Source organism: Pyxicephalus adspersus, chromosome 4 (assembly GCF_032062135.1).
Source record: "Pyxicephalus adspersus chromosome 4, UCB_Pads_2.0, whole genome shotgun sequence".
Classification (NCBI taxonomy): domain Eukaryota; kingdom Metazoa; phylum Chordata; class Amphibia; order Anura; family Pyxicephalidae; genus Pyxicephalus; species Pyxicephalus adspersus.
Window position 1 is genome coordinate 52,269,783 of NC_092861.1, and position 144,179 is coordinate 52,413,961.

At 36.5% G+C, this 144,179-nt stretch overlaps 1 protein-coding gene across 7 annotated transcripts; it reads left to right on the top strand.

The window, feature by feature from the left end:
• Positions 1 to 38,958: 38,958 nt before the first annotated feature.
• SOX2 (SRY-box transcription factor 2) lies at positions 38,959 to 100,417 on the top strand. Of its 7 annotated transcripts, none has more exons than XR_011920298.1 (7): positions 38,960 to 39,180; positions 51,787 to 51,872; positions 51,978 to 52,022; positions 52,116 to 52,231; positions 73,739 to 73,902; positions 88,306 to 88,374; positions 100,149 to 100,417. XR_011920298.1 is itself a non-coding variant. In XM_072408154.1 (3 exons), exon 1 carries the CDS (start codon positions 80,286 to 80,288, stop codon positions 81,228 to 81,230), a length of 945 nt encoding a protein of 314 aa, XP_072264255.1. In that variant the 5' UTR covers positions 80,012 to 80,285; the 3' UTR covers positions 81,231 to 82,738; positions 88,306 to 88,374; positions 100,149 to 100,417. The 7 variants fall into 7 exon arrangements, 1 of the variants encoding a protein (XP_072264255.1); XR_011920302.1 differs by lacking the exon at positions 38,960 to 39,180 and adding an exon at positions 40,290 to 40,379; XR_011920300.1 differs by lacking the exons at positions 73,739 to 73,902; positions 88,306 to 88,374; positions 100,149 to 100,417 and adding exons at positions 54,648 to 54,722; positions 57,092 to 58,371 and having other exon boundaries at positions 38,959 to 39,180; positions 51,787 to 51,877.
• Positions 100,418 to 144,179: the final 43,762 nt, after the last annotated feature.

Consider the following 144,179-nt stretch of genomic DNA (forward strand, 5'->3'; position numbering starts at 1 on the left):
ACATTTTATTATTCTGTGGCGTTCAGTGTGGAGAATGGCACTTCAACTGATAAATCATGCATACGGTATGAGAGCTTGAGAAGGGAAGTCATTCTGATGTTATGAATGTGACCAAACAAATAAATAGAGTACATACATCCAATAAATGGAGATGAGGGAATAAGCTTGTGAAGATAGTGAAACCTAGGTTGTGGTAAGAAGGGGAGTGTGGGGAACCAAAGTGGACAGTGTAACAAGCATACTGATCTAAAGAGATGTGTAATGCCTTAGATCTTTTATTGGTTGGATGAAGACAAAACCAACCTCCAAGTCAGTAGGTAAGCAGAATACATTGGACAAGGAAATGTGTGAATTAGAATAACTGCCGATATCCTTCTTAATCATCCTATGTCAAATCCGTGAGTTGGATCTAGAGCCAAGACAAAAAGAAGGGGCTGCTTTGCCTGATAGCTTGTGAAACTGAGAAAAAGCTACTATATTATACAATGGCTTGGAATCTGGAAAATTGGGGCCATGATTTGTTTAAAAAATAATCTTAGAGACCTTTTTTGTGTAATGTGCTTTTGATTAAAATCTGTTTTCAGGACAGAGTGCCAAAAGCACATCTAATAACAAAGGACTGGTAAATACGTGTGAGAGTGAGTAAGCTGAATAATAGGGTTAATGTTGTTTGCTTGCCATCAAGGGCCAAACTCAACTTGGTCCCTAAAGATTAGTTGTCCCAAAAACATATTGCACCTAATAATTTACAATTCGCTAGTAGTTTGATGTCTACATTTAGGAAGGTACTGGTATTGGTCTTTAATTTGACCTGAGAAGAGGGTACATGTTTGGCTTAGGTAGCATAATAATTCCTGCAGAAAGGGACAGTATTTTCAAAAAGCGGACCAGATGAGGGCCTGAAATGGGTTTTTTATTGTGAATTCTGCCACTATTTTCTCCCAATTTATTGCTACTAGGAATTAATTTAACTTTCTTATAATATCTTACAGTGAGTGAGTAGGAGGATTTGCTGATAGTCGTGACACATTTAGGATGCACATATTTATGCACACTGCGCTTTTATTTTTGGTATAACTCTACCTGGAGGAAACAACTTGCTGAAGTTCTAACAGACTGACTTCCAGCTTACTCAAATTGGTATAATTTTCTGCTCCATTTGTGCAGCTTAAAAAATAAAGTCCCATGCCGATCCTAACATCAGGAATATCTACAACCCAGCATAACTACATAGCTTTAATAGTAACTGAAATAATGTACTTTTGGGGAAAATTCATTCACCTCATTGTTTTTCTCTACATATCCCTCTGGTTCTGCCATTTATACTTCTAGTTTATGCACTGTTGACACCTAAGAACAACTTACTGGACAGATTCATAATAAACACATTTAGTGGTCCAGATCTTAAAAACAGAACTCTAAAAAAAAAAAGTGCTTTAGGGAAAATCTCTGCATTTCAGGTGAATATTGCACCAAAACCTGTTTTGTTTTTTATTAAAATAAGTTGTATATTTTAATTTCTGGATATTTTGTTTGATGTCAGTACAGTGATAAGTTTATCTTGTTGACACTTTATTCTGTCTTTGTTTTGTTTTATATTCAGTCATGCTGCATGGAGAGTTGAAGGTGGCTGATGGAATGCATTGAGCAGCAGTAACTTCCATGGCTGTCTGTGTGAACAAGCTATATGTGACAAAGTGAACTCCAGCTAACAACCAGTTTGAACCATTAAGCTAATTTCTCTGCTTTTATCTTCTTTAAACTGTTTTTGCTTTTTTTTTTTGTATCTAAATTTCATATTTTATTTATTTTTTGTAGAAAGCAAGCAGCAATAGCTACCTTAAAGCCCCTTTAGGTGGACCAATACTGAAAATACTTAGATGTCTGTGCTAGTCTTCATTTTCTTTTTCTTTTCATTTACTGTTTTCTCATGCTTAGGCCAAACATAGAGAGAAACCCTTGGATTCCTGGGAAACCTACGTCACTAGACATAGAACTGAGGTTCATCGTTAATTTTCAAGTGGCCATGTCTCCTGGTAATTGACGTGGGCTTTATAGGATTCAAAATGTACGTGGAAGATGGAAAGAGCTTCTCCAGCAGCAAATCACAGTGTAAAAGGGGCCACAGGAGATTTTAGGTTTATTCTCAAGCAGTTGCAGAATTCAGTGAAAAGGTAGGTATCTTGTAAGGCCCGGATCTATGTCGGTATTCCGCAGACACCAATCACCCAATCTATGCCGCAGTCTTCGCCTATAGAAGTCCCCACTGAGCCTCGGAAGACTGGGTATGTCTCCCAGCACTCGGTTGCCTCCAGGACTCGGCAGCCAACCCAGCGCCCACTAAATGCAGAGTACAGAGCCACGCATGCAAAGTAAGAGACATAAATCCAAAAACTAGCCAAGAGCAGAACACAGGAAATCTGTCTATCCAGTGCAGTACAAAGGGTGAGGCAAAAACAGAGTCGGGGTCACAAGCAGAGGTCGGTCCAGGCAGAATTCAAATGGGTAATCAGAAAACAAGTGTAGGTCAGCAACAGGAAAATTCACAAAAACACTCCAACACAGCCCAGCAAACCCTATAACAGACCCCTCAGACTGGGAGCGGAGAGGCTATAAAGCCGCAGCAGCCAATGACAGCCTGGGATTAGCAGAAACTACTCAGCAGTCCGCTGCACACAGCTCATTTCACTTCAGTTGTGCAGCCTCAGTCCAGAGGATGCTAAGGGGAAACCTCAGTCACAGGAATGCTGCAACCTACAGGGTACTGAACCTGAACACTTACTTTCTATCCTGCAGGGCAGTCTGATCCATCTTGGGGGGGGTGTCATGCATTAGGTCCTGCGTCGTCCCAGAGATGGCGCTCCGGGCGCCACCTTGTTCATCTTTTCTTCTGGGTTCCTCATACGAACCTCACCCGGCCCAGGTGTGAGATCGGGTGATGTAGGTTGGGGAAAAAATTTGCCAATCTCACTGCGCATGCGAGAGATAAGGACTACTTTTGTGCATGCACGAGATAATGGCATGCACGGAAGGAGCAGCCAAGAGGCTCCTGGGATGCTTGATGTAGGTATCCAGGGATCCAGACAGAAAGGAGAGGTGCTGCACCTCTTTTTTTTTTTGCACTTAAAAATAAAAAAACAAGAAGGCTCCAAGAAAAAAAGCAAGAAGAGGCTCCCGGGATGTAGGTATTCCGGGAGGCTTTGCGCTCCCATTCAAAAAAAAAATGAATTTTTACTTTACATAAAAGGGTTGTCTACCCCTTTATGTAAAGTGAAATTTCTGAGTTTAGGTACGCTGTAAGGTATAGATGCCAATTTGAGTAAAGGCAGCCATACATTGCTACAGAAACCACATGCATATTGATTCGTCTGGGAACTAGAAATGGTAAAAATAAAAAAGCAAATAAAATGTGCTCCACTTGTTCTGAGTACAGGTACCTCCATACTTCCAAAGGTATATTGCTAGTACCAGAAGTATGAAATAAAAAAATCAATGTCTAGCTCATATTCGTTGGGTCTGATTTATGAAAGTGATTTTTACAAAATGTTACCACTTATGAAACTGTGTTCACGTCAAACACAGAGAAAAGGGAATTTCTGTGGTGTATGATTGGATAACTGACATTAATACAGCTTCAATGGGCCAAATGGGCTACCTACTCCTTCACTAAATCAATCTTTCTTTGTGGTGAATACTTCTGAAGCAAAGTATCAGGATTACACACCCTGAATCCTTGTTCAGTGCTACTGATATACCTATGCCTCTCTTCCCCTTAGGTGAACTTCAACTATTAGTGCATGGGAACAATTGCTTGCCTGTCTAGCTCCCAGTCTGATCTATATAGTCATCTCTAAAGTTTGTCTAAATGTAAGAAAACGTGGAATACATTGGAATACACAAGCCTTTATATGTGATGGCTGCAAAAATGTTAATTTTAGGGTGTTTCCAAAAATGTCTGCAGCTGCAACCAACCATGTTTTCCCAGAAAAACTGGGTAGGCCTAGTGGTTAGCACTCTGGCCTTTGCAGCGGTAGGTCACAGGTTCGAATCTTGTCCGGGACTCTAGCTGCAAGGCATTTGTATGTTCTCCCCGTGATTGTTGGAGTTTCCTCTGGGTACTCAGGTTTCCTCACACATTTCAAAAACATGCACTTAGGTTAATTAATTTCCCTCAAAAATTGACTGCTATATGTTGGTGCTATATAAATACTAGTTAATAATAAAATAAAAATAATAAAAAGCATGAAGGTAGTAATGTAGAGACGTTAAATCCTTGTTGCCCAAGTTTGTCATTCATGATCGTCCCGGGTAAAATCTATACAGTTGTCTAGAAGCAGTTTAGTGATCAGTCCTGCCAAGCCACACAATGAATTGCAGGAATAACTGATTTTGTTTTCCTAATGCAGAGGATGCTGCAGGACGCCTCTCACTTGTCCTCCTCCATCCAACCCATAGGTCAGTACAACATCATATTAAGAAGCAAATTAAAAACCTTTTTTTTTATTCATGACACATTCACTTTGCAATTAAGAAGAAAAAATTAAGTTCAAAACCCGTATGTAAGGCTGTTGTATCTAAACATTATTTTAAACAGGCAAAATTCCATTTGCGTGCTTAGCTTGAAGACATGGTTTACATTACTCATTCAAGCAATAAAGCATCAAAATTATCTACAGATCTAGCTGTGACGCGTTAATTCCTCTTTGCTTTTAATGTAAAGTTTTATTTGCTAACAGGTAAGAGTAATATCAAAGAAAAAGGAGTATGCTATAAAAACATTATGTTCTGTTAGACTACAAACACTTGAACCTGCATGAAGAACAATCATGACAGGTAAAGTCTGCTTAATCATGCTTTAGATGTTAAATCATGTGGAAAACACCTGTGATGTGTTCAGGATTTGGACACTTTAAAAGTATCTGACAAATAGATGTGACAAAGTTAACGTCTGACTATTGGCTTTTTATGAAACGGCAGTATAGCGTACTTTAGCTATTTATTTTTTTTAATTATAGCAAATCATTGTGGTCATACAAATATCACAGAAAAAGTCAAACTGACTGCTTTAATGCACGTTTTGGAAGATTAAGATGACAAGTGTTTTATGTTTTTATTTATTTTATTATGCCAAGGACTATTAATCTTTTTTCAGTTAGTTAAAGATAAAATAATATAATTGACTATATTATAGTCTTATAATCAGCCAGCAGTAGTAGCAGATCTCCTTGTGACACTTTCTATAGACTGTTTTAGCCCTTTCTTCTGCTGCTTACAGAGCTTAGTAGCTCAAGCTAAAATTTACAGATGCAGAATAGTCAGAATGCCAAATTATCCCTTATTGAATTGGTTAGTATTGGGTTGCACTAGAACAAAGCCAGGGTCCTAGCAAGTATTATCTGCTGTACTGTCTTTTTAGCTAATCTACAGTCCACTTGGAAACCTTTGCCATCAGAAGTTTATTTAGAACAAAAAGTATCATACACGTATGTAAAAACGTATGTAAAACATTAAAAAAAAAAGTGAAAAAGAAAGTGAAAAATTCATTCTAAATCAATTTTATCTCTATTTTTTTGTCCTTTTTTTTCATTACTTTCTACCACAGCAGAATCCTGGCAGGCTGACAGTTCTCGGGTGTTTCGATTATATGAAACCCAACTTAAATGTTATGATCTTGGAAGATCCTTGAAAATGTTTTTACTTTTTAGTGCAGTCATTGCATAACTGTGTAGGCTTTTTAGTAAATCAGTTAAAGGAGTGGTGCAACAGGAATAATACTAATCCCTAGTGTAATATTTAACTAGCTTAATACATTATAGCCTTTACGCATTAAGAAGAATCTGTCACGCTGTCCATTCAGAAAAAAATTCTATTACCACCTGGCATAAATGATGGAATCATTACTTTTTACAAGATGTTTGTTGAGCTGTTTTACTTTGCAATAAATAAATCACGGATATGACACCAAAGCTATTTTAATTAACAGCTGACCAAACTGTAAGAAATTGGACAGGAAATGGGATTTACACACAGAATAGCCAAATAAAAATCATCATTAAAGTGGAACTAAACTTAAAAAACTCAGTTACCTTTACTTCTGCAGAGCCCTCGATCCCTGCAGAGCTTTCCTGTTTTGGGCCCTGCATCGTCCTGTTATCCATCTTCGTCCCAGCGCAGATGAAGCGCCAGGCGCTGCCATCGCCTTTCCTGTTTTTCTGCCTACATCACCCAATCTCGCACTGTGCAGACACGAGACTGGGTGACATAGTCTGCAGTAAATGGGGGGGAACAATGCCGATCACACTGTGCATGCGTGCATTTTTTGCCCATTGAAAAAAAGCTTCTCCTGCACATGCCTGAGATCGGGCTTGTGCAGAACAAGCAGCCAGAATAAAACAAGGTTACAATGGGCCAAAGAGAAGCAGTCATAGAGTGTAGAAGATTGAATGAAAGTAAATTGATGAATCCCATATCTGCATTGGCCAAGGAGATAATGCTGCTACTTTCATTCCAGTAAAACACATAAAGATAATTTCCAGAGGAAAACCAGACAATTTCATAGGGTTGCATATCAGGTTAGGAGCCAGGGGAGATGGCAACCATTACAGTAAATGCTCAAGTGTCCATTGAAGTCTTGGACATTTTCTCAATTCATCAATGGAAATTCGTCCTGGTGATTAAGTTATTTTCAGGATGACGTTGCAGCTTGCATCAGAGCAAGGAGCATTAAAACGTTTCTTCTGAAAAGGCATATCTTTTCACTGACATAGCCAACACACAGTACGGATCTCAATCTGTTTGAAAATTTATGGTGGAAATTGAAAAAAATTATCCATGGAAATGCTCCATCCTGCAAAGCTCACCTTCAACTGCAAAGTACCATCCTAAATGATGAAGAGTTTTGTTTTTTGTTAGCGAGGTATGAAAGCTTTTGTTTAAGTCAGAGGAGGTGAACTCAGTACTAACCTAATTGTTTGGGTTAAGGTCATTTTTTTTCTCATTGCTAAGCAATTGCATAATTTTTCCCCTACTTGCTTTGAGCAAAACATGTGCCATTATTACATTAATGTAATTCATTTTTTGGAGGGGATCTGCTGTTAAATAAAATAGTTGTGCGGCATATCTGTGATTTGTTTTTTGTTACAACAAGGTAAAACAAGTGATTAAATATCCTTCAAAAATAGCAATTCCAACATTCTTGCCAAAGGTTGTAGTATGTAAAAAAAAAAGCAAAATTAAATGCACCCTTAAAAAGAAGAGTTTATATTTACCTGTCCAATTACTCCAATTCTACCAGTTTCAAAGCTACCACTGCAAAATAATTTTAGCCACCTGACACAATTTTGTGGGGTAAAAAAAAAATTCAATGACATTTGGTTAAATCATTCTTAAAAAATATAATAGGTGACCATCTTTAAATGCAATAGACAAGCGTAGTAAAGGGGAAAATAAGTCCTTGGGTAAGCAATCAAATTTTTAATATCTTTTTAACAGGTGTGGGTAGATAAAGAAACCTAAAAGCTGATTGGCTGAAAAGTGTGAGAATTATTTTTTTCCTATGCTCTGTTTTTTCTAACCAAAGCCCATTGTGTTTGTTGGCTTGCCTGTCAATATGTTTTCAGTGTTTCTAGGTAGCAGAAGAAAGCAACACATATTTTTTTTCTCCTGTTGCTTGTATTTATTCGTCCAGTGCCTGTTAATCAAACCGAGTTTACAGTCCTGTTCCACACCTGTCACAGGTGCTGATCATTAATCAGTTATTACAGCAGTTTATTCTGCTGTTGACAACTTGCAATTTCTCTCTGATTCAGCCAGTTTGTCAGGTGGGAATTATGGCATGCCGTATGTGACAAAACACATCACTATTTTTCCCCCATTTTTTTTTTTTTTTTTTTTTTTTAGCAATTTCAGACACACACTCGTCCTCTCTTCACATCTCCCCCTCCTCCTTTTAGACAAACAATATCTGGGAACTCAGAAGTAATAAGGCGGAATGCATAATTAATTACCCAGCTTGCTCTAATTAGGGATGAATAAGTTGTGTCCCTCTCATCATCGCAAATGTGGTGATGGGTAATACCAGTTTATGCTATATTAACTGCAAATATGCAATCCTTCTGAGTGCACTTTCCTTGATGAATTTGATGAATGTGACAATAATTAGCAGAGACAGATGAGAGCTAAATTACTACTGACAATGTAATGTTATCCTGCTCGAGGGCCTGGGAACATGGCAGGCTAACATGCCAGGGACCAGGGCCTCCTATTCTAATTAATATTCTTTTTTTTTTTTTGCCAGCAGAAAAAAAGGAACGGTAATTGTTTTCGTCAAAGGCTGCAGGGAGTTATCAGGGTAATAAAGTTAATTAGCAGAACAAACATCCTTTCACTGCTTTACTAGATTGAGGAAAAGAGGGTAATTCAAACTGCAGAAAGATATGGCTAGATGAGATGATATACGCGTAAGAATGCCATATATTACACAGGAGGCTGGTAGAAGATTTCTTTGCTGTTTGTCTGTGGTCTTTAGTTTATCAATTAAGTTATTCCTGAAGTTTTGTAGTGTTAAAGTCTGGAAGAGGATTTTTATTAATAGCATTTCATTTCCATATATTCATTTGCTGTTTAAATGATCTAAAGATAATAGCTACACAAGGAATTTTGTAATTAAATTATAATAAAGGCGTCATTAAAATCTACAGCTTAAAAAAAAATTTAAAAAGGTAGCTCATTAGAAGCCATACACAAGCAAATACTCCATTATTTTGTTGACCACATCCCATACAATTCCCCTTTAAAATTTGCCTCTCGAGAGGAGTGGTCACCAACCTGGTGGTCCAAGACAGAATTTTGGACATTATTTGCAATTTTTTTGTTTCAATTATAAAAAAACAAAAATAAAGAAAAAAACAAAAATATTATTCTAATAAATTCTTATATTCTGAATGACAGTTTCCACCTTTTTATTGCACTGAATTCACGAACTGTATTAGAGACCGAAAAACAAGGGAGGCTCAGTGTGACATCAGTGTGGTCTGAAGCTGTATGAGGCAACCGTTGTCGAGCCGTTCGCTTCCGTATTGTTTCCACCATTAAAATAGTCACTGCGAATATTGTTTCTCATCCGATTGTTTTATTTTATTTGTTTCTCAGATACTGTTTTAGGTAAGTATGACCTTTAATTTGTGTATTTTCTTTAACTGTTATGGCATCAAATAATTTGACTTGAAAAAGCAAACAAATTTATTAACCATGAGCTGATCAATGAATCCGAGCCTGCACAGTTCTTATCAGGCACCATTAGGAAGATCATTATTTTACAAATGTATTTATCTTTTTAAAAAAATTCATAATAATGGTCCGCGGGATTTAAAATTATGAAATTAGTGGTCCGAAAGGTTGGTGACCACTGCTCCAGAGGACCATTCAAATAATATTTTTTATAGTTTTGGGCCTAATATATATAGCATGTCTTTTGAGGTTTCATTGACATGGTTTCCCTTCATATTATAAAAAGTAACAAAAAACAACAGAGCTTGTAACATTTCCTTACTCTTTTCAAAACAAATATAAGATGCACTTTCACTTCATAGCTTATTTGCAAACAGACTTTGTAAGGAGGAAGCATCACCATGCACTTATAACTTTTGCTGGAATGCTCCAGTACGCAGGGGTGGTTTATCTGCCACATGTAGCAAAGGATCATGGGTCACCTGCTGTCATTCACAACGCTTTCAACCAATTTACAGGTGCTTGCAATTACATGCTAATTCAGTTGGAAAGCCTTACAATTGAAGTCTATGGAAGTGGTTACACTTTAGATGAGGCACTGGATGGAGTTTAAAAAAAAAAGGCAATCTCACCATAATCTAGGTCAGTAGCCTAGGGGACCCGAAAAAAGAGAATGTGGGAGCAAGGATTGTGTACCCTTCCCCTCTCTGTACCACCACCAAATCCCTGTAAAAGGATTTTGAACAGCTCTTTATTTCAATGGTTCTAAGGGCATACTGTTTAGAATGAATAAGGGGGTGGATTTACTGAAGATGAAAAGCTGGTTTACTTTACACAGTTCATTTTTTGCATAGCTTACCGATTAATTTAAAGCCAAGTAAAAATCCCATATGCTAGGACATTTAAAAATTTTGGCTAGCACATGATTGGATGATTGGACAGAGCATAGCTTCACCAGTTTATTGAATGAGGTAAAGCTTAGAGGTAAGCTATTACATTTAAACATTTTATGTATATGTTAATGCAATTAATCTTATCAGGGATTGGTAGTATTTTCAAAAATCTTGTTCCTTGTGTAGTTTTTAATTATTTAAATAATGTCTGACATCAATCGTTAGTTGATAAGACCCAACCTGATCTTAGGGGGTGCTTCTCACATTCAGTACAGGTCAATTGTGGGTTTTCTGTGTAGAAAATACAAAAATAAAACCTTGTTTTCATTTACAATTATAACCTGGAGTGTGTGTGTATATATTAGTGTATGTATGTGTGTGTGTGTATGTATGTGTGTGTGTATGTATGTGTGTGTGTGTATATATATATATATATATATATATATATATATTCCATCCAGTATGTTAGTTTTCTTTCCCCAAAGACTTACAAAGCCAGCATTGTCCATTGTAAGAATGGGCCCTGTGCACTATATATTTATTCATTACTTGCAATCCCTGACAGAAAAGTTAATCCAATCTATTCTCTCCCAGGTCACTGCTATTTAAACCACAGGCAGTCTGCCCAGTGATATGTATTTGTGTCTAGGCGACCCCTGCTTCATTTTCCTTTTTGCTGCTGATCTCCCCTGTCACTATTACAATACACTTGTTAAATCACCATTCAAAAACGACAATGAGACTATGTATCAAAAACAGGTTCAGAGCATCACACATGATGGCAAATGAGTCAGAAACTTCCTGTCAGCATATTCATCTGGTTAAGTAATGTGGTTAGTGGCCCTTTTCTAGGACACAGTCATGTTTTTTAGAGAATAAAGTTTGTCATCTGCTCATATAAATTATCACAATTTAGCAGATTATTGATTATATATGAAAAACAATGAGCCTCACATGAATAGTAATGAAGACTTGTACTTGTGGCTGAGACCAACCAGATTCTGTAAACAAGTACACTATTAGTGAGTTCCTCAGATTCCCCCCTACATAGAGGATAAGGCCCATGGGTACATAGTACACATTTATGCTTCCTTTTTCTATAGCAGGGCTTTTTTATGGTACACGTACATCTCTTATCTATGTCTGAGGGCCTTATTCTTCATAAAGTACTCTTTTATATACCCTGAGTAAAATCCTCGATTCCAGAAAGTTCAGAAAGCTTTCTCATCAATTCTTTATTATTCAGCATTAGGACAGAGCAGGTGGAGATGTCTTTGCATGCTATCTGCTTAGTAATATTCACCCTAGCTCTTTGCAAGCAACCAATATATCACAAAACACTTTGGGGGACCGAACCAAAACAGACAGGAAAATAGCATTTTTTTGATGCGGCACATCAGTGATCCACTAGGTTTTGTTTGTCTTTCAAAAATAAACTATAAACATGATATATAGCCTTACATCCTCCCCATGCAATAATTCAGAAAGTATTATTGAGTCAATGCAAATGTGATTTCTAAAGCTGGTATTTTCTGCTTCCTTTGTAACATGTTTAAATGGGACTAGTTCCATTTAAATAAGACTTTTGGTGTACAAGAGACAGCAAATATTTATTGGTGGTTCATTATAATATATTTTGGCCTGTGTTATTACAGCATGATGTGTTTATTCTAAATTTTAGGTTTTGTTAAATATTACAATTAAATTTAGTTTTTTTTAAATATTAGTCTTTTAAAAGATTTACAAAGATGTACAGTCTATGTGACTTTATAATGATTGTAATCCTATACGTTGATTTTTAAATATTTGATTCTTGTGTACCAAAGGAATACCAGGTTTTTAGACTATGTTCCCATTAATTTAAAATCAGGAATGAGTAGCATGTCAATTCTGTGTCAGTAAATGTTTCCAAGCTAAGTGGAATTTCTGTGGAAAGTGACTATTAATTCTGTCATGTGGTTAATACTTTGGAAACATGTTTAACTCATTTAGTGACGGGTATGCAGCCAAGTAAACACTGTCGGTCGTTGGGTCGTAGTGGTTAACGTGGAAAAAAAACTGTTTAAAAAATCTATAAGTTTGTGTTTGTTAATAATATTTAACATATGTTTATAGGAATACTATCATCACCATGATGAGGGGGTGGATATCTGGACATCCTCCTAATAAATACGGTTTTCAGATTTGGCTAGAGGCCCCCAACAAACTTCTAATCCTTTTTAGACAGCAGAATATAAGGAACCCTGTCTCTTCACATTGTGAACAGCTAATGTTGAGAGAAGCACAGAGAGGGGAAAGGCACACAACCATTGCCCCCCTGCCCTTTTAATCCTGGTCACCCCGGCTGCAGACCTGGATTAAAGGTCTAGTTAGAGTATATAACAGAGATGTACTCCATTCTTTTCTTTCCTGGTTTAAGGAACAGAACATTTAAAAAAAATACATAAAAACCCCATACATTTTCAACCAGAGTCCTTTTTGGGCAGGTAAAAAGGGGTCAGCAGGTTTGCTTCAAGCCCAATGTCATCCCTCTATATTGGGGGTTCTCTGTGCTGTTGCAGAACCTCAGGGAATCTATCATTTAAGGGTCTGATTAAAATGGGAACTTGGAAAAAAATAGCACCACATACAACTTTAAGTTGTTCCCCAAACATGTCTTTGAAAGGATTTGTGTACTTTAACTATTGGGGGGAAAACAGAATATTTCAGCCTTTCCTGTTAACCCCTGTGTTTCATCAGAATTGTCATGTTTTTGTGGAAATAGGCCAATTGTATCTATTCCGGGTAAAATGTGGGTGCTTAGGAAAGTAGCAATTGTATTTCATATTGTATATCAGAATAAGTTTCTTTTAAAATGGCCCTGTTATTGTAGCTGTCTTTTATCTAGTGTAGCTTACACAATTGAACTTTAATATTGTTTTCGTAGTCATTGTTCCAGTATTCCTTAACATTAGTGCTTTTCTGCATATGCTGCAAAGGATAACCATGACAAATACATGCATATTGAGTTACTCCATGTATAATCTTTATTTCTTTTAATATGTAACAGCAATACATCATAGGACTATAATGCCCATAAAGTCAATGATCGCTTCCATGCTGCATTTTCACTTAAAACGTTATCGTTTACAGGCTTGTGCCTGAAATTTGCATGCACCGCTGGCTGTTCTCTCCGAAAGTCCGATTCTGTACCCAGTCTGTTCCATTAATATGTAGCCATGCACTTGAAGATGAAGTTTCATTTTCAATAGGAGAAGAGCAAGATGGAAACTTAAGCAGAACAGGGATAATAAATAATGACAACAGATGTTTGTAAACCTTGTGCTCCCATGTTCTGTGTTTTCATGGGTTGTCTTGTCTTGATGTGCTGACAGCCTCCCTTCACCTGGGACGAGTGATATCTTATCAAAGCCTAAACAGCTCCCCTTCACAACAGGCAGATAATAGTGCCTTTCAATTTATTATAGAGGAAGCCTGGGAGAACCATGGGAACGACTGGTCAGGTGACAGCATGATAGACAGCTTGACAGCACTTAAGGCATCATGGGAAATGGCTGTCAGCTGATTTCTTGAACAGCCAAGGAGATAACCTTCAGCGTGACAGGAGAAACAAAAATCTGAATATTTGTGTAGAGGTTTATAGCTTATTCACCGCTCTCACAAATTATCCCGTGCACATTAAAGGCTCTTTTGGAATACTGATCTGAATACTCTAAATAGGACGGCATTTTAAATGTGTTTTGAAGCGTTAGAAGGCAATAAATTTTATTTGATTCTCAAATTTGGTGTGTAATTCTTCAGTTCTGTGAAGAATTACTATTTCTCCTTAGGTTATTTTTTTTCCAAATCAAAGTTTTTTTTTAGCATTCTGTTTGATTTTTTGATGTGCTAAATTTTTACAGTAGAACAGAGAACAACACATTGGAGGAATATTCTGATTTTTTTAAACAACCCTTTTATATAAAGCAAAAAAAATTTTTATTTTTTTTTTTTTAAGTGAGACACCCTTTTTTTTAAAGAGGGGGGGGGGTGCATCACCTCCCCTTTCAGTCTTGATTGCCACATCATGCTCTGGGTGCTCCTTCTAATGCCCTAATTTTGGCATTTTGTCTACTAAGGGAGAGAGTTGCCCATCCCACGCATGTGCAGTGAGATAAGCTCTCTTTATGTTTTTTTTCTTATTTACAGCGGTCTACATCACTAGATATCGCACCTGTGCAGTGTGAGATTGGGTGACTTGCCAAAAAGAGGAAATAGAAGATTGAAGATGGCAGCGCCCATCGCTTTCTCAGCACCAGGACGAAGAGGAATTCTAGGACAACGTTGGACCAGATCGAAGGAAAGACCAGCACCATCGAGGGATCTGCAGGAATAAAGGTACCGGTAAGTGTTATTTTTTTTTATTTTCAGTTTAGTTCTGCTTTAAATCTTGGTCCTGGGTTAAACTTTTATGCCCTTGACGGAGGGAAGTTGCAGACACAGCTGTTTCTAGAATACAGCTGTATGCAGACTGCAGGAGGAGGATGTTCATATACACCTATGAAGGAAAAGTTGATTTAGATTATTTAGATGTAAGGATTTAGATGGCTCCATTTAATTCTGGAGACACTGGGCCTAGTTTATTAAAGCTATTATTTTCTGGAGAAGATATTCTGTAGTGGGATATAGCAAGATCAGCAAAGTTTGCTGGATCACCCAGGTTCTCCCAATAAGGGTAATCTTTTCCAGTCTTGGAGAGCTTTTATTAATCGGGCCCAATGTAAATCCATTTTGGCACAGAGGTTAGATCATCGGTAGCAGGCCAATGGCCCAAGGAGCTATGCAGGTCTTTAGTGGGGGGGGGCAATTGGAGGGAAGCGGACTGAGCGGCAACTGGAGCCTAAACCTGTCACCATTAATGGAACGCAATACAGGAGATACATGTATAACTTTGGTATACAAGAAATATGGTGAAGAGTATGGTGGTTCTTCAGGAAACGCAGGGTCTTTTAGAATCCTAGAACATGCTTGGTGGAAATTCTCCTGACTTTGACAGACATATGGCTTTATAAAAGTAAAATTTACACAGAATTTGATTTCTGCCTATTTAACAGCATGGTGGGTGGGTCTTTAAGTTCCCTAAATGCATTTTTATAAACACGATAAATGAACCACAATTATGTTATATCTATGTTTTGAATGTTTTTATTTTAAGGTTTTGCGTCTAAAAAATTGTTCTATACGTAAGTAAAATTTCTTTCCGTTTCTTTGTTGGACCTGGATATTTTTTAGAGAAAATTGTCATTTGAGAAAACATTGTATCCACCTTAGTGAGAGGCGCCTACCATCAGCATTGGACAACTGTGCAAAAACAGGCATTTAACACCCATAAAGATATATATGCCATGTCTGTGTATTCTGTCAAAATTTATGACACCCTTCATTAGGGCTGTGATTGAAAGAGAATACCATTTGCTGTGTGAACAAATATATACAGAACATAAGAATCACTATCATGAATATGTACTCTACAGAATAGCCATGTAGGCTTTGGGTGGAAGATTTATGGCTAATGACATTATCAGCAGTATACATGTCATGAGCATGAATAGGTGTAAAACATCAAATGATGAGAACTTTCAGTCATGTGTTTTTTATTAATTTCCTTTTACTGTACCAGTAAAAAGTAATAAAATAAAAAAACATGTGACAGCATGTTGGATATAATGCAGCATGCAGTATCAGAGATAAATGTCTATAATTTATCCTGTTTAAATAAGCGTAATTTACAGTTTGATAAGCCATTACAGTACACACACTCGTTTCCCGCTTTGTGATAAAGTTGTGACTTTCCATATACCATAGGTTTTCAAAATTATCCTCAGGTGTCACCAGCAGTATTTATTTTTTTGGATCTTCTCTCAAAAACACAGGTTTAATCCCTTATTTAAATATATAGCATGATTTTATTGTACTCATCTGAGAAAATCAACAAACATCTGAAAACCTTAGCTGTACATAAGCCCCAATATGCTTTTTTAGTCTTGGTCTTGGAGTAGGGAATGGGTAAGACTAGTTTTTGTTGGTGGGGGACGGTCAGGGGAACCTGTAGGGGTATGTCCCAAGTGATGTATTTTCTGTGACTCAAAGTTGACATACGGTTTTAAAGTCCCTGATAAAGTTAATTGTAATCTCCCTAAACAAAGTATTGTCACCAGAATTGCTAGGGGGTTAGGGAGACCTATAGAGACATGGAGCAAGTACAAAAAATGTATTTTATGTAAATAAAAGTGTGGTCAGAAAACTTTTTAAAGCTTTCTGCTGACTTTTTGAAAGAATTGCAAGGACCCTAAACATTAAATATTAATCAACAAAATTTCTGGTGGGCAGGGGACATGTGGAAACATATCGGAAATGGAAATAAAATAACAATTTAACCCATGGTAGCTTTAAAATGTGACTTCCAAATCTTTTCCTTATTTTCCTTTTGGGACATGTTCCCAGCCATCCAGCAAATTTGGTGACAAAACTGTTACAATAAAACATATACTTGATCCCTCATACTAATGGGTTGTGAGCTATGATGTTAACCTTTACTTTCTCTCTTGAAGACACGGCAGAACGTAGAAAAGAGTCTCCACATTGAAGGCAATTTAAATTTTAGATGTCACCAGAAAAAAACTGCCCTGTTGGAATCTTCCCTCTCAGGACCTGTTCTTGTGAAAATTAAAAAAAAAAATATACAATTTTTGTTTTCTGTATAGAAGATAGTGATTACCGTGGCCACAATTGAGTTTAAATCATCCAGTGGATACATGTACATATATAAATAAAAACCCTGCCTGGAGGTTTAATTCCCAACTTGGCTTCCCATATTTTGTAAGGTTTGTTTCTAAGTTATTCAAATCTGGCATTAAAAAGGAGCAAGTATAACATATATATTATGCACCAACTGTCAGAGCTCCTAAGTATTAGCCTACTTCCCTGCTGCTCTTAGATTTGGCTGTATAGTAAAGTCCTTCCCAAGCCTCATTTTCCTTGGTTCCTGGTTCCTGCTGCTCAGCAACCACTACTAACAGGAAGAGAGGTTTCTGGTCACTACTGGAATACTTTCAATGTAAAATAAAAGTTTAATGAGGCTTGGTCCCTCGTAAGAATGGGTTGTGAGCTATGATGTTTTGGCAGGGACAATCAGCTTTTAACATCAAATTTGTGATCCCTTTCCTCAATATGTTTCAAACTAAAGACAAGTTATTCATCAGGAGAAGGAATGTGAAGGTAGCTAGGTAAATGGGCAGGAATTATGAGACCCTAGCATTGTCAACAAAAATAAGAGAGGCTTGGTTCCCAAGTAGAACTACACAGAGCTACATATTTAGAAAGTACAGCACCAAGTGTGAGAGCAGTGGAAGAATGAGGTTACTTCGCAGTGTGTGCAACCAGTTTATTGTACTGTGGGTGATGGAAAACATGTGGCATTGCTGATTTGTATATAATGTTTATTAATGACATGGACTAGTGCAATGTTTATGGTTAGCTGCCCCTCTGGCCATGAGGACATTCCATTTTGATACAAATATTATACCTAACCTATTACATATGCAAGTTTTATGTCACAAGAAACGTGGACTTGGTGGTCAATGTGTTCTCACCAAGGGTTAGAATTACTACTTCAACAGACAGCCTCCAATTTACTGAAAATGTGAAACTCTAATTTGCACCTGCTGGTAAAAGAATTCACTCCTTAGGAAGCACATTGATATCTTTGATCAATGGTATCAAATAGAGAAAGATTTTTTTGTAGTGTTTGAGAACATAGGTGTCTGCAGTTCATTAAAAAGTTCAGACACCAGTTCTTCTATTTTGTTGCAGATAGACAGGTTTAGGAAATGTGACAGAAACAAATGCAAAAATGTAAAATAAAATGCAAACATTCATCCAATGTAGTAAAACTGCAGGTCTACCACAGTGCCTCAGTGTGGGACCACAAAATGTATAATTTGCTACCAGGTCCCCTCTTTTTTACAAATGCTTGAATTTTATAGAAAGAAACTTTAGGCCTGGTTTTAGGAATGCAACATATAGAACTGAGTTCCTGGATGATGAGGATTTCAAGGAACATGAGGTTAGCATAGACCAGATGATTTTGCAGAACTGAGTGGTCAAGCCAAATCCTTGAGAATCTAATGTTTTTTTTATATCCTAAACCGCATGCTAAATCTTGCGACAGAGGGTACTGTGGCTTCAAAAAATTCTCTTTAAAGGCCAATCACAAGAATAATTTACTGCCATCATTATTATAATGGTATAGCTAACCAGTTTCCCTAACAAGTGGCATGTTGACAGAGCAAACTACCAAAATTCCTATAATAGTTTAGTCAAGAGAGACAATAGAGTATTGTGAACACACATATGTATACATTGAAAAATATATACACATGTACTATATGTGTTTGCTCAAGCTCAGTAAAAAAAATAATTAGCCTTTTCACTGTTGAGCTTTTTAGAGCATGACTTAGATGATTAAAGATTATTTACTACTTTTCTTTTGTGTCGTTTGGATCATCTTCCACATCTGTGGCCTGACGATAGGGGCTAAAGCTGAATCGGATTTTCTCTTTTCCATCAGTCATAGCATTGTAAACTCTTCAGTTCTGTGAAGAATCTCCTCTAAACAAATAAATGTATCCAGGGTAATCCTCTTTGAATAAGTGGAAAGCATTTAATCCCATGATTCTATAAATCTAGAAGAGCTATCTAATTACTTGCTTACTTTTTCTGTATTATCTAAATCTGTTTGTATCAGGTCGTAGGTTGGTAACGGAGATCTTTTTTTTCCTGGTAGCTTGGTGGTTGTAGAAATGTATCCCATCCATTTCCTTTTTTTTTATTTATTTTTTTTTTTTTTTACAACATCCTTGTAAACATCACATCATCTCCTAAACATAATTTTACCAAATAATTATTTTATTTTTAATTGTAGTGTGTTTTTAAACTAATTTGAAATAAAGTACCCAGAACAGGTTATAAAAGAAGATCCGGTTTACAGTCTGACTGTACTTATTATGGTTTGATATTAAGCTCATCTACTATGCCATGCAAGTTGGACAAGATCCCCTGTTTGCAGTATACTAAAGTGATACCACTTAATGTGAGCATTAGTTTCTGTTTTCAGGCAGAAGCAAGCGTGAGTAAAACATGTAATATGTAATTTTAATTAGATCGAAAAATGTATTATTGAAGCTAGCAAGCCTGTCTGAGGTTCATTGTTTCATCTAGTTATTGCTGTATTTTTAGTTCACTATGCCACCTTTTGTATATAATCTGCTGATTAGGGATAAAGGGATTCACACTAAGGAAGAAAAAGTAGGAGTGAGATAGTACAAGAGTAATGCCTCAAGATTACCACCTATTAAAGCCCTGTTAAGAGTAAGGTGATTCAATTCCACCCGCATATAATACTCAATCCATGGGGCTCACACACTCTGGAATCTCTCTAATGAATCAGTGAGTATTTCTCATACTTTTTCATTGAATAGAAACCCAGCCATATTCTTCTTAACTTGAACCACTGTAGGGGTGGAAGACCATCAGACCCTCACTGGAACCATTTTAGCTGCACTAAATAAGTGTGTCAATTGGGAGGAAAGTTGTGTTATGGGGTGGTGAAAGATTAGGCTAAAAACCCAACTGGCGTTTAGGAACAAATAATCTATTTTTAAGTCAACAACCCACAAATTGTTAGTCGGGCTGAAGTCAGGGCTTGTGGTGGTCACTCCATTACTTTAACCTTGTTGTCCTTAAGCCCTTTTGTCAAAACATGAACAATGTCAGGTGACTTCTGTACATATGATTCTAGGCCGAGACAAGTCTGACTGTCCGTATTGGATGAGAATTATGTGACGCGTGTACATAGAAGTACATGTAAATGTTGATAGATAAACAATATACCAACTGTATCTGCGAGTATAAAATCTATGAACAAAGCTATAAAGTGAGTTTTAAAGATTTTACCATAAGTGTATGTAAGCTTGCAACTTCAACTGTATATGTATATTATACATGCATCACAGCTTCCTAACTTCCAGGATTGGCCCAATACTTCCAGAAATACCTCAATGGCACAGAGTTGAAAGCAAGTGTTTGCAGTGTGCCTTTTAAGATAGGTAACAATGGTTGTATAATGCTGTAGCGATCAGGGGTCAGGCTCGGAGTCCAGTGGCTGAAACAGCAAGCAGACACAGGCGGAAGCAGTCCAGGATCGATGCACAAGCAGCGGTAGCAATAAGGAGCAAACACAAACCTAGTCAAAGCACAAGCTAAGGTCAGTAGTCAATGGTGTAAGTTGGAGACGGAGTGCTAGGAAGAGCAGTCGTTTAAACAGCAGCCAAGGGTCCGTACACAGGTGGCAGTTTGGAGAGCGCAATGTAACAGTAGTAGGAAGAGCAAGAGATTGGCAAATAACAATAATCTGGCAACAGGAAGTTCAGAGACATGGCTTAAATAGGAAGTTCATGGGAGGGGCCAGGAGTTCAAGGTTCAGCAAGATACTAAGTATCAAGGTATCTTTGTCCAAGGAATCCAACGGAGTGCAAAAGGCAAACCCTCAAGTGTTGCAGTAGACAGAGCTGCAGCCAGACACCGAAGCATCACTGGGTTCGGATCCTGACAAATGACAGGATGCACATGAAGCTCTGAATTTTGACCACTGGGTTTTTGAGGGTCCTTTTGTTATTCTGTCTCTCAGACCTTCAATAAACCTACCATTACAAATATAGATATAGATAGATATATATATATATCTATCTACATAGATATAGGTCATTTTTTTGTCAGAGGGCAAACGCACAAAATCAGCAGGGGATCAAATACTTCTTTCCCTCACTGTATGTCTATACAGTTAGGTCCATAAATATTTGGACAGAGAACACCTTTTTTATAATTTTGGTTCTGTTCAATGATACGATTAGAAAATATCTCTAAAGTGGTTGCCGAGCCAATAGTACACAAGAGAAAAAAAGGATAGTGGCTCTTTATGGCAGAAAACAAATCTAGAATGACATAAAACCTTTTATTTCATTTACTAAAACATATACTTTTTAGAAACATAATTGGTAAAAAAAAGGCCACGGCAATGTTAACCATGACTTGATAAAATACTCTCACTACTAAAAAGTCAAAGATGTAGGTCAGTACTGTACTTATGGTCTCTACTGACGTGTTTCCCCCTAAACGGGCTTCCTCAGAGGATTGCAGAGGCCCTAGAAGTTACATTAATGATAAAAAATAGAATTTCCACAGTATTCTTACAATTTTGGCAAGTTCAAAATAAGCAAAATTTATCCAAATAGTCTTGACTTACTCGGTATATTGACCTCACGAGAGAAAGGTGGGAGTGTGCATTCATCCCAGAAAAAGTCACAAAAATGGGCAAATGGCTCGATTGGAGATTCTACAATTTCAGAAATGATTTCTACAAATTCAAATTGTAGAATCTCCAATCGAGCCATTCCCCCTTTTTTTTTGATTTGGATGAATTTGCTTATTTTGAAACTGTCAAAATTGTAAGAATACTGTGGAAATTCTATTCTATATTATCATTAATGTAATTTCTAATAAGCCCGTTTAGCATGAAACGCGTTGGGTAAGACCATAAGTACAGTACTGACCTAAATCTTGGACTCTGTAGTAGTGAGAGTATTTTATAAAGTCATGGCTAACATTGCCATGGGTTTTTTTTACCAATTATTTTTCTAATAAGTATATGTTTTAGTAAATTAAATAAAAGGTTTTATGTCATGCTAGGTTTGTTTTGTGCTAAAAGAGCCGCTCTGTATATTACCACAATTAATTTTAAATGAAATATCTATATATATATATATATATATATATATATATGTGTGTGTGTGCGTGTGCACGCGTGCAAGGTAAGCCATGGAGGCTGGTTTAGGACTTCTGTTTCCATTTTTCCTGTTTCCAAAGTAATTTCCAACCCAGACTGTGAGAACATAACTACAAGTTGGCGTACATAAGAATATATAGATCAATACAAATACAGTTTTCCTATCTAAGTAAACAAAGTTCTTATATAGGAGTGAAATGTAACCTTTTAGCGCTACATGTATTATAACTGGGAAAAACCTTAGACAGAGTACTGAAATCTATCTATTGGTAACATGCAATGGACTACCATTCCATTTGGTGCATCTGATTGATTTATTCATTTATTTTTTTTATAGTTATTTCTTAAACTAGTAAAACGTACATAACGTGCGAAATGTTTCGATTGCATCATTTTGTATCTTTATAGCTGTGGCACTTAGACAACAAATGGTATTTGTTGTCTGAGATATTATGCGTCTTATCTCGCTGTTACAAGGGTTTTCTGTATCAGAAAGCAAATCGAAAATATTAGCTTCACATAAATGAATTGATATTTTCTTTCCCCAAGCAATTCTTGTACTTTCAAATACATAAGAGACGAGTCTTTTGTTTGTTAGTGGCCTCCTTGTATAATACTAATGCACTGCATTAGAGGATTCCTAGAGAATGAACAATGTCCCCTGGAGCCTGGTCTGCTTGTAAAGAGAGAGGATCTGAGTATCAGCTGGACTCCTTTTACCTGCAAAAAAACATACTTTCACAAGAGCTTGTACAGAAATGGATTAACAGAGCCATATTCCCTAACACATATATTTTACCCTGCTCTTCTTAATGGGATTTTTAAGACCTGGCTGTGCCAGGTAAAGAATAAATAGCAACACTCGATCAATAGCCTATATAATTTAGTTCTGTTATTTTGTTTACTGGCACTGAAATGTTTATTTCTTAACATTTAGTGTCACAATGACAGATGTGGATTTATACCTCCAAAGGTTATTTTCACCTATATAGTGCAATGCTCTAAAAAGTTTGTATGACTGCTTGGCTATTTTTATACATATCTTTAGATCTATATGTTAAATGTTTGCATTATTTTTATATTGTTCAGTTATATTTTGATTTTTATCCATGGCTGTAACACCATAAATCGGATTATATGGTTGTCTGGGTGGTGACAGGTATACACTGACTTGTGACTTGTTGGACTTCTGATAATATTCCTGCTTTACTTTTATGTTAGGTTTTGATTTTAGTACCATGTGCCGTAATACATAATACTTTTTGACCACTCTTATCTACTAATATAATATGTTGTTAAACCTGGCTCATCAAGGGTTTGGCAAAACCTCATTAAGGTTTAGGGTGAAGTCTGTTGAAGTCTATAGGAGTCAAATTCTGGTGATGTTTATAAATAATAGGAAAACTACTAAAAAAGAAATAAGTAAAAAGAAAAAAAGGCGTAGGGGACATGCATGAATGCCAAAAATCTTACCACATGTAAATTATGCTCAGAGGGGACAGGGTATTTTCATATAACTTTAAAGGCAACACTAAAAATACACAAATCCTTTAAATACCACACTTAGAATAATCTTTAAGGTGTATGTATGTGGTATATTAAATAAGCCTATCTCATATTCCAGCCACGTTAGACAAATAACTGTTATAAGAAATGTAGGACCCCATATCACCACCCGGGGACATTGAATTTCACCAGGCATAACCCAATGAGTTCCAGATGTTTTCTGACCAGTCCACAGTGATTATGAGCCCCCTGTCTTCTGCATCGGCAGCAGCAGTGGGCAGTCATTATCTAATGATGTGTGAGTAGTGTTGTGTGCTGCAATACTATCCGGGTCTATAGGGTGTGTTCATGACAGCATGGGCTCACAAGAAGAGGACTGAATGATATTGAATCGCAATGAACTCCATCATTTGGAGAACATGGCTTTCTTTGTCCTAGGATAAATGTATGTATTCTTGCAAAACTTTTTTTTAGTTCAAAGGAAATTCTATTTTTAATTAATTGGTGACATTTTGCTTTAAAAAAATATTAGTGGTGCTAGTGATAGGACTGTGAAAATATGGGCTTGAAGACGGCCTTTTCCTCCGCTGTGCTGGGTCTTAGGTTTGAATTCCGGCCAGGACACTATCTGCAAGGAGTTTGCATGTCCTACCCTTGTTTGCGTGGGTTTACTCAAGCACTTTGGTATTACCCACACGTCCAAAAACATGCAGTAAGGTTATTTGTCTCCCAAGAAACTGTCCCTGGTATGCAAGGAAACTAAACAGCACAACCACCTTGCAGAGTGAACTGCTGGCTGCTGGGCACGGAATGGGATTCATGAAAATAATCATAAGAATAAAACTAACAAAATTATTTAACCTATAAATGTGGTTCGGTTAAATTATATATAAATGTAATAAACATATCTTTTGGACAGGTTAGATAATGTTTGTGTTGGATAGTAATAATACCTGGAGAAAGTTGTGAATGTTTTAGAATTGTGCACTGCTACCTTAAGAAGTTTAGAGATATAATAGTAATATTACATCCCACATCTGTTAAGTACAATCTCTGGTAAGATCTTTTATACTAAACTAAACAGTTTTTTACATTATAAGCTTTTTATGAAACATTATATTATGAACATATGCAAAGCTATGTGTTCAGGTAAAATGTTATAATGAATTTAGTTGGCATTGCTGTTGAGAAACTGGTGTGGCATACATAAGTGTACAATAATCTGTCTTTCAATGGCTTCTCTGCTTAATGTCATTGTCAATATTAAAATGACTCCGCTGGCAAGAATACTCCAAGGAGTCTTTGTAGAGATCAGGCAGATAAGTTATTTATTCAGCAGTTCATATATTTAGACAGAGAAAGGGAATAACACTTTAACAGCCAAACCAAGCATGCTTAACCTCATTAGCGTTGTATCGCTACAAAGATGGCACTCTAACAGCTAAGTGTTGAAATGACAACATTTTCACAGAGATGTTGTATACAATGAACATATTTTGTGTAAAGAGGTGTGACTAATTAAATTTCTCCTTTCAGAACCAATATGTTCTGAAATTCTTCCTGCGGCATGCCTTTCTCTGTCTACTAGACAAAAAAGGAGAAAGATAATTACACAGAAATTACAATTACCAAAAACATGCTACAGTCTTAAGACATTTGCATAAAATCAAACGTTCTTCCAAAATAAAGGTATTTCTATTGATGCATGATATTATGAGGTACAATTAAGCTTGAAATTCAGAAAAGTGTTGCGCTGTAATGAATCCCCCATTTTTTTCTATGTTGAGTAACAGATATTTTGGCAAACGTGAACAAATATTATACTTAAAGGATAAGTGCACTTAGTGGATTCAGATGACAGGCCAAATACTTAATGTTCACGCTCAACTAAGATTCCCATTCTGTGACCTGCTCGGCACCACACAGCTTTGTCTTAATAAAAGGTATACTTGCTGGTGCCACCTTCATCCCAAAGGCATATGTACTGTGACCTCCATTCTTTTTAGAATGGTCCATATTCCCCAGATAATCACAGCACACGTGCACAGGACATGTAAGATTTTCCATATTGGACTTAGCTAAGCCAAGTAAGGTCACATAGTAAGGATTGAGACCAATGAAACTTACACTAAAACAATCAACATATATGTGTAACAATTGTGTATTTTCCTGTATGCCTGGCAATCAGGTGCTTGATATCTTTTGACTTAGAGCTTTTTTCCTAAATTAATAAATAGGGTCATTTCACAAAGTATGTTCTCCGTTTTTAATATCCTAAAAATTATCTCATCAGAAGCACTTGATTCACAATACATAAATATTATATTTGTGTGATTTTTTTTTTCATGACTTATTTAAACATTGCAAAACTTTGTTTCCTATTATTCTTTGCTTAAAATGTCTTAATCTTTTTTTCTAAGTTAGAGAACTTTTTTAAAACCTTATACATACCATTACTTTGGTCTTTTAGGTTAAGTTAGCTTCCCCAGAAAAGTATGACTTGATTAATGCTGGTTAGAGATTGGCAATATTTTGACAAGGGGAACTCCGTGTCATTTTATCTGTGCATTGTTGACTTACATACTAAGAAATAATGCGTATGCAGTAAATTCAACTTATCCACTCTGTTCATAGTTCACACCCATGTGGTGCACTTTATGCCACGCATTAACGTACATCATAATAAAGCCAATTTTAAATTGGCTGCCAATACACTACAGCGTGACCTAAACTGCACCTCCTTTTAAGGTGCAAAGTACATGGACGTGTATTATGGCACCCTGCAGAGCTTCCTTAATGTATGAGTATAGTTCAATGCCTCTCGCTGCAGTAACACAACATAAACATTTCATTCAAGGCTTAGAGCTTTAAAAAATATGATTATCATTTTTTATTAAAATAGCAAATAATTAACCTTCTTGTTATTAATGCTGCACATTACTCTGGCCAGGAATTCAATGAAAGGTAGTTATTCCATAGCATTGATCATGATATCCGGTTTACCATTGGATTCCATAAAGTCACCGGCATAAAGTTAAAAATAGCAGAGCAAAAGTTAGGAGCCAATTTAGAAAGCAGGGATAACCATATCAATGTGATTCAGATGATCACTTTTTCTTGATCTTGGATGTAAAATTCTGACCACCAACGGATAGAGTTTTAGGAAACATAGTAAGATTGTGTACTCCATTGGTGTGGAAGGTCTGCAGGGAAGACATCAGAGGTTTTTGCCATACATATCTCTATAAAGAAGACCTGTCACCTGCATTATGCTATTACATAGGGGCTTGTCACTTTATTCTCAGTTGTGATAATAGAAAAGAAAAAATGTAAAAAAGTTTACAATTTAAAAACAGACAAAAGTTGCCTATCACTGGTACTATGCAATCATAAAAAAATAGTCATAAAGTCAAAAAACTGAACAAAGTACTATAGACAATTTTGAGTATTGTAATTTTCCATTGCATTGCATTTTCAGAGTAAATACAGTTTGTGGCAAAAGAAATGTTGTTCACCTTTTTATTCTACAGGTTCTCTGATTTCAGAAAATGTATAATATATTGGGGGTTTATTTAGTTTTAAGAGGCCATTTTATCATGTGTCATGACTTTATGATAAACATACTCTAAGGAGGTTAAAATCAGCATTAGTTATACTTTAGTGAACCAAACCTTTATACACTATTTATTCAGTTTAGACATTTTGAAGAATGCTGATATCTCAAACTGTGGCTTAAATTCAGTATCCTAGCATCTTTATACAATGATCATATTCATAAGGAATTCTAATTTAATGGTAAAAAAAAATTGGGTAAGTGGATAAACTCTTTCAAACAAAATGTATTTAAACAGTCTCCATAATTTTTCATGATTCCTTTTTTATGTATAGATCAGTGACATACTTCAAGGTAAAGGGTGATCACAGTTGTTCTGTTTTCACCATTTACTAAGACATGTGAAGAAAAATGTAGGTCAAATGCAAATGGTGTGCAGCGTAAAGCAAACATTTGTTCAGCCGCAGTCAGAGGCACAGAAGACTTTTCTGGATTTTAGTAAGCCAGGGCCCTCCCTCTACCATTAATCATTTCAACATCTCCTATATGTGTGCTGGGCAGGGCCCAGGCTCTCTGTTTGCTTTAGTCCCAATTGGTTGCAGTTTTATGCTAATTTATTTTATACTTAAAACTATAGTAAATCCATTTTATTTGTTTTTAATATTGTCAAGATTATTTATTGTTTTACCTACCCATGTGTTTTTATTTTTACGAATAGTTGCCCATAAAGTTTTAGCAAAGTAAAAAGTCAGAGATAACCAAGTGCATTTCCAGAGGGACAGCTCCCACATTTCAGGTATAGTCCAACTGAAATGTTCAAGAGAAATCACTTTTAGTAATTTTTCATAATGAAAAAATAAGTAAGAGAACTATGCATATAAAGGAACCTGTGTGTATTTTTATGATTTGAACAAACTGATTGCTTTCCTTCCATTTTCTAAATTGTTCTTTGTTCAAAATATAGGATGAATCTGTATATCCCCCACCTACTAGATTGTAAGCTCTTCGGGGCAGGGTCCTCTCTTCCTGTATCACTGTCTGTATTAGTCTGTCATTTGCAATCCCTATTTAATGTACAGCGCTGCGTAATATGTTGGCGCTATATAGCAAATACAAAAACTCAATAAAACACTTTACCAAGAGGAAGAGATCAAGTAAATGGTTCATATTGCTCTCTCATCAAATATGCAAATACAAAAACTCAATAAAACACTTTACCAAGAGGAAGAGATCAAGTAAATGGTTCATATTGCTCTCTCATCAAATATGAAAAAATATTATTAGTTTGAGCAGTGGTTAGTTTGAGCAAGGAATGAATATATTCATTTTTATAGCAAATACACCAAAAAAAAAAAATAATGGTGGATTTCTGAATGCATATCTTCTAGTGTCACCTGTGTATAGTTGATGAAATTTCAGCAAGAGTCTTTTTTGTGTTGCATGCTTGGAAAGAGTTATTTGTGGCAACAAATATAATAACAATAAATATTCCTTAAGTATTTACAAACTCCAACAGTCCATGAGCTACAAGCTAAACTTTTTTTTCAGGGAGTTGCCTACATTGTATTGTTGCTGCTGTAATGGCAAAGAATCAGTAATAAAAGGAGTTCTAATTCATTATATATACAGCAGGGGAAAAAGTGTTGAACACATCAACATTTTTATCAGTAAATACATTTCTAATGGGACTATTGAAATTAAATTTACACCAGATGTCTGTAACAACCCAAGTAATCCACACATACAAAGAAATCAAAATTAATATGTCCACAAATAAGTTGTGTGTAATAAAGTGGAATAGCACAGGGAATAAGTATTGAACACATAAAGAAAGGGAAGAGGAAAAAGACATGAAAACCAAGAAACCTGCTGAAATCTGTCAGTATTCACAAAGTAATCCTGCCCCTTATCAGTGCAAATTATCAGTTAGTTTAGTCCTAATTGATGACCTACAAAAAGGTTTCTCTTTACCAAGGTATCAAACAAGAAGCATCTCATGATAGGTTAAAGTATGAAATCTCTCAAGACCTTCACAACCTTACTGTTGCAAAACATACTGATGGCATTGGTACAGACATATTTCTAAGCTTCCCAGTGAACACTGTTGGGCCCATGACCACATTAGAAATATATTTACTGAGAAAAACATTGATATGTGGTGTCTCCCTTCCATATTTACCACGGCCGGCGTTAACACTTCCGACGCAGGGGTAAATAGGGAACATTCCCTCTCCTCCTTATGCATTGCGGAGGACAGGGATTTCCCCTTGGGGCATTCCTGGTGGGGGGCGGAGCCATTAGGGCGGGGCCTCGAGAGAGATTCCAGCCTAGCGTGCTCCTGCCTACCCCTGAAATAGCCTAGTGCCCAAAACAGTTTGCTGACCTTTCCTTCATTGCTTACAATAAATATATATTGATTAGCCCCTTTGTGAAAAGAAATCACTGATGCAAATGTCCAGTCCCAAATTTAGCAGGGACAGCATACTTCAGCTTAGTAACTTTACAATAATGTAAGCTATTTTGTCTTAATATGTTAATAAATACCCTGTTTGATTGCTTTTTTAACCATAGGCTCACAATTTGACAACTAATACATTTATTTAGACACCGGCACCAATTTACAGGTAAAAGTATAAAACATCTAGTATTTTAAATGTTTCCTGCAGCATTTTTCCTTGTCATAAACAATGTTATTCTCTTCCAATTTGCATCTGAAATCCCCAACAAATTTGACTACTTCGGGAAGGTCAATTCCCTGGCACAGCTCCTCCCCTCTTGCACATCATAACCCTCTCTTGTTTCATGATTGCCTAATTATGATTATATTCAGACTGGCAGTGAGGTTCTGGTATGATTACCACTTCCTCACACCCATGAACAACTTCTGCATGCAGAGTCTCACCCATGGCTGCCCATAGAGAATAATTGCGGGCAGTATTGAGTGTTCAGTACTGCCTGCTGTAAAAGGTTCAGGCGCTGGTTCTTTAAGATCACGTGCAGGTGGCCAAGCAGCTGGCAAGATGCCAGCAACTGGGAGCCATGCTGGGACCATTGTTCTTACCACTACTTTAAGCATAGACAAATGTGTCCTACGGCTGCTCAATCCCTATATACAGCCTGATTTTTAAGTAGCTGCTGGGGATGGTGAAGAGAAATACTTCAGAGTACTATTTAGTGACAGCACTGCTACTGAAATCACATCCAAGCTGCCAGTATACAGGAATATTCTCAGGGCTTTTACAGGAAAATAACTTTCCTAAAGAAATAAAATCTTATGCGAAGATTGTTGTTGAAATAAATTATGTGGTGACAAGGTCTCTATAAATATTGCACTGTCTTCTTGAAAAATTATTTTGATTTATTAGAAATTCTGTGACAGCTGTCAATTATTTACAAACAGTCATGTGATCACCATATCAAAGCTGACATGGTGATCACGTGATTAGAAATTAGTTGCCAATCAGAGCAGTTCTCAGTCTGGGTGGGCAGCTGTCGGTGACGGTATATGCATAAAATGAGCAGTGTGATTTAGTCAGATACTAAAAGTAGACTAACATTTCCTTTGCACAGAACATTGTGTAATTTAATATAAATTTACAGATTGCAGATACAAAGAGGACAAAACTAGACCGATCAGCAGCTTTCCAAAACTGTTTTGATCATTTATATCTTTAATCAATTAATTTGTTTATCATATCTGTTATGACTGCACATCACCAAAGCATTGCCAAATTTATTAAAAACATTACACATTCAAGTACAACTGCTAACTGAGAGGCAGTAATGCTGCATTCTAAGCAGCAGCTAAAACATGGTCTTTCTTACACCTGTCATTTCATACCGTATGACATGCCAAAATTCTTCCATTTTTATTTTTCCTGAAGACACCAGTGGCAGTAGCAATAATTGTAGGTGTATTAAAAAGAACTTCTACTGAGTAAAACCTTCTGCATATGCTAGTTGTCTCTCATGCTGACCTATTGCCTTTATACTATGAATCACTAACTCAGAACAGGTATGCAGATTGGCAGTCTTGACATTACTATGGTTTACTGAGCTTAACATGTACTAGGTACATGAGTGATATAATGAAGCTGGTGTATCAGCACAACAGCCAGGCATGTAGCAATTTTAGGAGTTCATAAATGGTATTAAACCTTTAGGAGGCATTTACATTATTAGTGAGTTGTCTGATAAACCTTAGAAAACCACGCTGATGTGAACAAGCCATTCACATGGGACACAACTAAAAAAAATGTACTTATCCTTTAAACCTAGATCCAGATTTTTAATTGAAACAACTTATATGTAACTGAAAGTCATACTTTATTCAGAACCGATCAAGTGATTTAGTTATTTTTTACCTTATTTAGGTCACATAAAAAAAGTTTTAATGATCCCTGTTGTATACAGAATATGGAACCAGGTGCTTGCTTGACTCACACTGTGATTTTTTGATGTCTGGCTTGAGAAGAACAAAAAGTTAACTGCGATTGGTACTATTATAAAAAAAAAAGTTGCCACCATGCTCCTTTCATGTTCCCACTTTCTCTTCTACTCATTGAAGCCAACCAGATATTCTAAATATACAAAATAGAAGTTTTGCATACTAATTTGAGCAAAGCTGCTTGATTATTTTAAAGTGTGCTTCATTTGAGGTGCAGGTGTGACTAATGCACTTACAAGTATAATAAACCCCTTTGCATCTCTTACGTGTTATCATGAAAACAACCAGATGGTCCTCTCTGTAGATCTTTGTTCAACACTACAGACATCCCAGGGAGAGGCAGCTCAGTAGAATGGGCAGGTGTGTGATGTGCTCATATCACTGCTGCTAGGAGGCAATTATTTCCAGTAACGAAACATTCAAGCTGCTAAATCTCTTTTCTAAAAGTCTAAGTGCCACCTAGCAGCATTGGTCTTTACCTTTGGCAGCCTCTGATCTTTTTATTTCCCTAAAGTATATGAACTACTGATAGAACCTGGAAGAGGTTTCCAAGCCATTCTGTGTAATAGCTCTTCATTTATGTATGGCCTTCTGGCCAGCAGACCACGTTCTTATATGTTATTGTTATTACATATAAAAGGTATAAAATGCATCAAAGATCAACCTCTACAAGTCTCATTTTATTCACTTTGTTTGGGGAAAAATATTCTCTGAAAATATTTTTTTTCTTTGGATTATTAGGTAAAGTTTACAGTTTTAAAAGTTTCTGGTTCAGTAGAGTTGAGTGACATAAGTGTGATAAGTAATTTACTTTTATGGTGTTTTGCTAGTTGACAAGTCTGTGACTCGAGCAAGTCGGTCAGACTAATAATGCTAACAGAGGTCTTGGGAAAATGATATCAATAATTTTATAAATATTGCAGGCCCATTGAGTATTTAACAGATATGGTCACTGTTATTCTAGAATGGAGTGGAGATGGAAATAAGGAAACCTGTTTTTTACATTAACATGAATAAAGCAGAACAGAGATTGCCATCAAAGTCAGGACTAGAAGCAGAACTTTGTTGTCAGGTAAGCAGCCTAGGATCAAACATAAGATAAAAAGCCAAGGATGAGATGGGAAGCAAAACACGAAACCAACATACTGTACCCATGCATGCTCTGTAGATATCCTCTGCCATGTAGTACTCATACTATTGCCACAAATATAGTTCCCCTAATTTTCTTAGATGGCCCCTGTCACATAGCACTCTGCATAATGTTCCCACTTCTATAGCCACCATCACATAGAACCCCCTCACTGTTGTCTTCCTTTTAGTTTACACCATATTTTATTCCTTCTTTTTGTTTTTCACCTTCAAGTGCTCCCCCTTTGTTTTTGTTTTGTTTTAAGGATGTGACAAAAATACGGGCTTAACCATCCTAGCCATTTTTTTTTGCCTGTACGAAGGTCGGGCTTAACGGCTAGGTGGTTAATCGTAGTCCCACTTTTAAAATATCTTCCTTATGTAGTACCACTTCTTGTGTTCCTTCTGTAGTTCCAATTTTATTTTGACATCCTTTTGTAGTCCCACACTTTGTGGCCTTAATGTAGTCCACGTTTAAGTTTTTTCCCTATTGTAATGTACCTTTTTGTAATGGTCCCCGTTTAACATATGCAGTGGAGGACATAAAAAAAATTATATTTGTAAGCAAAAATGATAATGTTTAAATGCTTCAGGATTCTCAGTTTTTTGCTCTAATGTTTCATTGGATGATTAAAATCTTGAATATCCACCAGTCCAGGCCATTATCCTGTTCATTCCACAATGCTTCTCCGTGCCAATCCAAAATGTTGCTCCACATCATGTCATAATGCTTCTTTAAATATGCCACAATGTACCTCCAACTAGGTAATGTTGAAGGTTCAACAGTTGAACTACTGTTCAGAAAGTTAACACTGTACAGAAAATACTGGATGTTCAGATCTTTAAAACTGAGCATTTGCTGTCTCTAAGTGGTTTGTTTGCTAGGATATTTTTGCACTATTAAAGGTCCCCTACCAGGTGGTAGAGCTAATTAAAAAAATAAGCCATGCAAAGTCTCTTAACAAAAAAAAAAATAAATAAAATGCCATGGCTTCTGGTGTATTTTTCTTTTAACCCTTCCCTGCATGGTGCATGCCCTGTGTAGTATGGAGCGAAGCTCTGTATGTGGCACCATTACATCATTAGTGGTCATCCAACGGCCAGTTGCCATGGACCTGAAAATGGACCAACATGGCGTCAAAGGTGAAGATGGTAGTTTCCTGGAATGCAGTGACAGTATTCTGGATCTCTCATCACTGTAAGATGCCTGCAAATAGATTAGTCTGTGAAAAATCACCAAGTATGCTGTGCATACTTCCTAATTATGGCTGAAGGTCACCACCTACTAATAAGTACAGTTCTCCTTCCAAGTTGACCTAACCTTATGTAAAAAGTGAACGGGGGAACAAAAGTATTGGATCCTAGTTCCAGATTTATACAGTGCTTCTGCTTTTCTCCAAGTTGAGATAAAAGCCTTTTGCCTATTATTCAGTTTCATTCACCTGTCAAGTGTTCAAGCCTTATTAGTCTTCTATAAAATAGGGATACCAGCCTTTGTACCTGATGTATTAGGCTGGCCAGGGGCTGGAGCAAGCTACACTTAATTTAAAAGTAGAGGGTACCACCCCTTCATATGCTGCTTATGTGTAAGATTGCAGAATCAGCACTATGGACAGCTCAGAACATACCACTTATTACCAATTTTTTTTTTAAAAGAGACCCTGTTGGCAAACCAAAAAACTTTGCATCTGAATGAGGAATCACAAAAAAAAATAGGAAGTGATACCATTTAATATATATAAAGCACATAAATCTGCTTCACATATTTATGGAACAGAGCCCAAGGAGTTGTATAGACAGTAGTACTTGGGACATTTTAAGGGGGGCTCATATTAAAGGAGAAAAAGCAAGCAAGCCTTAAAAGGAAACTTTTCAAGGACAGGTAAATTTTAAAGACATTTTACCATAGGAAGCTGTAGTTGAAATGGGTATCAGTTGCATATGTGTAAATAAAAAGTAATTCAATATCCTAAAAATATCAACTGTTCTTTGTACTTGTATTACTTTATTGATATGTTTTGTAAGTTTATGATTTTTTTATAATAAATATAGGTCAATGATAGTGTCTGATTAGTAGCACTTACAGCAATTTGCAAGAAATAATTGGCTGCCATACAAGTGATTGGACAGGAATAAATAACTGATCCAGTAATGATAGGTTATGGTGTCCGTGTCAAGATACTAGTATTTTAGATATGACTGATTAATATTATAATTGAAGTGACAGCTTTCTGAAAAAGCAGCAATGACTTTCAATTTCTGAAACTCAAAATACATGATGGGATGCAGGGTGATATCTGTACTGTAAAAATGCATCCTGTGCTCATTGTTGCTCCTATAAATCATACTCCTACACGTTTTCCTACATTTATAGGCAGGAGCTTATATTTCACTTTCTTAAAGTAGCACCATAAACTGGCTTTGTTTCTGTAGTTTTCTAATTGCTAAATGCACAATATGCACTAATCAGCCAAAACATTAAAACTGCCTACCTAATATTGTTTAGATTCCTGTTGTCCCTTCAAACAGGCATGGGTAATTCCAGACCTTTTAAGGTGTCTCATAGTATTGTAGGTTCTTTTGGTGATGGACAGAGGTTAGAATGGGCACACTGAATGGTTTATGGATATGGAAGATACTTTTCTCATTGCAACTAAGAATAAGGGGTTTTCATCAGTTTATGCTACAGTATCTTTTCTGACAAATGGAATCAAACAGACTTGCCTCCAAATCTGCATGCACATCAATGATCCTTGGATGCCCGATACCCTGACAATGGTTGTTCTTTTCTTTGGTAGGTACTACATGCCAAGGACACACCCCACAACACCTGAACAACAAGTTTCAAATCTTGTTATAACTTTGATTCATCATCATTTTCTACCTACTTGCACATGGCAGAGATGATGGCATGTGACAAATACACACACAAGTATCAGCTACACACCAGCTTGATTAAGCTTGCTGATACCCTCACAAGATCTTTGATCCTGATTCAGAAGACACACCCTCACAAATTCAGTACCAGCTTCACTAAAGACTTACTGCAAAGCAAAAAGCAGAGGTCCTATAAAGGCATTACCAACTCCGATGAATCAAGCAAAATACTTTCAACTGTATCTCAGTCCATATTGCTTATTGAGTATCAGTGTACCCACTCCAGTCATATAGAGGTGTTGGCCTAACCTGGCTTATCCACAGTGATGTTACTGCTCACACACAGTCTCTTGAACTTCAGTCCCACCTATGACATATGCCTTATGGCAGGGTTACCCAATCTGCTACACCAACCTCCTGCTATACCTAGTTATATCCCTACCCAAGTGCTTAGTTGGACCAATCTCGTTGTGGGGGGTGGCTTCCAGCACATCTTGTATTCCTCTGTAACATTCATGCATGTCCCCCTACATATTAGCTATTAATGATTTTCCTAACTACTAATATATGTAAAGCTGACACTGGGTACAATAATCTACTATAAACTGTGTAACAAATATCCTACCTAGAAACTGAAGGATGGTAAGGCTTCTTATCCAAATGTTGTGCTTTCCGACATACCCAAAAGTGAAATGTTGTCCAATTAGGCTGCTTATGATCAGTTTAGTTTGCCAGTTAAACATTTTTGTTTACTAATAAGCTGTGGTGTGAATGCAACCATCAGAAGGCTTCTAGAGGTCCTGTCCCTGAGTACACCATTATGCCCCTTTTCTAACTGTGGAGGTAAATTAGGGATTATTGGTACAGTAATCTCTCTGTCTGTCATTATTAGATATTCACAGCATTCTAAACTCTGAGAACTCTGAAGTGAACCTTTAGGCAAGCAACTAATTGTGTGGTTGAAATGCATATTTTCCTATTGCTCAACAGCTTGTGTCAAACTATTCAGAAATATTTGTCTGGTTAAGTTTGTCACTGATTCATTAGTCCAGCTTAGTAATAAATGTCCAATTATTCATATTCTAAGCCAACACAAATATTTTTATGAATGTTTTTGTACAATATATAAAGAACTAATAAAGCATCTTGGGAAAAAGTGCACACCTCATAGGCTGCTTACATGTTTCAGATGGCATATGCAATCTTTAGCTTGGAGTGTATGTTTCACATATATGTATACATGAATATGTGTCTGCATTATCCAGTCATTTACTAGTAAAATAGAATAATTTGTCTAGAAACATAATAATGCAACAAATGAAAATGCATTAATTATTGTGTTGTATCTAAAAAACTGCCAGCAAAGTAATTAGATAAGTTAGACAGGGGCACATATATAAAAGTATTTGTGTGTATGAATGTACATATATGTGTGTGTGTATGAATATATATATGAGCTGCATTCGTGTGTTACTAACCAGTGCACTGGGTCCATGTAATAGGCAGGCCCCACTTTGCCATAACAATGCCATCTTTAAATCACTGCACACTTTTTTGCTTGTTCATCCAAGTACATATTAATTTTTCTTTTATGGTGCTTGTAAAAAAAAAATAAAAAAAAAATAGCAACTACTATAAGTTTTTTGGCTTGTATTGAGCCATATGTGCCTTGAAAAAATAAATAGCAAAACACACAGTGGGCATTGACTTACTTGAGAACACTCTTATTGATCCAATATTTCTCTCTCTCTCTCTCTCTCCCCCTCATATATATATATTGTATGGACTGTCCCAAACATTTTAAACAAATCTCCTATACCTTTATACCTGTTTGTGCTTATGCTAAATTAATTTAATTAATGGTTAATTATATTTAATATTTCCACAATAAAATAGATCTTTTCAAGGGTTTTTTTTTTATATTTAGGGCTGTCTCCAATTATAGAACATTTTTTTTTCTTTACAAATAACCTTCTTTTTTCGCATGTGTTACCTTCAAGTACAGTTTATTTTTTTTCTAATAGAATATAAGAAGAGAGTTGAGGACGGGAGGAAATTTGAAGGTCAGTAGAAGTGTCCCTTCGAGTATTCCTGTACAGCTTATCTTCTCTCCCATTCCTATTTTGTCTTGTGGGGAGAGAATGGCCAATCGTGAAGAATAGACGCTTCCCAATAGCCCAGTGCCATCCCTCATTAAACTTCTTTTATACTCGTCTTTTAAAGAAGCTGTCAAGTTCTATTCTGCGTCTGACAGAAAAGGCCAAATCTGCAGTACAGGAAACCAGGCACACACACGCACATGCACAGAAAGAAACTTTTTGTGTGAATGTTGTACCAAGCCGGCATAGACGAATTTTCAGAATCATGTAATTTACTCTGGAGGCATTTACTGTACATAGCCAATAGTGATGGTAATTTCTTTCATTGTTGAACTGAAAAGATAACCATCAGTCAGTTGTCAATTGGTCAATTGCAGAAGTGATGAAAAGAGACTGGAAGGAACAATCATGTCTGTGGCTATCTGGACTCGTTGGTGCTTTTAGGAAAACGCGGGCTCTGGATTCTCTGGGAGACTGTATGCAGAAAGGCGACTAATGTAAAAAGTAATTAGAAATCTTTCAAAATAAACAATCTGTACAAATATTTGTTCACAAGTTTGTGTTTATTTTATCATCCAGTGACATAAATTTAGTTTTATGTAACTGAATGTTTTTTTTTTTTTGTTTTTGTTTTTTTTTACTGATTCAGAAAGCTGTCTCCCTAAATTTTTCTTTTTTCATCGTAAAATAAATAAGCCAGAACATTTTTTTTTTTCATATTTTTTATTTAGTTAATTTGATTGCCATTGTCATTGTCCAATAATACATTTTTTCAGCTTTAATAATGCAATGATAAAAGAACTATTTTTTTTTTACATTTTGTGCTGTTCCCTTTTATTTGTTTTTTTTAATAAATGCTTTATGCCTTTTTTACATTTTTAACTATGCATCAAAAGGCTTTGCCATTGGCCATATTACCTGAGATTATATCAGTATAATGATTGCTTTATTAATATTCATACTGCTAGACAATGTAGCTTAGGGCTATTAAAAAGTGTTACATTGCCCTACTCCTCCAGAGCTATTGTACTCTGTACAATTTCCCTTAACAGTTTTATTTTAATTAATCCCTTGTTCTTTTTTTAAGTGTTGTGATGTTATTGATTTTAGGTTTCTGCTCTTTTGGCTGTGGTAGGTAATAAAAAGGATTACAGGCCTCCAGAAGGACGAGATATCATCAGCCTGTAATCCAGCCCGCGGTTTCCTAGATACCGTATTGTCTATTCTGTTCCGCTATGTGAAAAATGTTGAATATCAACAATGGGTTTCAGTGCTGTATTGTTGAGTTTTGTATGAACTAATCTTCCTTCACTAAAAAAAAAAAAAAACTACAGCTTTGGACAAAGTCTATAGCCAGTGCATTTGTAACTCCCTATGCACAAGGTCTGACTGTGCAGGCAGAAGACATTTTGCTCATTTGCTCTCCCCTTTCCTGTAGTTATCCTGCTTTCAGGTGTCAATTGTGATTTTTATTTTTCCAGTCTGTTTGGGCATCGTTTCTGTGAAAGTCCCTGGACTTAGCTGCTGTAGTAGGCCTTGCAGAAAGAGTGCTGTCCAATGACTGAAAGGTAAGCCTTTGCTGATCTCCTCCGGTGTGTCACTAGTTAACAGTAGGGGATTGTTGAGGTAATTCTTTGATTTTGTCCCGAGGCCATTGCAGCTTTTGCACAGTAATATATATCTAGTCACAGTAAGCTAATTAGACTGACCCTGTTTAGAATGCTTTCAAAACTACGTCACCTTTGCATCTCTAAAAACGCACTACTTTAATGCATTCATACATTGATGATAATATTAATTGCAATAAATGTAGCAATAACAAGCTGTTGTTTCTGTAAATGTCTATTAGGCAGCAATATTTAACAGTAATAGAACTTTGAGGGTTTAGCTCAATAAATGGGACTTTTTAGGCCAACTATATCTATTTCCCTTATTTTATTACTAGTTAAATTAGGGATGTGGCCATGTGAGAATTAGAGGGTCGGTTATTCTTTGTTGAGTTAAGCAATAATAAACAGTATTACCTTATTTGAGCAAATTTAGGGACTGGGAATATGATTTAATGACCTCAAATCTCTCCATGGTAATATCATTAGACAGTACAGTGTATAAATTTAAAGCTAATTCAGTCAGATTTTTCGTCTGTTTAATTTTGTAACTATTTAGTGGCCATGTACAGGCTGATGTGTAGAACTGTAAGCATGCATGCCCACACTGATAACGCAGATCATGTATAGCGTGCAGCTGTTTTGTTTAGTATCTCTTTGATATTTTACAGATCAGGTGCAACTAGAGGTGAGTTACCTTGAAGAGGCAAACTTCCAGAAATGATTGCTTCCAATATAATTGCTCTGAAATGGATGCGCACAATTGAATTAGTGCCCTGCTGTAGATCGGCTATTCTTACCCAGGCACTTTAATCTCACTCCTAAAATCCATGAATTGGAAGATGGTGCAGATAAGAGTTGCTTAAGTCTGCATTTAGTGCCAGGCAATGATGGCCCCCTATGAAACCACTTCAGAATCTGTGCTTGCGGTAGTGAACCTGAAATTTTCCCCTTCCTTGCACATTATTGTCAGTCAATTATGAAGTGGAACTGAACCAGAAAATCTGGTACAGTCTGGTAATTAGTACAAAGAGTTTCCAGTCTAGTGTAAAGGCAGAGATGCAAGAGCCCCAGCAGCTACAGATACAGTTTTGATCAGCCTGGACACTACTTCTCATTCTGCTTGATTACCTCTTAAGATACTTGCTCCATCCCTACAGGTCTGCTTTAGATTTACTGCTACTTATGGGCCTAGTTTTGCTATTCTCTTTCCTTTCCTACAGACTCAATCTACTATTTACAATCTGCCATTTTAGCTCATCACACAGACACAATGTGACTTGAACAACAAAGAGACAATTTATCAACACATCTTGAATTCAAACTTAAGCAGGTCTATTATTATAGAGAAGCAGCAAAGAATGAAACGCATGTTTATTTCATGTTTTGTTAAGTTGTTAAGGCGTCATCTGCAATGTAAATGCTTCTTATTTACTGTTTGGAAAGTATGCCACAACTACTATATAATTGCAAATATTAGAAAACCAGCACCTGGGTTTGACGAAACAAGACTTGTTTGCTTTTGTATAAAGCAAGTAGTAATTTTTTTGTGGCTCTTTATGAAAGCTTTAGATTGTTTGGGACTGACAGACTATATGGTCGTTATCAATAACATTCATACTTTATCATTTTTTCCAATAAAGTTTTCAGTAATTTACAAGAAGGTAAGGACTGCTATTGTACTATAGTTCCAATATGCCTAATTTTTCCAGGTTGCTTATAAATTCCATGGTAGTGGTGAGAGCAACTAGTTGGTGTAAAAGAAATACATTCATGTCTATTACACCTATCACATAGGCTAAAATTCATCATTCTAACTAGTTTACGTGTGACTACTGTGTCTAAAAAAAAGTTTTGCGATTTGGTACTGCTTATTGCACTAATGCTCTAATGTTTAGCAGTTTTTTTTAATACTATAATATGCATACTTTATGAATAATACTGTTTTTATGACATTTTACTTATTATTTTTGTACATGTTTGGTATAAAATACATTAGTAGTATTTATAAAATATAACTATTTTTTTTTCTAGTCTTAGCTTTAAACCCTATTGGTTTACTGATGTGGTTTGCCAGTGTAATAGCATCAGGATACATTCACCCACTTTGTATTTTGGTTTACAAGCTAAATAGCGTTTACTAGATCATCCGCAAAGCAAGGAATGTTGGGACCTTGAAACTTTACCACCCTTGTTTTCTAGGTAAATATTTACTGAGCCAACATCAGTACCATTAGACATTGTTTTAAAAATGGTCCCCACTTGCCATCCTTCCTGGGCATCCAAAGAATTTTTCCAAGGAAATAAAGTGAACTTTCAGGTCTTTGAAGTACTGGGACAAGAGCAATATTTACTAGAATGTGCTACTTGCTGATTCTTACTTTTTTGGTCTGTGGTCTGTACTCTTTGTGCTAGTTGATCAAAAAGAAATAATAACTTATATGCACGTTTGATCCTAATCAGTGGTTTGGATTTAAAAATTAGGTAACCGGTGCCTTCCAAATGTAGAGAATTGGAAGGCACCAGTGGCAGTTATACTATATTATTGGAACTAAATCAACAGACCACTAAATAATAATAAAAAAAATTCTCTAACAATAGGAAAATTAATGCTAGGGTTTAAATCTTAATATCATACTGTTATGATTAGAACAAATGAGTCTATTAAGTACATTAAGAACAAGCTTCTAGTAACCTTTCTCAAGGATGATTAACAGTAGCACAAAGACCAATTCCATCTGCTTGTCAAAACATAGGTTACTGTGCACTTAGACCCAGAGCTCTCAGAGAGGTCATATATTGTCATGTGTCAGTTTAGTGAGAACATATATGATGCCATTGTGTCATTTGTCATAGTAAATCTCCTATAATATTTTTTTCTTTTGTACAGAATAAAGAAAAAACTAATTAAATTAATAAAAATATTGATACATTATGTTCTTGTAATACAAAAGGTGTTCTCAAGAATTTTAAGTAAACTATTACTATGCTACCCCTATTTTTTTTTAATAACTTATATTTACTCTGTCTCAAACTGATTTTAAACTTTATTATGAAACAGAAGGTTAATTTCAACTCTTCAAAATCTATTCACATAATCACAATTTAAAAAAAATCTAAGACATGAAATAATATTTTTGTTGTTGATTCATTGGTTAATATACTTCAGCAAAGTAGGGATTAAATGCTGCTTTTATTAGCCCAGATAAGGCTGTGTGGTTTTTGCAATGTGTAGAATTTAATTAGCTATATAAATGCCAGAATGACAAATAAGGTGCTATTGTCTTGATATCTGCTCTGGAATAGGTCTTTTAAAGTAAATTTGCTGTATTAATCACCTAAAAATATTTTTGATCGCTGAATTAATAGCTTGCAGGCTGCTCCAGGTACTCATTGGCATAGGTGATTGCCTCTTAATTACTGTATGGACGCTTTCTATTCACTTTTATTAATTCATGTTTTCTGGCAAAATCCCAAAAGGCAGCCTTCCCCTATATCTCCTAATTACTTCTGTAATTGAATTTGCCCACTTTTTCAAGCCTATTTTTCTAACTTGACTGTATGTATTCATTCTTTATTGTATCTGTCTTGTGTTAGTTTTCTGCAAGCAGAATGTACATTGATTCTTCCTCCGTTTCTCATTAATTTTCAAGAGCTTTGCTACATGACTGTTTTTTTTTTTTTTTTGGCCTGTCAGTCCTATTGCTTGGGCCAAAGAAGATGCTTATTATTTAAGGTTAGGTAAAATAGACTGAAGTTAATTAATTCATTAGTAACTCAGAGCCAATTATTAGAGTTTACATATGCACTCGTTAACACGACACAAATGAGAAGAGGCCAATGACAAATGATATCTTTAAATTTAGCCAAACCCAGTACAGACATAGTACCTGCAAATTATTCTTTATCCAGGATGGATGTTTTTTTCTCTACGTTTTAGTTTCTGTATAGAACATAATCCTAACTCGTCATGGGATCAGTAATTAATTTTGACTCGATCGTTAGTACACTAAAGTGTGAATATGTGCTTATTCTTCCCTATTCTGAAAACTCTACCCATTTGTTTTGCGTGTATGTAATGTATATAAATTTAAATGTTTTACAAGTCAGTATTACTGGAGGCTGGTCATTTATTTATTTTTTAAGTTTAATAAATCTACCAAATTTATTCTATAGTGAAAGTAATGTTTAAAAGCAAAAATTATAAATAAAATGAAAGTGTAGTGAAATGCATTTAATTCAAAACAAAAATTATAAATAAGAAGAAAGTGTAGTGAAACGCATTTAATGCAAAGCAAAGTTAAATTATAATGCATGTTATATATGCCAACACACATTATTTTATTTTTTTTTTATTTGGTTCAGTAAATAATAATTTTTATGAAGTCTTTGCCAGAATTAACTTTTTGTTCAGTGTTTCAAGTTGACTACTGTTTTTTTATGGTGCCCATTTCAATAATATCTAACCTTTTTTGTAAAAACTTATATTGCCTTTGCATATAAATGATTTCTTTATGTAGTATTCATATTTGTCTTGCAAAAGTTTTGTCAAAGTCAACTTTGTCATTTTGAATATCAAATCGCATGAGAGGATCGGCACTTGAGTATGAACTTGCTCATTCATGGTTACAGATGGTCTTTGTGTACCTTGCACAGATTTTGAAGTTCAATACTATTTCTAACTGCAATATTGCATGTTTACTAATAAACTGAATGAAAGCTGTAAAAGGTTTTTATGATCTTCCCCTGTCTATGGGCCAGCCTTAGTGGCTGCTGATAGCATTTGGTTTAATATGGTCTGAGTGAAAATGCTTATGTGCCCATGGGCATCCAGTGATTCTCCAGAAAAAACAGATCATCCATGGTACATATTTCTGGCCAGCCACTGCTGTTTGTGTGAGATAAGATTGTAAATGGTGGTATCTGTTTTGTGGAAAAGCATGTGTGCTCAGTGGAGCAGTGTATTAGAGTGCATGTTTATGCTAAGATTGTTCTAAAGGACGACTGTTTTAACAGATCTTACAACTGACTTCAGCGCTCGGTGTGGTGTACAACCTGTAGTGCATTGTGGGTGGTAGGAATGCAAACTGGTATTTCCTTTTAAAATGTAGGTGTATATGGCCTAAACCTGGGCTGAACATAAAATGTAGAACATTATTGCAAGCACATTTGTGTTTTTGTCATCCAAGTATGGATGAATGTGGGTGAATAGACAGAAAACATACAATGAAACTTCCATCACTGTCCTCATCTCGGAGTTAGGAAAGGTAATCTGATGAAGACATTGACTAATCTCCTGGGAAAAGTCAGGCTATTTTGTGTGCTGATACTCTAGCCATTAAGATTGTACCTTGTCTGGGTAATGATTATGCTACATCTATTGTTTTCCAAAGCTATTCAACCCGTTGTGCCAAGGATTGTACTTAACAGTTAACCATAGCTCTTTAAACTAGTATCAGACTTATCCATTTCCCTGATTGTTATATTGCCTACAAAGACAAATGTTTTTCTTGTTTTAATAAATAGAGAGATGTAAAATCACACTAAATGCAATCTACTACCCAAGTCAGGAAATATGCATTCAAGCCACTGCTGCCTTTCAGTACAGTATCTGATAATGGACTTGGTGCTTCGATAAAAAACAGTATTTTCTACCAACAGGTTTTGTTTTGCAAGAACCCTAACATGCACACAGATGGTATAATACGCATTCATTTCAATACTTGTGCTGATATCCAAAGCTGTTTGTGGGAGGCAATATTTGGACACCCTGGTTAACTGCACATGGTCAATTTATTAAAGGAGTATATGCTGTTCAATAAGCAAAAGGAGTTTACACTTCACTAGTGAATAAGGTAAGGCTTTGTTAACTCATCACTTTTTTTACACCTCATTCACCAAAGTTGGTGAAAACCCACACCGCAAAATGAATATTCTCAACTCCTTTCCTAAAATAAACTCCATATGCCAAGTGTGAAACACTGCATTGGTAATTTGAAATAAAAGTCCACAGGACTTTCCAGCTTTTCCACTGGCAGCGTAGAGTACACCCTTTCGTTGTTTAAGGCTGCCAATTTTGCACATATATGAGGCATATAGAGAGCCTTATTTAGAATAGGGGGGCATCCTCGCCTAGAAAGTCACCTGTGTGAGGTAACGTTAGAGGTACATGTTGCCTATGGGACCTAAAAACGTTTAATTATACCTCCACGTGACAGTTGTCTGCATTTATGTTCTTTTTCTGCCACCATGTTTTATGGTTTCTGTGTACAGTTATGTACGATACAACAGTATGGAGGTTAGTTTATTCTCTTTAAAGGAGACTTAGGTGGAAGATGAAGAGCCGGAAAAACCATGCCATGTCTTTTTCTATACCACACATGTTCTGTACAATAGACACTATCAATCTTCTACTACTGTTGTATTCATCCAGAGTAAAAGCATTCATTTAGCAACCACACATTTGGTACATTTAAATGGAAGATGAAGGATTAAATGGTAGTACTTAGTTTCAAGTTACATTAAATACTAAGGATCCATTTATATTTTAAGCTTGAGCTGCCATGGAAATCATTTTAGGATGAGTGAATTTAATGTAGGATTATCAGTTGAAATATAGATGTCACATACCATTTATTAATGTAAACTGTCTATAATATTACAAATTAATAACCCTTGAAGTATTCCATCAGACATGTAGCAATAAGTAGAGAAAATTCTTACTGTGTTGAGCACTGAGATAAATGACTTGGTTTCAACTCACTGCTCATGTCGACAAGAATGTCATCTGCTACAAAGCACAGTTGGTTTGCTACAACGTGCCAAAATAGCCGATCTCTCATTTTGCTATTACATGCAAAAAAGAACATTAGACTTTTCTAAAATATCTGCTATGTGTTTGAGAGGAAAGTTTCTGTGTTGTTCATAGCAATGGATCATATTTTCTTTTCATGTTCTGGGTTATACAAAAAAAAAATAAAGTAATAAAATATTTGCTTTAGGCCATCAAGTCTTTTTGTCTTGAATTAGGGATGAGGATCAGGCCCACATTGGGTTTCACACACGTTTTGCATGATTAAGATACCATTAGGCTGCTAAATTATGTCAGATTTGGTGGAAACATTTTTAAAACCATAAAGCAGTGCTTGACCTTTAAATTATGGTCAGCAGTAATACAGTGTGGAATAACAGGGACTTGGTAATGTGCCAACCTCCTCACTAGTAAAAGGGAGGCATGGAGCCACCATAATGTCAGTGTGTGTTGGGGTAGTATAGGAAAGACAGAGGAAATGTTTCTTAATGCTTTAAAATGGTAACCTATATAAGTAAAGAATGAAGTTTTCTATTGCTGATTTGTTTCTCTACAAATACAAGTTCCCTGGTTTGTTTTTCTAATTTACCAACTTAAAAGGTGTTCAAACTTGAAAGGTGAAAAAGTATTCAATTTAAGAGCTCCTACATTTCATCATCAGCAAACGTGTTCAAGTTTTGTGTATCAAAACACCGAAAACAGAACCTGCCAGACAATACTTTCTCTAAGTTGTATCTACATTTCCTTCAAACAGGAGACTGAATAATTCAAATACATTGCTCCCTCTAATGCACAAACTACACATTTCTGTATGGAACACACAACAAAAATATGGAAAAACACCTATTTAAAAATGTAAAAGGCCAATCAAATTTTAAATTCAGCTGAATACTGCAATCAGTTGTTTTTCCCCAGTACATCCCCAACTTCCCCATCACTGGTTTTAACAACAGTGAACTTACAGGCTTACAGGAATTGCTGACTTGTTTTGTTGTCATCTAAAACGTTCTAGTTGATGTTCGTCAGTTGAGACAACTCAAATATTCAACTGGTGACCAATGTGTATGCTGTGTAATACCTATTATCCCTATCATCATGGCACACCTACCTCTCTATGTGCCTACCTCTGGTATTAATAGATCTCGTCTCCTGTTACAAATTATTATCAAACTGTCAACCTTGCCATTTGTTCCGGGCTTTGAGGCTCTCCTTTTTGGCCATTGGGCTGATGATGTAACTCCTGCACATACGCAGTTAAATCAGGACTTAAGCAGACTAAGTAAGGATAATTTTTACCTTTAAAACATAAGCCTGCATAATCAAGCTGGCTATTTAGATTTTTTTCTTACCACAATTAAGGTAGTTACTTTCATAAGGAACCCAACAGTATAAAGGAGTTGCCCTTGCTGATATTTTGTTTAAGGTTTGTACTTTGCAGCGGTCATAAATTAGCCCTACTTATATCATCATTTGGTCAGACTGTTTGAAACCACAACATTTATTGATAACTAGAGTTTGAGCTACACTACAAACACAATGTCACACAGAGATTAGTAGATCATTTTATAATGTTTAAGATTTGATCTAGTTTACGGTGATTTACTAGAGGCAATGGTTCACAAATATAATTTAATCTTCCAGCATTTATTACCACTGGCTTTTCTCAGGTTAAAAAGGCTCCGTGGCCCATTTACCTTCCTGGTATAATAATATTAACAATAATAATCTGAAGCATTAGCCAAAAAGCCTGTATTTTTTGGAGGATGGCCATTCTTGGAGGATGGCCATTGTTAGGCTCTTTTTCTCCTCAGTTATCCAAAAAGAAGAAAAGAAGAGTGTAGGTAATTATACTATTAAAAAATATAAGGAATTTTAGTGGTTTTAGTACTGAATACCTACAAATTAAATCACAAGAGTAGATCTGATGAATGCCTAGTGAATTAGGTTTTCAAAAGTTCATTTATTTAAAAAATATGCAATGGTCAAATAATAATACAATGGTCTGTATGTCACAGTGACTCAAACAGCGAACTGGTTGCAAATGGATATGAGCGAACTGTAGTGGTGCGTGCACAAAAGCATTTGTTTTGTCAAATTGGAGTTAAATTGTTTCTATATATCTATGACATATGACATGTTATGTAAATATATATTTAGAAGATATTCAAAAATACATACTTTTGTTCTTAAGATATATATGTCTTAAAACAGCAAGAATAAGATGTTGAAGGTTGAATCACATTTCTTGCCTTGTTTTAAATGAATTTACACATTTCTTTTGCTACAGTGCATAAAGTTAGTGATGTCAGTCAGATGTCCTTATGATGGCAATGTACACTAACCCTTCATTTGGGCATTGCCAAGATATTAGAATAGACAATCTTTCTACGGGACACCCCGCAGTAGACAGTCTTGAGCTACTTACAACTCTTTCAATTGGTTTTGTCACTGATAAACTGTGACATTGCATTGTCTTCTTGTCAGTGGACATTATGCCTGCAGTTCAACAAAATATTTTTTCTCCTTCTGAAGCAAGGCATCTCACAGACTTTCCCTTCTTCTATTGATTTGTTTTCTCCTTCCCCTTTCTCTTCCATTGTTTTCTTATCGTAGCTGCAGGTTATTACGTAGAAAGTATTGATGGGAGTGGATGGCCTGGGTCGATGCAGAGCTAATGCATCCCTAATCCTACTATTGTTACAGAGTTGTGCTTTACTCTGGTCCCTGATGGGGAAAAGGTACAGAGTAGTTGATCTGAGTTTCATTTGTCACAAACCAATCCATCAATCAACCCCAAGCATGTCTGAATGGTGAATGACATGTGGGTTTCAGCTGAAAAAATTCGATAACACTGTATTGTCAGATTGCTCACTTTCCCCCTTCGATAAGAAAAATACATTGGCCTGCAACAGATAAGCATAGAGCTAGTATAGATTTAGAGAGTGACGAGAAAGCAGAGTTATAGATTTTCAGTATTAATACTACTTATGACCAAATAATATTGAATAAATCCTAGCCATATAGCCTGTCTGTCATCAAAAATACTTTTAATTGTTGTATTTTAAAACCTGTAAAATATAAAGAACTTTTTTTTTTGAGAATGCACATTTTCCCAGTGTACTGATTTAAGTGTTGGAAGTCCCGGTGGAATCATCACTTTATAAACATGCCACTGTGTCTCATTACATCTTTACAATACAACACCTACGGCTCTTCCCATCACATTAATGGAATTATCAATAGACACGCTCAATCACTTTACACTGATATGGATAATTTTCATTTTATGTAAAAGCATGATGCTTTATATTTTTACATCTACCACAGAGACATTTGAAAAGATATGGAAATGCAGTCCATCATTTATTTTTGTGTTAGATACATATTTGTATGAATCTGTTTACACATATCCAAAATAATTTTACATTTGTTCATATAAAAAAGAACTTTAAAGCTTGAAATGTGGATGTTACATAGGGATTGTAGCATGAACTTACTTCTCCAAACATCCATTCATGGTGGCCAAAGAGCCAGCCCACTGTATTCAGAAAGGTGTGTACAACGTCTGGTTAGCGCTTCCCACCAGCCATGATCTGTATTTATTGCATACTAAAGCACAAAAAATTATGTCTATGGGTCTAAAATAAGGTATATAAAGAAGATTTTAGGAGGAACCAGGGGACACAAAATATTAATCTAATAAACTTTAGCTGTAAGACATAAAGTTCCTTAGCTATTAGCCTGTATGCAGGTTTCCAAGTCTTTTTCATTTACCCCACTTTTGCTATGGCTAGGAGTTCACATTTTTCAATTCTGCTACAGTTCCCTATAGTATCACATCCCCTTTGGTCAGATATTAATAATTTGTGTAAACTATTGTCATATCAGTGAGACGTGATTTATTACGATGAAAATGTCCATGAGCAGAATATGTATGCCACCATTATTTACATTAATTACCTCTGCCACCACAAAACAGTCCAAATCAGTGGGCAGATCCTATTTATTATAAGGGAAATCCCTCTTGAGATATTCATCAGTATAAATTCAATTCATTTGTCATTAGTCAAACAGGCTTTTAATTGTATGTATCCCAATCCAAGTTAAAAGTTAAATATTGTCAAGTCAGTGCATCTTTTCCGCTGTAACGTTTGACACCAAAATCATTGATTTTTGTCTGCGGTTTAATGAAAAAAGCAGCATTATTGTAAGGCTATCTGCCGTGTTAAAATGACTTCATGCAACAGAAAACTCTGAGGTTGATTTATAAAGCAGTTTAGGCATTTTGACTTAAAGTGGATTTACTGTGTAAACATTTAGTTTAGCACCAAAAAACATTTAAATTAATAAACAAGTTTATTCACTGATACTCTTCCTTATCCATTTAAATGCTATTAAATATTGCACTGGACATACGCGGTCTTGAAAATCTTGTTGTTATACTTTGCCGAATTTAGAAACTGGGTGGATAAAATATTTATTTTGAGTTGGTCACTTAAAAAATGCAGACAATGTATTATTTTATTAATTTTTATTTTGGTTCCAATGCTATGGAACAAAAGAATGTAAAAGTGATGTTCTGGCTGTCAGATGGCACCATGTTCCACAGTGGGGTTGCAGCCATTCAGTATTCTCAGGGGGGTAAGTATTTGTATTCTTCTCTTTCAGGGATCCAGTATTTAGATTTTTGTACAAAGCAACAGAGTTGACTTTATTCTACTTCACAAGATTATGGCCTTGCTTCCCATATGGCAGGTTTGCTTATCACATATTTGCCTAATGAAAATACATATATATATATATATATATATATATATATATATATATATATATATATTACCCATTTATCATCCTTTGGCAGTCATAACATTGCCAGTGATACAAATAATTGTTCTCTACTAACATTTGCTTTCTCAACTGCACTATAAACATCTGTGTATCATCTTGCAGATTATATGAAACAATCTTCCGGAAATTAAAAAAAAAGGAACTCAACAAGAACACACTGACTTTAAAAAAAAAAAATAAACATATTGCTATCTTTTGTTATGGCAAAACATATCTCTTTTTTTTTTTAATAACTCCAATTACTTCCAATTGGAAATATTTCTATGTCTCATTTTAATAGAGATTTGCAAAGTTATAATTACAGCTTAAATCTGGTATCTCTGTGCCATTATTCCAGTCATTGAATTGTACAGTTTAATATGTTATGAAAAAAATACAGCCTTCTGGATATGTACAATTTTCCTTTCATTTCTTCTTTCAAGTTAGCAGCATGCAAAAAGATATGTTTAAACATTAAATCGTGCCATAGGTATGTAGACTGTGATTTCTCTGCTGTGGGATGTTGAAAAGCCGTTGTGTCCATTAAAGTAAATAGATTGTAACATTCAAAAATGCATTGAGATGACCTGTAACATGTATCTGGCTGATAACAATAAAATAATCTGGAAGGCAAGATGCTGGACATTAGGTAGCCTGGAGTATTTTTTTTAAATAAGATCTTTCTCTCTGAGCTCGGTGGCTTGCAAACTGCAAGAAAATCAATGTTGGAGTGCTGCAAATTTGTTGGATAAATTACATGTGCTTGGCTGCTCTATTGTATTTGTCCCATATTTCCAACTAGATACTTTTAGATGGAGTGATCCTATAGCACACATACTCAATATTGATTTTTATAGATTAAACAGAGCTTGAATTGAGCTCCATGGGGCCGGTAGCATGAAGAACTTAAGATTTCCATTTCTTCACAGTGGGATCCCATTCCTGGTGGATGCCTATTAGGAAAGATTAGTATCTTCAGAAGGAATGCTCTTACTTTATGACTGATCTGGAAAATGTAAGGTACAATGTACAAATTCTTTTGTGTTACTTATTTTTTAAGGTTTATTATAGTTGGGTGGTTAAAATCAATAGTTTCAGATATTTTTTTTTTATTTTTCAGCACTGTAGTGAATATGGACATTAATGAACCCCTGCGGAATGTAAGGTCAGTATATGCTGCTAGTCTTGTGATTATAAAAACAGTCTGTACCTTAATATGCAATGTTTAAACTTGGCTTATGTGTCTTTTCTTTTGTAGATATAATTATTACAGATGGGTCTCGGGGTGCTGTAGCTAGTCCTTATCGACGGAAACCTAATGGTACCAAACTTTCTAATTGAACTGAAGAATAAGTAGAACACTGAAATGGACAGGTACCTAATATTAAACTTGTTAAAATATAGTATCTCATGGACTTACTGGACCAATGATGCAGCTACAGAACTTGCAGAAGTACAGCAGGACCCATAGCTATTATATTCATTGCTATTTACTTACCTTGTTCTCTTTCACTTTGCAAATATAGCAACATCTTAGTGGGCTTTATTATTTAAATACCCCATAATAAGGGTTCTTTATTTTATATTTCCCCCCACACATTCCCGAAATGTGGAAAAAAGTGGGACTTCAATTACATTTTAAAATCTCATTCCATATATTCTTCTACTGCCAAATGCAATAATTTCTAATTATATTTACATGGAAATGTCATGTTTTACACCTCTTCTTCTGTGTATATGGTAGCCAATTAAATGTTCTGAGGCTCTGGTTTACATCTTTTCTTGGGCTTCTCCCATAGGAGGGCAACACAGAGGGGCATCTAGGGTAAATATGAAAAATGTGTGACCTAGATCTCCCTCTACTGCAAAACCACGTGCTTGTTTCAGTTTAGCCCCAGAGCCTACCCCTTGAATAATTAATATGCAGTGGTGGCTTACATGATCCTGTGTTCATCCTTGATACCAAAACCTGTGTCTGGCTGCTGGGTGGCAATATATTTGCTACCCATGATCTAATGCTGCTCTACCTTTCTATCTAGCCCGGTGTTTCTCAACCTTTTTTTTAGCTCCTGTAGGAGCCCTTACAGATGTTTTCAGGTCTCAGGGAATTCCTGCTAAATCCATAAAAGATTGGTGGGAAAAATGTTGCATTACTGCCCAGTAGAACGAATGCTCCCTTACAGTGGTGGTTAGAATGCCACCCCTAAATATATCTTAAGGAAGCTTCAAAGTCATGCTTCTGACTGCCATGTGGCATTGGCCACACAACTACAAAGTCACCATCAAATGGCAAGTCAATCAGCCAGTTCAAGCTCAGTTAAAGTTCAAGCATCCCCTAGCAAACTTTGAAGGAACCCCTAGGTTTCATGGATCTCCAGTTGAGAATAGCTGGTCTAGCCTGTGTTCTTCTTGTACTTGTTGGTCGTGTTTTGTCCAAAGTATACTCATGTAAGTTTATGAACTTTGTAAAGTAATATTGAAGATATATATATATTTTGACCACAAATAAATCACCACTATCATGGTTGTAATATTTCTTATATAACTGTACATTGTTTGGAATTTACGTTTGTAGTTGTGTTTCCTGTATTGTAGCATTTTCCTGATTTTTGTTTGTATTTTAGCATTATTAGCTCATTTGTATATTGGTTACCTGTTCTTCTTGCTTACCTACTATTATTTGTTTTCAGTTGTTCTAAGTGTGCAGCTTTCAATAAAACCTGGAGATCATGCCTTGAAATTTATTGTCAACCTTTCACAGTCACCCCTGGTGGCTGTGTATACACACTGTGCAAGTATGATTGTTTATCACTGTCAGAAAGCCAGTCCTTAGCAATGGTCTGCAGACAAAGAAGCACATGCATATAGACAGGAAGTAGCTGAATGTGATCAGCATGCTGAGGAATTAAAATAAAGGAGAAAACAGTATTTTATGACAAACTTCTGTGATACACGGTGCATTCACACACACACTGACAGTCATCCAAATAGGGGTCAGATCAGGGGAATTTTAGGCCTAGTTTATACCTGCTTTCAGAAATGACATTTTTATGAACACTCAAGTGAAAATTTCCTATATATTCTAAATGAATAAATCATACCAGCATTATGAAATCGTTTTTGCCTGGCTGAGCCTTTTTTCCTTGCTTTGGCCCACATATACAATAATGAAAGTCAACAGAAAAGCATGTCAAACATTTAGAATTTTGATTTGTGCTTAGACCTTATCTTTCAATTTTTTGTTTTTCTTTTTGTTTACTTTTTCGTTATTTCTCCCTCTAGAGCCATGTTTATGAACACACACAAAAAAGCTATGCTAAAAAGCAGTGTAAAATATGTGTATTGCATGCTGTGTTTCTTTAACTTCTAGAACTAGTATGAACAAATCTGTATTTATTATACGTTTCTTACCTTAGTCAATACCCTCTCTCATTTTGCCAAAAATCGTAGAACCGATTTTACTGATATCAATACAACAATACAACTACTGTCAATACAACAGTATTTAACTAGGTTAAGAAAAAAGGTCTGAATTTGACAGAGCAGCCATTGCTAAAATTTGGTGAATAGGTGAAGGTGAAGGTGAATAGAAAAAAGTGTTGCTCTCTTTGTCATCTATTTGCAGAAGCTCATTTTAATTATTGAGTTTTTTTTTCCAGTTTCCCAATAAATAAACTGTTTTCATTTTGTGCATTGAGCTTAGCATAACCTATTTTCCTGCCCTGTGATCTCATCAGAAAGAAATACTTCCTCCTTTGTCTTTCTTTAATTTGCTGTGATATCTCTTCAGATACTATTGATCCAGACCTACCACAGTTCTTTCTCTCATCGTTGTGTCTACACTTTCATCATCATGAACATGTCAGTGAGTAGGCCTATCATGTCTTGTCCTCTTCCTTCCTCTGCCACTATGTCAATATTTAATGTCACACTCTCCTAATCCAGTTATCTGCTCTGCCCTTCAATTATTATTGGCTAAACTTTGCAGAGTTTATTCAGTGCACCTTGTATTATGCATATTGCTTTGTTAGGTGTGTGTTGTTACTCCCTTTGTTAAGTGTGGTGCTGGTACTCCTAAACCTTTGCAATTTATATTATATCTATTAGGGTTTGGGGCTATAACTAAACATATAACTAATATTTTTTAAAGTTTATGTATACCTAAAATCTTATTTTCTAAATGTTTTTCAAAATGTCTTACTATATGGCGTTTTCCTAGGCAAATTATTTTATTTGGAGCACCTACCAGTAATGTCAGTTGCAGGTTGACAATGCAAACCCATTACTTCTCACATAGTCCCAGCTTTGTCAGCCATCATTGTATACTCGTTCACTTAGTTATTGGGTCTATCGCAGACCGCCTATCATCCAACTGCAAAAGTCCAGGTGGCAGGTGAACAACCTCATTGCCGCAAGGCAGCAACTAAAAATGGAACTAAAAGTTACAGTTATAAATTTGTGAGCAGGCCCGTTCTCTATTGCAAAAGGGAAAGGCAATGATTCTTCTGTCATCAAACAAACTTGACTGCCAGTTCACAATCTTTTTTGTAATGCGAAGCCGCACATGCTCAGTAAGGAGTAAGGTGAGTAGTAAAAAAATGCAAAGAGGTCATTCTGGCAATATCAGAAAAATGGCAAAAAAGTTGCTAGGAAAACACCCTTCTATGAGAATAATTACTATTGAGCAGAAGATATTTGTTACAAAAATCCTTTTGCCCAAAGACACCAAAAAAATTACAATAATTACCTAAACTGCTAAAGTAACCAGTATTGTATGGTATCATGTGGCCTTATATGACAAGATGTAACCTAGTTGATGTATTGGCTTTATGGAGTGATTCCAGAATTTTAAAGCAAAAAATGAACACATTTAGCCACCTCTCAAAATATATATGAATAAATAGAATTTCCTAATATCAACAACTAAAAATGCTACCTACCGTCCTACTACATTTGTGTGTATGTATATATTCATATTCCATTATGGCTTTCTGTTTTACCTGATGCTCTTAAAAAATAAGTAACAATGTTTTTTATGCACTAGCCCCCCCTTCACACACACAATTTTAAAAAGCTGCTTCACTGGAAGGATACATTTATCATTTTTACCATTGGTTTTATACTTGCTCAAACTTTCGAATATATTATCCAACAAAATAAACAAAGCTGCCTCCAAAAAGAGCCACTCAAAAAGACATTCAGCTATAACAGAAAATCTCTCATTATTGGCATGTCATATGTCATATTTATTACAAATAGAGGTCCAGCCATTGACTGTCTCCTGAATATTTGCAATCCAGTCTATAGACATTCACATGATAAGACAGAGGAAAAAAAGTCCATTGATCATAAAGTATCACAGAACTTGGTCATCATTTACAGGAACTTATTACTATCTCATGTATATACACATGAAAAAAATAAAATCTGCATACTTTTTGAGTCAGTAATTAAACTTTTTAAACAAGTTGGTCAGGGCACTAACTTTTCTACATGGAGATTTATGGTAGCCTCTGTGTTTTCCTCGTGACAGTTTTCTTTAATGCGTTCAGATGTAATAAGCATGCATATAACAAAGAAATGGCACAAGTTATAGCAGGATGACAAAGACTGAATGTGCTTTAGTCAACAAGTTTAATGCAAACCAAAATTCTGCAGAACATTAATTACATTTTGAAAGAGTGAATACTTTCACAAAAGATAAGGTCAGTATTATTCAGAAGAGATCTGAGAGGCAATATACATTGGATGTGCTATTTCCTTGTATTAGATCTGACTCTGTTTAATGGGAATGGCTCATGTCCCTCTTGTCTACCCGTCTAGTCTATCAGATGTCAATGACAGAACAGTGAGGACTATTGAATTTGTTTCCATATTCAGTGGCAGTGTAGGTTAACACAGATGTGGTAGTCAGCTCAAGAAAAATAACAGTAACCCTGACAGCTTTTTAAGGCAGTATTTATTCACATCATTGTCACATCGTGTTAAGACATTGATGTAATCACGTTGTATCTCAATGTTTCCACTGACAATATTTCTTATTTTCTATCATTTCTATCTTATTTCTGACATAGATGTTCAAGCTAAATGTGTCATGAATCATGGTTTTGTATACTGTAAATTTAGTATAGAATATCAGAAGAGTAATATTGATGGCTATACTATGACAATTGTGTTTTTTATATAAAAACCTTTTTTATATATAAAGCTTTTAAATTTGCTTCTAAACTTTAGGCAGCTACTACGAAAACTTTAAGATGCCAACAGTTGACAATCATTTCCAAAGCAATCAATATGGCGGGGATCAAGGAACAGTTTTCATAATTGTGTAAACCTATATTTAAAAATCTATTAAATCTTAGACCCTTTTTTTGCTTTATAAAGGAGAGTTTCAAATTTCAACTTCAGTAGCAGAGAACTTCCTAACAACTTACCTTCAGACCCACTCCTGCTTAGACCTGCTCAGTTTGTTGTCCATGAATAAGGACTAGGCATAAAAATGAATTCAGAAAGTAATAACACTCACAGTAAAAGCTGCATGAACTTGGAACTCTTTCTGTAGCAATATAGTGTAGTGTTGGCCAAGGCCAACTCCACTAAAATTAAATCTGCCATTTAGGAATATCATAGACAATATTTTGTCAGGTTCCCACTGTTAATGTTCTCTTTTGAAAAAAAAAAATATGCTCTTAACTGCATCAAATATTAAGTTAATTAAGTCAGGCTAGAGCGAGGGAACTCTTCTTTTTCAATTTGATTTTAGATTGGTGATTTAGAAGCTATCAAGGTCCCTCACTCAGGCATCCTTAGATGGCGATTCCAAATGGCAGTGTACTCATTTCTTCAAATCATTAAAAGCATAGCACATGTGAAAACATTTCTCTCATAAACATATGATTTGCTATGAATATGTGCAAAGTGTTAATTTTTAGCCACTTGTGTTTTGCAACCTTGCACATCTGTTTTGATGACAGTCTGATCAAAAATAAAATGTAGAGCATGGTGACCTACTGTTTGGAAGATTTTAATTGTTACACAAGCTTTGTTGCAATTTTGTAATCAACCTAGAAAATCACATGTATTGATTTTGCTATGTACATGTATTATGAAGGACAACTTGTTTGCCTAACATTTTTATTGAAATACTTAAAATAAAGGCTTGTGCATTCATGTACATTTTGCATTCATTTACATTTTTTATTCTTGTGCAAGCATTAACCTTTGGATATGGAGTGTAGAAAGGATTATACTTCAAAACCACTTTTGTATTGGACATGTTTTTTTTTTTTACTTTGATTAAGCTTCTTTGTAATAATAAATAAATAAATTTTAAAATTCATGTAAATGCAACATTATTACTGCTGTCAGACCATTTTGGGGGGTTCCTGGGATCTAGTGTGTGTACTCTACCTGTACAATGTACTAAAAATATTTGCAGCTGTGTAATAATTCCTAAAAAATTAGAAATGTTACTAAAAGTCACATATGATGGTAGGCAGGGAAGTTTATGAGAGTTGTCGAAATGTAGTTTGCCCTATCTCATGGTCTACACAAAGAAACATTTTTAATATAAAAAAATCTTTGCAAGACCTTTTTTGCAGTCTTCCAATGGTATAGTGACACCACTCGGAATACCATGAGCCCAGCCTGCGTGATGACGCACGTTTAGGGTTGGTGTCAGCAACAGGTTGTAGTCACAGAAAATTATTGGGTTAATGATAAGGTTATTTTTGTCAGAAATAATACATCTATATCTTTTTTTTTTTATTGTGAGTTACTGTGAATGAGGTGATGAGAGATCTAAAGGTCCCCTTTGCTTTTTGCAAGGCCATAACACAATGTTTCCTTTAAAGTTAAACAACCTTAGAAAAGCACTTGTATAGCTTCAGTAGCAAATCTACCTTTATCAATGAGTGCTTCTCTGACATTCCAATCAAAACCCGTACATAACATTTAAGAGAAGCATTGGATGTGCAGTACTTCTTTTGAGGATGGGACAAATGTGGTGAAAATACCTTTCACTTGTATGATCATTGTACAATGATACAGTTCACATTGGGCTAACTTTAATGTTTGTGCCTATTGAGAGGTGACGGTTAAACGCTGACCTGTCATGTAGGAACGCAATGGCCATCCACAAGTAAAAAACCAATTGATGGAATTAGATTATCTTCCATAGAAAGCTGGAAATCAAGCATTGGTAGACATAAATCATTTGATCCAACCTTGAACAGCAATCATGTGAATGTTCTCTATGTGTACAGACCTTTTAAGACTGTGTGAGTTTGCAAAGCAAAGTAAAATTTAAAATGGCATAGATAGGTAGAGATTTAAGGCATGATTTTGCTATGTGGTACAGTAAAATCTTTGGAGTGAAAATTTTAAAATCCGATAACTTTCTCCAAAAAAGTGAAATCAACTAATTTGTTCTTCCCTTTTGACCATCAAATACCAAGTTCTTCAGCCTAATCAACATTCATGTCTTTGAATTTGTTTTTTATTTTACATTAGGTCCCATAGCATCTATAAAGGTTCCATGCACAGGCACCAAACACAACATGGCAGAGGCTTTACCTAATTATCACATCCAGAACTTGGCTGGCTGAACTGACTTTGGATATATATTACTAAATCTATATTGTCCCCAACCTAATTTTTACCTGCTGTAAAATGATTGTTAAAGCTACGTATCATGTGAATGAGTAGGAATTAGTGAAAGAGATGACCGACCACACAGGAAATAAAAATTTTGGAATTTGTATTATTGTTTAGTCTTCCTGATTTTACCATGGTGGTATAGAGAGTGAGACTTTTGGTGGCTGTTTTTTTCCCGCAGACATTTTTTTTGTCACCAATAACTGTACATTGTTTTTTGTTTTGTTTTTTTTATCAAAAGCATCTTGAAAGAACTTAAACTTCACAAACAGACATTTGAAATGTTTATGTAAACATAATTTAGCTTAATGCATAATTGTCTTGAAATGCATGGCATGTTCTGTTACTCTCCCTAGTAGTATGCTTGGTATGGGAAGTCATTGACTTATGTAAATACATTTCACCTTGAGCAGCTGAGCTCTATACTAAGCTTTTTTTTTTTAGCCCTGGCTATAACAAAGAGAGCAATAAATGTTCAGAACCATTATACATCCTGTTGAAGGGATAGGTTAGCAACTCTACCACACCACTATGCTTCCCTCTAATATCTTTGTTTTTGTATGAAAGGTTGCAATATTTTATAATGAGTGATTTACAGAAACTCTCAGTAAATGTGTCAGGTATACATTTTACATATATGTATTTCTGCAGTTTTCAAGGTGTTCAGCTCAGGTCTTTGTTCCTGTTGGGCAGGTTTCAGCTACATTATACTTTACTTTGCCTTATTTAAACAAAAGCCTTTGAAAAATATCTATTTCCTTGCAAAATCTATTTAAGCTCTTTAAATCCTAATAGACCACCAATCATGAATAAACCTCACACAACACTGATCAGTCAATAAAAATAACTGAGTTGATTAACATGTGTTCAAAGAGCACTGGACAGTTCCCTGAGGACTGGATCATGAATCAAATAATTTAACTGTTCTAACTGATTTCACACCCCGTTGTCCATACAATTAGACATAGCCATTTCTATCCTTGGGACATTCATTGACTAGTAACATTACTCCTGAAAATCTTTATATGTATAGCTATATTAATATATTAGCAAGTAATTTAATGAAACCTATACTGACAAAAAAATATACATTCACAGCCTATTCTTCTGGCAAAAGTACAAAGGGATCTGAGACAAGCATACTGGGAAGTTGGCAACATATTTGTTTTTAGTATGGGAAAGAGTTTACAGACTGATTAATTGGTTTAAAACCAAGTAGTATGGCAGTGTTTGATTCTCCACCAAAAAGGTTTAGTAAATAACCCATTCAATAATTAATAAATAAACCCCAAAGTCATTGTAAGCTCTTCAGGGCAGGGTCATCTCCTGTGTCACTGTCTGTATTTCTCTGTCATTTGCAACCTCTATTTATTTGTACAGCGCTGTGTAATATGTTGGTGCTATATAAATCCTGTTTAATAATATTCATAATAAAAAAGTCATATTTGCTGCAAAGATTTACCCAATAATGTTTGCCATAATATACAAAAATAAATATTTCTTGTAGATACCATTTTGCTAGATCAGTATGAAACAAAGATTAGCCAGAGATTAATCTAACCCCAACAGTTGTAAAAAAAAAAACACAAATGAAATTTTAACATGTTGGTAAATGAAAGTTAACTCAAACTGAAAAATGTGTGGCAGGATTTCCCAGTCCTTATAAACTGATCCCACAGAGAATGCATAATTGATATGGTGATGAAAAATATTTGGCGAATGGATAAATGTCAGACTGTGTGTTCTGCTGAATGAAAGATCTACCAATTTGTGCAGGCAAAACACACAAGAATATATACGGTTTTCAATGCACTTCAGAAAACTATCATATCAATTTTAAAACAGCTCAGCATACAACTTAACATAAAATTGAAATATAAATATTAAAGACCACCAGAAATATGTAAATTATATTTAGTTAAATAAAATGCTATAGGGTACACTATAAGCTATTTTGCTGTATTGACACATAGCAGTCTTTTTAAAAAAAGGCACACTCCTTGCTTGCATGAAAAATTAATAAATAACTTGTACATATGAATAAACAATTATTAACCTAATATTGTACAAGGGTTGCTGAGAAGTTCCTGGCTTTGCCCAGAAAGAAGAGAGCCAGAGTTCTGAAATACCGCATTTATTCAACATATTCCCCAATGAGACTGATACACTTGTTACAGCGTAGTCGCAGCTTTTCTAGACCGTTAAAATAAAAGTCCTTTGGCTTGGCCGTAATCCAGCTCTCAGCAGCATCTTTGACATCAGAAATGTCCTCAAAACGTTGCCCCTTCAGGTGTTTTTTCAAATTCGGGAACAGATAATAGTCCGAAGGGGCCAGGTCAGGTGGGTAGGGGGGATGGTGGACCAATTGGAAACCCAGGGTGTTCAATTTGGCAGTCACAACGTTGGACGTGTGTGCAAGTGCATTCTCCTGCAGAAAAAAGATCCCTTTGGTCAACTTTCCACGGCATTTCGTCTTAATTGCCTCCTTCGGCTGGTCCAGGAGGTTAGCATAATACTGTCCGGTGATACTAGAGCCCTGAGGTAGATAGTACACCAACAGAATACCGCTTTTGTCCGAGAAAACGGACGCCATGACTTTTTTGGCTAATTTCTGGATTTGGAACTTCTTCGGCCGCGGGGACCCGCTGTGGCGTCATTCCATTGACTGTTCCTTGGTTTCAGGATCATAGATGTGGAGCCAGGTTTCATCCTCTGTCACTAACCTAGCCAAAAAGTCCTGTGCAACTTGGGCCAAAATGGGCCAAAACTGCTTTTGATGCTTCAACTCGTTCCTTCTTCTGATCACTGTTCAAACATTTCGGCACCCACTTCGCTGAAAGCTTGCGCATGTCTGGGATAGTGGTGATGACAAACCTAACATGCTCCTGTGAGATGTCAAGTATCTAGGATATCTTTTTTGCAGATATTCACCGGTCCTCAATAATCAGCTCATAGATAGCATCGCAGGTTGCCGGGTCAGTTGAGGTTGGGGGGCGCCCACTGCTCAGGTTGTCCTCAATAATCAGCTCATAGATAGCATCGCAGGTTGCCGGGTCAGTTGAGGTTGGGGGGGCGCCCACTGCAGGGCTCATCTTCAACGGTGAAATGCCCAGTCTTGAAATGAGATATCCAGGTTTTGATAGTGCAGTAGGAAGGACACTTCTCCCCCAGTGTTTGTGACATCTCAGTGTGAATGTCCTTTGCTGACTTTCCCTGGAGAAACAAAAACTTCATGATGGCCCGTAACTCCAACGACGTGAAACTTGCTTGTGCCTCTGCCATCACAGCTTCTCATCACAGTTTTAAGAATCGCAAAGACCTGATATTTGCACAGTTACATACTAAGATATTAGGCTGTATAAATCAGTCCTTCAATATACATTCTCAATGTACATTCTCAAGATAAACACAAAACTTACAGTAAGAAAAAAAAAAAGATTTAAATACTTTTAACTTTTGAAACAAAACTAAAACTAAAAACAACATAGCTGAAAGGGGCCAGAAAGCAGATCGCTAAGGATAAAGCTATTGGCTAGGGTGTTTACTTTGAAGATTTCTTTTCACTTTCTGCTGTGTCCTCAAGGAAAGTAAATGTACCAACCTCGTTTTTTGTTTTTTTTGTTTGTTTTTACAGCCTGTAAATGCTAGCAATAGACTTGCAAAAAATAGTTAAAACCAAAATGAATGTGTCTGTTTTTTGTAAGCGTTTTCAAGCGTATGGTTTTTACAAGCATTTGTTCAGAAGTTCAGTAAAGCTTCTAGGGTTTTTTCAGTCATCCAAAGGTCTCCATAGACTTGTATTCAACGGCTCATAAAAACTTAGGTAGGTGCTTATTGGCGTTTGCAGCAGACATTTATGGTACAAAAGACAGCAAGATGTTAAAGGGGGAGTCAGGTACAAAGGTTAGCAAGGTGTTAAAGGGAGTCAGGTACAAAAGTCAGCAAGCTAACACCTGGCTCCCTTTAACACCTTGCTGCCTTTGTAGCTGGCTCCCTTTCTTTCCCCAGCCCAAAACTAATTCTTGCAGGCTTTTTTAGTGGGAAAACATTGAAAAGACCTGGACAGGCATTTGCTAGACAAAAACACTAGTGTTAATAAAGGTTCCCGGAAGCCTAGCTGTGCAGAGTAGGCTTCCAGGATTGTTTAAAGCCAAGTTTTTCAGAAGCAGGTGTCACCATCCCCTAAGAAAAGTGGACAGAAGGCTTACCCATTCCATACTCTATCCAAAAATAAAATAAAACTAGACCAACTTCCTTTTGTCTATTTTGGTGGTCTGTTCAGTTAAAAATAAAAGTAGCTCTGCATATAAAGTAGATTACTCGCTGCCTCCCATAGTGTATATCAGAAGTTGTCCTTATTAAAATATTCTCATGGTACAAGGGGTGAAGTTTACAAAAAGTAAAATTAGTTTTAGCAGGGATAGAGAAGAACAGTCTCTATGTTGAATGGAGATCTTTTAAAGGCGACATGAAAATCTAAGGAGGAACTCATATCTGTTCCAGTGACATGACCTACAATATTATATAACTTAAAACTTGTGACTGATGACTTATCTGACATTAAAATGTAAATGTCCACTATATGGTTAATAATGTCATTCAGGGAGGTACAAAGAAAAGAACATTTACTAAACCTCTTTTGCTTTGTATTTTCACCATGTTCATATTTCAGCTGTTTTATTTGTACCGTAGCACATGTGCAATGCATACTTTATGCATTTATTTATGTAGAAAGCTCATTCCTAGCCAAAAACTATTTTTCGGGAGTGGGTAAGTTAAAACATCAGATTTGTATTGCTGTCTGTTTCTGTATCCTGGCATATATTCTAACCCAGGGGTGTCAAACTCATATACACAGTGGGCCAAAATTAAAAACTTAGACAAAGTTGCAGGCCAACCTTGAAATTTATTGAAAAAATTGAGGAACTTTTTCCTTCCCATTAGATATAAAACCTTTTCATATAGAAAAAAAAGAGGTTTTGCTTCACATTCAATCTGGAACAAGCCTATAATAGAGAAAGAGGCATAAGATTTTTTTTTAATTTTGATTAAGCAAAAAATCTTATGCCTCTTTCTCTATTTGTAGCCTTCTGAGTTAAATTTCGATGGTAACCTTTTTGCACAGGCTAACAATAATAACAACAATATTCTTCTATGAAAATCCAACCATTCAAGTCCATGCCTTGGAGTAGCAAGGAAAAGTACAGCTGAGAGGGAGTGCTGGAAATGCCAGACGCGGCCAATGCGGGGCTAAATCTTATGAGTGGCCCGCCGCTGAAACTCCCTCTTCATTGAATTAGCGCCGCTAATAAAATTCCCAGCATTATTTGCCCCTAAATAACAGTCCAATGTGGTGGCCACGCATAGGCAGAGGTGGTCTATAGACCCAAGTGATGTCGGGAATTGTAGTAGTGGTGCTATTTCAATGAAGCGGCGGGCCAGCTGCAGTTCATATTCAGGAATCCTTTTAGGGCCAAAAAAAGGACATTGCAAGCCAGATTTGGCCCTCAGGCCAGAGTTTGACACCCCTGTGCTAGCTCCAGACACAGAAGGAGAGAAGTAAGTGATATTTTCTCTCCTCTTGGGTCACTTACAGCAACAGGAACTTTAAGCAGAAGTTTTGCACTATCCTTCTTTCTGTAACCCTTGTTTTTATATGATTCTCTGCTCACTTACACAATGCAAAAAACTATATAAGCAAATGTATGTATGAAAATGATACAATTTCATAGTATTAGAGTATTATATTATATAATTATATCTTGTAAAGTTGTGTAGTGCTTTCCATAGCTGCTGGTTTTACAATAAAAAAATATCCACCTAGAACAGCTACTTTCATGCAATGTATATGACATTATATATCATTTATATTCTAATGTAAGACAGTGATGTTTTACTTTACCTGAATAGTTGATGGGAACCTAGGTACATGGTGATTGTGTACATGTTTGTGACAGCCTATCTTAGATGGAGTTTATAGCATTCCTGATTGTCTTTACTATGGTGAAACTTGCTAACAATATCTTCCATAAAACAAATAGTCTGGGATTTTAGTGTGAGGACAATTGTCTGGTTGTATTGTGGTGACAGATGCTGGCAGAAAGGACCAGCTAAATCTTACAGCTGTGCACTACATGACATCCACACAGGAGGGGAACAGATGTTCACACAACTGTCAAGATCCGCTGACACACAACAGCATTTTCAGAGGAGCCATGGATTCCTGGCCTTCTTTTGCCATCAAAGTTGGGAAGAAACATAAATCAATCACATCTTTTATTTAGCCATTGCAAACACTGGCTGTGCAAACACTGCTATTACAGAACTTATTTCTGGCCTGACCTACTTGTGAAATTCTTCAAGGTGTGAGTAAATATGAAGATCAGTACAGTTGTGCATGTATCTTGTTCTGTGACACTCTGGAGGCACCTATAAATTTTAACCCCTTGGTCCACATGTATCATGTAAGTTCCATGGCTGGTATCAGTCACTTAGTACCTTGCCATTCATTGCTGTAGCTACTCTGTCAAAGGAATGAAAACCTTGGACAGTTCTCAGTCACTTGATATGTTCATGTATTTCTATGGAGTATTCCAGTGTTGTGCTTATATTAGTTAAGATAATTAGTAAATCAGTGCCTTTAACATCATTGGTCCCAGATAGTGTTATATTATGCCCCATGAAGTGACCTTTCCCTCCCAAATTATTGCACAGACACACTGGTGATGATTATACTGTGTAGTAAAAATGGCTTATACTAATGATATACAAGGCAAGATACTGCTCTGTGGTTTGGTGTATTCCTGATTGTGGGCAGATCTGAAAAACAATGGCTGTGTTATCAGTGCCAACAGACAGTAATCTATTTGGCTTAATGAGTTTTAGCAGGCCAGTGTTTATGTTGAGCAATGCAGAATATATACTGTACTGTGCATCGGGGTCAAGTGTCCTATTTTCATGTCCATGTGTAAAGAACTTACATTTGTCCTGGAACCCTAGATTACTCAGATATAAGTATATATACGTATGTGGCTTGCCTATGCATAACCAAGCAACAGGTTCACTTTAAGGCAGACCTTCACAAACCAACATACCCATCTTCCTTTTACTCCCCACCACTTTATTCAGCCCCAGATGGTAAAAGCAATGTCTCATGTTAGCTGCAGGTTTTACCATACACTGGGCTATTGGCCATGTGCTGTAACATGGCATGAGTCACATGTTTCTATATACTATATACCTGGGATTTCCATTTACTCACAGCATTGAATGCAGTGTGATGGGTCAAAGAAAAGGCAATATGTTGCGATTAATGGGGGAAAAAAAACATGTTTTACCCTGAGTGCGCAAAACATAAGTTTGCACTAAGGTCATATGTGTGTTCTCCAGGCAGTCACTTCTATTTAATTGTTGCCTATATTATAAGTATATAGGTTAGTTCCTATGGATTCAAGGTGTACAAATGAAGCCTGCACCTGTGTTATGTAGGCTCCATTCATTTCACACTGAGCAGCGTGGGAGACTTCTGGGTAACGCTATCAAAACCAGCAGGATGCCATGGCCAGAACATTACATGCAACATTATAGTCTGCGCCGCATGGCACAATGCTCAATGCGTTCAGCTCAGTACAGTCTTTCAGATCTGACAGTTGGGGGGAACTTGGAAACTGTCCAAAATGTGTGCCAACTTGCTTTAAATACTCACCTTCAAACTCTACTGACAGCATTACCTAAATGTGTATAAATATTGCTGAAATAAGCAAGACTTATTCAGATCAGTATTATGTGTCATATATAATTTTGTAACATGTTAAGCTTTTTTTTATGTATGTATGAATGTAAAGAATTTGTCATCCTCTATCCAGCAGCTCACAAATTAGGTCCAGATGAATGATACAATGTAATACACAATTCACTATGGGTGCAGCTATGTTGAATAATTTTCTGCAGGGTATATGCACAGAGTGGTGTGAAGCCCTCTGACTCTAAACAGCTTTTTGCCTCAAATGCCAAGAAGCTGATTTTCCACAGATAATTAGTTGGCAATTGCTGCTGGTATTTTAAAAGTAGAAGTAATTTCTTCATTGTCTTTGTGTACTTCAACACACCATGTTCTTACTACTTAAGTGACAGGTTCTCTTTAACACATAAAAGTGCTACCTAATTGCATGTATGCTAACCCTAAGAATTGCCAACCACTGGCTTAGAATTTTAGCCCTAAGTCTACCTGAGACACAGGCATAGACCTGAAACAATACCTGTAAGGCTCATGGATAATTCCTCAGCCATGCAAACATTCCTATGTATAGTTATTCTAATACCAATGAAAGATACATCCAATGGAGTCAAGTAACATGGAAATTGTACTGCCAGGTACCAGAAAGATGTATGCACAACAAATTACTTATTATGTGAAAATCTTGTTCAGATGATGAAAATTCCTATCCTATTCTACCTGTATCTGATACAATATTTCTGAAACAAGTTATCAGATTGTGTGGCTATCTTATAACTATGTGTTCCAAAAACATGCAGTTAGGCTAATTGGCTACTCCCCCCTCCCCCTAAAAAAATCGCCTTAGACTGTATTAAAGACTAAGGTAGGGACATTAGATTGTGAGCCCCTTTGAGGGACAGCCAGTGACATGACTATGGACTTTGTACAGCGCTGCATAATATGATGGTGCTATATAAATACTGTTGAATAAAGGGGTACCTGTTATGGTGTGACAACCATTGCCTGACCAGTTTGGCATAAATGGCATTCCTCAGACAAAGGTTTGTGTTAATTCACTAAGCAACCAAGATATTCAAGGGAAGTTGGGATCATATGTGAGCTTCAAATCACCCTCAGAAGTTTACCATCAGCGCCAATCACTTTGGCTTCACAAGACTAAAGCTACATACACACGTGCAATTATAGTCGTTGGAAAGGATCTTTCACATTCCTTTCCAACGACAAAGGACTGCACGATGCATGAACGATGCTGTACATACAGCACTGTTTTGCTCTATGGAGAGGGGGGAGGGGGAGAATGACAGAGCGGCACTTCCGCCGCTGCGCGCTCCCCCCCTTCCCTTGCATTAGGTTCGTTCGTTGTCCATCGTACGTGGATCCGCCAGACCGGTCATTCGGATGGACGATGGGTGCTGTACGCACGCCAGATTCTCGTCCGATATCGGCCGCGAACCATGGGACGTGTGTACCCAGCTTAAGTAGCATTAGTCAGTGGATAGAAAAATAATGTGCAGCAGAGAATTCCGGCATCTGACAATGAATGCGAAAATATTAACAAAACTTGAATGAGGGAATGGTGCAAGCCCTTAGAGAGGTAAGTATACAATCACATCTATTCAAGAGGCAACAGTAAATGTAAAACACAACCCAGGCTCCCAGTGTGTCCTATCATTTATTCAGGGGTTCAGTCAATTATTATTGCATTTAAAACCACCCTCCGCAGGCTTTCCTGGATCTTCTACTTAATCATTTGAAAAAAAATTCCTCTACCTAATAATTTTTCATAGCCACTGATCAGACTTGATTGGAGTTAGGATTTGATTGGTGATACACAAAGCAGAGAAAGAGTGGAAATAAAACAGCAAATATACTTCCAGTGACCCCGTGAGATGAACTCCCTACTCTGACTTGGGGGAATGACAGGGGACTTATATTATGGTAAATTGAGTACACACTGAGTAGAATGACATTGTTAGTCTTTTCAATTTTTGTTTTTTTGTTTTTCTTGAAAATCACAGAAAATCACATTTCCCCAAATAAACCAGTCTTTCGTGGGTGTCAGTATGTTGTTCCATGCAGCCAATAGTCACTACAGACCTCTGCACAAAATTTAAAAAATGTAAACCCCAATTGAAAGAGCTTTAGAAATGCTCTCTGTAAGCTTTGTGCCCCAATGCCAGGTTAGAATGCATTGTGGGGTGTTTGGAACACATTACTGTAACACTCAATGCATTCTTTATAGATACAACAGAATGCTTTACTTTGCATCTCTTCAGTATAAACACAGCATGAAGCACTGTGGCATTCTCCATTGGTTTCAAAAGAAAGTTTCTAAGGCATTCAAGTAATGCACATTTAAACCACTGCAAACATGCCATAAACATTTGCGGTTTGTTTTTAAATATCTTTTTTTTTCCATTGTTTCCTGTAGCTCTATTCTACCAATGTATTTGAAACCACTTCCTGCGTACATGCACTAGAGCAATGGTTACATGGCATTTCTTATGATGAGTTTCATAATAGCGGCCATAGATGGCCATACTAGCATAATCTGTTTACATTGACCTTTAGTAATATGCATTGACACTCATGGGGGCATATTTATAAAGCAATTAATCTGACATTCACTAAAGCATTTCCTGGTGGAGAATCAATTACTCACATTAAAACACATGGATGTAGAAGATTCTCCACCAGGGAATGTTTCAGTGAGTGTCAGATTCACGGTTTATAGGGGGAGATAGAGGCAAAGTATTATCAGCCAAGTGCCTATACAATTTTGATTAAAAAAAAAAAAGTATTGCTGATGATTCAAAATAAATAGGTAAATGTTGCCTCCCTTAGGCTTACACAAAGTTTCATCATTCCACTGGGGAAAAAAATGAAATGAAAAATATGAAAGATTTTTTTCAGAACGATAGAAAAAAAATTCCACATTATGCATTATAAAATATAAGGAGATTAACCCTATCTATAGATTAGTAATAGAGAACTATTGTTATTTGTAGCAAATTAAACCCTCGTTAAGGGTTGCTCTTAACATTAAAAGCTAGTCTCCAAAGTGATTTAGTCATTTCAATGTTGTGTTAACAATTAGCACAGGCCTAGTAGGATGCCTCCCAGTTCGTATAGAAATATAGTAGTAAATTGTACATTTTCCTGTGCTTGAATCCAAATGACTCCCCACACTTAATTATGAGGATGAGAGGGGAAGCCTATTCCTCTTTGTTATAGGATAAACTTTCAGTAATCCCAAACAAAGGAGCCAGTTCTGGAAGATATGGGATTTGCAGTCGGATTATGGTCTCAGAGATAATAATGTGCAGTCAGTAGAAGCGCGGTTTTATTTTAATTCAAATAAGCTGGTAAACAACCCATGACAAGCCTGGTGCTGGGGAGAACTGTCTTCTGCCTGCTACACTGCCTGGCCAATTTCTCAGCTTAGGAGAAATCTATTATTAATATAGGAAATTAATAACAGATGCAGATTAGACTAGCCACAGTCTATTCGAAGGACAATACACTGTATCCTATGGAACTTTTTCAGGTTTACATTATGTCATTTTTATCAGATAATTCACTGCAAAATGATAAATATTAAACCATTTGATTGACATGTGTTAAGTTTTTCTATCAGGAATTGCTGAAAGGTTATGGATGGTGATGGGACTGATTGGAATGGGATAAGTACTCACTGAAATATGGGTAGCAGTATTAAAAAAGGGGGACACTTATTGGAATGACTGGAATAGGCAGGGATGTAGTTAGAATGGAGGAGTAGTGACAGAAATAGGGGCAGTGATTAAATTGGATGGTGTAGTGATTAGAATAGGCAGAGCAATGAATAGAATGGAGGGAGCAGTAATTTAAGTTAGGTAGTTGCCAAATGGAAAAGAGGGAATAGTGACTGAAATGGGGGAGCAGCAATTTAATTTAGGAGAGCACTGAATAAAATGGGGGAAGCAGTGATTGAAACAAGGAAGCACTGACTGGAATAGGGGAGCAATGATTTAAATGGGGAGAGCACTGAATAGAATGGGGGAAGCAGTGATTTAAATTGGCAGAGGAGCAATTGGAATAGGTGGATCAACGATTTAATTGAGAAGAGAATGGATTTGAACTGGAGTAACAGTAACTGACATAGTGATAAGGGGGCTGATTGAAAGCATTGGTTATTTTTAAAAGGCTTTTAAATTAATACATGCAATTAATAATAATTAATGCTTAGTGTTAAAATTGCTAAAAACGTGAATCCGATTATTTAGCTTCTTTTTACTAAAAATGTTTATATACATACATCGCTGCCCCAATAAAATCAACCACAGAGTGCTGTCTTTGGAATTAGACCTGATCCAAAAATATATGTAAAATACATTTCTGATTTTGCATTTTTAAGTATGTGTTAAAATCATGGAACTGACCTATCATTAAGCTGATCTGACAGTGAAATAGAGGCGACAATTAAATCCGACATCAATTATTATTCCAATCATATTATTGGATTCAGCACAATAAAAATATTAGCATTTTTTTCTGCTGACCGTTGCACCTGAATTATTGTTCTCCGTTAATGATCAATGATTTAATGATAATTATATATAATATATAGAAGGTTTATTATACAAGGTTAGTTTATTTTAACATCGGACCATGTTAAATGTTCTTTAGTGCTTTGTATAAAATCATTTATCCGATATATAAAAAACCCGACAATAAACCCAGCACACAGTTTAATGAATAAATACATTGTCTAATATTTCCTTCCAGTTCGTGTTAACTTCAAACACCAAATGAAAAAAAAAGAATAATACATCTTCCTAAACCCGATTATTCGTATGATTATTCCCTGTTTGATCTTCTACAACTAAGAAGATATTTTGTATGAGTATTCCGTTACAAGTTATGCAAACTTTACATCCTTGTATTGTAGTAGCAACTCTTTCAACTGGCACAGGACAATATTGCAGAGAGTTAAATAAAACGCCTGTGTGACCATGAATAGTTATGTCAAGTCCCATCAATAACAGCAAGTTGTGTCTTTTTCTGTAGGAAGCCTTATTATATAAATACACCTGGGAGGTTATGCTCCATCTGCAAACTGGATTGGTATTGTTACAGAGCAGATCCCCAGCAAATATCATCGGTTCATGTCTCATGTAATAATCAGATTTGTTTAACCCTCTGATGACTAATGTTTAGGGTGTATTGGCCAGTATACTGAGAACTGGGCAGTGCTGGCTGGGGCAGAAGTCCCAGGGTGGATTACTGTCATCTCAGGATACATGGTGGGAGAAGCAAAGAATGGTATTCATTTCTATGGAAAGGTAGACAAACACTGAAAAACTAACAAGACCCCTGCTGTGATTATTGTGTACCCTCTCCAACACCCTAGACCCAACTCAGTCTTCCCTGGCACATGCCAGTCTGTAGAATGCTTCATAATCATAAGGCGTGCAACACTTATAATGAGAGAGAAGGTTATTATTCTATCCAAAAATATATAAAATGCAAAATATATATGGTTTGTATGTTTTGGTATATATAATTTTGTTTGGATAGATAGATAGATAGATAGATAGATAGATAGAGCAAACACTATATGTGTAAAATTTAATTTATAGATGTATACATGTAGTTTTATACTTAGCTTAGTGTAGTGTTTATGTGCCATTTATTGTGATATATAAATTTACTGTTTAGTCGTATAAATTTACTGTTTTTTTTATTTTTGGTATCTCTCTTTTAATATTTGTCTATAGGATTTCAGAATTCACACAAATGACATTCCCACATTTTCACATCAGCTTGTATTAGGAAGAAGTGCGAATTTCGGATGAATACTTGAATACCCAGACCCCTATGTGTCCCTTTTAGCAGCCTGTGATTGCAGCACTTGGCAGGAATAAATCCAAGATTTGTGAGCTGAATATTTTCTGCCCAATGTTTTCTATAAATCGTATAATCTACAGCTAGATAAAACTGAGTTAAAAAAGGTTTGTTGGTAAAATGTACAAGGAGTGGCAAAAAAAGAAAAATCAGAAGAGGATAGCTGTATTAAAATATGAAGAGATCAGTTCAACCTTGCAATGTCTCTTTCTGAAAAAAAAAATCTTTATCAAATCCCCATTCTATGGCTTCAATAAACAGAAGCCATTACCTCACGGCTGCTTTTGTTGGCCCTTTACAAGAGAGAACAAAATGGTTATTCAGGGGAACGCTTTAGATTTTTATTGTGGGTAGTATGCACAAAGAGCACTGTTATTGTATTAAAAAGAACCATCTGTAGCAGAAACAATGCCATCAAATTATCTTTGAATACCCACTGAAAAATATAAAGCTTTTTTTCTCCCTTTCTGTACGGTGGGGGCATACAGCAGTGTTAGGATAACTGATTTTTTTGTGTGAGTGTGTGTGTTGTTGTCGGTTCATTCTTCTCTTAAAAAACAGCCATTTGGGTTTTAAGCCATAAACGCTGCTTCTTGTTGCAGGAGCTGCAGTGAGGAGCTGGGCAGGCGCTGAGACAGCAGAGCAGCGGACGGGTGAACGAATGGATGGCTGGGCTGCAGTGCCATGGCATTGGGGTGCCTGCCCTGCACGGACTCCCCTTTATTGCTGCCAATCTTGGGAAGACTACACCCCGACTTGAAGCCACGTAAGTAATTGCAAAGCCAACTTTGACACCCCCTCCTCCCCTGGAGCTGTTTTATTTTGGATCTAGGAGTGATCAGCAAACCCGCCCATGTGCCAATCATGCCATATAGCCGGCACAGGGTTCAGGATCTCCGGTGCACAGGGAGTAGGGATCGGTACAGGACTGGCACTGTACTGATCGCCCTGTGCTTGATGGATCCTGAGTTTTTTTGTTTCCCCTCTGTGTGCTCTGGTGGCCAAATTATCACGTTTTTGTTTTAGCTCGGAAAACTTGTGCTGGATTATTATTGATCTGTCATGAGAATGAATCCCTGGTGATCCCTATGGATGCTGAGTATCCAGGATCACCTACCTAGGCATGGGACTGTGCCACTGCACTATCTGGGCATGGCGTGCTATAGACAGATACACCTGGGTCACCCAGTCTCCATCTGGAAAGATATAGGTTTTATGGCTGCAGTTTGACATCTGGCTGTATGTCTTAAAGGGCCAGTCAATATGATGTGAGGGGATATCTGCTGTCACAGTCACATCTAAAACCATTCAAAACTCCACCGGATTGTCCTCTCTCTAGCGCCCCTTCTGGCTGCTGTGACAACGACACGCCGAACACTGAACCCCATTCTTGTAACAATGTAGCAGCACTGATCATTATGTGACCATTTTTATATTACATAACCTATAACCGACAGTACTCCTTCCCTGTATTATAAACCAGCATTAATCGTATTTTCAGTTACATTTCCTAGAGAAAGCGCACTTTCTAATAAATTATTCCTAATGGCTATGCTGCCTATCTATTCTCCTTTGTAGAATAAATCCTAATAATAATATCCAGGAGGGTTAATGTTGAGCTGAAGGATCCAGATGTGATTGACAAGAGGAAAGTTGTTGAGGGCAGGTCGTGCTGCCTTATTTACAGCCCACTGCTTGATATAGAGCCTTTTGTTAGGGCTGCAAAGCTAATTTAGTGCTGATCAAAAGCGACACATAGTTAAAGGACTGCTAATGACTGCTAATTTCATTTCACACTCGTACATCCCCAACTGCTGTCATTAAGGACATGCCATTTAAATGCAGGTGAAGAGGAGATTTTTTTTTTTAGGGGGGAACATTTATTTTTTTCAACATTAATATGCCAGTCCACACACAAATGTCCATGCTAATATGCCAATAAATGTTATAGCATGGCATTCATTTCATGTGCTGCTGAGTTCTCCTTATTGCTCAGAAGTTGTCAGAAAATATTGATATTTGTTTATATTTTGATAGCAGATTATTTATATTTATTATATTTATGCCTTTTGATAGCTGTAACTGAGAACCTAAAATTGTCAAAAATATAATATTATTAAAACAAATATTAATAATAATCAATGCACATTTTATGATCACATTTATGGAAAGCACTTTCCTGGCACAGGGCTGCCCATCAATGCATTTTTGCAAGTGGTGTTTAATTTTCTTTCGGCCAGGCAATAAAGTCTAGCAGTTCGAATGGGCAAAACTGGAAAAAAAAATATTTGATTCTTTTATCTTTTTCATCTATGTAGACTAAAGAGCTGTAGTAGACCCCGCTAAGATTGTATGATGTATCTGGAGCAAGTGATTGAGGATGTCTCAGATGTGGGGCTGTCTCGAGCACGTTGTCTTGAGCCCCCCCTGTTGGACGCAGTGGGAGCTGCACAGTGCCAGTCCAAAGAAGGCTCATAAATTCGCCTTGTGTCATTTTTCGGCTTAGAACTTTTTTTCCCCTCACCGCAGATAGAAACAGGAACAATATGTAGTTGTAGAGAAAAATCCTAAACGAGACAAAGGTCTAGCAGTGTTAAGACATTAGAAGAATGAATGCTAGGCGTGTGTTCATTTGTGCCATTCTTTTATTCATCATTAGTTTTATGTGATGAAAGAGAATTTCGTGATCGTTTTCGTGATCGTTCTTCATTAACTGAATCTTTACTATATAACACTGTTAGATGTATCAGTACCATCTGATTTAAAGAAAATTACATATATTGCTGAAGGGGAACAATATAAGTTTTATTGCATCTGCACAGATTTCTATAGATATCATTATTATTAGTAGTAGTATTATTGCTCATACACATAGGAAGCTGCTGCAAAAACTCAACAAGAAAAGTCGTTTAGTTGCAGTACATCAAGCTCTTGTAAATAAACCAGCAGGTGAATCTGAGAACACGGTAAATATATTGGATAAAATCATTAATTATTGTAAATGTATTTGGAATCTAAAATGTTTCCCAAAACTCACTTCCTCTGATTTCCTAACATGGACCTGATATCCTAATGTATTAAATATAATCTACAAGTACATAGAAGAGATAAATATATATTCCATATAATTGTGTCAGTGTAATGGTTATTGTAAACCAATGTTATCAGAATGACACCACTACACTATAATAAGATTCCAAGAATCATTCATCTAGACAGGGTCAAATATATAGAAATAAAATTAGGCAACTCCCTTCTTTTCAGCTTTTCAGTAATTGAATAAATACTTAAATTAACACTAATTTATCATTGCATTTTATTGCTTGACAAGTGACCTGTATTGGTGGTTGATGTCTTTACATGATGAGAGATCTATGGATGACCATGACAATGTTCTTTATTGGTCTGTCTATTCTATATTGTGATCATGAATCTAATTGCAATTGTCCCTGGAGTCCTAGGCCTGAATTGGCTTTAATCACTGATATATAAACGGGTTTTAGCAGACAGATTAGAATTTCATGTTGATTTTGTGAGTCTATACAGACGGCTAATGGCCTAATATTCCAATGTATGGACTAGGGATGGGATATAAGGGGGCTACATGTGAACCCTGAGCTCTTCGAATTCCGCCGCTTTTTTCAAGAGTCCTTGAATGCAATGATTGGGTAAATCTGGCTCTGGTTATTGTCTACCTAGAATGGCACTTCTCACAATTACAATCGCTGCGCTTCCTGATCGGCCGCCGAATAAAGGGCGCCAGAAGCAGGTTCAGATAATCAATAATAGATTTCAAGGACGCTCTTCAGCTACTGGGTAATTGTTCTGGAGTATTGAAAATAAAATCTCATTGTCCATTTACTACAGGGACAGCAATAGATGATTCACATTCAAGACTGTATTAGGTGAATTTTGGATATGGCCCTGGTACAAGCAGTGTACTGTTGTGTGCCCTGACAATCACACCTTGTATGTATATAAAGTTCAAATCCGATCCCCTTATCTAAAAAATCATTATAGGAAGTGTCATGTTTTTATTGTGATTGTTTTGTTTTTATTAGGAAGTATACAGGAGTTTAATTGCGTGCATGAAATCCAGGCCTCTGCTGTATAAGCCATATATATATAATACTTGAATTTATTTTTATAATATATGTTTATAAGTGCACGTATGTGTGTGTGTATATAAATAAATATATATATATATATATATATATATATATATATATATATATATATATATATATATAATTAGGAAGAATATATTAAAAGTAATGAAAATAAAAATTTTATATCAATATAAATGCTATAATTTATTATGAAACAAAATATTTAAAATATAAAAGGTGTATGGATGGAGCTTGATGGAAATGAAAAATGTAGTAAAAGAAAAAAATATTTCTCGCACATATCAAAATAAATATATATGACACCACAAACCCAAAAGCCGGTATGTGTTTATAACAGGTGTATTTTTTCACTATTGGTCTCGGCAACTTTACAGAAATCCGGGATGAAAACTTTTGGCTGGCATAGTTGACGTTTTGTTCAGAATTGAGTTAGCAAGGCATTCATTATTTCGGAGGGAGATAAAACTCTCCTAGCCCTAACAGACAAATAGGCCCTTTTGAGGATTTTAATTACAAAATAAAATGAGGCAAGCTCTTCCTTGCAAAGGGTTTGTGAGTGGTTAAACAGTGCTTTCCCCCAATACTGGTGGTCGTCAGCCTCCACTAATTAGCAATGCTGAGAAATTCCTGTTAACAAGGACATTCTCCCAGTCCCCGTTGGTCCCCTGCAGTTCTTCATTTCCATAAGAAGATTAGGAGTGCATGGAACACACTCAAATGCAGATGCAGAAAAGAAGCGTTTTTAACAAGCAATATAATAGCGCAATGCTTGGCTAGCTCTCACCTAATTACTGCAACTTAAACCTCTATTTGCTTCTCAGGACAAAAATACGCTTGGAGGTTCTTCTACTTTTCCCCCAAACTTTTATTCCATGGACATGCTACCTGAACAGCAGTGATCAAACTTTCTAAATACTCATATACAGCAAACAAATGATTTATTACAAATATTTGTTCATGATTTAATTCCTGTGCGCTTATCCTATGGTACCAATACATTTATTACATTGTAGATAGAAGCGCCGATTTATCATCGCATGATCGTATCATAGATTTACTATACATCAAAAACAGATACCATCAAATTATTTAGAAAAAAAAAAAATTACAGCGGAAAATATTTAAATCACCGATTTAAAGGAATCATTGGTACAGATGCATGGTCTCATAATACATAACTCGCATGTGTCTAAAGGTATAAAAGCTTTTAATATGCAGTTAGTTTTATTTTTTTTTTCTTTCACACAATGAATCTTTATTTTAAAATATTTAACTGCAATGTCCTTCCTTGTCATGAAATAATATTAGTGAAGCAGATTATACACAAGCCTACCTTGGTGTTAGCTAGATGCAAAGTAGAGAAAACATAGCAAATTAAAATAAAGCGTGGTGAATGAAAAAAAATCCCAACTAATAAGACGGGTCATTAATTATATAATTTAACCTCATCTATTTGACTTATTAGTAGCTGAAGCGGCAGCTTGTGCTGGGACGGGGAGAGCAGTTACCGCTCCTGGCCATTAGGCGGCGCTCTTACACCATGAGTATCTGAAGGACTTTCCAATGAACCTGCTTGTGTAATCCAATGAATAACCACTTTACCATCAATTGGAGGGAGATCAGAAAATCTCTGCTGTGATCTTCAAACTTATTCCAAAATCATTCTTTGAAAGATACTCTGCTTTGCTTGGAAAAAAGCAATATCCTAATATACTGCAACCTAAAAAATACCATATTTTCATATGTATATAATATATATAAATAAATATAACATGAATATATATGAATATATATATATATTTTTACATATATATATATATAAATATTTATTTATTTATTGGATGTGATATAAGTTTATTGTTAGCACACAAACTCGCTGTATCCCTAATGTACAATATATGTGGATCATCATGTGTTACTTCTGTCCCTGTAATCCCCCATATATGTCCCTGCACACAAAGAGCCCAATGTGGCCAATCTTTATTTGTTGTTGGCTGTACTTTAGACACACAGCTTTGCACAAGGCAATGGAAGTAATCTTAGAGGTGTCTTTGTCTGGCTGTGTGTAGTTACAAGTAGCTAGTTTTGTCTCTCCTGTAGGGGCCATGCTGCATTTCTTTTGGTATTGATGTGTCCCCCCCATTGAAATCTTTACATGGTGACAATGGAGCATCTTCTGAAATTACACTCTGCCTCCCCCATTCTTGCAGCCACTTCTCTATACACCCAGCCATGGGGATCTCAGAGTTGATGATTGGGGGTTTTGTGTTCCTTCAGGAGGAAGATGTTGGCCAGTATCATTGATTCCTAATAGATTTTTCTTATTTGTTGTAAATCTTGGCAGAATTAGGAAGTAATCGGTTGCTATGGGGAGTTATTTTCTGTTTGTATAGAGGGGATAGTGAGGAGGGGGAGGGCTGTGTGTAGGGACCTGCCAGGCTGGCTTTTCCATGAGATGTATGTGAATAGGGCGAATTATTGGGCAGTGATTGCATTGGTCAGGTGTGACATGTTAGTAAGGGGTTAATGATCCCCGGGATGAAGTTTCAGCAGTCACTGAGCCCCGGTCCCCCCACTTCCTCCTCTCCCAGGCGTGTGTGACCTGTTGCTACTGTGAGCGTGGAGGGAGGGGGAGGGGGAAAGTCACTCAGCGATAGGCTGCCGGCAAAGTCCGCCCCGCCCCCAGCTCCACCATCCGCCAGGCCCCTTGTAACCACGCCCACCCCATGCAAACCCAAGCAGAGGGCTGACCCTGCGCGGCGTTCTGATTGGCCGCCAGAATCCCATTTATTCCCTGACAGCCCCCATCACATGGACGGTTGTCTATTAACTTGTTTGAAAAAAGTATCCGGACTTGTGAAAGGCGCAGGATGAGAAGTAGTCTGCTGGCCATCTGAGAGGCATCAGAAGAAGGCGCACTGCGAGCACAGCCCATTGGCTTCTTCGGGTTTTTGGGGACCCCAGACAGACAGACACTTTATTTTCTCTCTTTTGCCGGCGAATTACCCCAGCCGCGTGAATGTACAATATGATGGAAACCGAGCTGAAACCTCCCGCCCCCCAACAGACTTCTGGGGGCACCGGGAACTCCAACTCATCGGCCAACAACCAGAAGAACAGCCCGGACCGGGTGAAGAGACCGATGAACGCCTTCATGGTGTGGTCCCGGGGGCAGAGGAGGAAGATGGCCCAGGAGAACCCGAAGATGCACAATTCTGAGATCAGTAAGCGGCTGGGGGCGGAATGGAAGCTGCTGTCCGAGGCGGAGAAGAGGCCGTTCATTGATGAGGCCAAGAGGCTCCGAGCCCTGCACATGAAGGAACATCCGGATTATAAATACAGGCCGAGGAGGAAAACCAAAACCCTGATGAAGAAGGATAAATACACCCTGCCTGGGGGCCTGCTGGCACCGGGGGGTAACTCCATCACTTCTGGGGTAGGTGTGGGGGCAAGTCTGGGAGCCGGGGTCAATCAGAGGATGGACAGCTACGCTCATATGAACGGCTGGACCAACGGGGGCTATGGCATGATGCAAGAACAGCTCGGTTACCCGCAACACCCGGGGCTCAACGCCCACAACGCGGCTCAGATGCAGCCCATGCACCGCTACGACGTCAGCGCGCTCCAATACAACTCTATGAGCAGCTCCCAGACCTACATGAACGGCTCCCCCACCTACAGCATGTCCTACTCCCAGCAAGGGGCCCCCGGTATGACTCTGGCTTCTATGGGCTCCGTGGTAAAGTCAGAATCCAGCTCCAGCCCGCCCGTTGTCACCTCTTCCTCCCACTCGCGGGCTCCTTGTCAGGCAGGTGACCTCCGGGACATGATCAGCATGTACCTACCTGGGGCAGAAGTGCCAGAGCCCGCTGCCCAAAGCAGACTGCACATGTCCCAGCATTATCAGAGCGCATCTGTACCAGGCACAGCCATCAATGGCACGCTGCCTCTATCACACATGTGAACACAATCAGCAAAAAAAGAAACTTTTATTAGAGTTTGGACTTTTTTTTCTGGACTATTTTTGTACAGAGGAAAAAAATGGGGAGGGTAAAAAGAACTTGTAAAGTACCAGAGGAAAAAAAAAACAGGAAATTAAGATAAAAGTTCTAGGTAGGAACTTTTTTTTTTCAAAAGTTTGCAGAATTATTTACCGATAATATTTAGAGCTAGTCTCAAAAGTGATGAAAATTAAAAAAAAAATATGTTTTATTATTTGCGAAAAACTTTTGTACAGTATTTATCAGATAAACAAGGCAATCCAAATGCTATTGTTTAGACTTTGCCAATCTTTTTACACTCATAGGTCAATGCAGTTCGGATGGAGCTGCCATGAGAACACTTTTGTTTTTCTTTTACAATTTGGACATATTCGTTTTAATTCGTTGTGCAAAAAATAAAAAAAAAACAGGACGAGTAGAAAAACCAGTTTCTTGGTTTTACAATATTGAAAAGAAAATACACAGAACTTGTGTACTATTATTATTATTTTTTATCATTGATTGTGAAGGGCAGTCATTGACTCAAACAGTTGTTAATTTATATTAGGCTGTTTTCACCCTGTTCAGATAAAAAAAAGCAAAATGAAACTACTGTGTTTGAAATATTTTCTTATGCTTTGTAATATTTCTGTAAATTTATTGTGCTGATATTTTAAGTTTTTTTTCTCTCATTTTCAGTAGATGTATTTTAAAGACTCGGCTCAGTTTGCCGAAAGTCCATGTATATATATATGAACTAATACCACTCTTATAACAGGTACATTTCCAGCTTACGTTTTTACTCCATTCTGCACAGTTTGAGATAAATAAATTTTTGAAATATGGAATCTGGCATCTTTTGCAGTGTTTTATTTTGTATCGCTTATATTGATGGCTAGCACCAAAAAAAAGCGCTAACGTGAGCTGTGGTGTAGTTTAGACAGGACCAATTTTGCTATTTAACTGTTATTGATCAGAGGCAGAATAACAATAGATATGTTAATATTAAACGTTCAAAGAGATCTTATGTGAAAATGAGTTCTGTTCTGAATTCTGCAATATTATCGCCTAATTGTTTAGAGTGGGGGCCAATGCAGATGTCATATACTTTCACTTGGATCATGTAATGTTTTCTAATCAAATGCATTTTAATAGCAGAGTAATCTTAATGTGGTAACAATGATCAGATGACAAGAAGCCGGCATTCATGGAGCATCTATCTGCATACAAGGTAAATGTTGCTTTGACATTTGGTGATAAAGTGGATCAGTGTAATGCACCCATCAAGCTCAGCTTCTACTTTGTATTTTCAACGCAGAACAAAAGTTCTCTGTATTGAAAACAAATTGCGCCTATTACAGCTGTTTTAATCCTATCTCTAAATTGCCAGCGGGCTCCCAAAAAAATCTGGATAGTATCTCCAGCTGATAACAAGCACACACAATAAGAGAAGCCCTGGGCCCTTACACAAGAAAGAAGCTTCAGCTACCAGGTAGAGTTTGACTTTTAAAAAGCTGAATTCATGCTGCTTTATTTCTTCATCTGTCTATTCTTGTATTGGCTTCACCATTGCTCTGCATTGTTAACCCAACTGGTGCACTTGTTCAAGTCACCCTCACTGGCTGCCTGCTTACTGACCCCCTAGATAAGTGAATTCTGGAGTATTGATTAGGTGATAGCACTTCTGCTCACTTGTTATGGTTTTGTCATTGTAGGCGGTTAGAGATAACAAATAATCAATATTCAAAAGACTGTCAGGTGAAAGTCACCCAAGACTTCCTTTTATATGTAGATCACCATTTTTTTGATAGAAATAAATGATCCCTAGGCTTAGAAGGGTTAAATAGAATTGGTGGTCTTTGCCCTTTAATTTAACTAACCTACATTTAAACGAATCTCAAAGCAAATAGGGTTTAGCAGGCCAGCAAAAATCAGTGTAATTACTGACTTTGTGCATGATGGGCTTACAATCGGTAGAATGGTAATGTGCGACATTTGACAACTTGGGTTGTATTGGCAGGAGAAATCTCTCACAGGGGTTTAGCACCATCGTTGGCAGAAGGTGGATCTGTCTTTGTCAGGTCATTCTTAATATACATGTGTACTTAGAGTACCTTAGTTTTAAATGGACAATTATTTATGGCTAGTATGCATGCACATGTTTATCAGAGCCAACAGTTTCTGCAGCCATGTAATAAATCGAATTGTTTTATTATTAGGAATGTCATTTCAGTTATGTGAGAGACAGATAGTGTGCAGGAAAATTATATATACAGGGTGAACCAAATGTAGGTGGACAGAAAATGATAAGATTTCTATATACTCTTTTAACACCCATTTTCTTGCATCAGTATTAAAAATATTTGTCATTATGGGTTCTCTGAACTATCTGAAAAAGAATTAATAAATGAGTTATAAAATGTAATATAATATAACACAAACACCCTAAAATAAATCTTATCATTTACTGTCCACCTACTTTTGGTTCACTCTGTATATATGGGAATAAAATATATGTACATGTATTTATTATATATGTATGTATGTGTATATAAAATATATGTACATGTATTTATTATATATGTATGTGTATATAAAAATATATGTACATATTTTTAGTTTAGTCTATATATTGGATATGTGTACATATACATTTTTCCATATATATATATATATATATATCGGCTACAGATGTGTGACAAATCCCTAAAATGCTGTGTGCCCCGGGGATATGGCGTTCAGTGTATGCCCCCCTTCTCCATGTCTCCTCCACTTGCTTTTGCTGGCAGCCCTGGTTGGGTTTAGAGTAATGTCTCACTAACCTTACATAATGTTTAGATGAATCCATTGATGAGATTAAAGTTTCCCATGTGAATTTTTGAAGCGGAGTGGTAAAATATTTTGTCGTATAGGGGAGTAGATTAGCAGGCATCCTTGCCAAGGCAGACTAACTGGTAATACATAGAGTCTCAGGGGACGGCGGCTCACATTAACTGCTAAATGAATATTTGACAAGGGCTCACTGTGAGGCATTATTACTACAAACGGGTCCCTACTGGACTTTCAAAGGGTCAGAGGGCATCGGTTCAATTAATTATTTATACCGCTTGTTCTTGCACGGCGTTATCCTGCAATTGACATGTTCTTACAGTTGGAGCTCTCTGGAGATCTAGATATAAAATAAATAAAAATGGCATGGTAGGGGGACATCGGCCAACAATAAATAGCTTTGATTTTGGGCTTATCTGTATTAATAAAATTGTGATAGATAGATAGATAGATAGATAGATAGATAGATAGATAGATAGATAGATAGATAGATAGATAGATAGATAGATCGATCGATCGATCGATCTTACTGCGTATTTAGATACTTGCCCTGTAAATTTGCCCTTCCCAAGCATTCTGATTCAGGAGAATTTTCATTTGCGAATCATTTTAAATATATTAGTTATGTAATAATAAATTGAGTTACCTAGGCCATCTAAAACCCCCCTATAGCAAAGCAGCTTCTATATAATACACATAAGCACTATTTTCACAGGTAGATTTCAGGTAGGTGTAATGGCCCTCCATTTAGGTATTTGATGAGTTGCTTGTTTTGTGCCAGTAATAGAAATGATCTTTGGTTTGTAGCGCTTCTGTACCGGCACCTAGAAGCAGTCTCCTATAGGGATCAGCTCCCCAATAAAGCTGCCATACCTGCAGCACATTTATAAATGACTTGCGTGTTGACAAATGATCCAGCCTGTCTTCTTTCTTGTTAGACATAAAAGATGTACAATAGGGGATCTGGCGTGCTGTTTTGACTCATTTTTGTTGCTGGAGAGGATTCGGGCTAAGGGTGAGGATTGCCATTAAAGTTTATAAGCCGAGCTTGTATTATATAGAAATGATGCTGAAACAGTGTACAGTGCTGGCCGCTGTCTGCATGGCAGTGATGGGACAAATCTACATTTTATATTTACATTTCCAGGACTTTTTAGTAATTGTGGTGAATAATGGAAGCAAAGAATTAGCTTTATAATTAGGCGCTTCATATTTCAATTAGTGGCAGACACACACACACACACACATATATATATATATATATATATATATATATATATATATATATATATATAATGTAGTAGTGTGAGTATATATCCTTGTACTTCCAGTGGATCTTTGGTTTGTCCAGGACCAATGCTAGTGACGTCATCAGGCCCTAGACTTTTCCCACACATGGAATCTGGCCACTGTGAAATGTAAATTCGTACAAATCATACAAGTAGCAATGGCAATCTTTAAAATAAAATCTCTAATAGTAATACAGATTTCAAGTATCCTCTTAGATCAGTTGGAGAGCAAAGGCTTATATAATGTTAACTATATATATGTTATATATATATATACCATTTTATATCCCATGGCCCGCAATATTAGTAACCTTTGCTTATCAATCTTAATTAAAATAAATTGTTATTAAAATATAAAATACAAATGTGACACAGTGCTACAAATACAGATTCTGCTATACGTGGACGAAATTCGCCCAATATTTGAAGAAAGCGATGTGTCATTTCTTATTTTCCAAGAATTACGGTTTTCTAAGCTCCTACAAATTGCAAAATTGTAGAAGACAGAGCAATAATGAATGTATTAGAGGGAGCAGTGCATCCCTCCAGAGACCCTTATCATCTAGCAGCAGACCGACTGATCCCCCTGCTTTATGCTAATACACCGCATGACGTCACACTCTGCTTTTGGGGGGAATTATCCTGGAAATTATTTTATGCCATAAATATTATTTCTGACATTGTCTTTCTAATGGACCGTGTATACTAACATAAGAAGCTGAAGGCCTAAATATATACAAAAATATATGGGAAATGTATAACATGGGAAGCTTGGTGTATTCGTTTTATTCAAATGAAACTAACTAAATGGACTAAAGATTCACTAGAACATTATGACCATTAAGGAAATAAAGGAAAAAATAAAATAAAAAAGCGACCTTCATTTTTTTGGTTAGGCTGGCGCACTTTTAGTAAATACTTCTCATCATTCATCGTGTTTTTTGTTTTGTTTTAATGACCAGAAATGTGGATTTTAGTAAAACGCATTTTCTGCTTGTGTTAGGGACAACTTGTTTTCTAGTTTCTGTTCTGTACACAGGAAAAAAATGTGAATGTAATGTTAGTGGGTGTCAACAGGTCCAGAAATAAGAGAAGCCTCCAATATTAGTACATAGGGTACCAAGGAACACTTCATTTATACTGAGCAGAGAAAGGTTTATACTGATCTACTTTGATATCTACTTGTTAAAAAAATGTGATTACGTTTAGTGTATTCGGATTTTGGTTTTCCCAGCAGTATAAAGGAAATAGTTTTGTTCTGATGCGTATTGTAAACTGCGCTGTTTGCGGGTGATATTTACTATCAAAGTCGGACACCTGCTAATATAAAAGTAATATTGATAATTCCATAAAATCTATTTATAATTATAAAGAAAGAAAGCTGTGTGCTAGTTTTACATCCCCTAGCTGGGGAATTATATTCTGTATTCTATGTCAGTGATATCATTTTTTTCTACAAATACTTTCATCTATATCTAGCAATGATTTATTGTTGTATCTATATATCGGTCTATCTACTTATCGATCTCTAATTCATAATCAGGAAACTGAAATCAAATTGTCAAGTAATTATAATGTATTTCTAGTGATTGATGATTTGTGATAATGTATCCACCTTAAAACTACATGTAGGGAATGTTTATAACACACACACACACGCAATCATCTGCCATTCCCTGATCAGTGTGTCACTAGAAACAAAAGTCGGAGACTTTTATCTTTAGAAGCTGATGCTTAAATATCTATTTAATGAATAATAATGCAGATGCAAGAGTAACCCCTAGCACCCAATCAAGTTCCATCTCCCTGTTGTCAGGTCAGCAGTTGCCATGGGTTACTCCAGTTGTCAGTGGCCTGGGGAATGAGAGCTGCAATGAATACACTGTGATATATTTTAATGAGCCCATTCTAGTGGATTGGGGAGCGCTCCCTGGGACCCCCCAATAATCCTGAGCTCTGTGTGATTGTGGGACTCCATGAAAAGCAGGATGAAATGGGATGAATTGAGTCCTGTCAGAGATGTCTCTTCTTCTTGAACAGTGTGTTCTGGTGAATGCCAGGAGCTGGGTTATCCAGTGCAGGTGCAGTGCTGCTGGGGGATGGGAAGGGAGGGAGGGGGGTCTGTGTGTTCAGCCAAAAAAGCACATTCTCCACAATAGACCACACACTGCCAGCCAGCATGGCATCAACTCACACTCTCAGAGTTTTTTTTCCACCCTCTTACACAGTTCCCAGTTCACAAAGTGGCTATACAGTACCACCAGCAAGGGTCCTTTAATGAACATTTGTCACTTGTATGACACAGAATTTCTGTCAGTCTGGATATAAAAAGGGAGAAAAAAAGACCCTACAGCCCATAGACCTCTTAATAAAATATTTATTTTTCGTGTTATTTTTTTCCTGGAAAATTTTAATTTTCAAAACGAACCTATAGCCAATGATCTGTGACAAGTAACACCCCCGCGGGGTCTTTGATTTCTTCTTATTAATTATTATTTGTGTGTATTTGGTAAATTAAAGAGGCATGGGACACCCCCAATCCAGATCTGCTGCCTCTCAGTCCCTAGTTGAGGTTGGATTTGTTGTAATAGAGTTTTCTTCTTGTCATTGTCACCTCTCTGAGTCCTGCATGGAGCAGATTAGGACTGGGCTGGATGTGCTGGAGCATTGCACTGCGCAAATTACTTCTTGTTTGCTTATAAAAAGCCATGTAAGCGGAAAAAGTTTGATCACAGCACAAACGGCATCGCCTAGACTTAACTGCAGACCGCTAAGCAGGAAAAATGACAGCCAGGAATGATTGTTTTGCTATTTTTCTGCATCACAGTAAATGGCGTTTTCTGACAGTATGACAGGGAATTAGAGAAAGGCACAGCTTCATCATTGTCTGGGAATTGGCTGCAATGTGTTTGGTAATATTCCTCTTTTTTCTATATTTTAGGATTGGGACGCGTCAATGGGCTTCAGTGAGCAAGTTGTCCCCGCTGACTGCGGTGTCCCCAAATTATAGGTATGGAGAGCGCTATGTGTGACACCCCTAGCGCTCCAGCCTGGCGTTCTTGTTCTCTTCCATCATGTACAGACCCCATAATTAATCCCTGTGATTAATGCATGCTTTCTGCCCATTGGGGAGTCACTGCTTTCTAATACATGATGAGCAACCTGCAAAAAGTCTCACAATCCGACCTTTTTATTTTTCTTGATGCCCCATTTCCAGTAGTATTGGGATTACATAGAATATTTGTAATGTTTCTGATTCCAGTTTCATGCATTGTTGTTTTCTGTTTGTTCTCCAGCAGACAAATAAAAATCGCAGCCACACATCGGGGCTCCTAATTCGCCTTAATATGATCTTTATGGCGATATAAGAGCGGATAATTGGCCTATTTTTCGTGACAACAATGTCATTGACAATAGCTTTATTATTTAATAACTTCCACCCTTGGCTGGGAAGGCTCCGGCAGGGAAGACCTTTTCTCTACAGCTCAACTTGTTGGGGAAGAACAATAGCAATGTAATTGTAGAGATTTGTGAAGATGACTTGTGCCAATGAACTCTGCAGATATGGAAGGTCCCTGGGATCTGGGCACTATTGCCTGGGACCCCCCCAACCCCCTCCTCACCCCCCCTTTCTTAGCAGCGTACACATTGTTGGATTTATAGAGAATTCTGATCTGTTCAATGCCTAGCAACAGCCTGGATCTTCCCAGAATAAATACACCCCATGTACTGCACCCCTGTCATGTCAGCGCTATAACGCTTCTTCCCAGCAGCATCAACCAAATCTGCATACAATCCGATCCGTGATTTACTAAAGAAATGGACAATGGTTGTTGTTATTGATCTGATTATGTGCAGGTGAAATAAAGAAAAACTTGGCTTTCGGGTGATGGGAAAATTCAAACTATTTGTACTGTAGACATCTTTTTTGTTAGTAAATCAGCCTCACGACCCTTTAGTAAATCATGTATGGAATTACCGGAGTGCAGACACATGTTATTGTAAATCGGATTTTCTGAGCGTCAGAGGAAAAACATTAGGGAGACTAATTATCTAATTATTAAATAATTATTGGGAGCGATTTGTGTTAATAATATTCAAAATAATATTTAGGAAATCGTAACAATAACTATATATATATATATATATATATATATATATATATTTATAACAAAAAATGAATGTAAAAGTTTCAAATACTATGTATTTCAATAGTGTTATAGTATTTACCAAATACTCACCCATTTAATAATAATAATAAAAATTGTATATATTATAAATAATGAATTGTATTATATGTTTTCTTCCTGACACATATACACCCTTTTCTATGGGTGCAGTGGGTCAGTGCCCGGTGTCCTCTACCTGTCTGGCCACAAGTGATTGAGGTGACACCACTCAGTGTCAGAGAAGCCCCCCCCCCCCCCCCCCCCCCCCCCCCCCAAACGTTGAACAATGTCAGCTTTGATGCACTTTAAGCAGGGACAGCAGGGGACTGTGATGATGTATGGCATTCTTCATCCTAGTGCATCGGATCCTGGGAGAAGCAGGAGGAGAAGGAGGAGGAGGTGTTGGGGGGGAGGGGAGGGGGGCACAAGTACAAAAATAAGGCTACAAACATCCCAAACTCTCTCCTCCTAATTCCCCTCCATTCCGCCTCTATTTATTGCTGGGACATAATCATTAGACACTTGGATGTAATATGTATCATGTTTGTATTGTCTATATTTTAGCCCGTTGTCCCGATTTAAATAATTTCTATAATTAGTTAAATAATAATAATGTCAGGTTTCGCTCACTTTTACGCCGGCAATAACGGTTGCTGCACAATTCGTTCCCCCTTCTCATCGGTAAAATGTTGGATATTTACTTGTTTTATAAGCTCAATAAGAACAAATTTTACTAACATTTTTTTCACAAATAATCACAAAATGATTTCGTATTTTTTGAAATAAAAATATTTCGGATTTGTACTTTCCTCCGTTATAACGGTTATATGAAGTCGCGAATATTCGTAAACTGCCAAAAAACAACAGCTCTAAATTTATATCGGACAAAATGATTATTCGGCTTTTTATTGTATTGGTTCTAATAATAAAAATAAATACACTTCTTGTAAGGGGATTCGGAGAGAAAGGAGAAAACGCAGATCTGGCTCTGTTAACAGCGGCGATCGCTGTATTTATCAACCTACAGTGGTGCAGGTGCACAATTAGCGCTATGTGGTCTGATGGAGCATTTACCATTGTGACTGCAATAATATCTGCAGGCTAAATCCTTCGGGCTGGTTGATCCCTACACAAAATCCTTCTACATTGGAGAGAAAATGGGATTTATCAACTGGTGACAGCATCTGTACTTCCCTATAGGCTGCGCACAGTGCTCAGGACCACATGGTTATCTTTTACAATGATTGATTAATATATATATTAGTATATAATATATATATATATTTATATAATATATAAATATTAGAAATAATAGAAATGGATCTGTTTGTGCTCACATCCCAGCGCTGCTCCTATTCCAGGCAATGTCAATGAACACAAAGCTGTGGAGGTTCCCGGGGTGGAAAGGGTTACACATCAATAAATGTCACTTTTGCCCAGCGCAGAAAGTTTTCTCATTGACAGGAGGAGGAGGAGGAGAGGGGTGATGGGGGGTCATTCATTACACTGCACCAGGCAGGAGCATTTCCCCAGCCTTGGCTGCCAGTTAAGGGACAGCAGTGTCCTTTGTTCCCCAGGTCTCCTTCCCAATTTCAGGCTTCAGCAGCACATCCCCAACTTTGTTTGTTCATGACGCTATTGCCATCTGGCATGCCCTACTTTTTCCAGAAGTTCTCAGTCCCCCTGCACTGAATGTATAGAGGGGGCACCTGACTACTGCCAGGGGGGGAACCTTGTAATTTCAACATGTTAATAGGGGCCCCAATAATCAGACGAATAATAAGTAATAGGAACACAATACATGTAATAAAAACAAATATTTAATAATTCTAATAAAAATATTTATCAGATGAATTTGCATTATACTTACATTATATTGATTTTGAGATTAAATGAATTTAATTTATATAAAACACATTACAAAATTAAAAAATATTTATTTTTATTGTTCTATTAATAAAATAATTACTAAAATAATATTTATACTACTAAATCCAAAATTTAAAATAATAATTTAATACTTTGATATTATTATCATCAGCCTTGGGTTTCTGTAGCGCTGTATAATATAATATAATACACTTTGTATACACATGACCCCCCCATCCAGACTAGCACACACACAGTGATCACACAACCCATATGTCATCCTGCCGCCTCTTCATGTCTGATTATATAGGATTACTCCATCAATGACCTGCTCCCTGATGTGGTCACCTCTGTGTATTTTCCATGTAGGTTTGTACACAGGTGGATCAGACTGTGCTGAGTGACACCAATGATGACCCATTTCAGGAGAATATTGTGCTGTTATAAAATACTTCTGAGCATCACTTACCTACCACATGTTCACCACCCAAGCAGCATCTACTGGATGATCACCTGGGGCATGTGCTGCTGACCAGCTGTTGTGGAACTACAGATCTCAGAAGGTTTTACAACAGCTGGACACTTTAGTTGAGCCTGCTGCTGCTGTACAACATCCCAGGAGACTGCCAGGTCCTGTGTCTGGTGCTACATTAAGAGACGCCTAATGAATGATTAATTGATATGACACTGTCATAGTAAAGATCTAGCAAACCCTGGTAGCTGATAATACAATGACACATAATCTCTAATCTGGCCCAAGGCAATCCAGAAAACCTGTTTAGCTGGCACCATGACCCTTTTCTTAACTTATACAGTTGATTTGGACAAATTGTAGACCCCACCAATTTAAGTAAATGCACTTTTAATAAGTGATCATTAAAATGGTTATGTTAAATATAGCCAATTATATGCATGACTTCTTCCTAACAGTAGCTCCTATTCTCAGGGCTGCCTGCTTGCTCCCTAACTACAGCCTGCAGGAGGAAACCTGATTATGCTGGATCCATACATTTCTATGGTATTCATCATCAGCCTAATTAATGCTTCTTGACTGTGGTCCATGGAGCCTGAATAGCCCTGTGCTATCATTTGATGAGTACTGGAATGAGAGGACATGGGCAGGCTAAAGCCTCTTCATATCACAAGTGAGGTGCAGCTAGATACCACAGGCTGGGGGTCACTATTGGAAGGAGCGGGCTACATAAATTACAATAATTACCTGGAACAAGGGCTAAAATATCAGTTTACTGATAAGGGTTAGCATATGATAAGGAATGTGACACTGTACTTCTGTGCAGCCTATTGCTCTATGTGTTATACCATTTTTAGACTAAATTAGGTTATTTCTAGGTGGTTGTGATGTGTGCAGATTTCTCCTTTTATCATTTCATATTCATATTAGAAATGTAGATAAGCTGTAGATTCTTACATATTGATCTTTTTAAAAAAATAAATCTTTCTTATAAAAGCTGCCTTTAATTTAGGTTTACTGTTACATAATGCCTGTGAAATAATAATACAATACTGACCATGTATGATTGTTGAGATATGCACTAAACACTCTGGATGGAATTTATTAAAGTAGAACTCTTATTCGGGTTTTTGAGTTCCTTCTCTATGCTGAGGGGAGGATGCTGCTCTGCTTGTGCACCTTTGTATACAGCATTTGTTTGCAATGGGAAACATGGCCATGCTGTGTATACATTGCCTGGGATGGAGTTTATATTCAGTGCTCAGATTACAACGCTTTAGTATCTGCTTCCCAACAATTTCCAAGACTAGACTTTGAAAAACAATTATTATTTATAGAATATTTTTTTTAATGAAATCTAAAATGATTCCTTCAGTTTAGTTCAGCTAATTATGAATAAATCATTTGAATAATGGAGAATATTAATATTAGGAATTAGCACATGTAGAAACCGAAAAGTATCCCTTATCCTTTATTTTTTGAATGTCTGTCTACTCTTCTAGTTTTAAGCATTTTCAAATGTAAATCTGCATAACTTGTATCTGGGATTAGAAAAGTTTCATAACAGCGGACTTTGAGCAGCTTCGTCCATACATTCATGCATATAGGTGTTAGCAGGTTACAGAATCATAAATATCAGTGTGTGCCCCATTTATGTGACTGCATTTTTATTTATTCTATTAATACATTTATTACATTGCTTACTGATTGCCTAGGTAGGTGAGTTGACAACTTTCAGATAGCAGTAAGTATAAATATAATAATTCTGTGTATCATAAAACAATGACATTTTTAGATAGTTATTTTATTAGTACAATAAATACACAGATCAAAAAGAAGGACAGATGCGGATATTTATTTCTAGATAAAAGAAAATGGTAAAAACATTTTAATAATATACAATATATAATTAATGTGTAAATTCCCTGTTAATGAATAGAGGTTTGTACGATGAGAAAAACATTGATACCACCATGGTACGTGTACTGATAATGCTGAGCCAGGTACTCTCGTACATTTCACTTCAACATGCCTGTGGTTTGTGTTTTTTATATCCATATTAGAACAACTTATTACCACAATGAAACCATTGGCCTAATGTTTCCAGTGCACATATTTTATTTTGCATATTCTCTTGACAACATTTATTTATTTTGGATATCTGAAGCATGCAATACATAGACCGATTCTAATGCCATTGACTGTTTGATGGTTTTATTCAGTATACATTCTGACTGTTGAATAAAGATCAGTCAATTGTATGACCACACGCTGTAGCTGATTCTTTAGTAATATTTTTTTGTAATCTAAATGCAAATTTATCATTATACATTTACATTCCAATTTCTGCAAAATTTTCCTTAGATTTTCATAAGAATGTGTAGTAAAATGGTCTACCTAAACAATGCTTTTAATTTATATCCTGTCAAGTCTTCCAACTTTATATTTCAAGGTAAATCTAGTAAAAGGAGATCCTAAGTCAGATTGTAGGCAGCTCTAGTCTCTACCTAAAGCAACTTCCAAGATTACCTGTGAGCCATATGTATCTTACCCACCACTGTTTATGTTCTCCCATCATTTTCTTTTACCATTCTTCCTATTTCTAATGTTGTGCATACTTGACATTGACATCACCTGGCTTTTGTGTTATAGGCAGTAATTACATTGTGATTCGAATCCTTTCATGTGTTTTTGTGTGTTTATGAAAAGCTCATACTGTTACAAATGTCTTTACAAATACCTGCTACAGACACCAATAGAGAACAGTGCTGAGGGCAGAGATGGTTGGGCACTGGCTGCATTGCCCTAAATCTCAATTAGTTCATTTTAAACATAGTATTGTCACCAAAATTGGGTGAGGTGGGGGTCAAGGAAAGCTGTGTAAAAATTAAGTTTTCTGTAAATCAAAGTTAAAGAATAGTAAGAAAAATATGTTTTTTTTAAGCCACCTGCAGTCTTTTCAAGTTAATTGCAAAGCCCCTGAGTAGTGTCTAAACCTATTTACATCAAAAGTATTTTTAAATGTAGGTAACATTTTTAATAGAGTTGAATATGCCGTATGTATTAATATTCTATCTTTGTTAACATAAACCAAGTACTCTGTTATCATAGATACATAATGATCAGAGTTATCTTTATTTTTTAATACTCTAATCCTCTATTTATATATCAGTAAATCTGACATTCACTGAAACATTCCCGTGTGGAGAATCAATAACCGCCATTAAAACACATAGATATGGGGGATTCTCCACCAGATAATGTTTCAGTGAATGTCATATTCACTGCTTTATAAATAGACCCTCACTACCATAATCATGATTTTTCCAGTTGCAACTAAGATTTATCATCATTGCTTTACCCCCTTTGTGATATACAGAGCAGATATTGCAAGCAAACTGTCTAAGCATATTTGTCGCCAGTTCCGTCAAAAGCTTACTTACTGCATAATTAGCTCGGAAGAGCCCAGCACTATAGGTGCACTGTGGGATAAAGTAGTCCAGCTATAGGTTTTGGCAATTTGGGGGCCCCAGTGCTGGCTCTATACTTAAGGGAAGTTCGCACGCTGATCAGGTAACAGCAGAACAACAGGACTATTGGAGTAGGGTGGTTATCTCTGCTTTCTGCAGATCACAGTTCTGGCACTCCCGGCTTGTCATTGTGTCCTCTCGTAGAATGACATCCTCTTAAAACTCACAGGATCAGGCCTTGACTAAAATTTCACATGTGACTGCAGGAAACATAAGAGACACGCAGCTTACCAAGATATATATATATATATATATATATATATATATATTAATTCAAGTAGTATATGTTTGATAAATTTTATTGGTCTGATGTGTCAAATTGTTTTTGTATAATAGTAAAACTTTTTTCCTTTGGGTATGTGGAAAAGGGCTAAAACATCATGGTCATCTACAGTTATCTTCCAGTTTAAATGTTCATATGTAGAGATTTTCCTTTATTTCCTGTCCTAGTGAATATGTGTCACCAACAAAGGAATTGGGTAACAGATATCTAATATATACACAAAGAGCAATATAAACATTATTTTTTTATATAGGAAGGCTAGAATCACTATAAGCTAATACAGAAATGCCCCCAAAAGACACCCTAATGAAATGAAACCTTTGTGACCAAATGTATTCTTTAACTAAAATATGAATGCTTGTGAAAATGGGGATATCATATAATATTTTAGATAAGAAACCTAATGTAGACCCTTACTACAAATATGTTATGATTTCTCTTTAATGGGCATCTTTCCTAGTTGGACCCAGTGTGTGAATATATGGGCCTGTCTTGTATAAAATCATACTAAGCATAAAAAACATAATAGGAGTTTACAAAAAAGGCCACCTTGAATTATTAATTAATGAATTGCCTTAAAAGTATTCTACAGTGAGATTTCTGTAAATGACGTATGGAATGGATAACAAAGACTTATGTGGTCCACAGGAACTGCAGTTGAGGACCCCTGAGCCAAAATTTTAAAACAAGTGACCATGTTTAGTAATTAGCATTGAATGTGTCCCTGCAATGGCACCTCTCAATGGGTGGAACAGTCTGTTCTTGGAATTGATATGTTAATTTAAGGGAAAATGGGCAAGCGTAAAGATCTGAGTGAGAAAATTCCTGTCATGGCTAGACAGGGCCAGAGCATTTCCAAAACATCAAATGGGGGTGTTCTGGATATGATGTGGTTATTACCTATTAAAAGTGGTCCAAGGAAGGACAACTGGTAAACTGACAACCTGGCTGCACATGGTTTTGATATGCGTGGGGGAGGGAAAGCTAGACAACCTGACCTGATTTTACAGAAGTGCTACTGTAGCACAAAGCTCTAAAATTTCAACAACTTTCAGGTCTTGTGCAGTTCATTCCTCTCAGGGGCTTTTGGGCCTTCAGGAGGTCTTACTTAATGTTTGGTAATGATTTTAGTTTTTTGGCTGATTGGTATAAATATTTTTTCCTAAACCCCAAATCCTTTTATTTCTCCTACTTTTTGTGGTATCTCCTACCATCTTGGGAAACCACCATATAAATATTAGGAAAAAAAAATAAAAATGCAGATCAACCAATATGTATGTTTCTTCTGTTAGCCAACTGGCCTGATCCTGGTCAGCATCATTTAGGCCACTTTCTGCAGCAATCTTTGAGTCTATGGCAGTCTGATGCCTCTTCTGGGTAAATGATGCCAACCTGGAACAGGCCAGTTAGCCAATAGAAGAAACAAACTATTAGGGAAGAGGTAGCCATATTTTCTGGAATGACCTGATGCAACCTAATAATATCACCCATGCAGGCTGTGTCAGTGCTCACTTATAACAGGAACCCAACATAAAGTCAGGCAGTTCTTCTCTCTGATTTATACTACGTTTCACTACATTTGCACAGGTGATTCCTGCTTTAGTGCTTCTAAGATTTGTTAGGTATCCCTGCTTTAAAGATTACCAAGAGAAACTTTCACTCTCTTAAAGTTCTATCATACTCGTCGTTATTAATGGATGATAACCCAAACCTGATCAGGTAAAACAGGGATAGCCAATTTTATCAACTGATTCTGTTCTTTAAAAAAGGGATTATAGTCTGATCTGATAACTGCAATATCAGTTAATGCAATAACATGCAAAATGTAGCAGCTAATTGCAGCCAGAATTAAACTTCTGGGAATCCAGCTTACCCTGTTTAGCACATTGCATCTTAAAATTAGTCTGCAATTTGCAGCAACTATTAGTAAAAGTTGTAATACTGCACAATAACTTGTCTTGCAGCCCTAAAAAGTCTTCTCTAGGAAATGTGTTCCACTGTGATTAGTGCTTCACTCTACCTAGTGATAAAAAACTAGTGCTATTGTTGCCTAAAAGTTCAGTGAATCAATTGCTAGATAACAGCTCTTAGAAGACATCATAGGAGATAAAACCACATGAAAGATAAATATTTGGCACTAGTAACACTCCAATTAAATACACTTTGTAAAGTGAGTGATATTTTTATCAGCGATTTTATGAGATAACAGCATTTAGATTGTGAGGGTTCATGCTTTAGGTAGATTGAAGTCAGGATGCTGTGTCTTTCTACACATAAGCTGCGTACACACGTCTAATTTTTATCGTTGGAAATGAACGACGAACGAACGACGAACGACTGATTGGCCAAAAATCGGCCAAAAAAAGTAACACTGCATACTTAGAACACTGCATATTCCAACATCCATCGACCAAAGCTACACCCACAAATAGCACTGGATATTTGTATTATTATACACCGTTTTGTATTCAATAAAGATATGGAACAAAACATCTGTCAACATGACAAAACAACTGGATATGATTAGAATACCAATAATTGGTACTACGCCATACAGATATTGGACACTCTACCTGCCAGCCTGATATTACCATTATATTTACATATGATACACTGAATTGGTACTTCTTCATACAGACATAGTACACCTACCAAGCTAATATGATCCCTATTTATACTGCATCATCAAGGTTAGTATGCACATTGATATTTTCTGAAAGATTAATTAATTGTTCCTATTTAATAAATAACAATAGTTCCTATATTGTTAGAAAAAAAGTCCAGGATGAAAAGTTCTCTAGGTTTGGGTAATGTTAATGGGGCATCACACTGCCTCACTGCATCTCAGCATTCCAGCTAATAGGAACATTCATCCACCATTCATAAATCCAAATAAACAACAAGCACTCAATAGGTAGCATCCTGCCATAAACTATATTATTCACAACACAGCCCCTAGGTGACCAAGGGTTGTCTCATACATGCTAAGGGACCATACACCATTTCATGTATGAATAGATGTTGGGGTTGTGTGGGGGAAACCCATGAAAACATTTTATTCTACATTTAACAACAATTAACACTACACAACGAGAACATTAAACACTTAGCCTCATGTGTGTGGTGGAAAGTTGAAGCAGCTCTTGAAGGCTTCACTTTGAACCACTGAATCTGCTGGCAGCAACCTTTACAAAACTGTTAACAATTGAGGTTCTAGTTCTGTGAATACAGATTCAGATATATTACACACAGCAGGCATTCCTTCATTAGAGATCAGTTCTGGGGCAGGGTGAAAAGATTCTCTATTGATAAAGACAACCTATTATTTTCTATACAACTTGCTGCATGTACCTTACATGTGCGATTGAGGTCAAGGACATTTAGGTACTTAGCACTCTGAAAGCCACGGAGAAATTACTTTGGTGCTTTGAGTTGTATAGGGTCAACCAGGGTGATACATAATCACAAGTATACTCAAGAGCCACAAATATAAGGAACTGAAAAATGCAGAAAATTATCTTGCTGTAACTGCAAACATTAGTTTGAGTTTCAGAATGATATTTTTCATACATTTAAAGACAGAATTATACTTGTAAATGCTTACACTAGCTAAATTTTGTGGATGTTTTGTGTCTAACCCAAGTAGACTCAAAGGCTACCGCTTGATGAAACAGTCACTGAGTTGGTAGGATTTTTTTAAATGATGTGTTTGAAAATTTTTTTTTTTTTTTTTTATCAAAGCTTTTTTTATCAAAGCTTGTTTTTACTTTCACTATTTGTCCTGGTGGGTATTGTAACTGGACCAGGATGTGAGAAAAATCTTTCAATGGGGATACCATTTCTGGTGAAAGCAAAAGTGGGATTCTCCTATCGGGAGTTGATTACCTACTTCATGTTGTGTTTTTGGAACAGAAAGTATTGGCTTAAGAAAGAATAGAAGCTGATATCAGATTCAATGATTACCAAAAAAAAAAAAATAGAAAAAAGACTCTATCTAATAGGGAGTTTAATTACTTGTGTATGTTTTTAATGCTGAAGGGATTGGCAAACAAACATATGTTATATATGAATAAGTAGGTGTATGGACTTACCCTACTATCCCAAAAATTTTTTTTAAATTGTCATGCACAACTCATTTCTTTTATCCACAAGATAATCAGAATGGATTCGCCAGCTACCATATGGGCTTTACATTACATTACTATTACCTGCTGCAAATATGGCTTTTTGAAGTACATTATGCATTATGTGCACTCATTGGCTACTACAGGGGTATCTGCACAGATGGGAATAAGCCAAATATATATCACTCAGGGAAACCTTTTAATGCACTCTTTAAGTTTTATTTTTGCCAATATGTACCTATTGAAATGTATAATGCAGAGGTAAAAGTCATTTTATCCTTATCGATGTCAGATAAGAGTTTAAACTTTGTAATCTAATTTCCTCCATTTTTTTTAGGGATATGGATGACTCTACCAATTCTACGTATATGTATTGTCGCATAAAGCAAGATTTGGAGGCTGGAACACATACAGAATTAACTCCCTGATCTTGGAGGATTTTTGAGCCAACATTCAACATTTGTTTCATCCATTTATCCATTTATTTTTCAAAGACACTGAAAATGAACTACACACAAAAAGGATTATTAGTGATGTGTATTGTTTCGTTGTCCTGAAACAAGAGAATTAACCTATTTTTTTAATAAATATTATGTTAGCAAATCATTTTTTTTTCTTGTTTTATATTGCTAATATGATTCCCAAAAATCCACTTTAATGCCTAGGCTCCTGAAGTTTTGGTTTGTCTTTTCTATCTAATATACAATAATTACCACTCCACGAGGGGCATTAGTGATGATATCAGCTGCCTCAGCTCCATAAGTCATCAATCTGGAAAGCTATGCTATCTCTGATATACTGCACATTCACTTCTGCTGGAAAAACTAGATCAATACATTTAAAAGGCAGCATACTAAGCTGACAATTCATAATAAGCTCATCTGTCCAGTATACTACATGGGTGAGAATTGGGGGTGTCTTTCTGGTAAGAAAAGACAAGCCACCTTTCACATTTGATGGTGTCAGAATTCAGTACTAATGCATTTTTCCTTCTCTACTGCTTTAAAAATAGTGTTGCCCCCTACCACATAATGGGTACATAAATGCCCCTGTTACCCAAACAAATAATGAAAAACAAGATTTACTTGATGCACTCAGATAAGATCATCACTTGATATTATCTGGCTGTTTCTGGCCAGCCTATGAATTAATATTATGTATTCTGCAAGCAAACATTCAGCTCAAACAGCGATGAAAATATTTCTTTTACTCTAAAGAATTTTTTTCCTAGGAAGATCCATTTTTAGTTTTCATCTGTGGGTTTTCATTTTTAAACCATTATACATTGAAAGGATCACTGCCATTTATTGACAGATATTTTGTAGCACATACGTTCAATCTCACATAAGCCATGTCATTAGCAGGAAGAAAATCTTTACAGGATTAAACAAAATGTCTCTAAGTCTTTGTCCCAATAAAAGAGAAAATATGTCAGGATTTTGGAAGAACATTTAGGCAAAGTACTTAAAACACCGAGTGCTTTCCCAAATCATTTTGTTTTATGCAATTTGGGCCCATTTTTTACATTCCTAAAGAGACAATGAAAGTTTGGGTGATTAAAAACTTGGGTGGTTCTATTTTTAGGTAATGGACAGCATGGCTTTCAGGAACCTGGGAGAGTTTGAATTATACACAGTCATCAGGCTTAGAAATTAAACAAATACAATATGCTTTCCAATGCTTTTGTATTTCTTTGACTTGCTTTGATTTGCATTACTGAAGAAGTTGCTACAAGGTGTTTTGGTAGGACTTTTACAATCACATTTAAAGCTGCTAAGGTGTGAACAGATACCCAGGTACAAGTGTAACACCATTGTCAGTTGGTTTTTCCTTGTTTTTTTTGTTGAATGCACATTAAAATCAACACAAGTTGTTAATATGAAAAGCTAAGCAAATACAAACTGTGGTTGTCTGTCTTTATGTATATACCAATATTTCTATAAGAAGCAGAACATTATTATAGCTGTAAATACACAGCATCATAAAAATCTACATATGCATATGTTATACATATTGGTTATCTATTTGACAGAAGTACATGTTCTCAAGTGATATAAATGCAAATAATGCTGAATGTGTAACCACACAAAGGGGAACTCATACTCATGTAATGATGTTTTTGAAACAAGAATGTCAATCATGCAGAACTGGAGTGTCACATTCTTAAAAATCTTCTTGTATATTTTACCCTGTGTATAGTACTGCAGCAGCAAAACTGAAAGGGTTAATCAATAGTGGCACCCTGTCATGTCTGGAGGCAGACATTAAAAGGAAAAGGAACTTTGAAGTGACAGTTCTGGTGATCTTCCTGTCAGGTCTGGGTTTAGGATAAATGACAGCTGTGGGCTTTGTATTGATTATGTGGCATCCCCATTTATCTGCAGACAGCAGAGGCAAGGGCACCTAATAACCCAAACACAGCGACTCCCTGTGTGAGCACCTTGTGCTGCCGCAGCTAATGACCGCTCACTCTTTCTGAGGCCAATGTCTTTTTACCATAAATCAGATTACAGTATTTGCAGCTGACTATATTTTATACCATCAACGAATACTAATTGAATGATATTGTACCTACCTACATGTATTGCTGCAGCTATAAACCTTTACCTAAATCAAATCCTTATATTATTTTATGTAATGAGTTATACTGTGAAGATAAAATAATCCTCTGTATACAAAAGTTGCACTTAACCAAAATGATCTCCTAAAGGCATGCTGTGCCATTTAATACTTTTGTCATAAGTACAGAATACATAATTAGTTACTTGGAAATAAAAATAATGTGCGCTACAGAAAGGCTTGCAGGATCATCCTGTAAATACCGAAGATGTACACATTGCAATCACCCATAGCAATCTGATTTCTGGGTACTGTGCACTGGCCAATGTATATGGAGAATAGTATTTACTTGTGTTGATTGATCTGCACCTTTCTAGCCTTTTTCTAGTTTCTCCTCATTACTTATCGCAGTGATAGGGATAACTAGGGTAATTGTGAAAGCATTCATGTAGATTAGTTAAAAATTGTTAGCTTTGGAAATAAACATTTTAAATAAAAAAAGTGTAGCTGTGCTTGTCTGTAGCTATACACTGATCCAGACAGTCAGGAACTCTGATGCCTTGCTATTTCCTATTACCTGACCCAGGGTTGTACAAGTGCTTACCACATACATATCTGCGACTACTTATTTAGAGATTTGGTTTCAGTTATAATACAGAGATGCTGGTAAATGTAGTCTGGTATCTATTATTCTTCCTGCTTTTGGTGTGAAGTTAACAGTCCAACCAGCTGCATTATGATAGGTGAGAGGAATTAGCTCTAATGCAGTGTGCAAGTATGAAATAGATATTCTGTTCACTACTTTGTATCCATACACTGTATTCACCTATCAACCTGATTGTGACTGCAGTTTGCATTAATCAGCTCTGGGTTTAGTTAAGCTTTATCCAGAAACCTTTGAACACTGGCACCTGATATATGACTAAACTTCCCAGATATTGGGGGCTGGAACAGAGACTTAGCCAAACAAATGTTCGCTTTGCAAAGTGGAAGTTGACTGAGCTTCGTATATAGGGCATATCTGTGTTCACTTTAATCATCCGGTTATGGGCAAGAACAACATTTCCTCTTATTTGTACTTCTAATTTACTAAACTCAAAGAACTTTTACTTTGCACAATCTCTTCTCCATTAGTAAACCATCCTATTATTGGGGTCATGTTACATGATCCATACACATAAATGACAGACAAAAGAATACTACACAGGCAATATGAACCTATGATCCAATAATTTATCACTGTCAGTCAAGAAATAGATACGACTAAATGTGCATTATAAACAGCATGGAAATGGCTGTAAACCTTACTCTGACTTCCTATTGGAATGCTTGATGTATAAGGCTCAGTTATGTGATTTATTTCAAGATTTTTTTATTCTTCTAAAGAAATTGTTGTTTTCTGTTAACCCTATAAAACAAAGCTTCAAGCCATGCCACTATAGTTCCATTTGTCACCTTACTTGTAGTGTTCCTTGAAGATTGACCCATGGGCACATGAGCTTTGGATCATGGTATGTCAAGTAGTATTAATTGTGCTTCTTTACGTCTGTTACTTTGTTCCTTGTGAAGGAAGAAGGCTGTAGGTGCATCAGACTTAGTCTGGTCTACCCCGGAGCAGTTCCTAACTAATCAATACAGAACGCCCTCCTCACTGATCATTACAGAACGGTAGCTTGACCCTTGTCATATTCTGTGTGAGCATGTTCAGATTTATCATCAAAACAAAAGATGTGCTGCCCTTCCACTTTCTGTGTCTGTATTTTTATAAAAAACCTATATATATTTACTTATATTCTCTTCAGCTCACTTTTTTCCAATAAAACATTATCACTAATGTTTTTAATAATTTATGCTCACAGTAATTATGAGTAATAATACATTGATGCTAAATATTTATTAAGTAAACTCATTAGTTGTACTTTGATTTTGTTTATTTATTTCAGCTTATTATCTAATAGGTTAAATGCAGTTTTCATTTTATTAGGAAAACATAGGCACAGAAAAACAATTCAACTTTTTCCAGTGTGGAAAAAGGTAGTTTTTTGGTTTTAGTTTGTACTAAGAAGACATGGGGGTAACCCACAAAACCTTGTTCTGAAAATGTAACTGATACTGTAAATTAAAAAAAATAACACAGTCATTACCCAACTCTGTTACTATTGTGTGCAACTTAGTTTGGCTGTTATTCAGCTTTATTCGAAAGTGAAAAAGTCCAAGCTACTGGTAGGGTCACCATGTGTTTTCTCTTCACTGCAATACTTTTTCATAAATAAAACAGCACACAGAGAATTGCACCCACATACAGAAATAATAGTTCCAAACTAATACAAATTAAAAACAGGGAACAGTCCCTTGTACTGTATATCAGGACTTGAAGCTCACTTTCTATGTTTTCAGAATATTACACCTTTACCAACTTATTAAAAAGGGAACATATTACGCTCTTGACCAGGGTAGCTCAGAAGTGTCCACTGCTTCAGACCTACCTTAACCCGTCCCTATGTCCCAAAGACCCAGACAAATCAGAGCACTTGTTTAAAATTTAAAACAACCAAAATAAATGATAACAAGTGCGTTCGTTACTTAAAATATTTAATATTTTGTAACATAATATAAATGCCAAAGGTAAGAAAAAATGCCACATTTAAACATACATCATAACATACATTTTCAAGATAACCATACCATATGGCCTGATTTATTAAAGCCCTCCAAGGCTGGAGAAGATACACTTTCATTAGTGAACCTGGGTGATCCAGTAAACCTCAAATGGATTTCCTAAAATCATTTGCTATTTGTTAGCCACTAAATGAAAGCCTTGGAGAGCTTGATTAAATTATGCCCATTATACTCACATTAAACCTAGATTTTGCCCCAGCACTTGATATATTTGTCCCCCAGCCACCTTTCACTGCTTTGGGGACCGATAATATTTACCTGACGTCACCACATGATCACCATCTTTATTATTTTACTTTTAGAGGACACTCCACCAAAGGTGGGTCCCCTACACCATTATTCACCACTGGGACCATTTGCTTCAAGGACCCCAGTCACCTCCATCCAACCAAAATATACACAGTGTACACTTCTATTCCTTCTTCTCCCCCAAGCCAGTCCCCTAACTGATCTTTCTACTGACCCCCTAACAATATTTTAACCCTTTCTTTGTCTATATCCCCTTCTTACCCTGTCATTTGGCAATGTTTTTTACTTCTTTTTGTGCCAGGAGATATTAAGCTGGGACAGTAAGTGAAAGCAAATAACCCAATTCTACCTAATTGGGAATTTATTGCATTTATTAAAAAAAAAACAAAAACAAAAAAAAAACAAGCCAAAAACCCTGCTGGAACTTTTACATTGTCACAAGTTTTAGTCAAGGCTAGAAAGTTCTCCAGATATGAATCTATAGTAAATAAGTAAATGTCTACAAATACAACTATGGTTCTGTTATGTTATGTAGACTCTGTGGTCTGTTTAGTATGTATACACCCTCTAAAAGAAATCTTTAATCATCTTGATAACTAAAATCAATAGAATATGAAGATAAAGGGAGGTCTAGGAGAGCATGCGATGATCAGAAAGTGAGAGATATAGATATGTTATTATGTTAATACATCCAAACTCCACCAGTTTAGGTTCATTTTAGTCAATTAAAGAACCTGTGTAAATGTTTTCCAATGACTGGAGGCTCATCAATTGAGATTAATTGGTTTTAGGATTTTTTTTTATAAGTTTTATATTTTCTCTTAAGGTTAGCTATGCTGTGTTTTCTGCTAAGCCATATATATATATATATATATATATATATATATATATATATATATATATTGTAGCGTAATCACATCATTTGCCATCATTGTTTCTTTCATCTTGTTAGCTCTGGAATCATAAGGTGTAACATTATTCCTTTCTGAGAATTCTGGGATGTCAATACCAACCTATTATTATCTATGAAATAACTACTCAGCAATTAAAACTACACTACCTAAACTACCTCTATGTATTACTACCACTATACTGCATTTTGATAATAATTCATCAGAAGATATATTCTACAACTGATATGAAAGCACTGTATATTAATAATAAAATATCAAATGTTAGGATTCTAACCAACCTTCTAAACTAATGTTCAGCGATACCAAATCTTTGTGATGGTTGATGAGGAACATTAAAAAATAGTTTGAACCTTTGAATCTATTTAATAACATAGTCAAATCTGCCATAATAAATGTTGTCACAATTTCTGGTGTATGATATACGTCTAATCTGTTCAGCAGTCGTGAGAAATAATTGTGTGTGCTGGAAGTAAATAAAGGATCACTACAGCATGATTTTTTAATAGACGTTTCTTCAAGGTAGGATTTAGGATTTCCACTTGCTTAGTAAGTTAGAGAGGCTTGGGCTGCCCCATCACCGTGGTAACTGCCAGAAAAATGCTCCTCATGTTTGAAGAGGTCAGCTAACCAGGTCATCCACTCCGGCCTCTCCCTGAGCTGGGCCTGGCAGCCCACAGTCTGCAGTTAGTCTAAGTCTGGGTCTAGCCCCGCAAGGTCAACTAATCCGGCTCTGATATAATTTTTTTGAGTCAGTTCATGGCCCGCACCCACCAGGTGGCCTCTAAAATCGATTCTGACCTTTTGGCCCTGTCTAAGAGAGGAATAGCATCCAACCTAGGAGAGGGCTTGCATAGGCATGACAGCTTTCAGCTGAGTGTTATTAGGGATAGCACCAACCGTTTGGAAAAGCATGGATGTAGGTATAATGAGATGTCTACATATGCCACAGATTTACTTACGTCATAGGAAAAATATAACATTTCTGAGAAATAATATTAAAAATGTCAAAAACTAAATTAAAAGTTCCAAAAACATTTCGGCCACTGCATGACACCATTAAAAAATCTGCCTTATGTTCATATAACCTGGTTTGGAATCTGCACAAAGGGGTTTCCAACACAGCTGCTGAACCACTAATATTTTGATATAATTGAAGATGTATTGTAGGGACATAATTAATGCTGAAACGTGTGTGTAACAAAGTACGCTAAGCTTGTCAGCAAGTGAATCATTAGTTTCCTGGGTGGCTCTGTCCCTTCCCATTACTTGAACTTGACTTACTCTTCCGCATACAGATCCAAAGTTCAATTGAAAAGTTTAGTTGTGTGACTCATGTAACAAACTCTTCTGGGGTTTGCGTGAGAAACACTGTATACCTCCAAACACCCCCTTCTAACCAAAAGGTTAACAAATGCATCAATCTGAAGGATTCAAAATGGGTTTTGGATTGTTTATTAATAGCAGACGTAGTGTGAGAGTATTACTTGTGACACTTATGGCACCTACTTACCAAGAGCGAGCTCTAATACTGCAGTAACCTTAATTTTACTTTGAGCTGTGCAAACACCTTGGACAATGCCTGGTTCTCTACAAAACGGGGTCATAAATAATGGTGCAGCTCTGACAAATTTAGCCATTTATCAGTTCCTAAGTGCCTGGGAATCATTTCTGAAAAAATATCCTATGAACTGCCAGCAATACATATATTTTTATTAAACAATTGTTCATATAAAGTATATGTTCTGTTTAAAGGCAAAAATTTACTGATGCAATTTTTGTCACTGTTTGTGAAAGAAAAGTGTGCTCTGATAATGAATAGTGGGTCTAATGCATGAAATGAATGGGACTTTATATATCTGCATGGATAAATAAACTCTCTTGGCATTGCATAGCATACAACAATAACAATACACATATAAACAAAAAACTATTCTTTATACAAGGTCAATGACTTTGCATAGGCTGAGATAATGCTATTAGTCTGCTGCAAACAGGAGGAGGAATTTCCTCAGTCATCTCTCCTCCAGATATCACATTGTAGTATAGGCTTGAGTAGGGGCTAATCTGTCTCATGTATTTGTGATCATGGCCATATAAGATGCCTGCATATTATGGGTGCTATTCCTATGGATAGAAAAACATATAATGGCATTATTAGGAAGTATTGTTAGATCCATGAAAGGCACTACCTGGAAGTGTAACACTTTATACACTACTTAGCATGAATGTACTTAAAATCAAAAAGAGAAGGTAGATCCACTTTAAATGTAAAAAAAATATCACTATAAATAGGCTGTGTACACACTTCCAATAATTATCGTTGGAAACTAATGACAAACGACCGAGCGGCCGAAAATTGTTTGCAAAAAAGGTGACCAATGACTGACCAAGGACCGTCACGGAGGATCTGGCTGACAATCCTTCGCTATCTATCGTGCGTACAGGCGTTCAGTGATTGGGCATGTTTCTGCAAGACACTTTCTCTTTTACATGTCACTCCCTGCATCGTTCAAATGATTGTATCTACATGTGTACACTATTGGTGGATTATATTTGAATGATTTTATCGTTACAGCATGTACAGAATTGTGCACAATACGATCGTTCAAGTATAATCGTGCATAATCGTTGATCGGTCGTAATCGTTCATTTTCTAACGATAATTATTGGAAGTGTGTATGTAGCATTACCTTCATGTCAGCGATTATTTGACGTATATGGTAATTGATTATCATCTGCAGGCTACACTGGGCAAGCCACCAGAGGAGGAAATGCATAGAAAACAGCAAGAAATGGCAAATTTTTCTTAAATTCCCAACACCGACCACTGTGCTGACTTAACCCACCTTACTGCCTCCGTTGCAATGTTTACTTGGGGCCTGTGAATCTTCCCACCGTCATTAACACTCTTTAGACTTCTATGGCACATTTCTGTGCTCTCTGCCACTGCAGTGATCCTTCTGTATTTAACCTAAACATTCAATGGGCATACTTTAGCTAGTACACTGAATTGAAAAGGACAGAAATACCTAAATAGCAAGTTTTTAGTGGCTGAAAAAAATCATGTCACTTACAGAGCTCTGTATGCTCATATCCCATAAATGTACTTTTTCCAGGTTTATTAGTAACTCGGGGAAAACTTGCTAGATTCACCTGGAGTATCAGTGTTAGGGACATCTTTTAGGCTGCACATTGCAATACCTTTTATTTAAATGGTTATTTAATATGTTACATGCCACTTTTTCTCTGCACTGATGAAAGATTACTGTCTACATTTTTCTATTTCAGTTGATACAATGTTATTTTCCCCAGAGTTTATGTAAGGTCATCTGCTTTGATCTGCAGGGTATCATGGGTTGCCTATTGATAAAAGGTTGGTTGTGCAGAAAACTCTAAATGTCCTCACTGGCTTCTGTAATATCCTGCAAGGATGAACAGGAATGTTTATGATTAATTCATATAAAAAAGAGGGAAGGGTGGAGGAGATGGAAATTGCAGGCAGAAGTTAATGTTGGAAGCCATGTTGGCTGGGGCACATTTTAGAAAAGTTTGTTTGTTATGTCAGACAAACATAGGGCTGGGCATTCCACACAAAACCTGGTGCTGTCCCATTTTGGTAGCATTTCACAGTATAAATAACCTGTGAAATGATAAGAAGTGTTTGTGTGTGTGCTTGGTAATGTCTGATGTCAATGAGAATCATTTATGCCCACATTTTTTAAATCCTCTAAATCTGTAAATCTGAGGCTAACTCATCATTAGTCTGTTTTGTTAAAACAAAATCAATCTGTACATCCCAAGAATCAAAGCTGAACTTGCATGTATCTCTGACCTAAAGTAATTAATGCTTTCCTTACTACATGCTGATTTTTGATGGATCATTCTTATATTCTAATGCTAATATTCTAATATTCTAATACTATACCAGTGAAAATAAAATTGTTATTGCAGGGGATGTATGGAACTTCACTGCTTCATTAGCTTGTTGTAGACCTATAAGAAAAACAGAGAGCCATGCAAGAAAAAAATCGCACTATACTTAATGCCTACAGGTATTTTGCAACATTGTGGCAAATGCCAGAATATTGCTTAAACCAAAAAAAACTACAAAAAAATCGTTTGCATTGCATTTCCAAAGCCAGCAGCACAAATGATCCTGGAAGCCTTGCTGTGCAGAGTCTCCTTCCAGGAGTGATTACATTTTTCAGAAGAAAGCCTGAACATGTCTACGGAAAATCACACTTCCCATTGAAATAAAATCAAACTAATTTTAATAACAATACATTGTAAAATATCTTGTTTGGTGTATGTGTCTGCAATTTATTTACATGTTAACATTAGGTTTTCTTTTATTTGATCTGTCCAAGGCAACACAAGGACCCCAGGTAGTTCCAGCAATCTAGAGCCTATAAAACTTGGCATGTTTTCCTGTAATAAAACAACAAATTTTCTGCATGAAAATGCAATTCAAGAAGAAATTCTCTATATTGCTGATTCACGTGTATATGCGAATATAGGGCTCTGTATACACCTACACGTGTGTGTTTTTTAAAGCTAATAACAAAAGAGTCCTGGTAGCACTCAATGTCTATGCTAACTAGGAAATACATTTTTTTTAGATATGTCTTTAATAAAATCTCTATAAATATGTAAATCATTATCTTCTTAACTTCTTTCATTTGAGGTTTTGTAACCACAGTTGCGGTGTTTTTTATTTTTTTTTTTTGGGCACATTCACATTACTCATCAGTCCTATGCTAGTTTTGTTTGAAAAATGCTGGTGTTTGGAGAAAAGGGTTTATCAGATCAGCAGTGTATGATGCGCGCATGCAGGGAGACAAAAGACCAATGCTAATTTCAGTAGTGCTGGCAGCGTGTCATGAGGCCCCAAAATAGGCTGAACAAGGTTTCCCTTACGACTAGAACAAAAATACTGTGTAGTGTAAAGCTGTTAATGCCATAACATCTCGGCCTGGAAAGTGGCTCTTTCATTGTTTGCTGCATTTACACAAACTTTCACTGCATCTTCCTCATGTAGAATCAAAATTCTTTCGTAATGCTGCAAAGCAGGACAATTGCTGATCATTTCAGAACAAGAATAAATGTTTGATCTATTTTGATCCTCAGGTTTATGGACAGTTGAGGAATGTCTTATAATATAGGCAAAGTTCTTTCTGAGAATGACAGGAAATGGGAAGCATGGCTGCTGCCCTGCATGTGATCCAAAACTCACATTACTCTTTGCTTTGACTTCTGCTTGGATGTGACACACAAGTACTGAAGGCCACTTGAATTTTTTAGGAAGAAAAAGAAGTAATGTCAAAATGACTACAATCAATAAACATTAAACTACAAAAGCTGTAAACATTCAGAAAAACTCTGCTAATGAAAATCATTTCTTATGAATACTCATACAAAAGTTAATGTAGGCATCGCTTGATTATTGCAGCCCAATAGCCAATATTGTGCTATTTATGCCTGTTATTGAGAAGAAAAACTCCATACTTCAAATACAATGAACCCTATTTATCAGGAATAAAGTGAAAGAATTGTATGTTGTCCATGGAAGGATAAGTGGCTTTTATGTTGATCTAATATTCACAGACAGTTCTGTCTGATTGTTCCATACATCCTTTATGCCCAAGCATTGTTCATGTAATTATATAATATTTAAATATCATGCAGACAATTTTTCATTAGAAGCTCACCTATAATTGGTTATTCTAAATACACAACTGACAGTCACATTAGAATGAATAAGCGATGCACACACAGTGACTTTCAGGAAGCACCACACCCTCACCATTTTGCAGCGGTTTTCCCCAGTCAGTTGCTTAGTATTTGCCACGGTGGATTTTGGAAACAAAACAATTTTGGAGGACCACTATACATTCACTGGATTTTTAACTGAGATGATCAAGGTCATTCATTGCTCGTGACTATTATCAAGAATATACATGGAGTTTTTATTCCCTTAAAGGGGGGGAAACTTTTGGAGATTACCATGAACTTTTTGTGAAAATCAGGAGATCGAAAGCTTTTCGTCATTAGCTGAGGTCAGCGCACAATATGGCTCTATCCAGAAATGATTTCATGTTCACAGAACTGATTTGTTTCTGGGACAAAATATTTAATAGCAGAAATAAACAGATTTATTGTTTAGGCATCACCAATGTTCTTTTTCTGAATTGTGTTTGAGTGCCCAGGGGAACCAAGTAATGGGTCACTAAGATGGCATTTAGATTTCAGTTATCTGTCTCCACTGGGTGCCATAAAACTTGAGATGTTTCCTGAGAAATACCATGTATTTCCTGAGAAATACCATGCATACTCTATAAGAAAGACAATGTCATGTCATAGAACTTCTTTCTAGTTTACAGCAGATATTTTAAAGCACACTTTATCCTTGTTATTTGTCTTTACATGGAAATGTTTTAACTTTAGGTTTGAGTTCCAATATGGAATGTTTTATTAACTCAAATCATGTATACACTCTCCAGAAAAGTTTCATGTTCCTTCATTTTTCAGTTATGAGCAATATATAAAACACTTGATATACTGCCAACAATGTAGATAGCTTCAATATCCCATCACCAATATGTATAATTCAAGGAATATTGTGGTTATCATTGGCTCATGTTTAAAATTGTTTGCATTACCCAGGTTAACTGGTAACCTATACTTTAAGGATTGATTTAGTTATTCAGTTATACATTGGTATATGGCCATTCAGAGTACCATGTGATCTGTTTTTACTCACATAGTTAAAAATATGAACACAACATAATTTAGAAGTGCATTTTACCTTCGTGGCTATATAAATGAGCCAAATAATGCTGGCGGTATTTTGGGACAAGGCCAAGTTGCAGAATTTTCAGCTCTCCAGGAAACCCCTGAATTAACTACTATATTCATAATTCACAGGACATTAGTATGGTGAATAAGAATGCTTCTTACTTTGCTGACCAGTGGGAAGAATGTCACTCTTACAGATTATTGGTGTCAGTTAAACTGGCCTGAGAGGCACAAATTGCTCATTGCTTAAGAACCCCTAGCAACCTTTGGAGGAACCAGGCGCTTGCACATAAATGTGGATAAAACCTAAATGAAGACTTGTCATACATTTACCATCAATAGACTAGCTTTATTGTGCTTATGAAAATCAACAAACAAAAAAACAAAGTAACCCACAACATTTAATATGCAATCATCTTCCATTGTTCTAAACCAATGAAACATAAAACGTGATTGGTTGTTTGAGTGACTACATAACTTTATTGTTTGCTCTTTTGGAATAATGCCAAATATTTGCAATGTACATTTAGCACCTAAGAAAAAATGTATATGAAAGTATATAATGCATCTAGACAAATATGCATACATTGTATATTACTGTAAAATATATTGTATTTTTATATATCTTTGTAGTTGCTTGCCTGTGCTAGTGAACAGAAGGTCTTCCTGCCCCTTTGTTCCTTGTGTCATCCTAGCCCTACAGTGATCTACAGAAAGTGAACAATATTTGTTTGTTACCTTACTAGGCCAAAGACCATATCAGCCAGTGATGGCACCATATCCCCTGGAGGCAGGACACACTGCACACACAGCCAACTTCCAACAAAAAACCTTCTTTATTTTCTCCTGTTTGTAGAAAGAATTATGATGTTTCTGCCCTTCTGCTGATCAGTGAGATTGTGGTGGCCTTCGAGATAGATCCTGTACGTGTGGCGTACAGTATAACAGCGACTCTCATTCATTCGAAACCCGTGTGTAATAAGCCACCAAAAAGAGGGACAGCTGCAGTTTGGAGCAACAAACAACGCAACTCATTCTTAGAGGACCAAACTTCCTAATTTGCTCCTGGGCAGCTTAGCACAGCAAAATTCTTTATGTTAACACTGTATGTGCCAGAAGCTCATGAACTGGTACAGATTTTGAAATTCTGAATACATGCTGTTTTTTCTGCATATATGCAGTGGTACAAAGCTTACATATTATGAATATATAGAAAAAAGTTTGTGGTATGGTTGGAAAGTAGCACGTCACAATTAAATGAATTTTCATAGAAAGTATATATAGGCCTAATCACATTTCTTTTAAAATTTGTAGATTTCCCTGAAATAATTCCTGATAATCCCACTATAAAAGTCCTTGTCCAGGCAAATACTGGTATAGTCCGACAACATGATGTAACTGTCTCCCAGTTTGCTCTTGTGTTGTCGACATGCCACACATCCTTCTGATAAAGACATCAAATGGCTTTTTTAACACATAGTATACTAACATGATCCAGCATTTAGATCAGATCCTTTCAGATGTGAAAGAACATTCTTTTGGGAACAATCTATACTCTACCATCCATTTTTTATAGTAACTTCAGCCTAGATGAAGGAGACACCTTTGAACTCCTGAAATGTGTTGCTTTTTATTGTTGCTTTACACCAAACAAATCAAAATTGTTAGATTTAACACAATCATGTCTGATCCTTGTTCAACACACACCACTCTACCCATCATATGGGCCTCCCTATGGCCATCTCTCTTTGAAGAGTTGCTTACAAGAGCTCATGTTCTTCTTTGTTGTCTAAAATGGTTCCATAAAACAGAGCGAATAGGACAAAATCATTGTTTCGTGTTACAGAAGTGCAACCCTACATATGGACTATATAAACCCATTGTGACCTAGGACCATTAAAACCTATGGAAAAAGTTATTAGTGGCCATGTATGTTAGTTAAAGTATAATGATATAAATATTTAGTGTCCTGGTATCTGGTGACTGACTTGGAATGTGATCACTTGACATGAGTTTTAATTAGCTACTTTTTCAGATGTAAGCAGGTGCGCAGCATTGCATTATGGTAGTCATCCTTGCTGTCAGCACCCCACTGTCACATGTTTAAAGGGACAGAATACTGTAAATTCCAGAATCTTTTTCTTCCTGAAGATCTGAGTGTCAGGGTGTTCAGATTTACTGAAGTGGAAAAGTTTCCAGGGGTTCTGGAATTTCTGCAGGTGCTAAAGGATCCATTCAGCGTAGATCCCCTTCCTGCCTTGAATGTGTCACCCTACATGTCCTTATTGTCTATGTGAGTGACATGCATGGTCCATCACTGCTCCGAGACAATTAGCATACATTCCCTGGAAGTTCTAAAGCTACTGAAAGTTAATTTTTATACATTAGTAGTATATTTATTAAACATTAGCCAGAATGAGCAGAATAATTCAACACCAGTGCCTAAGTGCATTTTAAAAATGCTGCAGTTCCTAAATATAAGTTTTGTTGTCAACTAATCTATACTTTGCCCAAATATACCTTCAATAAAAAGGAAAAAAGTGCCTTTTTTCTGCAATGAAATTATATTCCTTGGACAGGGTAAAAAACTTTTGTTTTTAAGGGCTTTATTAATTTAATATTTAGAATTATCTAATATTAATTGGTACACTTCTCATGTGGTTTTACATGAGTGTGTGGACCTTTATTCAAATATAAACACAACCTACCCTTTGTTGTCCTATGATTTCTGAAAATAAATCAGAGCAAAGCTGAAGTATGCAATATTTTTCCCCCATGAAGCCCGAAGTGTGCTCTTCACTGGCTAGGCTTTAGTGCTTTCTTTACAGTCAAACTAACAATGTAATTCCCACTTTTTGCAGGACTATTTCCGCATGAAATGTGCATGAACATGAATAACATGCAAGATATTCCTAAACATATGAAAAAGCCTAACATTTGTTTTGGGCACAACATTATCAAGTGGTTGGATGTTGAAGTGTGTGCTGCGTCACAAACCACATTTGTTGGTGAATTATCAGTAGGAATACTATGAAGGCACTGCACACCTACACAAGTGTCACATACATACAGTAATGCATTGTTGCCATTTTCTCTGGGTTCTGGGGTACAAGAATTTGACAGCATGTATTCTATTTATAAAACTAGGCCTACCATTCCTATGTTTGTAGAAGTTTCTGATGACATGTTATTGTGATTGGCTCTCATGACTTCAGGCGGTAATATCTGCACCAAATATAACACATACACCATGACTCAATGCCCACATGCAGACATCATGTGACTAAAATTTCTATTTTACCACTTAGATGACTAATTACAAATTGAGCATGCATGACAGTTGGGTTTGTCCAATCATGTTATGATGGAAGCTTTGCTTAAAACAATCTAATCCATCATTAAGTTGATCTGCTTATGGCCTGCTTTAGGAAGCCTCCCCTACACAGGCACTAAAAAGACCTATAAGTAACATACCTGTGGGGTTACCCGTCCGACAAGTAGGATTTGTCTGGTTTAACAATATAATTGCAATGTGTGTGCCCATCATTAACTACTTTCTAACCAGGCACCAGTGATTAATGTATTCCCTCCTAACATCTAATTTAATTCCAATTCCCAACAGTCTTCCTTACAATTTCTTCATTGCTTTGGACCTGTAACCTGCTGCTACATCAACCATTAGGTGACCCTATAAATGTCCCTAACCTGTATTCCTGTAATAGTTTAAATAGAGAATTCGGGAGGTATGTGTGCTGCACTTACAGTAGCTACAAAGGACCAAACTGCACTTCCCTTTTTAAGTGAGGTGTAAAATACTGAGACCTTTAAAACAAGATTGCTATAGCCTTAAGGCAGGAAAAATGGACCTTGACAAAAGCTGATTACATGCTTGCAAATCACCCAGCTGCTGCTTTCTTTACTTACCACAGCTTGAAAGAAGATAGTTTTCTCTGTGCAGAAGTTTTTTTTTTCATGCACCATTGGGTTTTCCACTTCTTGATCAATTACGTCCATTGGTCAAGTTAAATTAACTCCTAGAGTACCAGAACACTAAATCTGCTTTATTCTTTTTGAAGTTGCTGCATTCTGGGAATGAAGTGACAATAAAATACAAGTTTATTACTAGTCTTTGCAGCACCAATTTCTTAGCAATAAAACTTTGGTAAAATGCTTAATTCATCTATGGCAATATAGGTGTAACTTTTTAAAGAAAACATCTTTTTGACAAAAATCATGTACTAGTGGGAAAAAAAACTTTAATGAGAACCTAAGATTACCTTTGGAATTAGCCCCCATCCTCTGTAAAACCCTTTGGAATGCAATACTTGACTAACTCACTTAGGCCCATTTACCCTTTAGTGCTGTGCTGCCTTGTGTTCAGCTTTCATTCAAATACTTCTCTGTAAGATATATTTGCATTGGTGCAGGCAATTTAATTGCCCTTTGAGCTTCTAATGTACTGTACAATGCAATTTATGATCTACTGAATTTCCAATATTAAAAGCTGAGCTATGCTGAGAGCGGAGGTTAGGGTAGAACGTGCAAGGAGTCCCAGCTAGGGTTATTGTAAGCCATAATGCAATGGTGGTGTTTAAAATATCTGTATATACTAATATCTCTTTTATACTGATGAAAGCTTCAAAATAAGATAAGGCTGAATATGGTCAGACCAGTTTTTCTAGAGATACTGATTTACCAAATGTTAGATATTAACAAGCCAGAAGCACTTCCAGAAAAAGTGTTATGTGCATAGATATGAGTAATGAAGTTTTAAGTAACAGCAGGTTTGGTTTTATGACAATTGATTGGTACATTGGGTAATTGACTAGCCCTTTTGACTTGCAGCACTGAAGTCATGTATTCGATTTCAGAGATAGCACCTTCATTAAATTTATAAGCTTTTTTGAATGCATATACACATTTGATCCTGAAAAGGACATTAGATTGCAGGCTCTTCTGGGACAGGTATTGATGTGGCTAATTCTGTGAACTCACAGAAGTTTTGTGTTATATTCTTTTAGATCAAACACAAATTGCTAAATCTTCTTAGCCATAGATCTGCTTATCTATGATGGGACTCATGATTAGGTTTAATTATTTCTCTTGATCTTCAAAAAATTGTTTACTAGTGTAAGAAGACTGCCATTCCAGTTTTCCTATTAGGCACTGAAGGTTCAGCAGCTATTAACATTTCTTTGGAGTCGGGCCAGTAGGAGATGAGGCTGAGAATAGTGAGTTGCTCCAAACTTGCAGAGGATGTGGGCTGTCTGTTAACCCTTGCTGTTCTGTAACAGCATGGCTTCTGTGCATTACAATGGTGCCTCAGGGAAGGAGATGGTAATGTAAGCAGAAAGAAGCTACAAATAAACACACATAGAAAGAGTTCAACCTGAAAAGGTAAGCTGAACATGTGACATGAGCAGGTGATAGGCTCTGAGAAGTATTTACAACATGCCAGAGAAGGTAATTAGCACCCAAAGCAGGCTGCAGGAAGTACTTTTGGTCACCTCCAATGAAGAATTTGTAATGAGCTGGAGGGCCTGATTTTCAATGGATGATTTGCCCAGAACAATGGCTCCAAACAGAACGGAGTAAAAGGCTTACAAATGGTAACCTTTGAGGCAGTGGGCTCTTTTCCCATCAGTTTAAATCGTTTTCTAGTTGATAACATTTTAAACTTTTGCATGACAAGTGGGTTTAGTGTAAAGAGAAACTTTAGTGAATGATCAGGGGATGGTATGAATAACAATTTAGCTGGCATGAAGAAAGTGAAAAAAAATCTTAGTAATATTTCATAGATTACACATTTTAACCTGCAGAAGTTTTCCACGCACAATAAACAAGTTCTCCTTCAGCAAATGACATGGTATATGAGCTGCTAATAGTCTGCATTATTACAGGTATGGAAGGATGTACACAGGCAAACCAGTTAGCCAGCAACATATCAAATGCTATTTCAGAACGCAGTAAAAACAATTTCAGTAAACTACTTAGAAACCTTTTCATACAGTATGATTGATGTTATTAGTAAGGCCAACTTTGCCATTATACTCAGCAGGACTATGACTAAGGGTGGTAAAGTTAAGAGGTAATTTTTCCTGCAGTTATTACTTTAATAATGTTCCACCAGCCAAAAATGAATATAATTCCAAATGATATAATATCACCTAATAGGTTTTTATATATTCTATCATGTCACTAGGGACAATAAAGACTCTGCCTTGGACCCACCAGGAAAGAAGGCCAACCGGAAAAGCTCAGCTCATGTTATGTAGCATAGAAATTGCAACACAATGCATTGGTGGAATTAAATTATAGATTTTATGATGTTCATGCATTTTTAATGTGTTGGAAAAAGTGGTAAAATGCATGACAGCATATTACGTAAGCAACAGCCCAACGGTCTTGTAGATCAATACCTCAAAAGTGCTTAAAAGTGTTAATCCATGTATTGAGATGAATGACCCACTTTACACCATAGAATGAATAAAGAAATATATATAAGTGTGTTATTATTCTTTTGCTTATCTCTGATTGATGAACATGTCCAAAAGTGGAGGGTTAGATAAAACTACCTGGGAACTTTGTGTACTTGGCTTTAAGACTTTACTAACCAAGAAAGGCTTGACTGAACCAGTGATGCCAATATCACAACCCGGGTCACACAGTGAGGTTTGGAGTCCTTTCCCTTTCTCCAGGAAGTAGAGAAGATTCCTCATGTATTGGTTTATCAGAAGGGAGGGCAGGGCCCTGTTGACTGTGTACAGATGGCAGAAGGTATTTACTCGGTGGAAGAGACAGGGACTGAACGCTCTATTACCAGTTCAGAATCAAAATATTCAATGTAACAACCTAAAAATGGTATATTTTACTAGTTATGCACATCAATCTGCTGATGTACTCATTGAAGTACGATGTACTTTGTTACCTCCCCTGACTTATAAAGAGCCTCAACCTTTTTGGCTAAAATATACGAGAGGCATGTAAAGTCTGTGTGGCCATATGACACTCAACAAGGAACAGCAATAAATCATCCTTTGTATTTGCGGTTAGGGTTATAGTTGTTAAAGCTCCCATAAAGCTCCTACCACTTAATATAAGAAAATGTAGTTGCAGGTGTACATTTCTATGTTTTGTTGCTTGGACACTGCTGTATCTCTTTGTTATATGGTTTGTCACATCTCTTCTCTTATAAAACTTGTCTAAAAAGCCACCATACTGACTAATCCCGTGTATTTATACAATCACGTTGGTTAGTGTAAATGATAAATATTCCCTTAGGTAGTTAAATTTACCAATTCAGTTTGTCTGTAGCTGTGTACCCATCAACACAGAAAGGACCTCCTATGTCTTTTTTACATCCAAGTCCTGCCTCCTCATGGTTTTCACTGTAATATAGGAATGCTGAGAGATGTTAGGTTAGGTTATTTATCTATTAATATCCATGTTTCTCCTTTAATCAGTTGAAAAGGAAAATATGATGTCACCAAGCTAAATTCTTCATAGTAAAGGATAATGAAATATTTCAAATCAGTGACAAACCAATCTGAACTTCCTATGCTAGAATGAGATTTTTGGTGTGTTGCTGACCCTAGTGTTTACAACAGTTTGTAAATGAAGTTGTGCCAAGGCAAAGCCAAGCCTGTGCAAATATTCTTCCCACACGTCTTTGTTGTCATAGTGATGCTGGATTTCATTCATATACCTTCAGCTGTAAAGGTCTGTTAGAGACTCATACCAATAAGTTATTTTATTGCTTTTTTACTTTATTGCACAAAGAGATGTGAGCTGTACTACATGGCACCCCTGTCATTTGAGTATACTGCCTACTGCACAGCAGCGCACAAAGTGCATGAGCTTCTTTTTCTTTGCATTCTCACAACAATGCATAGCAAATATAGAACCATGCATTTCAATGTGATGCATTGCAGGTCGGCTAGATTTATACTTACCTTCTGTGTGTGTTGCACTTTTTTTTAGCTATATCATGAGGAATACAGAGCAGCAAAAAAGTGGTGAATCACTACACAAGATATTTCCTTTTATGTGTTACCAAAAAATCTACCTGGAAGGACAGTGTCATTATGATATCACCATCAACTTGGATCTAAAACTGCTCATAGAAAAAACAAGCATGTGTCACTGTAGGCACAATTGGTCAGTTTGGCTGTAGATATATTATATAAATTGTAATGAGTGTTGGTATGCTTAGCTATAACAGCCAGATTATGGAGTAACAAAAAGAGAAAAAAAAGAAAAGCTCTTTCTAAGATAGATTGTACAAAGTTGTGCAAAGCGGGAATAATGTGTATATAGGAGTGTCTGAATTATGCAATGGAAAAGTGTAAGCATCCAAATGAACTATATGAAAATACAAATGAACATGCAGTGGATGGCACATTTTTGGTTTTACTGATAAATTAACATTTGTCACATACCTCAGCTAAAAAGGTAATTAAATACAAATATTGAGAATGCCTGAATCCAAGTAATCTAAAATGTTATCTGTAATATTATAATATACTCATATTAGTTGAAATTCTTTAAGGATTTTACATTTCATGACATTTTATTAAAAAAGGAAAAACAAACCATTTTTATTAATGGCAGGAAGACTATAAACTGTATTGATACATACATATAATTCTGGTAATATTTAGTTAAACACATTTGTTTTTCCAAATATATTTGCCAGCCATATAGAAAAAGAATTTCAGCAATGAGAAATGTAACAAAAGTATGCATTTGCCGGCAAAGAGTTAAATCAATTAAATTATTGCTTTACACTATGGGAACAACTTAAGAAAATTAATGAGAAAATTATAACAAGAAGATCAAATTATGGATCCCAGATTGGTCCCCTTTCGCGCTGATTATTAATTTTGTATGACATAGCTGCCCCTTCAGATAACACCAATCTACCTGCTAAATGCTCATTTGTATTGTCTGTGCTCTTGTATTGAGGTTCGTAGAAACATTTTACAGATAGGGTATCAAGGTACCAGGGATAAACAACCCAAACCACTCTGCCCCATATGAGTTATAATAGAAAGAAGTTTATGTGAAGGTGAATTCTTTATACAATTCTAATTCATTGAACATTGTGTTGAGGTACCAAATCCACTCCGATTAGTAAGTTTACATACACTAAAACAAGTAATTAACTTCTTAAAAACTGATATTATACAAAGAAAAAGTTGATGTACGTAATATTACATCAGATGGAGGAAAATATGAAATGTCTGCTCAGTAACAATTTCCTGTTATTTGAAAGCATTGTTCTTTCATTTCTAAGCCACAGAGGAACAAAGCAAACACAGAAAGAGGAACAGAGGTTGTAGCACCCACTCCAAAAATATACATAAAGGTAATTTGATAGTCCATAAGACTGCCTGGTATACATTGTGTATTTACACACAGTAGAAAAAATACTCTTTTGGGGTGCATCAAGGGGTGATTGTTATTTTCCCATTAGCCCCCATTCAATGATATCACCCAATATTAATAACAATAGACTATTTAAATTATGCCATGCCAGCAGGCCTACTATAGAAAATTCCCATTTCATGGTTTCTAATTTATTAAAAACTTTGTTTCAGTGTATCATTTATATTCTACACATACATAGGAGCAGTTATATTTGCTCATACAGTGTCCTACAGCTTCACTCTTTCAGTGCAGGTCTACCAGTCAGTTCTGACTGATAATTAATAATGTATTCTTTATTTGGCTGAGATTTTATCTGAGCAGCTATTGATCTGGAGTTTTTTTCATGATAGCAACAGGAGGAAGAGTTTACAACCCTGCAAAAGATATGTTACAAGTGAAACTTGTTCATCCAAATTTTTTTTGTTTGGACTTTCCAGTATTTTATGTACTCTCTGAATATGTATTGAATATACTGAAAATGTATTGTAGTACCCCTTTATATATAGTTACCTTTTGAACAGTTGTTCGTTTCCCAGCCGTGCTTCATTGTTTAATTGTTCAGTAACACCATCTAAATGTAAGGATGTAAAGATAAAAACAATAATTACTGACTCATTATTATAAAGTCATAATACAATTTCACCACTGGATACAATACATTGAAAGTGATATAATAATCTATCCATTCTGTAGGTTTGTACGCGTGTTATCTATTTTAATACCACATTTGTATATCCTTGAAACACATGAATTTCCAGTTTGACTTAAATAATGGTAAACAGTTTACAGCTAAATAAATATAACTAAGTAATTAAGCTTCAACTGAACAAACCAATAGAGGGAGGACCAGAGTAACGAAAGCAGAACTTTCTGTAAATACCCAAAACTGAAAATGTATTACAGCTTGTCACTAAACCATGGAAGTGCCATATGGATTAATCAAGCCTTAAGTAAACTTGGCACATTGTAATACAGCATTTTTCTACTTGCATTATTTAACAGACAGAATTTAGTAATGAACAATGTGACCTTAGCAGAAGTTCCTTATTCTCCATCTGCTGCAGTTCTGCACAGTTGTAGTTCACAGGCAAACTGGAGTCACCACCAAATAATTAGTCACATATAAAATCACATGTAATTATGTGTGAAAATGAATGTAATTATGAAGATATACTATATATAGATGGCTTATTGGACCCTCTATGCACGAATGTTAAATCAGAGCCCTCACCCGATACTCTAAATACCCACCAAGCTCCTTATGCCAGGGTCAGATGGCGTGAATAGAGACATGCAATTGACAAGCAAAGTTCATGGTTAGAATGAATGTGACATGCTGTCTGGCTGCACTTTTAATGCTACAGGAACATTCATTTTTGTTGTAAGGTGTGGGGTAAAGGGTAAGTGGGCATAAGTTTTGATGGGTGGGGGGACTGCTGATCTAGGGCCACAGATGTGCACATCATTAACGTTCACCTATTGTCCCCTTGCAATGACCTTACTGCTTCTGTGTCCTCTACTACAAGGGCCCTGCCACTGGACAGCCAATAGGAAATGACCACTTCACACAAACAGAGGATATGGGGATCACATGTTTTGGTGAGTAAAAGGGGGTATTTTATTACTGCTATTGACTAATTAGTGGGCATTAAAATAGATTTTTTCCTGGAGATCAACTGGAAGTCTATGAAAATGTTAAGCTTCTTTATACACCCCCATTCCTTCCAAACTTCTTTTTTTAAACTGTTTCTATAACATGGAATATAATGGGTATTTTCTGCATGGACTAACACACAGGAGCTTCATTTTGCTGGCATACAGTGTGCCAGCAGACACTTTCACTTTCTGCAGCATGGAGAACTACTTGCGTATTGCTCCTTGGAATGTGGACATATTTCATTCATAATGTGCTGTGATACAAAATGAATTGTCGCATTACACAGCCAGTGAGTAGGAGGCAAACAGAGCCCAGCATTGTGTGTCCCTGAAGTGTACTGTGATGCATTTCCTCTCTGCTGTCTGCCCTATTATCAGCTGATTAGTTGGCATTTCGTCCTGCAGACATACCGAATACAATCATTTATTATCATACAATGTTTTACAAACAAGATTCCAGTGCTTTCCACTAGTTTACTAAATCCAGATGGGTAACAGGGCACTAAAGCATATAGGAATTTATACGTATATAAATATATAGGCACAATAGCAAGATGTTTTTGTGAGGCTTCAAGAGTAACATTGAAAATACACAAATTCTTTAAATAGGATTTTTGGGTGAAGGGTTGCTCATCACCTATATGTGGTATTATGGAACAGTACAATTTTCACAGATAGTCCGGGTGAATACATACATTTGCGGAGCAAACTTGACCGTGGAATAGATTTATTTCTTACACAATAAGCTTGGCTTACAAACAGCAGTGACATCCCATCCCAAACCATATAGTTTGAAAAGGCAGGTAGGTTTAGCAATGACACATGTTGGCAACAGACCCTCTTTGACAAGCAGATAGAAATGGGCCAGCATTTTAGTGAGGTTGTCCCTGTTCTCACTGATACAAACATTGAAGAATTAGGAATTAGAATGCTGTCACACAGCCTATATCTAATCTAGACAAAGGTCAGTTATACACTAAATCGCTTTTTCCGAATGTTGTGTTAGGTACGATTCTCCAACAGAAATATGAAAGCTACCATTGCCAGTGAAAGGTTCAGTGAAGTCTGATCTCCCGGCTTGTGCTTATACCAGGTAGTAAAGGCAGGATAAGGATGGCAGTTTATATCAGATTTCATGGGTACATTTTGTACCCTCACAGGTTTTCACAAAAGATAAACTCCAAGTAGATATAAAACACATTTACACATTTGCAGCCCTGCTAAACAAGCAGTTATGGGTATTTGAATTTGCTGTTTGTTACCCAGCATTGCTCAGACTGAAAAATAAAGTTTTTTTCACATGCTTGCCCCTGTAATAAGATTTTAATCATACATTCCTCTCCCAATAAACCCCACATACTTTTTAGAAGACAGAATGCCTCTCAATTGGGCCCATGGAATTAAAAAAATGAGGTTTAGGGCCTCCCCCAAACATCCTTTTTGAAAGATTTATGTATTTACAATATCGCTCTGGAATTTGCAAGTGTCCCCACTTTGATGGAATAGTTTTTCTCCCTCCCATGTCAATCTGTGAATAAAAGCAAAATCAAGTGCCTTTTTTTTTATTGGGACCTGTATGCATACCCCCTCCCTTTGCTGACCTCAGTGGAGATCAGATTTGGTGACCATACTAGGTTCATGGGTGTTGTAAAAGACTAGAATAGTGATATCAGACTGTATGCTGTGGTTACTGCATTTCACATGCATCTTACATTCTTTTTATGTCTCTTTCAGGTGTGATAACAATTTGTGAGAATTCTAGAAATGGACAGACCAAGCAGGGGAAAGGAGCTAGAAAATGATAAGCAGCATTTACAAAATGTATTTTCTTATAAGTAAATATTCTAAATATAACGAGATAATCAAAATAAACGACCATTCAAATTACTTTTTAGAAACCATAACCTCATATTAATCGGAAGAAAATCTTGGAAATGATGCATGTGTGTTAAATAACAGCAGCGATGTCATTTGTTTATCATTATTGTTATTCCTGTAGAAAGAATTAACAAGACAATTGCGCAGTTACATGTTTGCCTCAAATGTTGTGGTATTATTGTCTTTTTATCTCTTATCAAATAATCTAATCCAATCTAATATTATGTTCTTGGCAAAATACAAAGTCCCAACAATGCCTGCAATAAATGTGCAATAGGATTTAAACATCAGAATATATAAAAAGGTTCATTTTTTTTTTTTAATGTACAATAAATGTAAAAAAACAGGTGCACATAAAAATCCAAATATGGGTAATACATGATGATAATATATTGATATGACCTTTTACAAATAAAGTACAGTAGCATTGGTCCCATTGGGTTATTTTAGGATAAAAGTCTAAGTTCTCTCTAAAGTCAACATTGTTCTTGGCATGTTTTTCATTTTTGCTTTTTTAGGAAAGTAGCCAAATTCTGAGCAGCAACTCAGGGCATTTATTTGCCATTTTTTATTAGCTTATGGCACATAAGATAGTCGGCCTTTTTAAGTAGTAACACTTTGATAACGTCTAGTATAATCTTTAGCAGGCTAGTCTCGCCAGGAGATTTTTTTTTCTCGATCCAACAATAGTAAGACATCTGCAGAGATGGCAACGCTTGTTACTAGGGCCTAGTCCTTAGATCTGCCTATACCTGTTCAACTGTAAACAAAGCTTCCAAGGAGAGAGCAGGGTTTGCTGAACACCTTGGTCACACACTAAGCAAACTATCACCAGGTGTGCTTGCAGAACATACTCTCCATCAGCGTCCTGTCATGCATAAGATGTTTATCCAATTTGTCAAGATAATCTCTCCTCAAATAAGCCCTGGGTCCAGGCCTCAGTACCTCCTGAGCGCAGACCATAGAACGTATGTCTAGTTTTTCACGTATTTTACTTTAATCATTCCGTCAGCACTGAAAGCAAACTAAAAGTAATTATATGATTTCTAAGCAGTTGGTGTTTGACTGGGTGGCTCATTTTTTTTAATGACCTCAGAATCAGTTTTTAATAAATAAGCCCCTTTCTTGCAGCAAATTAAGGCAATAAGCCTTGCAATTTGTTTATTTTAGCACACTGGATTGCCACTTGATGACACTTATGTGTAATTTATAGACTACACTGGAAAAGTCATTATGGATGTTTTGCCATGGTTTCTTGCATGCACATGCTGGTAGCATCATATGTCATGTGATGTGACCTACATGTAATTCCTGTTAAATCTGATGGCAGACAAAGCCCACCAACACTGCTGCTAATCTACCATACCTTCACTTTTTTGTTGGTGGCTAATATTGGATATCTCTGTGTCAGGTAAGGCCCTAACAAGTTTTCACGTTTTTTTTTACGTTTTTTACTGCTATTACTGGTTTTATGGTAGTTCATTGCTAAAGGTAGCAAGTGGGGGGAGGGTACCCTGCACATTTATAATAGAACTACGGTCTACCAAGAATAAAAAAAATGTTGTGGCTTTTCATTTTATTACAGTTTTAACTTAGTCTCATTGCCAGGACACCTAAATATCTGTTGATTTTGCCATGGTGATGGGGTGGAAGCAATGCTGAATTCAGAGACAGTGTCCAATCGGATCATGCTGCCTGCCAGATTTGTGCTACCTTTGTGGTTGGTGATGTCAGTAGAACAATATCATAGTTGTGTCCTCCCATATTATGCAGCCTAACAACTCCCTGGGTTACATTCTTCATATCTTTTAAACCTTTTTTGTAGAGATTTTGAAGGGTATACAGAAGACCTTTATGGATATTAGCACCCCAAATTTCAGTCCCCTAGACTTCAGGAGTTTCAAGACATGGGGTCACAAGTTGAAAACCATAAAAAACCAACAGGAATCTCTTCTCACTTTAGGGGGAGCTATTGGACTCCCAGGGTCCTAATATGAATCCCAGGGATTCCCACATTGTATGCCTAACTTAGTGTACTTTGAGGGCCTAAATTGGGGTTTGTGCTTGTTTAGACAGTTACTTGTGAGTCTTTAGGTGTACTTTAAAGTGTATACTGAATAAGTTTAACATTTTTTAAAGATTTTAGTACAGTGGGGTAAGGGTCACCACCAGGGAGATTCATCTTTCCCTTTGTCCTGCTAAACACTGCCACTGAAACTCTCACTTTAGGGGGATTTCCTTTTCCATTTCATTTTGTTGAGACTCCAAAAAAGAAGTGATGGAAAATCACTGCAGTGGGACATTGACAAGAAAATAATACGTTTTAACCCCTCTCCTCTCCATCCAAAACGGAAAAGATTTAACTTTATATGTACAATCTGCAGTAAAATATAATACCCAACCAGCATACATAATTCATTAATCTGGTAATATGATTTCTGTGGTTTATTGCACTGTGCACACTCATTGTGCACATAATTTTTGCTTTGTACTGATATGATATGTAAACTTATAATATGATGATCTCATGTTAGTTGATGATTAGTTGATTAAATGGCAGATACTAAAAGCTAGGTTCAATAAAAACTGGAATTCTGCTCTTGGATGGCGGCCATTATTCAGTTGTTGAGAATAATTTACGAAGGTGAAATTTTTCTCTAAAAAAAGTTTATTCCTGTTTATTTTGAGTGCACATTCATGTGCAGATGCTTGCCACACAAATGTATAAATGAAGGGAATATTCACACATTGGAGTGATGATCTCACTACGCATGTGTGAGATTGGCATTTTTTTCCCCATTGAAGAAAAGGCTCCTTCTGCGCATGCCCGAGATCAGAACCCACTTTTCTAAAGGCCTAAGTAAAATGGATAAAAAAACAAAAAATTTTGGCCCAATCCTGTAAGAACACAGATAGTATAGGTGTATTGTCTTATTATTAGTACCTGATACATGTTTATTTTCCTGCCATGTTGACCAGATGTGATGCTGTAAGTGGATTTGCCTGTTTGGTAAATGGATTTTAATGCACCAGGCCACACAGTTCTAGACCACACACCATACATTTATAAAACATACATTTCCCAAAAAAAAATGGAATGTGTATTTTGTCATTAAAACCTACACATAAAAAGTAACAACTGAAAACGCATTGTACACAGAGATCATAACACAAGACATGTTTAACAAATGTAAATGCATACTTTAGTTATTGGTTTTTATAGTGCATTAGTAAGATTTGCAAAAAATGGCTCCTTGTTAACTTAGAATATCCTAGAATTTTTGTCAAGTGAATGTGACGGCTTATGCCTGACATAATCGCTTTTTCTTACAGTGAACATTTTAAAATTGAATAATCGTTCTTTAAGCAGTTACACATCTTTATTCATTTACAATTCCATCAAAACAGAATTTTCTATTACATTTTTTGGATACTGTTTATAGCAGTAGTGGAGTTTCACCTAAACGCCATACTCAGTCCGTTAACATTCACACAGATTCCATGTGACTATTTTAAAGCTTAATGTTAGTTAAAGCTTGTTATTTTGCTAGAGTAGGGAAGAAATAGGACTTTTGTTGGTTAAATTTTGTTGATGTCTAGGTATCTGAAAAAAAAAGATTTTCACTGATTTTCTATTAGGAATACACACAGCAATAATAACTCATTTTGTTCACACTCTAGTACTTAGTCCTCATTGTTACCCCTAGAGGAAAACCTTCACAACCAACTACTTTCCATGTCCTGATGCCCAACAAAACATGGCACCTACATGCATGGCAATTATCTGACTGTTTTGACAATGGAATGGACTTTGGACCTTTAGGTGTGACAATCCATCCTCTTCATCAGCAATATCAACCTATCAGATATTCTAATATTTTGTACACTATTGAAAATTATTTTTTATGTGTCCCTTTTGAGAACACAATTGGGACACCAACCAACTAACCAACTCAGCTGGATGCATAAAATATTGTACTTGGAGTTCTACCTAAAAGAAACGGATTAACACAGCATTACCAGGAACTGCTGATAAAACACTTGCATAGAGACGTGCCAGACATGTGTATTAAATATATCTTGATTCTTGAACAAATATTACCAATAGTAAACAAAGTGTTTTCACTCTGTTGCACGGCTGGTATTTCTTGACAGCTTCAATGTGTTTTTTTAATTAGTCTTCTATACCTGACAGCATAGTTATAAGACCTCAGTAACAACCCTTGACGGACAGCGCGTTACCTACCTGTTTCTTCACTGGTTTAATTCAGCTGCTGCTGCCTCTGGCTCTCATCTGTGCCTATCTTCCATTAAACCTGAGTCCATTCAGTGACGTTCAGACGTTCTGTGTATCCTCAATGATGGCCTAGTTGGCAGAGAAGGTAAGGCGCAGGGGAGAGGCAGAGGCATCAACACCCCCTTTATTTGTTCAGTTACAGTAAGCATTATAGTTAAGTATTTCCTTACCTGCAACACCCCTGGAAATACATAGTTTGGAAACTACTGCCATGAATTTTATCCATATCCATATATGTGGTGGCTGTATTCAGGTTCTTTGTTCAGGCTAAGCATATATTCTGCAAGTACAGAAAAAATGGTTGATTCTAATAGAAATTCAGTGCGTTTGCAGCTTACTGTGCACCTAAAACATGAAAGATCTACTAACAGGCGCATTATTTGCCACAAAAGAAACTCAAACCATTAAAAATAGTAAACGTGTACAGCATTTCATTAATTGATTTTGTCTAGCATGGAGTTGTCTTTTTATGTGCAGGGAAATGATTATACAATAGTGTTCAGACTGCCCTTGCTAGGTATTTTTTTTATCATGCCTTAGCATCAGATGGTGATCTGGTGTTAATTGACCAGCAGGGTGGCAGAACCTGATTATGGGAAGGAGTAGTTGTCTGAAATGTCATGTTCAAGTGCTTGAGTCGTTTGTTCCCATCAGCAGGAATTAAAATACTTGTCATACCCAGCATTACTCACTGCCAAAATGGATTCAATTAGAGCAGTTTATGACAGTGCTCTCCTAAAAATAGAAATTCATAGTCTACTTGCATATATTTGTTGTTGCATTAGCAGAGCTGTTAACTGATGGGACACTGAAACTTGATTGTCAATACTTCTACCAATACTAACAGGCTTAATAAATAAGTCAGTAGCAAGAGTAATGGAATGGTAAAAAAAAGCTGTCAATTATCAGTATGGAAAATCATGTACTAGGATTGCACCAATTGAGTTATAAGATTGTTTCATAAAATATTTTTCTTTCAACAGCCCATTGCTGTCAAAGATCTTTAGTACACCAAATTGGAAAAAAGTTATCCATGGACAATGTGTGGCTAGCTCTTGGATCTTGGAAAAGGCCACCAAAGTTTGCTGATTATAGAAAAATTGTACTTGGATGGCAGTACTGGTACTAAAACCCAGATTTGTTAGCTGACTCCACAATAAAATAACAGAAAGTAAGAATGAATAAAACCCAGTTGTATCATTAAGATAAATATTATTTATACATTCATTTACTATTGATATGCGATTATTATGAAGGGGAGGAAAAGTTTCTGAATATAAACTAGAGACAATGTGCCTAATTTATGAAAGCTCCCCAAGGCTAAATAGGATACACTTTCATTACTGAAGCTGGATGATCCAGCAAACCAGAAATTGGATCTGGTCCAGCATTTGCCAACAAATAGCAAATTACTTTATGGAAATCCATTACAGGTTTGCTGGGTCACCCAGGTTCACTGATGAAAGTGTATCCTCTCCAGCCTTGGAGAGCTTTAATAAATCAGGCTCAATAATAGGACCTTAAATGAGGGGTTTATACATTAGACTTCCCCGTGCCATGCTGACAATCTTTGAAACTGTTGCCTAAACCAGCGGTCTCCAACCAGTGGTTCGTGAGAAAATTTTCTTCTGCATCCTGTAGAGACCTAGGAACCAGAAATAGAAAACCTGGAAATATCTATTTAATAAATTAGAGATCTGGGTCATGGCCAACATTAATTAACATATTTACAGGGGAGACCTTTATTTACTTTTTAGTGAAAAAGTCAATTTAATTTTTTAATATGCAAAAAAAATGCTTACTGATGTTATTTCAGAGGTATGGATCGTTTTGCCACCAAAATACTGTGCTAATAGTGTAACTAAAGTGCCCCAGGGGAGCATGTAACATAAAAAAGGATAATCTCTTTAGTTGGTTTCTACAGCAAAATGTTCATTTGCATCTTTCTAATTAAACTATGCAACCACGGACTGAACTTGTTTTTTCTTTTTCCTCAGTTGTTATAGGTCATCAGTAATGTGTGAGTTTAGTCTTTACACTTCAGGTAGATGTTAGTCTCTTTAAAAGGTTACAAATAAGGTGCAAATGTGGTACAATACTGAACAAAGGCACTTTCCGGGAGATAATCAATGTTGTTCCAAGGCTGTGAGAAGGTGGCCATCTTGGTAGAAACAGAACTTTTTATGGCTGGTGAATAGGCTGTCTGGTTGGGTATTGTTTACAAAGCACATATCTACAGAATGGATAACAGAGAAACAAGCAGATGTTTGCATTGCAGGTCCTCGGGTACAGATTTCTCTACAGCAAGGTGAACAGTGAAAGCATAGAGGTAATGTCACCAAAACTCTTGCTTCTCGGCTATTTAGCTGAAATTGTTGCTTTTGGGCTGGGTGCTGAGGTTAGTACATCTAGATTAAAAGGCGAAGATGAGGTTGACCTGGCAATCTCTGTCTTTGTTGCTGATGTGGACGGGTCTGCCACGATCTGGCCAAGGGGCCAGGGCAATGAGAAGGTCTGCAGGTGTTCAAACCCTTGGTTTGGGCAGCTTAGGAGTGCTGTTCGCTTCACGGTAGAAGGTTAATATTGCACACATGGCACCTTAATATCGCATCTCTCTTTTGAGACCTTTTATCCAGACTGGAGGAATTTTTTATACCCGGCCCAAAGGCCAGCCATGGCTACCACACTATGGCATTTATCTTACTTCTTTTTTTTTTGTACATTTGTTTTTTCACATCTTGCACTATGCACTCTGCACCAGAGGAGCAGGGGTGTGGGGAAGGTGCAAGGCTCTTAGGTCTGCACTCTCCCTAACTTTGGGTCTCTCTTCAGGAAAGCCCATTTGTTCAAAGATGCTGAGAGGGCTTGGCTCCGGTCAGCCCTCAAAGTATGGGAGGTACTCTGCCTAGGCTAAGGCTCGGGTAGGGTACGCTCCAGATTTGGGAAGCTTGACCCCTGCCAGGGGCGGGGTGGAGTTCAGGTAAAGAGGCCCTAGTCCCTTTAGGTACGGGACCATGTGAAGCGTCTGGTGCAATTTTTTGTGTTGTGCACTTTAGTTTTGGGTGTTGTTTTCAACACTATGAGAAGAGTCACTGCGGATCTTAAAAAAAAAAAAATTGACACCAAAACTCACTCCAAATGTCTTAGATGAACTGCAGATATACAACTATGAGGCTGTATGAATGCCTAGACACAGTCAGTGCACTGCTTTTTTGCAAGACACAATACATATCTTCCAGGTTGCTACTTTAGCACAATTGATATAAATGTTCTGTATAAAATAGCGTGTCTTCTCTTTTTAAATTCATGTCCACGTTTACAAATAACTGTATCTTCCCAAAACTTTTTCTATTGTAGTAGTCATTTACTGTATTACAAAAATGGGTGAAATTTTATTACTAAAAGTGGTAAACCCGAGCCACACTTGGGATGGAATTGAGGGCTTACCTGGTCCTCACAATCCCGCAGCATCCTCCAGTGATGTCAGCCTGGCATCTGTGTCCACTTGGTGATGGGCGGCTGGCATTGGGTCCCATTGGCGATGCCCAGCATCTGTGTCCTCTGGCCTTGTATCCCGGCATGTGAACATTGGAGTTGCGGGGCAAGGAAATGCAGATGTCAGGGGGGCATGTCACCTGTGTGCGGGCAGCGTGCATGCATTGGGGGGCAGGACCAGCGGGAAAATTAAAATTAAAAGTATTTTTAAATGTGAAATGTACCGATTTGACCTTTAAAAATACTAAATTAATCATACCGCCAGGGAGGTTAAGTGTGTAAGCCTGGCCTATACAGAATTGTTATAATGTTTCTTCTGGTTCTTCAGGGTAGACCACCTACCCCAAAAGCAAGATATGGGAGGCTGTATTTTTGCTGCGCTGCCTGTATTTGCAATGAAAGACAAATCTTATATGATCTTATTATATGATAACACTATTAAACAAGGATCCTGTCCCGGTTCCTGTGCATACACTTCTTACATGATATTATACAGGGAATGCAATTACTGACCAAACAGGGCAGGCATTCTTTTTCTTCAAACCAAAACACCAATATATTTGCAGCACATTGTTCCCCTGGTGCTAGAAAGTAATTTTTTGGGTAAAAAGTCCCTTTAATTACAAAATTCTTTAGATTTTTACTTTGAAAGCTCACAGACTCTCATCCTGCATGTAATAGTTTTCTTTTCACATGTGGGAGTTATATTTCTAATCATGAGAGAATTATGATCTGGTGATTAAAGCAATAATATTTAACTTTTGCAGTGTACACTACACACATACAAATATTTATGATGATATGTGTAAGGGATGAAAAGGGCGCCATTCCAGTTGCCAGCTTGAGCAAAAGAATGAATAGGCACACTCCTTTTTATATTTACACAAGGCATATTATCATCAATTTTCAAGTTAAATAGAAATTCTTGTGTGCAGAGAACCTGGTGTATTAACTGTACACTTGGCCTGTAAAGGTGGTCATATTTAACGCAGCTCTCCATTACAATCGTGAAAATGTATAAGCTGTGCCTAGATAAGATGTATAGATGTCATTGTTACTTGCACGAAAGCTAGAAGCAAAAATACTTGTCATCTTGCAGTTTAACTATGTTGTATAACAATGATTAGGCTATTCATAGCTCTGGGATTCCTGAAGAGGTATAGATCAGTTTCAGAATATTTGGGATGATCCTATGTTATTTAATGCTGTTCCAGCCCACTTACACTTATCCATTTCCCTGCTATAAAATGCAGTTTTAATAGGAATTTCATTCATTCATTTGTCACTAGTTCACATGATGATAACATGTGCTGCAACTTAGTATGTTTTTAAAATAAAGGACATGCTGTATTTTTGTGTGTTCTTGCTTGTAAACGGCATATAGTTTTGTGCATTTGAAAATATATGCACATAAACAGTAAATGCTAACAAAATTCATAGAGTCTAAAATGCATGTCACTGTGGATACATAAAAGGAACATCATTGTTTCACTTAGCATAATGCCTAAAATATATGCACCAAAGTGCATGCATACTGTGTGTGACATTTGCAATCTGTAAAATGTTACCTTTTCACAGTAGTATTTATTCCCTTTTCTTTACCATGACTATTAAAATTGAATTAGCCTGTACACTAAAATGTAAGACCCTATATACTAAAATGTGGGACCCTACATTGGGTTCCTCCATCTAAAACCACAACATGATACCTGTAAAAAAAATTCCAGTTGGAAGATACATTTAAAAATGACTTAACAATCCTTCTGGCAAGATCCATGGAATGTTAAGGACTCCAAATCTCCCTAAAGAGTTTTGCATTTTGCTGAAGGAAGCATTTTCTTGTAGGATTTTAAATGATTTTTTAAAATATTTTTATTACAGTTGGTGCAGTTGTGATTTCAGATGGTGGTGGTGGGGAGTTAGGCCTGATTTAATGGGCAGGCCTTGTATTATTAAGGCTCTCCTAAATTTAACATTTTATTTGCCTCTTTGCAGGTGAAGAGTTTGTATTCATTTTATATACCATTATAGTCTTTACAGTCTTCTTTACAGTACATATTCAGGTTGTATTTTACATTACATTTACATTTTACACACATTTATGCCATGCCTGTCAGTATATCATACCACACCCCAGTAATGTCTGGGAAGGATTACACTTTAGTAGGATAGATGTCAGGGCTCTAGGGGAAAATAATGGGTCAGTTGTTTAAATTGAAAAACCCATTTTTTTAATCTTGCCTACCCATCTTCCTCTGTTTTCTGAAACCATCACTACAGTATTTCCCACTCTATTGTGTGTTACTTCCCCCACCTCCTAGATTGTAAGCTCTTCGGGGCAGGGTCCTCTCCTCCTGTGTCACTGACTGTATTTGTATGTTATTTGCAACCCCTATTTAATGTACAGCGCTTCATAATATGTTGGCGCTATATAAATCCTGTTTATTAATATTAATAATAATAAAAAAGTAAATTTACACCTATTCATTAATTAGAAGTACTAAAAAATAACATGTTTATACATTTGAGTGATATATTTTAAATGCAACACTCAATTTACAAAAATCTGTTTTAGATAAATATATTAAATAGTACAGGTTTAAAATAAAACTGATATCTTACCATTATTGCAGATTAGATAATGCTGAGTGGATTGCCTGTGATCTTGCTATGTTCTAACTTGGTGAAGATAGTTGAATGTTGTGGAGATTGAGCAATCGGTAAAAAATCACACATAAACCCTGGCTAAGTACTGATAAGAATTCCAAAGGTAAACAGTGAATTCCTACTAATGGCTAAGTCACCACACTAAGATCAAGTCTACATACACACCCTTAGTTAAATATGATTTCATTAACTTGGGTTACGTGGCTGAGGGAAGTTTCTGATGCCTGTCAAATTAAATTAAGTACATATAGCTAATCAATCATTTTCAACTCTGTTTGTCTTTGCTGGGGCAGTGCTTTCAACAAGGACAGCTGCTAATGTCACAGTCCAAGACTCACACCATGTAATGCACTTAAGTGTATTCAGGTGCTGAGTTTGGGGTCTCAACAAACCATTCCATACTCCGATTGGAAGCTGATATAAGTTCATATCTAAATGTTCTTCTATCACTGTGAAATTACCATTTGTAAAATTGTTCATTTTTATTTGCTCACAATAAGGTACAGGCTACCACAATATAAGAAAAAAGTTTGTACTGGAATTTCCATGGGTACATTTAACTAAAATCAAATCCTTTATCTGAAACAGACCACACAGAAATTATAGCACCTTTACCTTAGTTGGATCAATTAATAGAGCAAAGCATTTCACTGCATTTAAGCTACGTACACACTTCCAATTATTATCGTCGGAAAACGAACGACGAACGTTCCTGCACGATATATATGAACGATCGTATAGCACCGATCCTGCACATAGAGGTAACGACACGATCGTTCGTAGATATTGTACACACAATAGATACGATCGTTTAAGCGATAGAGGAACTATGTGCACGACAGGAAAGTGAACGGACGTTCGTTCATCACGCATGCTCAGACCATGAACGATCAACGAACGACCGTACACACGAACGATGTTCAACGATCGTCGCCCAATCCGATCCGCCGGTCCGGTCGTTCGTTTCCAACAATTTTCCTCGTTCGTCGGCGTCGTTGGTTACTTTTTTACGAACGATTTTTTGCCCAATCGATCGTTCGTCGTTCCATTGGAACGATAAAAATTGGAAGTGTGTACGCACCTTTACACCAGCAAGAGCCAATCTGTGTTAAAGTGAAATCCCAGAAAAGAGATAGGGGAGACATTATAAAACCAGATCATGAAGACAGGGACATGACCTTATACTAGCTAAATGAAAGCTAAAAACTAAACTTGCAACAGACTTCTAGCCAAGATGTGTCAATCAACAGTAACATGGTTCTGTTGTCTGTATTGTTCGTTTAGGCAGGGTCCTCTTCACTGTGTCACTGATTATACTCTGTGACCCCTATTTATGGTACACCACTGTGAAATATGTGGCTGCTTGAAGGTTATAAAAATGTAACCCCCCTAAAAAAACAGAATGGGTAGACGTGAGGGGCCGTTTAGTCTCTTTCTACTGTTCATGATTAAAAACAAAAGACAAAAAAATACAGATTTTTTTTTTTTTTTGCGTACGCTTTCTGGAGGGTCTTGGAAAAAGCAGTTCTTTTATTAAAATGAAAAGAAGAACATTTATACCTAAAAATAGGGTGATTTGGCAAGTAGCACGGTTGGCTCAGTGGCTAGCACTCTGGCATTTGCAGTGCTGTCATAGGTTCAAATCTCGGCCAGGATGCTATCTACATGGAGTTTGTATGTTTTCACCGTGGTTTTGCGGGTTTCCTCAAGGCACTCTGGTTTCTTCCCATATTCCTTAAAACATGCAGTTAGGTTAATTAACCTTAGGCTGCATACACACGTGCAATAATTGTCGCTTGAAACGAATGATCCATGACAGATTGTTTGATAATTGTTAACAAAAAAAGTGCACAACGACGGCGATGAACGAGAAATCTCGCTGGAAATGAACGACCGTTCCAGCAGATCTGATTGGGCGATGATCATTTGTAATCTATTGTGTGTACGGTCGTTCAGTGATCATAGATTCTTCTGTGATACACTTTCTCCTGTACATGTCACTTGGATTTTGTAATGCGCTGAGTAATATGTCAGCACTATAGAAATACTAGTTAATAATAAAATTGGTAATGCTAGCATGTGTACCAACAAGGCTTAGCAAAACAAAAGGACTACTGGAAAGGTAGTCATTGCTTTTATCCTGCCTTTTATCCTTTAGCCCATCATTGGGGGAAAAAGAGGTAAGTTTCCTTCATTATATAATTGTGAGAATCAGTGCTTCTTCTGAACCTTTTAGCTATACTTAAGCTACGTACACACTTCCAATTATTATCGTCGGAAAACGAACGACGAACGTTCCTGCACGATATACACGAACGATCGTATAGCACCGATCCTGCACATAGAGGTAACGACACGATCGTTTGTAGATATTGTACACACAATAGATACGATCGTTTAAGCGATAGAGAAACTATGTGCACGACAGGAAAGTGAACGGACGTTCGTTCATCACGCATGCTCTGAACATGGACGATCAACGAACGACCGTACACACGAACGATGTTCAACGATCGTCGCCCAATCCGATCCGCCGGTCCGGTCGTTCGTTTCCAACAATTTTCCTTGTTCGTCGGCATCGTTGGTTACTTTTTTACGAACGATTTTTTGCCCAATCGATCGTTCGTCGTTCGATTGGAACGATAAAAATTGGAAGTGTGTACGCACCTTTAGTCATTGCTCAGCCAGTAAAAAGATTTGAGATTAGGAGCATGTGTCTCTTAACTGATGCTGTGGTCTTTCCTTTTATACAACTGCCTCTGTTATTTAAAAGATCTCTGCACACTTTAGTCAGCCATTAAAAAGAAAATTTGCACTGGTAAGGCCATTGAAGTTTCCAGTAGAGCTCTCGGTGAACAGCAGGAGAAAGGAAAAGGCAAAAGGTTATGTTTATACACTTGTTTGATTTGCCTCAATAAGGGGCCAAAGTGTGTTGAAAGTGTACTTATTTAACATCAGATTTATTGGTTTAAGCCTCTTCATAGTTTTCCAGATATTATATCACTATCACAAAACATTTACCTCGAAATGGCCTTCTTATATTTGGCAATATCTCTACATATTTATTTGTAACATTAATTATATATACATAATCTGACAAGCCAATGTGTGGAAAATGAAAAATGAATGCTGTGATGTCTGAATTTTAAAGTATATTTATAGGTAAAATCATTGTGGAGTGGAGTATCCACAGTGATCTAGTTCCAATGTAAACTAGGTCTTCTGCTTGCCCATAAACCAAAGAATGAAAAAACATAATCAGACAGCAGATATTATTCACATCAGTTTCTGCAGTTGCTGAACGTAAAATCTAATTTTCCCACCACAGGAACACAAATGTACAAGTATCTAGACTGATTTACAAACTCCAGGATGTAGCAAGAAGTGGCATACCGGAACCCTGCTGCAGAAATTGATGCCAAACTTGACATTTCTGTCCTTGTTCAAACTATGATGGAGTGTTTGCTGGGTAGTTGAACATCACTGTGTCAACAAAGTATTCCTTTATATCACATTTACTTGATTATATGTATATATTTAAAGCATTCTGCTAAATTTTTTTTAGCAATTGATATGTACAAAAGTAACAAATTCTGAGCATTTTAGAATTGTAACCAAGCATTGTAACCACAAGACAATTGTGGTTACAATGTTTGGTTACAATCATTGGCAGGTGACCTATACTATACAGAACTCATATTAAACTTGGTCAACACACTGGTTGCCACTGTAAATGAACATTTGCAAGTTTTATCTAGAGAGACATTAACTTAAGTAATATTTGAAAAAAAAGGTTTGCTAAATGCATTTTCATTGTCTTCTAATATTGGCCAGTGACTAAACTGTCTTTTGACCTTTTAATGGGCAACCCCACAAACATTAACACATTACAGTACATCACCCTTACAAATAGCCAAAATGATCACTGGTATCAGTTAAATTGACCTACAAGGCACAAATTATGCTCAGGGAACCCTCAATTGTCTGAACCAACAATGTTGTGTATATAGCATAAAAGTTTAGTAAGCTTTAAAGTATCTACACCCAAGAACAAAAAATGTAAAATTTTACAGCTTAGCAGTTCTTTGGTAAGTAAAGGCTTCTTTAGTTTTAATTTTTTCTTTATTTTTATCTGGTGATCCTACAAGCAACACACTTCCTGTCCCAAGGAGCAACGCTCACTAAGTTTACTGTATTTATCCAATGCTACTCTTTCCAGATTTAAGCTACGTACACATGCCCAAGGGTTCTCTCCTGATAATCGGCTCAGGGCCGATATTGGACAAGAATCTGAAGTGTGTACAGTGCCCGTTGTCCATTGTGTGAACGACTGTCCTGGCAGATCCACGGACAATGTACGACAAACAATCCTAATGCAAGGGAAGGGGGATAGCGTACAGCAGGGTGCCACTCGGTCGTTCTCCCCCTCCCCTCCTCATAGAGCAGAACTGTGATGTATGTACAGCACTCGTTCGTGCATCATGCAGTCCTTTGTCGGAAAGGATTGTGAAAAATCCTTTCCAAGGACAATAATTGCACGTGTGTATGCCGCTTTGGACTAAAGAACAAATCCTGATATCTATAACACTAATATACTCCATAACATCTATATGGCATAGGGGTTGGAGTTCTGGAGTTCATTGAGAAGAACTGGGCATGGTTAATAACACTGCTTGAGATTTTAGTGCTTCAAAGGTCGAGTCTCAGGACACTAAAATGGAACCAGGTACAGCAAAGCCATGTCTGTGGGTTCCTTTGTTGACACCTTTTTTGTGGCTTTTTGCAGGTTCCGCATATTTAGTAATATTCATTGGCTGGTCCAAAATGACATAACTGGGAAAATGCAAGCAGATTGAAGCAAACAGTTTCACTTAACTACACTTTAATTGCTCAGACCTATAGGGTTACTTGTTACTCCCCGGGAGCAATGCTTGTAACAAATAATTAAAATAACAATGTAAACAAATGCAGTATTGGTCACTGCAACATAGAAAGACAGAATGATGTTTGTAGCAGCCAAGTATTGTAGTCTTTATAGAAAGCATTATGTTGCATATTTAGCTCAAGAAATCAGGCGTTGAGTCATGAAGCCTGCTAGCTGGGATTTTTCATTGAAGAGTTAGTGACAGACTCAGTCACAATTACCACCAGTAGCTTTGCAAATGACTTTTTATAGAACCTGGAAATTGTCATTTAAAATGTCAGCAACCAACATGGCACAACTCCAATGTTATTTCCAGGCTGTTTTTTTAACAGGAAAATCAGCTTTGCCTGACATGGTAACATTAAGCAAGAAACCTGTGATCCCACTTAGCAGTGTGGGGAGAATTTGCTGCAAATTGGAAGCACTTAGCCATGTTACACCTCTGCCATTTTACATTTGATATGTTTAAGAGGCTTTACACATTTTAAATCCCAGTACTGTTTATGAACAGAACAAATGGATGAATATACCAAGCATTCCATTAGCCTGTGGGATTATTAGAATTAGTTATCTGGTGGAGTTAGGGTCCAGACTAGTAATACATGAAAACTATTAGACAATTAAAAGTATTACACAAATATATATCACAAAGGCAACATTATTGGGGACTTTGTGTTAAGCATTGCAGACTTTCCATTGATGTAACTGTGATGGGGTTTTGTGTTTTAGGGAACTACTTAGGGGAACCCATAGTCTTAGCTTAAATTTCCTGCTGGCTTACAATTTCACTATAAAGTCCTAAAAAGTAGGTTTGTGGCAATGGTTGAACATGCATGTAAAGTCCTGTTGAAAAGGAAGTACAACTCAATAAGTTTTGATTTTATTGAGCAAGCAAACATTATATGCTCATTCAAACAACTCCTATACATAATGGTGGTTCTGTATGCTTACATTGACTACACATGTATTATATATAAAACAAAAATGATATTATTAAATATGGAATTGATATGGTGCATTGATCTTCGCAAGCTAATTTAAACTAATTAATTAAAATGCAAATGTGTCATGTGAAAAAAATACACCTGACAACCCCATCCCCCATACATTTAGGACGACTTAAAATTCATCAGTTAGAACCAAGTGTTCCAGTTTAGGTGCCCATCATAGGAAATTTTGGCAGAACCAGTTTAATGAAATTTCAGGTATCCTGAATCTGGTGTCCCCTTTGTTACTGGGAAGTGTGGTGTTATCCAAACAAGATCAAAAAGTCCAACAAATGTCGATTTAGTACTGACTATTTCAATGCTAACTCATGCAACAGTTGGTGTCAAAATACATGCATCTAGTATTAAAAAAGAGCTTGCATGTGCATCAACTTACATGGAAGTTTTACCAGAAAAAAGATTTTGATTTTGAAAGAGAACAGCAAGACTAGTTTATTATTAGACATATTGTATGAATATTGAATGTACTATAGACTGATAAAAATAGGTAGAACTTTTGTCCACAGTAACAGCAAATATATTTAGTGCAAATTAAAGTGAAGAACTGTATACCAATTTTAAATGATGGCATGAAAAATTATGATTTGGAGTTGCTCTAGAAGATTTCAATCGCTCTGCATCATATCAAAGTGTTGTAGATAAAAATGTGTGGCCATCTTTCCTAATGTAGCCAGAAATGTATTTTTCAGGACAATGACTATTCATAGCAAATCAATAAGGGAATGGCCTCAAAACAAAAAACAATAAAAAATAAAGATTACAGATTGGTTTAGTCAAAGCACTTATTTCAATCCCATCAAAATTTTGGGATTTAAAACAGACAGTTTATGGGGGGGAACTCACAAACATTTTGAACTGTAGTAATTTTCCATGAAAGAGCGGTCAAAAACTTTTCCAAATCAATGTCAGAGAGTGGTCAGCAGTATTGTAAAACACAAGAAGTAATTTCTTATAAACAACACAATTCCAGAAAGCCAATGGTGCATTTACTTTTTTTTAACAATATACCATTACATCTACTAATTTTTTTTATTATTACACTATTGAAAATGCAAATTGTCCTGGTGTTCTTATTCAAGTGCTAGTTTATTTAAGTGACTGCTTAATTTGAGATCTAATGTTTGCCAATTTTACATATGTATAAAAAGTCAATGCTGTCTATGGGATGTACACATGTTTTCACATAATTGTATGCAACTATGTACCTGTTTAGCACAAATTAACAAAACAAAGGAAAGGAGGCTGCCTTACTACACCCCTTACTAAACATTAGCACAACAATGTAAAAACCTATACATTAACTGTTCACATGTTCACAGTTACTACTGCCTCTAGGTAGTCACATTTTTAAATTCACTGACAATTTTCAAAAAGATTTAGTTTAATCCAATGGATTAATTATATACCCAACCCTAATTGGTGCTTCCTGGTCCCTTAAACATTAGTTTGCAACTGTTTTGTTTGGCTTCTTGAGATCATACCTGCAGCTGGGTTGCATTCACCTAATAATGTGGTTAATTACACCAGAGTTTTTTTGGGGGGGATTTTAAAAGAAAGGTGGTAAAAATTTATACCATTCTGGGGTTAAGGTTAACGGCTTGTTGCAATTGTTGCAAGGCTTGTATTCTTATGCTTCTATCGATTGATCACTTTGATCACATTCTGAAATGCAAAATAATTGTTACATAGATCTGCACCTACTGAACAGTGAACAATATTTTACCTAATTTGTTTACCAGCTCCAAACCATCTATATGCCCATTTATTCTAATGAGGATATTATAGAAATGGTTAACTAGGTAGAAACTAGCACAGGTAG

What these genes read in the sequence shown, in the direction of transcription:
- SOX2 (XM_072408154.1), top strand. Translation starts at nt 80,286, where the DNA reads ATGTACAATATGATGGAAACCGAGCTGAAACCTCCCGCCCCCCAACAG.